Raw genomic sequence first — 141,992 nt, forward strand, 5'->3', positions numbered from 1 at the left:
AGTTGTAAGAATTAAATGAGAAAATACATATAAGTAGTCTAAAGTGCTCAGTGCTTCCTATTACTAGAAAATCAATCTGTGCAGTCAGCATGTGATCACTTCCTTACTGAAAACCTGTCACTTTGTTCCTATTATTGACCAAAGGATGTTATTCTATTCACCTTAATCAAAAATAACTTCTTCAATGCCTCTGGTTTGGGCTGTCACTATCTCCTTTACCAGATCATAAATGCCCAGATCCTTTTACCCTACCAGATCCATTAGAAATCTTTCAAAAATTAGTTATTGAACTTTTTTCCACTAGAGGACAAGCCACCTTGTGAAGTATTAGAACACCTAAAGAAGATTTACGAAATAAATAGTCCGCAGGGGAATACCCGGTCGAACTGACTACCAAGTCAAAACTTTTTAGTGAAATGCCCATTTTTCATTGCTTTTCACTGACGTCAACTGGTCACTGACCTCCCTCTGACGCAAAAAAGGCGTGCTTAGGGAGACAGCTGGATTTCTTCCTCGCCCTGCCTTCCAGGGACCGGCAGGCGCCGTCCCCAGCCCTGCCCGCTAGCCACTTTGGACACCATTGGTCCGCTTTCCCAGAGAGGCCGGCTGCAGTATGGCCCCGCCCATCAGTGGGCGGGGCCTCTCCTCCCCGGGGCCGGGGCGGTGGGGGTTGCTGCGTCCGCCATCTTGGGTTCCGCGGTAGCGGTGGCGGCAGGGGGGCGCCGCTTCTGGGGAGTGGCTCTTCTCTCCCCTCCCTCCTCCGGCTCGGTGGCGACAGCTCCTCCCACTAGGGGGGGTGGGTGGCGCGGCGGCGGTGGCATCTAGGCCATGGCGGCGACTACTGCTAACCCCGGTGAGGAGACGGGAGGACTGGGGCTCCCCTCAAGGGGGAGGGGCCGAGGGGCTGACGACTGAGGAGACCCGGGGCTGCGCGGCGGTGGCGGGGCTGACGGTGCGGGGGCGGGCGGGGCACTGGGCGGTGGGGGAGGGGTGCCATGGGGGAGGGCCCGGCCCCGGCGACCGGGGAGTCCTAGCGGGAATTGGGGGTCCGCTGAGTGAGAGTGGCCGCGGCGGCCGGGCAGCCGGCCTCCTCTCGGGCGATGAACCGGTGTGTGCTGAGGTCGTCTGTCACCCTGCGCCGGCGGCAGCTGCCTGGGGCCGGCTCCGTGGGCGCCGTGGCTGCGCTTACTTCCAGAGTAGTTGGGTTCATAAACACCGGACCACGTTGCTGTTGAGCTGAGGCGTTGCTTTTGGAGTTTAGTTTTCATTTTAAAATTTAAAATTCTTGACGATCTACTCAGGGGTCTCTCCTTCCCACCACCACCCCGGGCTGTATTTTGACATTTTCTTTTTAAGTGTTAGGAGGGCCTGTGCTGAGGGCAGAGGTTTGGGTAATGGTGGGGGTTCGGGACCCCAGGTTTAAACTTTATCAGAACTAGTTCCCATTCTTTCAGAAAAAGTTTAGTTCCTTGACGTTTCTCAGTGAACATTAATGAAAGTCTCACGGGCCAAGTCTAAGACATGGAGTAGGTTGTAATGCATATCTAGAGAGTTCAAATCTTCTAATTTTTACTTCCAATCCTCTTTTCGCTATATTACAGTTATTTCTCCCTAGGAATTTTTTTTCAATATCCTTGGTCATTGCCTTGTAAAATAAAATATATCCTTTCCCAGAAATCTTTTTTTTTTTTTTGATCGGGTGTGTTACACCATAAACTGACGCCGGAAAATCAAAAGTTCCAGGTTAGCTTCACAATTTACTTTGTCTCAAAAAAAAAAAAAAAAAAAAAGTGGAGTGGGGAATGGAAGAGGAAGAATTCCTTGCTGTCATTCACTGTTGAAATTTAAATTTGAATTTCTTTATGTCTCTGAAAGGCAGGTTTTGATACTAAAATTGAAATCATCCTTAAATTTACTGTCTTTTTCACAATGCTTCTGGGAGCAGAGCTATTTTTCAAAAATATTTTTTAGTTGTAAATGGATCTTATATTTATTTATTTATATGCGATGCGCTGAGGATTGAGCCCAGTGCCTTACACATGCCAGGCAAGTGCTCTACCACTGAGCCACAACTCCAGCCCCCAGGAGAGAACTATTTTAAGATGTTGATATGTCACACATCAATATTAACATTTTAATCTTCAAAAAATTTTTACGGGAAAGGGCAATAAAATTAATGGCTAAAATTCTCTTGAAGAAAGTGCTGAGTGATGGAGTAAAACTATTACAATTGGCAAAATGCTGTTAGGGACACCTGATCTTGGAGTGAAATAACTTATCTGTGAACTAGGGAGCAAATAAACAAGATTTTAAATTGATCACACATTGCAAAGTTCTTATATAACCCTAGTCAAATTGCAAAGCATTTCTCTTATTAAGAAGTGGCCTGGATAAACAAGTCTTAGTGCATATGTCAGAAGCTTTTCTCCAGCTGTGTGGGTGTGGTTGCTTTATTTTGTTTTTTTTTTTTAAACAACACTTACCAGAATGACAGTCTCTTGATAGTATTTTTATTAGCTGACCAATATCAGCTTAAATTTCTAATCAGAAAATAACATTTTTTGGTTCAGGACCCTTTGTTAATGAAACAGATGATTTTATTTATTGTTTTTTGCTTGCTTATGCAATTTTTAGATGTTTCTCTTTAAAAAAATTTTTTTTAGTTGTAGATGGACACAATGCCTTTATTTTATTTATTTATTTTTATGTGGTGCTGAGTATCCAACCCAGTGCTTTATATGTATGAGGCCGGCACTCTACCACTGAGCTACAACCCCAGCCCTTAGATGTTGCTTTTGATGTTAAAAGATTCTTCTATCTCTTCTAAGTTTATCAATCCCACAGTCAGTACATGATAATTAAATAAGAAAATGTATTTTTTCTTCATTTTTCCCTTTACCCCTTTCTAGCAAAAGGAAGATCATAGATGTGTAATGGTTGTTGTGTAATGGTTGGGGTTCGCGACATATCTTTGGTCCAGAACCCCAGGTTTAAACTTTATCAGAACTAGGTTGAGACAGTTCCCATTCTTTCAGAAAAAGTTTAGTTTCTTGACGTTTCTCAGTGAACATTAATTAAAGTCTCGCCGGCCACGTCTAAGACATGGAGTAGGTTGTAATGCATATCTAGAGAGTTCAAATCTAATTTTTACTTCCAATCCTCTTTTTGCTATATTACAGTTAATTCTCCCTAGGAAATAACTAGATGACTTTGGTAGCTTGTTGAATTTTGGAAAATGAGATCCATGAATGGACGGACATAGGGTAGAAATGTACTGTGTTCAGTGAAAAGAAAGTAAATGAATTTTTGGTCCGAATCCCTTGCTGCAACATATCTTCTTACCTTAGAATCATTTTAGGAACCAAGAAAATAATCCTATTTTTTGAAAACTTTCTACTTTGTATTTTTGCTGGAGTTGAATACTGGTTGTTTCCCTATAGTCCTTGTTAGTTCTGTCTTATATGTTTTCAAAAGATCTTTTTTTTTAAATTCACTTTTCAGTTGGGTGCAGTGGTACATTTCTGTAATACCAGCGGCTGGGGAGGCTGAGATAGGAGGATCGATAGTTCAAAGCCAGCCTCAGCAAAACTCAGTGAGACCCTGTCTCTAAATAAGATACAAAATAGGGCTGGGGATGTGGCTCAGTGGTGGAGTGCTCCTGAGTTCAATATCTGGTAACACTCCCCCCGCCAAAAAAAAAGAATTCACTTTTCTCTTAAGCTTTATTTAAGTTAATCTTTATTTAGGGTTAATGACAACATTTCATCATGGTAATTGTACTTATTCTGATTTATTTAATATTTAAAGTGCTGCAACTTGAACCCAGGGCTTTGTGCATAATAGGCAAGAGCTCAACCGCTGAGCTACATTCCCAACCCACTTATTCTGATTTAAAGACTGCTGGTGGCTGTCTTTCTTCAAGGGACCTGGTTCTTCATTTTTATCATATCTCAATATGGTGTTGGATCAGAAGAGTATGATATATTTTGTAGTCTGTTGTGTTGCAGTGATAGTTCTAAGATGATGATAATGATGACTTTTTTGTCTGTATGAATTGGTAATTCTTCATACTTTATTATTCATTAGTTCTACTTACTAGTGGCAAATAGTCTTTCTTGTGTATAGATTGCTAACAATTTTGAGGAACACTTAAAGAAAATTAAAAAATATTTTTAGCTCTAGATGGACATGATATCTATTTTTTTAATGTGGTGCTGAGAATTGAACCCAGGCCCTCACACATGCTAGACAAGTGCTATACCACTGAGCCACAACCCCAGCCCAAATTTATTCCTTTTTAAAAAAATGTTACTTTAAAATTTTTTATTCTTTTTAGTTATACATGACAGTTGAGTGTATTTTGATATTATACATACATGGAGTGTGACTTCCTATTCTTGTGGTTGTATGTGATGTAGAGTTTTTCATATATGAACATAGGAAAGTTATGTCTGATTTGAGGAACACTTTTAAAATTGGATGTGCAATTTGTAGTGCACCAAAGGACTAGTTGGGAAAAGATTAGTTTTTTTTTTTTTTTTTTAATATTGTTTTAGTTGTTGATAGACCTTCATTTTATTTATTTATACACAGTGCTGAGAATTGAACCCTGTGCCTCACACATACCAGGCAAGTGCGCTACCACTGAGCCCCAGCCCCAGCCTCAAGATTGCATTTTGATTTGATTTACAATTTAATATTCAAACATGAGATGTGAATTAGTTTGTAATGAGTGTAGGTTTTTCCTCTCTTGATTCTGGTATTCTCATTAGCAGAGAAGTCTTTGTGTTCTATTATGCACAGTTTATTGTGGATGGAAAATATAGTAGAAGGCAAAAGAGGAATGCTGTTTGGGTTTGTAAAGGCTGACATTTAGGAAAGAAAAATTCTTTTAATGTAATTCTCACCAGTATAATTATAGTTTTAAAAAGCATCAATTAACAAAATTCTTATCCATTACCTTTGTTTGCCTTTTTCAGATATAGGAAAATAGTAATTCAGGCAGCATAAAATTAAGATGTCAAGATACTTCTTAAGAAGATTGGGGATATAGCCCAGTGGGAGAGCACTGCCTAGCATGTGTGAAGCCTTGGGTTCAATCCCTAGTACTGCCAAAACAAGCAAAAAAACACCAAACTTTTAAAAATATATTAAATTGCAAAGACCGTTCAAAAATTCATTAAGTGTATTTTACTAATTCAACAATTGAAATATAATTAACATTTTGAAAAGAAATCCCAATCTGCCTATCTTTATGCAGTAGATTGGTGGTGGCATCCTGAATATTCTGTATTTTCTTAGAAATTAAGAAGTAGAGAGGGGCTGGGGATGTGGCTCAAGCGGTAGCACGCTCGCCCGGCATATGTGCGGCCCGGGTTCGATCCTCAGCACCACATACAAACAAAGATATTGTGTCCGCCAAAAACTAAAAAAAAAAAAAAAAAAGAAGTAGATACTTCAGCATTCTTGGAACTTTAGTTTTCTTGTTGCTTTGAAATAGTGGTCTCCGCTTAGTTTTTGGCATGCTATCCCCCCTCCACATTCAAATAGTTTACTAAGAGATGAGAATAATATGTTGTTTTATGGGTATTTTGAGAAGGTGTTTTGTGTTCTTTGTGTGGACCTTGAGAGCTTGTTTGGAGATTCTAATAGGGGAGGGCAGCTACTCGTATACTATCTATCTCTCTATCTATCTATCTATTCATTTATATTTATATATGACAGTGGAATCATTACAATTCTTATTAAACATATAGAGCACAATTTTTCATATCTCTGGTTGTATACAAAGTACATTCACACCAATTCATGTCTTCATACCATACTCACTCTTGACTGAAGAACAATCCTCCTCTACCGGGGAAGGTTGTCCTCTTTGACCAAGCTGACAGCTTTGGAGGGATGCATTTGGAGTGGTGACAGAGGAAGGAAACACCCACCTAGCCAGCCAGATCAGTTGAGTCAACCCTGGGGATCGTGGGGTGACAGATGTTGAATCCAGATTGCCCTTACATCCTGTGTTTTCTGTGTGGATGACTTTCTTCTAAGGCAATAACAATAGGAATTTCAACAAGCCAAGTGGTAGTTGTTCTTCAAAAACTAAATTGCAGTAATCAAGAAAATAAAACCAGCTGAGAATGTAGCTTAGTGACTGAAGACTTGGCTAGCATGTGCAAGACCCTGGGTTCTACCCCAGTGCAGAAAAATAAAAAATCCTTTATTCTTGAGTTAGGTCATAACATCTTGAAGTTGCTTAATTCCAAAACTAATAAAATTAAATCCTCTATTGTGGAAACTGTCTTTGGAGCCATCTTTTTCCCCCTTAGGCTAGTCAGAATATTTATTTTAAATGTTAATTCTCTAGCAGTACAGTCCTATAAAGGGGTGCAAGAGTAACAATTCTGTCCATTGTTTCTGTGGTTATGTAGTTTATTTCACTTACTTGTAACAATAAAAGAACACATTTAAGGCCCTTCTGAAAACCACATCTAATGATAGGTACTTCTTGTAGTCCACCTGTTTTTAAGAATGCTGTCTCATATCATGATGATTTCAGTAAGTAGACATCAGTGAATAAACTTTTGAGTTGGAAACAAGATAGTTCTCTCATTTTCAAACAAGATAGTTGTCAAATAAGACAATTCTTTGGTTCGTAAGAAAACAAACCCAGGGGGCTGGGGATGTGGCTCAAGTGGTAATGTGCTCGCCTGGCATGTGCGGGTCGCTGGGTTTGATCCTCAGCACCACATAAAAAATAAAATAAAGATGTTGTGTCCACTGAAAACTAAAAAATAAAAATTAAAAAATTCTTTCTCTCTCTCTCTCAAAAAAAAAAAAAAGAAAGAAAGAAAAAGAAAAAGAAAACAAACCCAGGGCTGGTACTGTGGCTCATAGGTAAAGCACTTGCCTAGCACATTTGAGGCCCTGGGTTCGATCCTCAGCACCACATAAATAAATAAAATGATGGTATTGTGTCCATCTACAAATAAAACAATATATTAAAAAAAAAGAAAAGAAAAAGAAAACAAACCCAGAGAAAGGAATGGACACATTTATTAATTTCCTCTGTATGCCAGAGTACACTGTCCTATTTTGTTATTTAGTCTCTACATCAGAAGCTTATCTCTGACTTTTCAGATAAATTCTCTTAATTTATGTCTTGTTTCGTCTTTTTTTTCCTTTTGTATTTTTTCTCCACATTTTCACCATAGTTTGAATGGACAAAGTAAGTTTTATGGCTTCAATAATGTAATTGGAACATAAGTTTAATGAGAGCACTTTTGCTTTCCACGTTCACCATAGTATGCCAATTCTTACAGTAATGTCTAGTATATAAGACCAGAGTTCAGTGCATATTTGTGGATTAAATGAATGAATGTAAAACCCAGCATTGGTGGTTTATTCTTTTTTTTTTTTTTTAAATTTTTTAATATTTATTTTGTAGTTTTCAGCGGATACAACATCTTTGTTTGTATGTGGTGCTGAGGATCGAACCCGGGCCGCACGCATGCCAGGCGAGCGCGCTACCGCTTGAGCCACATCCCCAGCCCCCTTTTTTTTTTTTTTAATAGTGTACACAATACTTTTGTTTTTATTTTTATGTGGTGCTGAGGATCGAACTCGGGGCCTCGAACGTGCTAGGCAAGTGGTCTACCGCTGAGCCACAACCCCCGCCCTGTCCAATGTTTCTGTGGTTATTTATTTTACTTAGATGTAACAATAAAAGAACACATTTAAGGTCTTTCTGGAAACCACATCTAATGATAGGTACTATTTGTAGTCCTATCAACTTAGCAACTTAATGAGATCTCGCAGGATCTCACAGAGTTGCCCAGATTCTCATTAAGTTGCTAGGGCTGACCCTGTCTCATAATATAAATAAATAAATAAACAAACAAATAAATAAATAAATAAATAATTCTTTATGTTAATATGAAAATACTCTTTGAAGAAGGAACACTGATAAAGCCATTGACATCAATAATTCATTTATAATACTTTAGTAACTATTATTAAAGTTTATTAATAGTATGATAAATGTTCTAAATGTATTATTTCAGTCCTCATATGTATTATTTCATTTAATTTAATGTTTTTTGGAGGTAAGGGGTTACTGGGGATTGAATTCAGTGCTTTACAACTGAGCTACGTCCCCAGTCCTTTGTTTTGAGACAGGGTCTCGCAGAGTTGCTCAGATTCTCATTAAATTGCTAGGGCTGACCTCACACTTGTGATCCTCCTGCCTCAGTTTCCCAAGTAAGTGGCTGGATTTACAGGCATATTCTCACTGCACCCAGCATAGTCAGCATTTTTTTTTTTTTTTTTTTTTTGTAGTGCTGGGGATTGAACCCAGGGCCTTGTGCATGCTAGGCAATTACTCTACCATCTAAGCTATGTCCCCAGCCCTAGTCAGCATTCTTAATTGCTAAATTACAAGACTTTTTATTTTATTATTATTATTTTTTTTTTTTAGAGAATTTTTTTTTTTTTTTTTTAATGTTTATTTTTTAGTTTTCAGCGGACACAACATCTTTGTTTATATGTGGTGCTGAGGATCGAACCCGGGCAGCACGCATGCCAGGCGAGCGCGCTACCGCTTGAGCCACATCCCCAGCCCCACAAGACTTTTTAAATTATGTCTTGGTATTATTTACTACTGATATGTACTACAATGGATAGCTTTTGAGAGGAAAAAGGAGGGCAGGGTATTGCTTTTTAAATTTTATTATTATTATTTTTTTCAGTAATGCGATTCAAACCCAGGAACTTGTGCATGCTAGGCAGGTTTTCTGCAACCATTGAGGTACATCCTGGTCCAGTATCACCTGTTTAGCTGATGAAGAAGATGAAATATCACATCAGGCAGCCTGTAGGGCACAGTATTACTTGGGATGGAGAGAGAGTACAGGGTGCTGAACAAGGAGCTGAAGGGGTGCAGTTTCCTAAAATCTTTTGTGTAACTTTCTATGTTCTTTTCTCATAGTTCTGTGTTTCAGCTCTTTCAATAACTTTTAAGGTTTATACTAGAATCCTTCTGAGTTCTTTTACTCCATAATTGAACTGTTTTGATGAGCTGCTTCTTGAAACTTAGTTTCAGAAACACTGTGCTTTGCCAGGTGTGGTGGCACATGCCTGTAATCCCAGTGGCTCAGGAGCCTGAGGCAGGAGGATCACAAGTTTAACTTCGATCACCCCCCTCAGCAATTTAGTGAGGCCCTGTCTCATAATATAAATAAATAAAGAAGAAATAAAGAAGGGATCAAGGGCTGGGGCTGTAACTCCTCAGTGGGTTGAGCACCCCTGGGTTCAATCCCTTGTACAAAAAGAAACCAGAAAGAAACACTTCATTGCTTGTTCTTTTTGACTGTCTGTACCCTTCTTTATCCCTTTTGCCTGTTCATTTTCATATTCTTGCTCAGAAAATGAAAACAAACCCAGGGCTGGTACTGTCATTCCTTGGGCTAGAACTCCTAACTAGATAGTAAGCCAAGCAGCTTCCTTCATTTCTGCCTGTTTGCTTATTTACTTGCCTTCTTTTTTAGTACCATGGATTGATCCCAGTAGTGCTTAATGATTGAGCCCCAGCCCATATGTATGTATGCCTCAGCCTCCCAATCTGCTGGGGTTATAGTGCCCCTGTGCCCGCCTACCTACCTGCCTTTTTAATTGCTGCTTGCCTTTCTACCTTGTTCAGCATTTACTTTTCTATATTTTTATCTATTTTAAACACATCTCTGTTTGAATAATGTTTAATGTACTACATAGTTCCTCATTAATATTTCCTTTAAAACTTGGCCTTTCTTAACTTTTCTGTATCTTTCCTAACTTTTCTGTATCTTTCATGACAAGTATAGATTTTCTAATTTCCCAAGCTGAACAAAGAGCTATGTTTGTTTTCATCTTGGTTGATATCACATATATATTATTTAAAAATTTATTTTTTAGTCTGGGCCTATAACTCAGTTGGTTTTTCCTAGACCAGAGAATCTTTGGTTTATACTGTCTGGGAAGTAAATCTTTTGGCACAGTGAGGAAGGGGCACTTGCTCAGGTCAGAAGAAATGGAGGATAGGATCAGAATCCACATCTCTCCTGAACACTGTGATTAATTCTCCTTTTAGTTTTCATTCTCACTGCTCTGCACACCTGCTGGTACCTGGAACTACCAGCTTTAGGGTTTAGGGAATTCTGTAGTGTAAATTAGGTTGGTTTTCTGCCTTTTCCATTGTTGTTTTAGAATTCAGTTCTTGTGGGTCTGCTAAGGCAATGTTCTCTTTGATCTCTAGTTTCAAACTTGACTGCTCCTCTTTCCATCCTTGTGGTTTTATGTCATAAATTCTTTCCTTTAAAAAAATATATATATATGTATATATTTGTTGTATGTGTGAGGAGATGAGGGAGTAAAAGTGGGTGCATATATTTAGTCTACTATCTTATTCAGAAATCACATAGTTTAAAATTTTAGCTGGGCGTGATGACACAAGCCTGTAATATAAGTGCCTTGGGAGGCTGAGGCAGGAGGATTCCAAATTTGCGACCAGCTTCCTCAAGTTTCGAGACTGTGTCTCAAAATAAAAAAAGGACTGGGGATATAGGTTAGTGATAAAATTTGATCCCTAGAATAAATGAAAGAATGAATGAACAAATAAATAAAATTTATTTTAGAGGTATCTTTTCATCTTGTCATTCTCATTTTGGCCTTTATTGCTTCATTTTTTATGAGTCTAATTCATCCACATACTTCTATAATTTACATTTAAATCTTGTCACCGCTAATGCGTCAGATCTATAAAGGTTGGGATTTTTGTCTGTTATTGATTTATCTCCAGGGCCTGTAATAGTACCTGGCATAGTAGGCACAAATAAGTATGAGACCTTTCAGACTTTGGTTATGAATATAATATATTAAAAATTATATTAATATACTTTTCTGTAATTTTGTTTTTGTTTTGGTGCTGAGGATTGAGCCTTTATCACTGAGCTATAACCTCAGTATTTTTCATTTTTTAATTTGAGACAGGGTCTTGCTGTGTTCCCAGGCTGGCCTCAAACTTGGGATTCTCCTGTCTGAGGCCTCTCAAGTTGCTAGGATTATAGCATGCACCACTGTACCCAGCTGTAACTTGTTTTTGTCATGTTCATATATGTAGTGGATAACCTATCTCATTAATATAGAACAACTTGGAATTTTTTGTTTTTGTTTTATTTTGTTTTTAGAGATGCAGTCTTGCTATGTTGCCTCAGGATGGACTCAAGCTTCAATCCTCCTTCCTCTGCCTTCTGTGTAGCTGGGATTATAAGTGCATACCACTACACTTGTGTGTGTGTGTGTGTGTGTGTGTGTGTATTCCCCCCTGTACTGTGGATTGAACCCAGGGCCTCATGCATAGCAGGTGCTCTACCACTGAGCTACATCCTCAGTCCTTTTTATTTTTTTAAGATAGGGTCTTAACTAAGTTGCCAAGGTTGACCTGGACACAAGCTTGTAGACCTCCTACCTCTGCCTTCTGAGTAGCTGTGATTCCATGTGTGCCTGGCTTTTATTTTTATATATATATGCATATGTGCATATTTATTTAAAATTTTTTTTAATAGCAGAAAAATACACATAGTGAAATTTATCTTCCTAACCATTTTTAAATGTATAGTGTTTTGTTTTGGTTTTGGGTACTGGGGATTGAATTTAGGGGTACTTGACCACTGGGCCACATCCATAACCCTATTTTGTATTTTATTTAAAGTGAGGGTCTGAGTTGCTTAGCGCCTCACTTTTGCTGAGGCTGGCTTTGAATTTGTGATCCTCCTGCCTCAGCCTCCTGAGCTGCTGGGATTACAGGCTGGCTGTAATCCATTGAGCCTGGCTGCAAGTATATAGTTTGATGGCATTGAATACATTTATATATCTGTACAACCATTACCGTAGTTTACCTCCAGATCTTTTTTCATCTGAAACTCATACCCATTAAATAGTAGCTCCCCATTCCTCCTTCTCCTAATCTCTGGCAACCACCATTCTATTTTCTGTTTCTAGGAATATGAATGATGTAGGTACCTCATATAAATGAAATCATACATTGTTTGTCCTTTAGTAACTGGTTTGTTTCATTTAACATAATATCTTTAAGGTTCATCTATGTTGTTTATGTGTCAGAACTTCCTTTTTGAGGCTGAATGATGTTCAATTGTATGTCTAGACTACTTTCTCTTTATCCATTCATCTTCATCCCCATATTTGGGGTTTTGATACTATTTCCAAGAATTCTTTGCCAAATTCCATGTCATGAAGGTTTCTCTCTGTATTTTCTTCTCAGAGTTTTATAATTTTTTTCCTCTACCTTTAGGTATTTGATCCATTTTGATTCAGTTTTATTATATGGAGTAGGGTCATTCTTTTGCATATAGATATCCAATTTTCTCCCCACTATTTGTTGAAAAGACTGGTCTTTTCTCATTGAATGATTTTGGCACCCTTGTTGAGAATTCATTGACCATATTTGTGAGGTGTTTTCCCTAGATTCCTTTCTTTGCTCTGTTCTATTCCATTGATCTATATATTTGTCTTTATGTGAGCACCATACTGTTTTGATGATTGTAGCTTTGCGATGCCTCATTATTTGGGGGGCATGTAGCTCAGCAGTAGTGTTTATCTAGTATGTGTAAGGTCTGGGGTTGGATCCCAGTGCTGCAGAAAAAGAAAAAACAAAAAACCCCACACATACAAAATTACAGACATATCACTATTTTAATATTGGCATTTCAGTGTGTTCCCTCCCTTCTCCCTCTCTCTCTGTATCTTTCCTCTCTCTGGTGCTGGAGATCAAACCCCGAGGCATGATAGGCTGAGTTACATCCCCAGCCTTTTAAGTATTCTCTATCCAGTATTAAAGTGAATATGTATTAAAGATAATTATATGTGCTTTACTCTTGTATTAAAGACATGTATTTTGTGTTCAGCGTTTGGTACAGTTTGTTATAATTTGTAGGAAATTGTTTTTTCTTTTTCTTTTTTTTGGTACTGGGGATTGAACCTAGGGGAACTTTACTACTGAGCTAAATCCCCAGCCCTTTTTATTTTTTAAATTTTGAGACAGGGTCTCACAGAGTTGCTTGGGGCCTTGCTAAATTGCTAAGGCTGGCTTCAAACTTGCAATCTTCCTTCCTCAGCCTCCTGAGTCACAGGGATTATAGGTGTGTGCCACTATGTCCAACAATGGAGGTAGATTTTTAAAAATAAAATTTGAAAAAAAAATTCCTAAGTGGTTCATTTGTTACACAAATTAGGCATGTCATGAGTCATTGCTACCATCATTTCTTTTTGAACATTTTATTATCTGTTAGTTTTGTAATGCTTCCTTTATCACTCCTGTTTTTGGTGACTTACATTATTTTTTCTGCTTCAAAAAAGCAAGTTTTATTTTTCTTAATGGCTATTTTTTTAATATAATTTTTTATTGTTGTTTATTTTTTATGTGGTGATGGGGGTTGAACTCAGGGCCTCATGCATGCTAGGCAGGTGCTTTACCACTGAGCTATCTGCCCAACCCCACACAGTATGTTTATTTTTATTTATTTATTTTTATGTGGTGCTGAGGATTGAACCCAGTGCCTCACGCATGCAAGGCAAGTGCTCTACCATTGAACTATACAACCCCAGCCCAAGTTTTTTTTTTTTTTTTTAAAGAGAGAGAAAATTTTTTAATATTTATGTTTTAGATTTCGGTGGACACAACATCTTTATTTTTATGTGGTGCTGAGGATCGAACCCAGCGCCCCGCGCATGCCAGGCAAGTGCACTGCCGTTTGAGCAACATCCCCAGCCCTCAGGTTTTATTTTTTTAAAAATATTTTTAGTTGTATGGGGCTGGGGATGTGGCTCAAGCAGTGGTGCGCTCGCCTGGCATGCGTGCGGCCCGGGTTCGATCCTCAGCACCACATACAAACAAAGATGTTGTGTCTGCCGAAAATAAAAGAATAAAATATTAGAAAAAATATTTTTAGTTGTAGATGGACACATACATTTATTTATTTATTTTTATGTGGCGCTGATGATTGAACCCATTTTTTTTTTAATAAGTATTTATTCTTTAGTTGTAGTTGGACACAATACCTTTATTTATTTTCATGTGGTACTGAGGATCGAACCCAGGGCCCTGCGCAAGCTAGGCCAGCGCTCTACGGCTGAGCCACAATCCCAGCCCTGAACCCAACTCTTCACACGTGCTAAGCAAGCACTCTACCACTGAGCTACAACCTCAGGCTTCAGAAAAGCAACTTATATTTAGAAATAAGTTTATAAGTTTGGGAGAATATGTTGAGTGATTAAAATCTGTTGCTGTAATTTCTGTCAGATTGTGTGTGGGTGTGTGTGTGTATGTGTGTTTGGTACTGGGAATTGAACCCAGGGCACTTCACCATAGAGCTACAATCTCCAGCCCCTTTTTATTTTGACTCAGGGCTTTGATAAATTGCTGAGACTGACCTTGTACTTCAGATCCTCATGCTTCAGCCTCCCAAATTGCTGGGATTACAGGCATGCATCATGGTGCCTGGCTAGACTGTGGTTTTTATAGAAGGTACTTGAGTTCAGCATACTAAAAATACTCCTTAACTGTGTTACCCTTAATGTCACAATAAGTTTCTCTCCAATTTTAATGGAGCTAATCCATCTGTGGCCCTGGTTTTGATCTCCAGAATGAATGCATGAATACAATAAATAGAACTAATATTAGCATACCAAATCTAGCAGCTTATTAAATGAACCATACATTGTTATTGGTAGTTCCCCAAGGTTGCTAAAACAACACAAATTGGAAGGATTCTCTTGCAGTTCTAGAGTCTCAAGTTCTGAAATGAAGATATTGATAGGTCTGGTTCTATCTAAAGGCCTTGAAGGAGACACCGCTTCCTATCTTCTAGGTTATAGATCAACCACGCCCAATTTCTTTGCCTCTATCTGAATATTCTTCTCTCTTTGTCTCTCTCTTTTTTCCCCCTTAGACAACAGTCTTTGGGTCTAGAGCCCCTAACCCCCAATCCATTGTGACCTCAAGCTTAACTAATTGCATCTTTTTTTTTTAATATTTGTTAATTGACATTTATTTATTTATTTATATGTGGTGCTGGGACTCGAACCCAGTGCCTCATGCATGCCAGGCAAGTGCGCTACTGCCAAGCCATAACCCCAGCCCAACTAATTGCATCTTGAGAGACCTTATTTCCAAATAAAAACACATTCTGAGGTTCTGGATGACATGCATTTTTACAGGATGCAACCCATTACTATTTTCAAGTAGGGTTGTTCCAGGAACTAAAAAATGGTTCCGAGCAGCCACCAGTTGTGGTGCATGCCCGTAATTCCAGTGACTCAGGAGGCTGAGACAGGAGGATGCGTATTTGAAGCTATTCTCAGACTTAGAGAGACCCTGCTAAAAATTTAAAAAGTGAAAAGGGCTGGGAGTGTTTCATGTTATTAGCAAGCTAAAGGGAAGATATGATTTTATTAACAGATGTTTTATATAAGTATTTATTTCTGATAAAATATCATATTTGCTTTAAGAAAATGAGAATCAAGTCCAAAAAAAAACAATAAACAAGGTGAAGATTTCCATATTCATTGTGGAAATTCTCTAGGTCAAGTTTTTTTTTTTTTAATATTTTTTAGTTGTAGATGGGCACAATACCTTTATTTTATTTATTTAGTTTTATGTGATGTGGAGGATGGAACCCAGTGCTTCACACGTGCTAGGCAAGCACTCTACCACTGAACCACAACCCCAGCCTCTAGATAAGTTTCTTAATCTTTGTACGCTATGAACCCTCTTGGTAGTTTGGAGACACCTATGGAACTTTTCTTACAATGTTATTTAGTACATATAGAAAGGTGCAGTGATGCATGCCTGTGATCCCAGCGACTTGGGAGGTTGAGGCAGGAGGTTTATGCGTTTAAAGCCAGCCTCAGCAACGTAGGGAGGCACTTAGCAACTCAGCGAGACCTTGTATCTAAATAAAATATAAAAAAAAGGACTGGGGATGTGGCTCCATGGTTAAGCACCCCTGGGTTCAATCCCCAGTACAAAAAACAAAATCAAACAAACAAAAAGAATGTTATTCATTACATAAGATGATAGTGTATCAATCGATTTTTCTTTTTATTGCAATGGTAATGGTATGTTTGTTTAACCATTCCTCTGTTGAAAGATATCTTTTTTAAAATCAGTTTTTGGTTATTACAAATAAAACTGCTATGAACTTTTGTGTACACTTTTTTTTTTTTAATATTTATTTTTTAGTTTTCGGTAGACACAACATCTTTGTTTGTATGTGGTGCTAAGGATCGAACCCAGGCCGCACGCACGCCAGGCGAGCGCGCTACTGCTTGAGCCACATCCCCAGCCCCAATTGTGTACACTTTTTTAAAAAAAATATTTTTAGTTGTAGACGGACATAATACCTTTATTTATTTATTTTTATGTGGTGCTGAGGATTGAACTCTGCCTCACATGTGCTAGACAAGTGCTCTACTACTGAACCACAATCCCAGCCCCTTGTGTACAGATTTTTGTGCAAAGGTAGGTCTTCCATTTTCCTAGGAAAAAATGCCTGGGTCAGTCATCTCGGTGCCTGCCCCTAATCCCAGTGGTTTTGGAGGCTGAGACAGGAGGATTACAAGTTAAAAGTCAGCCTCAGCAATTTAGTGAGGACCTAATGAGCTTAGTGAGACCCTGTCTCAAAATTGAACAACAATAACAACAACAACAACAACAAAGTACTGGGGATGTGGCTTGGTGATTAAAGTCAGAATGAGATGAAACTAGATTCCCCACATCACCAATTTTCCTTCTGGGTTATTGTCTTGAAATCCACGGACAATAAAGGAAGGGAAGAATAAATAAAGTATGATGTATTTGAAGAGAGAGAATGAGAGGGGACCAGATAGCAGATAAACCCATTTTTGTGTGCTAACTTAGGGGCTTATGTGGTTTGGGGTAGAGCATGGAGCTAAATCTGTGTTAAACAGGCATTGAAAAAATATCAAGGCTATTGGTTGTGTCCTTCAACCTGAATTTTAATCATATCTCATTTGGGTTTACTCCCACCTTCTATTTTCCTAAAAAATGTAATGTTCTTTAGTCTGAATTTTAATCCTTCTTGTAACTCCTTTTGGGTTTACTCCCACCTTCCATTTTCCCATGGTTGTACATGATGTGGAGTTTCATTGGTGGTATATTCTTGTATGAAAAGAGGAAAGTTATGTCCAGTCCCTTGTACTGTCTTTCCTATTCTCATTTCCTCTCCCTTCCCTTCATTCCCCTTTGTCTAATCCAATGAATTTCTGTTCTTCCCTCTGCCCCTAACTTATTGTGTTAGCATCCACATGTCAGAGAGAACATTTGATCTTTTTTTTTTTTTTTTTTTTGGATTGGCTTATTTCATTTAGTATGATAGTCTCCAGATCTCTCAATTTACTGGCAAAAATTATAAAGTCTTTCTTTTTTATGGCTGAATAAATATTTCATTGTGTATATATACCACTTTTTTTTTCCAGTCATTTGTTGAAGGCACCTAGGTTAGTTCCATAGCTTAACTATTGTGAATTGAGCTGCTATAAACATTGATGTGGCTCCGTAACTGGAGTATGCTGATTTTTAAGTCCTTTGGCGGATATACTGAGGAATGGGATAACTGGGTCAAATGTTGGTTCCATTCCAAGTTTTCTTAGGAATCTGCATACTGCTTTCCAGAGTGGTTGCACCAATTTAAAGTCCTACTAGCAATGTATGAGTGTACCATTTTCCCCACATCCTCGCCAACAATTTATTATTACTTGTATGTTTGCTAATTTCTATTCTGACTAGAGTGAGATAGAATTTCAGTGTAGTTTTAATTTGCGTTTCTCTAATTGCTAGAGAAGTTGAACATTTTTTCATATATTTGTTGATTATTCATATTTCTTCTGTGAAGTGCCTGTCCAGTTCTTTTGCCCGTTTATTGTGTTATTTGATTTTGTTGTTGTTGTTGTTGTTATTGTTTTTTGGTGTTAAATATTTTTGAGTTCTTTATATATCCTGGAGATTAATGCTCTGAATTGCAGGTGGCAAGAATTTTTTCCCATTCTGTAGGCTGGCTGTTTATGTTCTTGATTATTTCCTTTGTTGTGAAGAAGCTTTTTAGTTTGATAACCATTTCTTTATTGATTCTTGATTTTACTTCTTGCGCTTTAGGATCTTGTGTAGGAAATCGGTTCTTAAGTTGACATGATGAAGATTTCGGCCTACATTTTCTTGTAGTAGGTGCAGGGTTTCTTGTCTAAGGCCTAGGTCCTTTATCCACTGTGAGTTGAATTTTGTGAGATAGGAGTTCAATTTCATTCTGCTACATATGGATTTCAAGTTTTCCCAGTATCATTTATTGAAGAGGCTATCTTTCCTCCAATGTATATTTATGGTGCCTTTGTCTAGTATGAGGTAACTGTATTTATGTGGGTTTGTTTTTGTGTCTTCTATTCTGTCCTGTTGATTTTCATGTCTGTTTTGGTGTCAGTACCATGCTGTTTTTTTAACTATAGCTCTGAAGTAGAATTTAACGTCTGTTTTTGTGATGCCTACTGGTTCACTTTTCTCACTATATCTTTTCATGACTTTTGCCCATGTTATATTTGAACTGTTTGCTTTTTTAGTGTTGAGTTTTGAGAGTTCTTTTTAAACTTTGGATATTAGTTTTTTTGTGGATATATGATTTGCCAATGTTTGCTCTATCTCTGTAACTTGTCTTTTCATTCTTTGATGGGTTCTTTTGCAGGGTCTTTTAGGATCTGTATACCTTTTATTTCCTTTTCTAGAATTTTTGTTTTGGCTGTAACTTCTAACTTCCCACACTGTTTAAATTGTGAAAGAAGACATTCTTGCACATTTTCCAGTCTCAGGTGAAAAACAGAATCCTGTATTTTATCGTGAGTATAATATTAACTGTATATATATATATATATATATATATATATATATATATATATATATATTTTTTTTTTTTTTTTTTTTTTAATGGCCTCAGATCTGGTCTACCTAGGCATATTTTTCAGGGACACTTGTATCTCCAGATGTGTTGGTACATGCCTATAATTCCTGGAATTTAGGAGGCTAAGGCAGGACTGTTGTAAGTTTGATACCAGCCTGGGCAATTTAGCAAGACTCTGTCTCAAAATGAAAAATAAAAAGGACTTAGGATGTATCTTAGTGGTAGAGCACCCCTGGGTTAATCCCTAAAACCACACCCAAAAGAAAGAAAAGAATGTGTTTTTTCTGTTGTTGGTATGTATCTATAAATGTTAATCAGAGCCTGTTGGTTGATAAAGTTGATTTCCTCCATTTCTTCATGGATTTTCTTTTCTTTTCTCTTTCTCTCTTTTTACTATTTTTAGTTGTAGATGGAAACAATACCCTTATTTTATTTATTTTTATGTGGTGCTGAGGATTGAACTCAGTGCCTCACACATGCTAGGCAAGCGCTCTACTACTGAGCCACAACCAGCACCCCCCCTTTTTTTTTGAGGTGATGGGGATTCAACCCCTAGCCATCTTTGCTGATTTTCTAATTGTCATTTGTTCAGAGGGGCTTTCAAGTCTCCAACTATGATTGTTTTCTCCTTTCAGTTCTGTCAGTTTTTGTTTTGCATATTTTGCACTTTTCTTGTTTGGTGCATGCCGATTTAGAATTGCTGTATTTTCTTTTTCTTTTTTGGTACCAGGAATTGAACCCAGGGATGCTTAACCATTGAGCCACATCTGTTTTATTTTGAGACAGGGTCTTGCTTTGTTGCTTAGGACCTTGCTAAGTTGCTGAGGCTGATTTGAACTCAAAATCCTCCTGCCTCAGCCTCCCGTGCTGCTGAGATTACAGGTGTGTACCACTGTGTCTGGTAGCTGTGTTTTCTTGGCAAATTGCCTTATTATTTTAAAATCTCTTTTATCTAATAAATTTTATTTGCTATTTTATCTGATTTATTTATAATCAGTTTTATCTGCTTATTGCTAAATATAGCCACTCTTACTTTCCTTTGATTAATATGTACATGATATATTATTAAGTATATGGGCTACATATTAGAAACACATTGGACAGTGTTGTAGTTTTTACTAAACATAATTTAGAAAACACAAAATAAGTGAAACTATTGATTTTTACCTGAATTTTGCTTACTGTGGTCTTTCTTCTTTTCTGATGTTGCAAAATTCCCTCTTTTATAATGTCCCTGGTGTTTAAATGACTTTCTCTAATCATAGTCTCTTAGGATAGGTTTGCTGTTGGCAAATTCTTTGTAATTTTCCTTTATTGGAGAATGTCTTAATTTCCCCCTTATTCCCTAGTGATATTTTTACTGAGTGTTAGGATTCTAGGTTGGCAGTTCTGTTCTTTCATACTTAGAAAAAAATGTCATCCCACTTATTTCTGGCCTCCCATGATTATTGATGAAAAGTTAAATGTCATTTGAATTGTTTTCCCCTTGTAATTAAGGTGCCATTTTTCTGTAGCTATTTTCAAGATTTTTCCTTAGTTTTTATTTTCCAGAAGTTTAATTATGATGTTGTTTTAATGGATTTTTGGGGGTTCATACAACTTCTTGAATCTGTAGGCTTGTATCTTCCACCATAGTTGGTAATTTTCCAGATGTTATCTTTTCAGCCCTGCCTTCTTTCTCATGTCTTTACAAGATTCCAGTGACAGAAATGTTAGATGTTTTTGTTTTAGCACCAGGGTTCCCTAGGCTCTGTCAATTTTTTTTTTCATGTCTATTTTTTCCTACAGTCTCTTTTCTGTCATTAAGATTAGGTAATTTCTAGTGTTTTGTCTTTCATTTCACAGATTATTTCTTTTATGTCCTCTCTACTGTTGCTGAGATCATCATGAAGTTTTATTTCAGTTATTATATTTTTCAATTCTAAAATTTCCATTGAGTTCTTTTTTTAAAAAAATACTTATTTATTTGTTTGTTTTAGTTGTTGATGGACCTTTATTTTTTATTTATATGCAGTGCTGAGAATTGAAGCCAGTGCCTCATGACATCCAAGGCAAGCACTCTACCGCTGAGCTACAACCCCAGCCTTCATTGAGTTCTTTTTATAACCCCTATTTCCTTGCTGAATTTTTTTTCCCCTTCATTTGTTTCAACTGTGTTTTTAGGTGCTTTTGAAGCATTTTTATCATACATACTTAAAAAATGTTTGTTAATTGTAATGTTATCATCTCAGTGTTGGCATCCATTCATTCCGTTTGAGATCTTTCTAATTCTTGGTATGACAGGTGGTTTTTTAAATTAAAACCTGGAAAATTTTGTGTTGTTGTGTGATGTTGCATGTTTAAACCTTTTTTTTTTTTTTTGCTGCCTTTCATTGACGTGACTTTGGCAGGAGAAAGGGAAGCATTATATAGACTGCTAGGTAGAGATAGAATTTGAGGTTCCCACTTTGCCTTTTTTTTTTTGGTACCAGGGATGATTGAACTCAGGTGCGCTTAACCGCCTAGCCCCATCCCTACCCTTTTTACTTTTTTAAAAAATTTGTGACAGGATCTCACTAAGTTTCTTGGGGTCTTGCTAAGTTGCTGAGGCTGGATTTGAACTTGCCTTCCTGCTGCAGCCCTCTGAGTTGCTGAGATGATGAGCGTGTACCCCCACACCCAATCCCATTTGCCTTTTTTGACACCTGAGGTGAGGACATCTTGTTATGCTGGGTGATGGTGGGAATTATAGATCATCCCCCCCACATACGTGGTAAAGGGTAGGTCCTTATTTCTGACCAGGGAAGATGAAAGTTCTGGATCTCTACTTGGCCTTCTCTGATGGCGCCCTATAGGTATGTTGAGGTGCCTTCTTGTAGCTTTACAAGTGCAGAAGTCTGCACTCCCCACTCAGCTTTTGCTTATATAGGTAAGACTGGGGTCATAGTTTTTCCTGTCAAAATTGGCAGTTCCCTAAATATTATCTTGTTTTGTGAAGGTATCCCTTTTTCTGATCCTTTGGCTAGAGAGAGCAGGCTTTTGAGGGGCTATTTTTGTCTTTGCCCCTTGGCATTTCTAGGTTTCTGACTTCTTCAGCCCCATGTCTGGAACATAGGAGGTAAAAAGACAATTCTGGGAACTTATCTCTATATCATTTCTCTAATCATGAGGTCTCTAGCTGTTCTGCCTTTCTCACCAATTTTCAAAGTACTCATATTTGTTTTATATAACGCACAGGATTTTTGTTGTATTTAGCAGAAGGAATAGGGAATGGTATATCTACTTCATTGTTCTGGAAACAAAAGTCAGTGTGTGACATTTAAGAAGAAAAATGTTATAAAAATGGGGAATACAGTTTTTCTATTAGGTGACTAGGATATAATGTAAAGCTGATGTAATCAAGTGTTTAGTACTGACATAGGATTAGAAAAATACATTAATGCAAAGTGCAAGTGTAGAAAGACACCAAATGTCCACAGCCATTTAATGTATAATAAAGGATATACTTTTAAATAAGTGAGGAAAAAATGGAATATTAAGCAAACAGTGTTGGTATAATTAGCTATACACTTGGAAGAAAATAGTCACGTTGCTTAATAACAGGATAACTTCTGAGAAATGCATCAGTTGGTTTTGTCATTGTGTGAACATTGTAAAGTGTATTTACACCATCTCTGATGGCTATGATATCATTAGGTGATATAATCTCATAGACTATCGAATGTGTAGTTCATTGTTCACCTCAACTATTATGCAGCACGTGACTGTAATTAGCATCCCATAAACCATACCCAGTAAATTCCAGATGAATTAAAGATCTAAAATGTGAACAAAAATGTATTAAGAAAATGTAGAAGAAAGCCAGGAGGTAGGTGAATTTTCCTGAGCAAGGCAAAAGTCTAGGAACTATTTAGAAAAACATTGGTAACTTTAACAACGTAAAAATGAAAACTGTGGGCTGGGGTTGAGGCTTAGTGGTAGAATGCTAGCATGTGTGAGGCATTGGGTTTGATCCTCAGCGTCAATAAAAATAAATAAATAAGTTGGATGCGGTGGTACATACTTGTAATCCCAGTGGCTCAGGAGGCTGAGACAGGAGGATTGCATGTTCAAAGCCAGCCTCAGCAATGGTGAGGCACTAGGCAACTCACTGAGACCCTGTCTCTAAATAAAATTCAGAATAGGGTTGGGGATGTGGCTCAGTGGCTGAGTGCCCCTGAGTTCAATCCCCAGTACCGAAAATAAATAAATAAATAAAGTAAAATATTGCATCTGTCTACAACTAAAAATATTTAAAAAAATTTTATTGTTGTTGTAGATGGACAGAATGCCTTTATTTTATTTGTTTATTTTATGTGGTGCTAAGGATTGAACATGTGCTAGACAAGTGCTCTGCCACTGAGCTACAGCCCCAGCCCAACAACTAAAAATATTTAATAAGAATGAAAACTGTATAGTAAAGGTAATATAGATGGTGATAATATTCTTTTTAAAAAATATTTATTTCTAAATTTTAGGTGGACACAATATCTTTACTTCATTTTTTTTTTTTTTAACGTGGTGCTGAGGATCGAACCCAGTGCCCCATGCAAGCTAGGCGAGCACGCTACCACTTGAACCACATCCCCAGCCCAAGAATATTCTTAGTACATAAAAGACAAAGGGCTTAATCTTTTTTTTGCTGGGGTGGGGGGGGTGGGGGTGGTTACTGGGGATTGAACTCAAAGGCACTCAACCACTGAGCCACATCCCTAGCTATTTTGTGTTTTACTTAGAGACAAGGTCTCACTGAGTTGTTTAGCATCTTGCTTTGCTTAGGCTAGCCTTGAACTTGTGGTCCTACTCTCTCAGCCCCTTAGCCACTGGGATTACCACGCCTGGCTTAATCTTTGCATACTACAAATTTATTAGAAAAGGACACCTTGTATTAGTCTGGTTTATGTTGCTTTAATGAAATACCTGAGGTAACTAATTTATGAAGAGAAGAGATTTATTTAGTTATAGTTCTGGAGGTCGAAAGGCATGTTGCCTATATCAGCTCAGTTTAGTTTAGGGCTGTGGATGTTAGTGCGTGTATGGGAGTTAGTGCATTGTGAGCCAGGAGACAGAGGGAGGAGGAAGTAAAGGAAGAAACATGATGGGTGAGTTTCTACATTCCCTTTCAGGGGTATGACCCCTATGACCTAGGGACCTTCCATTAGACACCACCTCCCAAAGGTTCAACAACACTTCCCATTAGTGCCAACCTGAGGATCAAGCCTTTAACAGTGGACCTTTGGTGGACACTCACATTAAACAGTTAAATGATATTGAAGCCATAGCACACATTATTCATCATAAAAATATGAAAGCTATGAAGAGTCAACTCTTATTTCAGATGACTTCCAAATCTAAAAGGAAACAATGCTAGGGAAAACAAATGTATCATTTTTACCTTTAAGATTTGGTAAAAATAGGGGCTTGGGTTGTGGCTCAGTGGCCTTGCATTTGCCTAGCACTTGTGAGGCACTGGGTTTGATCCTCCAAAAATAAACAAATAAAATAAAAGTATTGTCTCTATTTAAAAAATATTTAAAAAATTGGTAAAAATAAAAAAGACTTCGTTTCCCTTATCTGAAATGCTTAGGACAAGAAGTGCTTTAGATTTCAGATTTTTTTGAATTTTGGAATATTTGCATATATATATATATCTTGTGGATGGCATTCAAGTATAATCACAAAATACATTGTTTCCTGTACTTTAAACATATAGTTTAAAGCTGGGCACAGGTGCACGCCTGTAATCCCAGCAACTCAGGAGGCTGAGACAGGAGGATTGCGTGTTCAAAGCCAACCTCAGCAACAGCGAGATGCAGCAACTCAGTGACACCCTGTCTCTAAAAAAAATACAAAATTGGGCTGGGGATGCAGCTCAGTGGTTGAATGCCCCTGAATTCAATCCCTGGTACTCCCCGTACCCCCAAATATAGCTTAAAGGTAATTTTATACAGTATTTTTAGTATGCTTGTGTTTTGACTTTAGCCCATTACATTGAAGTCAGGTGTGAGATTTTCTACTTGTGCTCTCATATTGGCACACAAAAAATTTTGGTTTTCTGGAGCATTTCACATTTCAGTGTGTATGTATGTATATATATATATATATATATATATATATGTATATATATTTGTAGATGGACAACTATCTATCTATCTATCTGTATAAATAAATAAATATATACCTGTATATATAGTTGTCGATGGACACAGTACCTTTATTTTGTTTATTTATTTTTATGTGGTGCTGAGGATTCCCGGTACCTCATATGTGCAAGGCAAGCGCTCTATCACTGAACCACAGCCCCAGCCCCACATTTCATATTTTTTTAAACTAAATTGAATGCCAATGAGTAAAATAGGTTCTCTGATACCGGGTTAGTATAGGTATGTCGTGTTGCTGTCTTTTTAGAATGTAATTTAGTAGTAACCATCAAAATTTTAAGTGCTTGGGGTTAGAAATGATGGTGGAATATGATGGACATTATTATCCAAAGTACATGTATAAAGCTACGAATTGGTGTGAATATACTTTGAATATAATTTTAAATTAAAATTTGTTACTGCAGGAAAAAAAAGAAAGAAAGAAAAGAATTTAACATTGTGTAAAGGGACTTGGAGGTCATGCTGCTGAAGCAAACCATAGGCAAACAAGAAGGAGCCCAAATAGCTTTGTGTTCTATATGTGGAATAAGAATTGTAATGCATTCTGCTGTCATATATAAATAAAAAATTGATAATAAAATAAAGCGAACATTTTAAATTAAAATTTATTACTGCAGAAAAAAAAGAAAGAAAAGAAAAGAAATTAACATTGTGCAAAGAATGGGTCTGAACACCCCCAATGAATGTTCCTTGTAAATGGAAATATGAATAATTGCTCAATGGTTTCTATGTAGAATTTGTTTGTTCTCATTTACTAATCACTTTATAAAAATGTGGGAAGTAACGTGAAACTGTTTTCAAGTAATTCTACTAGCAGTTATTAAAAATTTAATAATATCAAAAAAATTTTAAGTGCTTATATGCTTAGAAACAAATTTCACTTTTAGAAATATATCCTAAATAGCAAGAGTACTTAAAGATTTATATGTAAATATATATTATTTATAATAATGGTACATTATTTATAATAGTTAAAAATTGGGAATAACCTTAATGTCAGTTGGAGAATGGTTGAATAAAATATGATACATTTGGAGGCCTGCAGTGTCAGACAGAATGAGTTGACATAACCAAAACAGACCGGAGCTGCTGCTGTAGCCATGGCCCATGGTAAACAGTGTGAGCCCATCCCAGTGTGAACGCGCAGTGCAACTCTGAGGGTAATGGTCAAGGTGATGGGTTTCCGCTGCTGCCCACATAAGCAAAGGGACTTGGAGATCATGCTGCTGAAGCAAACATAGGCAAACAAGAAGGAGCCCAAATAGCTTTGTGTCTAATTCCTTTGCCCTTTGCCTATGAACTTGGAGTCAGCCCCACCATGCTCATGATTCCTTGTGTATTGCTTAGGTCCCAGCATTGATGGCATTCCCTTTGCCTTGAGTCTGTAGGAGGTCCCTTTTATGTTTGCATACTTCAGGTAGCGTCTCTTTCCCCTGGACCACTTCTGGGACTGAGAGGTTACTTTATCCCTGTGGGACATATCCTATTAAAATTTGCTCTGTAATATAAAAAATTCCAAATATATACATACATACATACATACATACATACATGGTATATAGTTAAACAATATGAATCAAATAACATGAAGTCATAAAAAGGAATGAGGTAGGCTGGGGTTGTGGCTCAGTGGTTGAGTGCTTGCCTCGCATGTGTGAAGCACTGGGTTCCATCTTCAGCACCACATAAAAAAATAAATAAATAAAATAAAGATATTGTGTCCATCTACAACTAAAATAAAATGTTTTTAAAAAATAATGAGTTATATGTGTGATTGTATATTATTTATAATTTTATATTATGTATAATACACATACAATATCTATGATATATATTTAAATGACAAAAAGGAAGTTGCAGAGCAAAATTTCATTTTTACTATGAAAAGAGGTATCTGTTTTTTATTCCAAAGATAAGTATATATAAACTTAGAGAAAATTGATAAAGAGATAAGATGTACCTGTTAGCAGTAGTTACTCCTGGTAGATGGAATTGAATTAGAAGGAGAGGTGAGTTGTTAGGAGCAGGCAAGAAAGACAAACTGAGGGACTTTCAGTTTTACTCTGTTTCTTTCTTTTTTAAAAAAACTTTTATTTACTTTTCAGTACTGAGGATTAACCTAGGAGCACTCTACCATTGAGCTACAGTCCCAGACCTCTTTATTTTTTATTTTGAGACAGGTGTCACAAAGCTGCACAGATTGGTATTGAACTTAATGATCCTCCTGCCTTTGCCTCTTGAGTAGCTGGAATTACAGGTGTGCATCACCCAGTTGCTTGCTTGCTTGCTTATTTATTTACTTTTGTGACAGGGTCTCACTGTATTGCCCAGGCTAACCTTGAGCTCACAGTCCTCCTGTTTCAGCCTCCCAAGTAGCTGGGTGTATAGGTTTGTGCCAACCTGCCCAGCTTCAGTTTTACTCTATATAATTTTATTTTAAGTATTGGAATTTAGGTTATTATTAGTATCAGGCTTTTCAGTTTGCTTTTCTAATTAAAATATATAAAAGTAGTTCAGTTATATTTGTTGCATGAATAAATGTATAAACCAATACATTTTGTGTATGAGTTTGTTTTAAATTAATATTATGTCACTGTTAAAAGCTTATTATGATCTGGGTGCAGTGGCGAAAGCTTGTAATCCCAGCGGCTTGAGAGACTGAGACAGGAGGATCGTGAGTTCAAAGCTATCAGCAAAAGCGAGGTGCTAAGCAGCTCATTGAGACCCTGTCTCTAAATAAAATACAAAATAGGGCTGGGGATGTAGATCAGTGGTCAAATGCCCCTGAGTTCAATCTCTGGTACCCCCCCCAAAAAAGCTTATTATGGCTCAAGAGCCTGAGGCAGGAGGATTGTGAGTTCAAAGCCAGCCTCAGAAACTTACTGAGGCCTTAAGTAACTTAGTGAGACTCTGTCTCTAAATAAAATGCGTAAAGGCCTGGGAATGTGGCTCAGTAGTTGAGCATCCCTATTCAATCCCTGGTACCTAAATAAATACATAAAACTTTTTAAAAGTGAAGGCTACAGAATATGGTACTCCATATTCTAAACTTTACTAAATGGGGAAAACTGAAATATGGTAAAACCATTTCCCAATGTGAAAATTCAAGGAGACCAATATGGATATGAATATTTGACAGTTCTAATAAATAACTGAGATTTTATCCATAGCTTGAACCTTTCATAGACCCAAGCAGAGATCTTATTTTTTTTAAATGTTTTTCTATGACAGAAATGACATCAGATGTACCATCATTAGGTCCAGCCATTGCCTCTGGAAACCCTGCCCCTGGGATACAAGGTGGAGGAGCCATTGTCCAGAGAGCTATTAAGCGGCGACCAGGGTAAGTTTGAGTATAGTGTCATGAATATTTCTCCTATAAACAACACTGATTGAGTTAGTTGATCAGCCCACTTGGCTATTCCTAACTCTCTCACTTCAACTACTTATTTAGTATACTATGATCATATATCTCCTCAGCACCTGGATTTTTCCTTTTATAGAATTTATGTTTTTATCTAAATTTCTTATAAGTAATTTTTTTTTAAAAGCAAAAACCTACAAGGTGAAGGACTGTGGCTAAGCACAGAGATTTCACTATCGCTGAGAAAACTATTGGCTGCTTTCATTAAGCTTTTAATCTGTTCTCAAAATCATTTTTGATGAGCTTCTTTTTTAATATTATTTTTTAGTTATAGGCGGACACAATGTCTTTATTTTACTTTATATGGTACTGAGGATCGAACCCAGTGCCTCATGCATGCTAGGTGAGTGCTCTACCTCTGAGCCACGACCCCAGCTCGATGCTGAACTCTGGAATATTTCTTTTCTAAGTTATTGGTTGCTTTTTGTGATATGGAACACAGAGCTCATTTCAGTTCCAAAAGTATTTATTAAGTGCCTCATTAGTAAATGACATTGTACTGATTGCTAATAGGATTCAGTGATAAATGAGATATACTCCTTGTTTCCTAGTTGCTTGAATTCTGACAAGGCTAATCATTGCATATATAAATAAATATAAGGGGGGCTGGGGATCTGGCTCAAGCTGTAGTGTGCTCACCTGGCATGCGTGCGGCCCTGGTTCGATCCTCAGCACCACATACAAAACAAAGATGTTGTGTCCGCCGAAAACTGAAAAATAAATATTAAAATTCTCTCTCTCTTAAAAAAAAAAAAATATATATATATATAATATAAGGGGGAACTGGGGTTGTGGCTCAGCGGTAGAGTGCTTGCCTAGCAGGTGCAGGGCCCTGGGTTTCAGCCTCAGCACCACGTATAAAAATCAGTAAAATAAAGGTATCATGTCTAACTACAACTAAAAAATAAATTTAAAAAATATAATACAAGGTAGATTACAAGTTTTATAAGAAAGAAACGAGTGTAGTGCTTTTAATGTATGAAAATTCTGCATTTAATTGGTAAATAATGGGAAAAGCCTAAGAAAGGAGGTTGCTTTAAAGGGGCCAGGAATGATGGATAGTATTGTGTCCGTTTTAAATATAAAATTTTCCTTTTTCCTTCGTTTTCTTTTTAAAAATAATGTAGTTAATAGCCAGGTGCAGTGACGCATGCCTGTAATCCTAGTGGCTTGGGAGGCTGAGGCAGGAAGATTGCAAGTTCAAAGCCAGACTCAGCAACTTAGCGAGGCCCTAAGCAACTTAGGGAGACCATCACTAAATAAAATGCAAAAAAAAAAATAAAAGGGCTGGGGATGTGGCTCAGTCATTAAGTGCCCCTGAGTTCAATCCCTGGTACCAGGGGAAAAAAAAAAGTAGTTAATATTATAACTAGTTGCTATCAGTAGTAATGCAAGAATGATCCTTGGATCAAGTAATGAAATGAATAACATATTAAGACTTGCTATATGTACAAGAGTTTTATAAATTTTAACTCATTTACTGAGGAATGAGATGAATAAGTAAATTTCTAACCAAAGTTAGTAAGTTATCAATCTAGGATGTGAATCTTAGGAATTTAGCATTAGCTTTCACTCTCTAAAACAATGTGTTGTAGTTATATATAGTAGCAAACAATCAGAAGAAATGTAAATATCAAAATTAGGGCATCTTTTGAGAAAGTTTTATATATATATATATATATATATATATATATATATATCATATATATATATAAAGTTAAATATATATATATATTTTTAATATTTATTTTTTAGTTTTTGGCGGACACAACATCTTTGTTTCTATGTGGTGCTTAGGATTGAACCTGGGCCGCACGCATGCCAGGCGAGCGTGCTACCGCTTGAGCCACATCCCCAGCCGGAGAAAGTTATATTTAAAAATGGAATACTATATAGCTATTAGAAGTGACAAATATATATCAGTACAGAAACTTTCATATATTAAAAGAAGTTATAGTATGTGTAATATTTCACTGTCAGAAAAAACAGAATGTGTGCATAGTGAAAAATTAAAAGAATACTTATCAGATTTCTGGATAATGGGGTTATGGGTGACTTATTTTCTTTTGTTTTTCATTATTTTCCAGATATTCTGAAATGAATATGTATTATTATTAATCAGAAAAATATATTGTCTTTTAAGTATTTTTTTAAAAGAAACACTAGAAAATATAGAAGTTTAGAAAGAACGATAAGATGGCGGAAGTCAGCAATCATAGATTTTTTAGTGTATTTCCTTCAGTCTTTTTTTTAAAAAGTTTTTTAGTTGTGGGTGGACAACAATATCTTTATTTCATTTTTATGTGGTTGCTGAGGACCGAACCCAGGGCCTCACGTGTGCTAGGTGAGCACTCTACCACTGAGCCACAACCCTGCCCTCCTTTAGTCTTTATATGTAAATATCTTAAGATAATTATATAGTTTATCATAACCCAATCTTTTCTCCTACAATAGCCTTTATTTTCATATTGTTACATGTTATATATTAATGTGATTTTTCATGTTTTTGTGGAAGATGTGCTGAATTCCTATTATGAGACACTTAAATTATTTTCAAGATTTTTCTATTATGTATAATACCACAGTAAACTTATTTGTATATAAAACCTCCCACATCCCAATTTTAAGTTATTTCTCTAAGATAGATTCTTAGAAATGGAGTTATTAGGTAGATTGATAGGATTTTTTAAGACACAATAGTTTTTTAAATTCTTATTATTTATTTTTTTATGGTGTTCAGGATTGAATACAGTGACTCACAAATGCTAGGCAAGCGCTCTATCACTGAGATGCATGCATCCATAGCCCCAAACGATAGGATTTAAAAAAAAAAAAAACAAACATTTATTTTTTTAGGTGTAGATGGACACAACACAATGCCTTTATTTTTAGGTGGTGCTGAGGATTGAACCCGCCCGTGCTAGGAGAGTTCTCTCCACTGAGCCACAATCCCAGCCCCTGATAGGATTTAAAAAAATTTTTTTTAATATTTATTTCTTAGTTGTAGTTGGACATAGATCTTTATTTATTTATTTTTATATGGTGCTGAGGATCGAACCCAGGGCCACGCATGTGCTAGGTGAACACTCTACCACTGAGCCACAACCCAGCTCCTTTAAAATATTTTTTTAGTTGTAAATGGACACAGTAGTTTTATTTTTAAATATATATTTTTTAGTTGTGGATGAACCTTTATTTTTATTTATTTATTTTTATATGGTGCTGAGAATTGAACCCATTGCCCCCCATACACTAGGCAAGCACTCTACCACTGAGGCACAACCACAGCCCAGCAGTACCTTGTGAATGAACCTTTATTTTTATTTATTTCTTTTTATATGGTGCTGAGGATCTAACCCAGTGCTTCACTCATGCTAGGCAAGTGCTCTACCACTGAGTCACAACCCCAGTACCCCAAATGATAGGATTTTGACAGATGATCAGGGAAGGAAGAGGAACAAACACTTGGAATACCATGTACTTCATATGTATTCCATCTAGAGATCTATAATACCAGGTTATCCCACTAATAGAGATGCTAAGAGTGAGGGCTGGGGATATAGCTCAGTGGTAGAGTGCTTGCCTAGCAATCAGAAAGGTCCTGGATTTGATCCCCAGCACCACACACACACACACAATTCATGTAGAGATGTCAAGAGTGATAACTGGGTTAAAGTTGTAACATGAGCAATGTTTTAGTTTTAAGAGTATGGAGATTAATAGGAGATTGGCCTACTCTATTACCCATAATCTTCCCTAGTCCCTTAAAGTGAAAGTTGCTTCTTTCATTGAACATCCATAGCATGCATATATATATATAAATATTTATTTTTTAGTTGTAGTTGGACACAATACACTTTTTTTTTTTTTAATATTTATTTTTTAGTTTTCAGCGGACACAACATCTTTGTTTGTATGTGGTGCTGAGGATCGAACCTGGGCCGCACGCATGCCAGGCGAGTGGCTACCGCTTGAGCCACATCCCCAACCCCGCAATACACTTTTTAATTTATTTATTTTTATGTTGTGCTGAGGATTGAACCCAGGGATTCGCACATGCTAGGGGAGCACTCTACCACTGAGCCACACCCTAGTGCCAAGTCTTTTTTTTTTTTGTACTGAGGATTGAACATGGGGCCTTGTGCATGCAAAGCAAGCACTCTACCAATTGGGCTATATCCCCAGCCCCCAATAGCATATTGATTGTGTTCCTCAGACAGCATTTTTCCATTCTCACTTGTTTTATATTTGTATTTGTCTAGACAAAAAGCCTCTTCAGGGCAAGGTTTTTGTTTTTACCTCTCTCAGCTCAGTATCTTGAGCATAATGTATATTATATGTTTAGACTAAAAACTTCTTGTCTTATATCACTCCCTTATGTAATATTACTGTTTTGAAAGATGTTCAGAAACCTGTTAAAATGGCTTAGAATAGGCCATAGAAATAAAAAAATAGACCTGAGGCACAAGTTGTAGCCTCGTGATAGAACACTTGCCTAACATGTTCAAGACCCTGAGTTTGATCCTTAGGGCTGCACCAAGAAAGCAAAACAAAACAAAAAAGACCCAAACAAACCCAGGATTCATATATTAACTTAAAAAATTGTTTTATTTGTTCTGCTTAGTTGTACATGACAGCAGAATGCATTTCAATTCTTTTGTACACAAATGAAGTGCAGCATTTCATTTCTCTGGTTGTACATGGTATAGAGACATACCATTCATGCAATCACACATGTACCTAGGGTAATGATGTCCATTTTATTCCACCATCTTTCCTATCCTCATAATCTCTCCCCACCCTCCCCTTTGACATATTAATTTTTTCTTGTCTTTTTTGAGTGGATTCCTATTCCTTTTTTCCCCCTCTCCTTTTCTGACAGTACTGGAGATTGAACCTAGATATCTTGCATGCTAGGCAAGCTCTACAATTGAACTACCCCTCTGATCCTTCTTATTTTATTTTGAGATAGTGTCTTGCTAACACATTGCCTTGGCTGGCCTCTAACTTGCATATTCTTGCCTTAGTCTCAAGCAGGTAGGATTACAGATGTGAGCCACCATGCTGGGCTCCTATTCCTTTTGTAGAGGTTGTACTCTGATGCAAACCTTTGATAAAGATAGGCTGCTACTCCAGGGAGGTGTTGAGGTAGTAGTAGGTACCCTTTTTCTATTGTCCAGCTTCTTTGCCCAGTTTGGCAATATGAGAAAAAGGTAATGTAGCTTTGTTTGACTTCTCACTTCCTTTTTTTTCTCTATTTGGATAAGTGTATAGGTAGGTATATTGAGAAATATTAATTTCTTAATGTTTTGTGTGATAACTATTGATAAATAAGCTTATAGTATTTCTTGTTGGCTTTCCCTAGGCTGGATTTTGATGATGATGGGGAAGGGAACAGTAAATTTTTGAGGTAAGAGTTTGGAAAATTTTATCTAGATTTCTGATGCTAAAAATTAATTGATGATCTTTATACTTCTGACTTGTAATATTTTTGTTCTTTGGACAAATGAAAGTATTTCATCCTAAAACTATACATTTTCATATTTATAATGTCCAGAATATTTTCAGGAATTCTGTTAGTAATTTCAGAGGCATGCCCTGAGAAGAGTTCAGACGATTTACAAGACCCTCTATTGATGCATAGTTTAAAAGAACAAAAATTAATTATGTCCATAATTATGTGTATTGACTGCATGGTTATTCTATTGATGTTGCCTAGACTTGCTCATAAGACTGCATTCAGCCTGTTGGTCAGCTGAGAGACTCATTTGGGATGCCTGTGTATTTTTCTGTTGTCTTTTGCCTTCAAGGAGGTGAGACTGAGTTTCTTCGTGTGGTGATGACTATAGTACAAAGGGGCAATTTCCAGGGTGATTAACAAACCTCTGCTTCTATGACATTTTCTGATGTCCCTTTGGCCAAAACAAACCATATCTTCATGTCTTGAATCGATGTTAGAGATGGCTACACAAGGAAGTGAATATGGGGAGGAATAATTTGTTAATGTGCTGGTCTCATACCCTCTGAAACATTGAAAAATGGACTTTTTAATACGTTAATGAAGGGGTTCTTCTAGAAAGGAAGGATATTCTTGCTGAATAGTAATTGCTTGGCTTGTTTTCATGGAAAGAAGCAGTAAGACATAAAGAAAGGAAGATACCATGATTGAGTCTTCGTTTTTTTCTTTCTGAAGCTGAAAATATTACCTTGATAATTTCTACATTGTCCAATAATGGGTACTAGACTAGTAAATTCACGGAGCTGTGTTTAAAAAAAATTATATGGCTATGTGGCTACCCAGATTTCATTTATTCATTTACTAGTTTGTTTTATTAAATAAGTTTTTTAGTTGGAAAAGTAATATATTTATTGCAGAATTGGAGATATTAACATACATTAAAAGTACACCATCCTTTCACTTGACCCTCAGAATTCTTCCCCTTAGATTTTTAAAAAATCTTTAATAGCTAACTTTATTTTTTATATTTTTATTCTAATTTGTTATATATGGTAGCAGAATATATTACAGTTCATATTACATATAATAGAGCACAATTTTTCATATCTCTGCTTGTATACAAAGCATATTCATACCATTTGTGTCTTCATACATGTACTTAGGGAAGTGATGTCCATCTCATTCCACCATCTTTTTTTAACCCCCTTGCCCCTTCCCTCTCCCTCTCTCCCCTTTGTGCTTTCTAGAGTTTGTCTAAGCTTCCCATGTTCCCCCTCCCAACCCCACTATGAATCAGCCTCCTTATATTGGTGAAAACATTCGGCATTTGTTTTTTTTTTTGGATTGGCTAACTTCACTTAGCATCGCACTCTCCAGCTCCATTCCATTTACCTGCAAATGCCATGATTTTATTCTCTTTTATTGCTGAGTAATATTTCATTGTGTATATATACCACATTTTCTTTATCCATTCATATACTGAAGGGCATCTAGGTTGGTTCCACAGTTTAGCTATTGTGAATTGTGCTTCAGTAAACATTGATGTGGCTGTGACCCTGTAGTATGCTGTTTTTAATCTGAAGAGTGGGATAGCTGGGTCAAAAGGTGGTTCCATTCCCAGTTTTCCAAGGAATCTCCGTACTGCTTTCCATATTGGCTGCACCATTTTGCAGTCCCACCAGCAATATATGCGTCTACCTTTTCCCCCACATCCTCGCCAACACTTAATTCTTCCCTTAGATTTTTATAGTTATTGAGTATCCTTCTGGAAAAAGTGCATATACAAGCATCTATAAGTGAATATGTGTGCACATACACACATCATTTTCCAACTTTTTATCATTTGCCCACTTTTTTCCCCCATTTATTTATTTAAAATTTTTTTTGTAGTTATAGATTGGCAGCATGCCTTTATTTTGTTTATTTTTATTTTTTAAAATATGCTTTAGTTGTAGATGAACACAATACCTTTATTTTATTTATTTTTATGCAGTGCTGAGAATTGAATCAAGTGCTTGGACTTGCTCTACCACTGAGCCACAACCCCAGCCCCTATTTTGTTTACTTTTATGTGAACTAAGGATTGAACTCAGTGCCTCACCTGTGTTAGGCAAGCACTCTGCCACTGAGCTACAGCCCGAGCCCCATCATTTTTTTATTTTTATGCAGAGGATGTTTGTATTGTGAATTGTTTGCCCTTGTTTAGTTTTATAATGTTTAGTATAGCCAGTAACATCAGTATGTTACTTTACAGTAATGTTTAACATTAAGATTTACATTTCTAGTTTTGACTGAATGATGAACCTTGCTAGATCCTCTTGAAAATAACTGACTTGGTCCTTCATAAAAAATACTTAACAAATAAGAGTAATTCTCCAAGAGGTCTCTTTGAGAATTAGAGGGTTTCAATAAATGATAGGAAGGGAAGAAATTTCAGGGTTTTTTTCCAATGATAGACTTTTTCAAGGATCTCTTGAGAATTCTTAATTATAATGATAGATGCTATTAGTGGAATTGTGTTCATGAATGGTATATAGGTAATCACTAATATTTATTTATACCGATCAATTAGATATAATCCTGAGTTGTTGATTCCATAAAATCCACTAGTCCAAAACTACAGTCATGTTCTTTGCATAACATTTTGGTAATCAGCAGACCACTATATGACAGTGGTCCCATGAGATTATAATAAAGCTGCAAAATTCCTATCACCTAGTGATGTTGTAGCGTATATTATAATATCATGCTCAAATGTTTGTGGTACTACTAGTATAAACATACTGTGCTGTTAGTTGTGCAAAAGTATAGCACATGTAGTTATGTACAATACATAACACTTGAAATAAATGACTGTTATGTTTATATATTTATTTTTACTTTTTTTTTTAAAGAGAGAGAGAGAAAGAATTTTAATATTTATTTATTTTTATTAGTTATCGGCGGACACAACATCTTTGTTTTGTATGTGGTGCTGAGGATTGAACCCGGGCCGCACGCATGCCAGGCGAGCGCGCTACTGCTTGAGCCACATCCCCAGCCCCTATTTTTACTTTTTATTATTTTATGTTTGCAGTACTGTGGATTGAACCCAGGGATGCTTTACCACTGTGCTACATCCTATTATTTTTTATTTTATTTTGAGATAGGATCTTGCTAAATTGCTGAGGTTGGCCTCAGACTTCTGACCCTCCTGCCGCAGTCTTCCAGGTTCCTGGGACTACAGACATGCACCACAAAGTCTGGCTTATTTTATTTTGCCGTGCCAAGGATTAAACCCAAGTCCTCTTGTATGCTAAAGCCCTCTACCACTAAACTATACCCTAGCCTCTATTATTAGCCTTTTTTTTTTTTTTTTTTTTAAACCCTCTGTACTGAGGATTGAATCCAGGGGTGCTCAATTATTGAACTACCTCCAACCCTTTTTAAATGTTGAGACAGGGTATCTGTAAGTTGTACAAACTGGCTTCAAACTTGCAATCCTGCCTCAGCTTCCCCAGTAGCTGGCATTATAGGTATGTACACTAAGCATAGCAGAGTGTGCCCATTATAGAGGAAAAATGGCTGGGAATGTAGCTTGGTAGTACTAGCCTAGCATGTGTGCTCCCTGGGTTTGATTACCACAAAATAGAGAATAGTGTTTTTGGAGTTAGGTCTTTCTCCTTCAGTATATCTTTGTATAGTAGAAAGGAGGTTATCTATCTATTAAATAGTTGGGATGAATGGAATGAGTTTTCTTGGTCAAGGAGAGAAAATGCGTTATTTAAATCATAATTTAAAACTATCCTTTAAAAACTCCTGTACATCAAAGGAAGCAATCAGCAGAATGAAAATACAGCCTGTGGAATTAGGAGATATACTTGCAAGTCATGTATCTTAGAAAGAATAACATCTAAAACACTTAAAGAACTCCTACAATTTAGCAATAGCAATAAAAAAAAAAAATCTTGATTAAAGAACAGGCAAAGGGCATGGTGGTACATCTGTAATCCCAGCAGCTCTGGAGATGTAGGCAGGAGCATTACAAGTTCAAAGCCAGCCTCAGCAATTTAGCGAGGCCGTGAACAACTTAGTGAGATCCTGTCTCAAAATAAAAAATAATATGAGCTGGGGATGTGAGATATGGCTCAGTAGTTAAATACCCCTGGGTTCAATCCCTGGTACCAAAAAGGGGCAGGGGAAGCAGGTCAAGGACTTGACTAGATATTTCTCTAAAGAAGAGATACAAGCACATGAGGGATATTCTAGTAATTATTGGAGAAACACAAATCAAAACTATAATGAGAAGTCATTTTTCACTTATTAGGATAGACACTATAAAAAAAAGCAAAACAAGTACTAGTGAAGGTGTGCAGGAATTGGAACTCTTGTACACTGTTGGTGGTAATGTAAAATCATGCAGCCATGATGGAAAACAATATGGTGGTGCCTCAAAAAATTAAACATAGAGTTAACCATGATCCCTTAATGCCACTTCTGGTATATATCTAAAAAGAATTGGAAGTGTTTTGTTTTTTTTTTTTTCGTTTTGTTTTGTTTTTCCTTTTTTGAGACAGTGTCTCTTGCTAGGTTGCCCAGACTGGCCTCCAACTCATGCGCTTAAGTGATCTTCGTGCTTAAAGCAGGATCTTTAGGAGTTATTTGCATACCCTACATACATTGCCCTATTTTTCACAATAGCCAAGGGGTGGAAGCAACTCAAATGTCCATCTATAGATGAATGGGTGAAGAAAATCCTTTGTACCAAAAAACAGAAAACAACAACAACAACAACAACAAAAGAAGAAGAAGAAGAAGAAGAAGAGGAGGAGGAGGAGGAGGAGGAGGAGGAGGAGGAAAAATTTTTTTATTTTTTTTCTTAGTTATAGATAGACACAATAACTTTATTTATTATATGGGGCTGAGAACCCAGTGCCCCTGACATGCTAGGCGAGTGCTCCACTACTGAGCCACAGCCACAGCCCGAGTAAAATTTTTTTTTAAAGAATTTAACATTTATTTATTTATTTATTTAGTTTTTATGTGATGCCAAGGATTGAACTCAGGGCCTCACCTGTGTTAGGCAAGTGCTCTATCACTGAGCTACAACCCTAGCCTGAGTTAGTAAATTTTATGTGGATTTTTTTTTTTTTAACAATGATTTTAAAATAAACAAAAACCTACCTATCCCTAACTTTAGAGTGATGCTGGCATGGCAGTCAACTATATCTTCATGAGATCATCTTTTTATTTTTTTGATACTAGGGATTGAACCCAGGGATGTTTAATCAGTGAGCCACATCCCCAACCCTTTTTATTTTTTACTTTTGAGACAGGGTCTTCCTATGTTGCTTAGGACCTTTCTAAATTACTGAGGCTGGCTTCTAACTTGGTGATCCTCCTGCCTTAGCCTTCTGAGCCACTCAGATGACGGGTGTGTGCCACCACACCCAGCAGCCCGTATCTTGTTCTTTGTAAATTTTTTATTTTTGTAATTGTAGATGGATAGCATGCCTTTATTTTATTTGCCTATTTTTATATGTGGTACTAATGATCAAACCCAGTGCCTCACACATGCTAAGCAAGCGCTCTGCCATTTCAGCCCCAGCCCCCATCATCTTGTTTTCGTGTGTCTGATAAGTTAAGAGTAATGAAGCCATTGGAAACCTTAGAAATGTAGTCACAGGTTTTTTTAAGTTCTGTGGGATGCTGTTATTAATTGCCATTGCTTCACAATTCTTTTCCATTGGCTTTTTTTTCCTGTTTAATATTTTTATTTCTTCCTAGTTTTCATTTCAGAAATAGATGTAAAACAAGTGTATTGAATTAACCCATTTTTTTCTACTTCAGGTGTGATGACGATCAGCTGTCTAATGATAAGGAGCGGTTTGCCAGGTAATGTAGTAGATTATTTTGTTCCTTGTTTTAGGAGTAGGCAATCCAACCATACTGAGTTTTCATTTCATCTGGATGAGAGTGAATTTCCTATTCTGAAAGATTCAGCTTCAAACCTAATGGTATATTTTATACGTTGCTTTTCTATATATGTGATAGTTATAGGAGTGTTTTTGCTAGGAGTCCACAAGAACACAAACTATGGATTTATATGAATTTATTATTAAATTAGTACAGACACTAGAAAATCTGTATAGATAAATGTGTTTTATTCTTTAAGAAATGATGATAGAAGAAGGTTGTGGCTCAGTGGTAGAGCACTTGCCTAGCATGTGTGAGGCACTGGGTTCAATTCTCAACACTGCATATAAATAAATGAATGAAATAGAGGTCAATCAACAACTAATAATATATATATATATAAATTAATATTTTATTAAAAAATGGTGATAGAGAACTTTTTGTAAAGAATGGAATTTTGATTAAGATAAATTTATTTAAGATGATTTATCAAGATGATGAAGTGTACTTACTTTTTACTAAGCACTAAATCCTTCTCAACTCAGATACTTGTTTTTCTTTTAGAAAGTTCATATTATATATGATTAAGCAGTAAGTTTTTTCTGTTTTAAAAAATTAAGTTTGTAGCAACCTCAAAAATGTTAAAATCTTACTATTTCAAAGTACAGTACTTAACGGAGCACTTAGTATTTATTCATTGCTGATGCTGTCCATCTGGAAACCACTGTGAGAAACAATCATTTGGAGAACTAAGAAATATCAGGCAGAAAATTTTCAAACATTTTGAAGCAGTAAGATGCTATCACAGGGGCTGGGGATGTGGCTCAAGCGGTAGCGCGCTCGCCTGGCATGCGTGCGGCCCGGGTTCGATCCTCAGCACCACATAAAAACAAAGATGTTGTGTCCGCCGAAAACTAAAAAATAATAAATATTAAAAAAAATTAAAAAAAAAAAAAGATGCTATCACAGGCTTTGAATTAGAGAATATCATATAAAATACTTGGTAGGGATATTTTTGTGATAGCATATAGAATTGATTAAAGAGAAGGACAGAAGTCACGGAAGTAGGTAGAAGCTGTTGAAATATAAGACAGCTGTAAAATCCTGAGTGTTTGGGCCAGAATTATGGCAATAGGAAAAAAAAATGAATATAAGAGGTTTTTTAAGAATAATTTATTTGGGCTGGGGCAGGGGCTCAGTGGTAGAGCACTTGCCTAGTAAGTGTGAGGCACTTGGTTCCATCCTCAGCACTACATAAAACTAAATAAATAAAATAAAGGTATTGTGTCCATCTACAGCTAAAAAATTTATTTAAAAAAATGAATGATTTATTTATCAAACCTACTTGAAGGGCCGGGGCTGTAGCTCAGCGGCAGAACATTTGCCTAACGTTTGAGGCCCTTAGCCCTGCAAATAAATAAAAAATTATTAAAAAAAAAAAAAACCTACTTGAAGTAGCTAATTATAAAGTCTAGAATGTGAACCACTTTTTTTTTTTGTACTAAAGATTGAACCCAGGGGCACTTTAACCACTAAGCCACATCGTCAGCCCTTTTTAAAAATATTTTATTTAGAGACATGGTCTCACTAAGTTGCTTAGGGCCTCACTAAGTTGCTGAGGCTGGCTTTGAACATGTGATCCTTTTGCCTCCACCTCCCAAGTTGCTGAGATTATAGGTGTGCACCACTATGCCTGGCTGTGAACCACTTATAAAATGAGAAGCTAAACATAGATGTTTGAGGAATCGTTTTTCAAACTGCTTAAAAAAGTCAAGCCATCTGTAATCCCAGCAGCTCAGGAGGCTGAGGCAGGAGAATTGCGAGTTCAATCAATCCCTGGTACTAAAAAAAAAAAGTCAAGCCATCAATTAGTATAGATGGTATAGGTCCATATTCTGTTGATTGAAATTCTCAAAAGCCATGAAAACATGAACTTTGAACTATTTTAGTTTTCATTTGTAGTGCATAATGTGAATGTTTACATATTCATATGTCTTATTCAGAAATATTAGAGTACATAAAGGATTACAGTTCTGTAGTAATAGGAGTAGTAATAGGAATTTATATATTTATTACAAACACTTATTCCTTTAAGACATGATGTGTTAAGGTAGTTAACCTCACATATCCTTGGGAATTCAATAAAGAGTCTTGAAAGGCTGAACAAGTATGAATTTTCTCAACTTCTTGAAAAAAAAAACATAGTTTGTTAAGGAACTATGTAGAGATAATAACTCAAGGAACATAAAACTCTAAAATATTTAATAGCTTATAGAATTGATTTTATATATATAATCTTTCCCTCATCAATATATACAGTTTTTGCATGCTTCTTATAATTGCTATGTTAATTTGTATATCTTTTGTTGTACTGACCATCTCATTAGAAATTTCCCTATATATTGTTGAAGTCATTGCTGCCTTTTTTTTTTTTTTTTTTTTTGAAATGAGGTTTTGCTATGTTGCCCAGGCTGGCCTTGAACTCCTGGGCTCAAAGGCTCAATTAATCTTGGTACCTTAGCCTCCTCAGTAAGAGTGGGTTACAAGTGTGTATCATAGTTATAGTCATTTTTAATAACTAAAAATTTAAGCCTGTTAATATGCAATATTTAGACATTTTGCTTGAGGATTATCTATCTGAAATAGAGTTGAGTACAGATACACTGACCTGCCAATACATACCCTGATATTTTTTCAGTGGCCATCCACTCTTAACAGTGTCTGTTTTCTGGAAAAATGTAGTGATAATCCTTTGTCCTCCTCTAGGGGAGGAAGAGTTGATACTGAGGATCCAGCCGTGTTACGGCTGTTCCACAGAAAATGGTAAAGTGACTGAACTGGAAGTAAGAATTACTTTAGGAACACATCAGTGATAAAGGATATGCCAGAAACTTAGGTCTTAGTTACATAATTTCTCCACTCAAATATGGTTGGTTATTCTGAGTGTATGTGTGTGTGTAGGGTTGACTATTTGAGATCATTTGTTTTGACAACCCTTCTTCAATTTACTCTGTCTTTAATTTTTTTTTTTTTAATTATAGAATAGCTCCTATGAGTATAATTTTCTTTCCAGATTGGGAGCAATATTTGAGAAGCATATTCCTGAATTTCCTTTGTTGTTTTTTGTTTAAGCTCTGTATATCTTTGGTCTCTAAAGAGATTGATTTACAAAATGCTTTCTGTGTTCAGATCATGTTAATTTACAGTATATATTGGCTTTACTTTTATTTTGACATTTATCTTGTAAGTTACTTTTTCTCTGTCCTAACAGATGGTTTTGTAGATTGCAGGCAAGGTTCTGGTGCATATTTCCATTTCCTCCACTTCTCTACATGTGTTTTGTTTCTTTTTTCTTTTCTCCTTTCTTTCCCTTTCCCATTTCTCCTTCCTTCTTTTTTCTTTCCTTCATTCCTTCCTTTTTTCCATCCATCCTTTTTGTTTTAATTTTAGCTTAGTTCATTAATTCTGTTTTTAGGTCGGATGATGAGCAGAGCTCTGCGGATAAAGAGAGACTTGCCAGGTAGGAGAACAGTGTCTTTAGCATGATGAAGCGGATGATGCTGCTTTCCTATCCTTTTTCTTATTCTATCTTTTCTTCCCCTTTCTCTTTGTATTTTTTCCTTATCTGTGGCAAGAGAGGACAAGATTTTTTAGAAGTTTGAGTGTAACAGGAACTTTGGCTTCCCCCATCAGAAAGTGGGTGAGTTGAGGGAATTTTACTTAGGAATTTAATTGCTATGAGTTTTAAGTTTTCTCTTTCCTTCTTTATCTCAGCACAAAATTTCACAGAATCAAAAGGATTTAGAAATAATTCAGTTGTGCTAGTTGGTTCTTTAGCAGGGAATACTTTTTTTAAAATCAGAAAACCATAAACATACCTGTATTTGTAGTTTCTTCCCAGTATACACCTCAGCATTTACTCTTGTCTCTCTAGAAAACTCACTTGTATTTTCCTATGTAGATTCACAGCCTAGATTACTAGGTCACTTACTGGTGTTGCTTTGGTGATCAAATTCTTACTGTGATTTCCCAAAAAGTTTTAACTCCCTTGTGCCTATTTAGATAATCAAGTTTCTAGACTTACTGTCAGAAATCTTTTGGATACAGGGAAGACTTAGAATCAAATTTTAGATATCTCAGGCAAAGTAACTAAAAGTGGACCTAGCTGGGTGCGGTGCCACACGCCTGTGATCCCAACAGCTTAGGAGACTAAGGCATGAGGATCTCAAGTTTCAAAGCCAGCCTCAGCAACTTAGCAAGGCCCTGAGCAATTTAGCAAGACCCTTTCTCAAAAGAAAAAAAATTTTAAAATGCACTGGGGATGTGGCTTTGTCTGTTCAGATCATGTTAATTTACAGTATATATTGGCTTTGCTGTTGTGTGACCTTGGGTCCAATCCCTGGTACCTCCGCCCAAATAAACAAATAAATAAACAAACCTATGTGGTGAAACCTTTTTGCCATTTGGAAAGAAAATTGTAGAGTTCTCTTTTGAGACTATTATCTATAACATAGAAATACTGCAGAAGATATGTATTCAAACTTTTCTGTTCTGGTCTAACTTAGTAGGAAATACATCATTGATACAAACACTTATTTTTACAATTTTTCCCCTTCTCTCATTTACCTCTATGAGCTGTGCCACAAGCTCATTTTGCTACCATTTCAACCCATGCTTCCTACTAACACTTTCAATCTCTAGAAAACTGATTCAGCATGATGTGGTGAGGAAAGCACTATGTTGGGACTGAGGGCTGCCCTGGGAAAAGTCACTTGACTTCAGTTTACTCGTCTCATAAAAAAGAAAAATTTTTTTTGGATTAGTAGGCTGTTTTTGTTAGTTTTTTTTTTTTTTTTTTTTTTTTGACAAAGAACTGCTGTTCAAGTAGAATCCTGAAGTGGTAATAGAAGAATTTAAAGGTGATTAAACAAAGCTGCTCAAGTAGAAGCAGATAAGCAGTATGTAATTTGGTCTCTCCTTGAGTTATCTCCATTGAGGACACTGAGAAACCTCCTGGACTTTTTAGAATTCCTACTTGAAAACTACTGAGTTATTCCTTTTGACAGTGATATCATTCTGTCTCAATTTTGAGCTGAATCATTTTTTAGAGATGTGGTGTACTTATCATGGTGCAATCCAAATTGTCTCCAGGCCTTTAAGCACCCGCTTTTCAACTCACTTAGTCCCAGATGGGGATCCACTTGGTATCTGCCAGTGTCTTAAGTTCAGTGCACTGGCACCACACTCAGAAGATAGGACTTTTGTGCATAATGGGACAAATAAAACTTCAGATCTTTCAATTTTGCCTTCTCATGTTTTAAGAGAGAAGTGTACAGCAAAGTAACATTTTATAGACCCTTAATATCTATGCTATTATTTCTTATATCAGCTATTGAGCAATATACTTGAGTTAGCAAAAATTGGTCATTTTATTTTCTATCCTTTAAAAAATTAAATTAGGAAATATTTAATCAGCCAAGCTGAGATTATTTGTCATTTGGGAACTTAAGTGAGTGAAACTAACATTTATAAATACTATCATTTCTTAAAACACTTTTGTTCTAAGGAGTGGTAGTTTACATAGGATGTGATGTTCCCAGGAGATGGAGGGAGGAGTTTGATATCTGCTTATTCTCTGTAAATTCTCTTCCATGCTTGCTCTGCATGAGGTTGGCAAACCTTATTTTAATTTCTGAGACTTAAGCATCATTAAACTAAAATATGACATTCTTCAGCCGCTCACTTGGTATCCACATTACTTTCCCTGCTACCAAATGACCAGATGTGATCACCTGGATGGGGCTTCTCCTTTCTTTCTTCATACAGGGAAAATCATAGTGAAATTGAACGGCGACGACGGAACAAGATGACAGCTTACATCACTGAACTGTCAGACATGGTACCCACCTGTAGTGCCCTGGCTCGAAAACCAGACAAGCTAACCATCTTACGCATGGCAGTTTCTCACATGAAGTCCTTGAGAGGAACTGGCAACACATCCACTGATGGTTCCTATAAGCCATCTTTCCTCACTGATCAGGTCTCTGGGACTTAGAACTGTGAGAGTCTGGAATCTGTTGAAAGTTTTGATTCATTTGGACAAGAATGTAGCTCCTCAGGAAAAATTCAGACCATGGGAAAAAGAGTTTCAGTACTTGGCTGTAGTGTTAGTAAGCATTGGGGTGATAAAAAGCAGAGAAGAGTTGTGAAAATTATTTAGCAAGTTTGTAGGTATTTTATTTTATTTTATGTACTGGGGATTGAGCCCAGAGGTGCTTAACCATAGATCACATCCCCAGCCCTATTTAATATTTTATTTAGAGACAGGGTGTCGCTGAGTTGCTTAGGGCCTTGCTAAGTTGCTGAGGCTGGCTTTGAACTTGTGATACTCCTGCCTCAGCCTCCCAAACCACTAGGATTACAGGTGTGAGCCACCATATCCAGCCTTCTAGGCATTTTAGAATTCATCTCATAAATACAACCTGTAATTTAGAAGAACAGTATAATCCCCAAAAGAAGAGATTACCATGTCCATGGAACCAATTGTTTTTAGGGTTATTGAGGATGAAAGAAGTAATAGAAAGAGTCCGATAATTGATTTTTTGTTTGTTTGTTTTTGATTTGGTACCAGGGATTGAACCCATGGTTGCTTAACCACTGAGCAACATCCCCAGCCCTTTTTTATTTTGAAATAAGGTCTTGCTAAGATGCTTAGGGCCTTACTAATTTGCTGAGGCTGGCTTTGAACTTGCGATCCTCCTGTCTCAGCTTCCCAAGCCACTGGGATTATAGGCATGGGCCACTGCTCCTGGCTAGGCAGTCATTGCTGCTCAGGGATGTGCTCTCACATTTGATGCAGTATGAGAAAAATAAGGCAGAAATCCTTCTTGCCTTTAAAGAACTCAGTCTGAATATAAATATGTGAGAGGCAATAAACACACACAAGTGGAGCATGATAGGAAGATGCATACAGAGAAGAAAATGGTCTTTTTTTCTTTGGTAATAATTTGTGAGTGGGCTGGGGTTGTGGCTCAGTGGAAGAGTGCTTGTCTCACATGCATGGGGCACTAGGTTAGATCCTCAGCACCATATAAATAAATAAAATAAATAAAGGTATTTTGTCCATCTGCAAATAAACATTAAAAAAAATAATTTGTGTGTGACTAGATAAATATATAATGGAGGGATGGCTAAAGTGATAAGAATGGCCAGACTTGAATGAGGGTGGTTAAGGAAGACATGATCTTTTTTTTTTTTTTTTAAATATTTGTTTTAGTTATAGGTGGACACAATAACATTTACTTTATTTTTATGTGGTGCCGAGGATTGAACCTAGTGCCTCTACTGCTGAGCCACAACCCCAGCCCCAATATGTTCTATTTTGATTATTAAAAATAACCCATGAGGGCTGGGGTTGTGGCTCAGTGGTAGAGCGCTCGCCTAGCACATGTGAGCCCCTGGGTTCGATCCTCAGCACCACATACAAATAAATAAAATAAAGGTATTGTGTCCAACTACAACTAAAAAATAAATATTAAAAAAAATAACCAATGATCATTTTGGAAAATACAGGAAGTATAAATAAGAACAAATTCACCTGTAATGCCAATGTTAAAAACCAAAGAATTAGAAAAAGTGAAGGAATGTTTGGGAGAAAGGAATTAAGAATCCTGCAAACAGGGTGGCCAGTTGGAAAGCACGTATAGCTAATTTTTATACTGTTCATTGAAACAGGTAATTTGCTCTGTCAGTACACAAATACTAGTAGTTTGCAAATATCAGTTTAGCACACCTTTTGTGGGCAAGCCAAGTGCTTTGTACTATGAGAAATACAAAGAATGATAAAAGATATAGTCACTGTTGGATACAGACATGTAAATAAATACATAAACACGAAATCTGTTCTATTATAAAGGTATAATAATGAGGATTGTAGAAATGAGATAAAGAAAATGAGGACATGGGGAAAAGTATTATAGATTTTGGGAATAACTTGAACAAAAATTTAGAGGTGTGAAAGTGAGTTATTGAAGGAAAACCAAGTAGTTTAGATTTTGATAGGCTTGGACCTGATGATGGAATATTTAGGTTTTAAAGAATTTAGATCTTAATTGTTAGGCAGGGAGGAGCCATTAAAAAATGTGTTTAATGTACCTATAGCATTTTAAAGATGGATTGGAGGGGGTAAAATTATTAAGATCATGTCATTTGTCTTAGCATAGGATGATTAGGACAGTGACATAGTATTGGAAAGTAGAATTGAGAAAACTGGAATGGGAGGGAGAGTAGTTAGATTTCTAGCCTAGGAGGATGCTGTTAAGAAAGGGAATGCTGGAAGAGCGCAGATGATTATATTTTGGACATGGATATGATTGTGGTTTTGAGATGTTGACATTGAGTTGCAGTTACAGTATCTACTTGGAAATATATAACAGACACTTGGAAATTAGGTTTACTGAAAGCTCAAGTAAAGAAAAAAAAAGGTTTTCTGGGGATGTATAAAACCTAAGAAGAAACAGTGGTATGAATAAAGAATAAAATCTTGGGATTGTCTACATTTAAGATTTGAGCCAAGCATGGTGGTAGGTACATGTCTGTAATCTCAGAGGCTAGGGAGGCTGAGGTAGGAAGATTGTATATTTATTTGTTTAAAAAGATTTATTTTTTAGTTATAGGTGGATACAATATCTTTATTTTGTTTTTATATGGTGCTGGGGATCGAACCCAGTGCCTCACGCATGGTAGGCAAGCGCTCTACCTCTGAGCCATAGCCCCAACCCAGTATTGTATATTTAAAGCCAGCCTCAGCAACTTAGGGGAGACTCTGTCTCAAAATAAAACATCGAAAGGGCTGGGGTTGTGGCTCACTGGTTAAGCGTCCCTGGGTTCAATCCCTGGTACCAAAAAGAAAAAAAGACTTGAACAAAGGACAGAGGGTCTGAAGAAGCAAAAATTGGAGTGTAGAATCAGAAGCATCTAGGGAAAAATAAAATTTTTAGGCTAGAATGGACATCATCAGATTTCTTTGAGAGATTGAATTAAAAAAATAATAAAAACCCAGGAAAAGGGACTTGAATTGGCCATTAGGAGGTCATTAGTAAACTCCTTCAAAAAATTAATAGGGCTGGGGTTGTGGCTCAGTGATAGGGCACTTGCCTAGCATGTGTGAGGTACTCGGTTCAATCCTCAGCACCACATATAAATAAAATAAACATCCATAGACAACTAAAAAAAATTATAATATATTAGAGTGATCATTGCAGTGGGATTGAGAAATAATTGAAAGAGAATAGAGTCATTGACTGTAACATTATTTTTAGAACATATAAGGTTGGCAATGAACATTCTGACCAACTTGAGGGAAGATTCATATAGAATTGAGGAAACATCGTGTTAATAGGCCTGAAGGGAAAGAGAAAGTGTGTATATTTGCTGAGAAGATCCTAAAAAGAGACCAGAGAACATGAGATCAAGAAGTCATTGGAAGTTATTATTGGGGCTGGGGTTATAGCTCAGTGGTAGAACACTTGCCAAGCACATGGGTTCCATACTCAGTACCACATAAAAATAAATAAATAAAGATATTGTGTCCATCTATAACAAAAACATATTTTTTTAAAAAGTCAGTTGGGGGCTGGGGATGTGGCTCAAGTGGTAATGCGCTCGCCTGGCATGCGCGGGGTGCTGGGTTCGATCCTTAGCACCACATAAAAATCAAATAAAGATGTTGTGTCCACCGAAAACTAAAAAATTAATATTAAAAAAAAAAAAAAAGTCAGTTGGGCTGGGGTTGTGGCTCGGTGGTAGAGTGCTCGCCTAGCACGTGCGAGGCCCTGGGTTCGATCCTCAGCACCGTATAAAAATAAATAAATAAAGGGTATTAGAAAAAGTAGGTTATTGTTGGTGGTAACCCTTTTTGTTCCCCTCTTGAGTCCTGAGATAAAGAGGAAGAAAGAGGTGTGGATGGCAACATAGAGAAGTAGTAGCACAATTGAAGAAGTAGCTATTGAAAAAACTTTGTTGTCAATGAAGGTAATTTCATTTAGGGTGGAAACCTGTGGCTGTGAATCAGGTATGAGTCAGCAATTGCTTATAGAAGTATACATACGGCATGAAGGATCTTATTTTTCCCCTCTATAGAAATATTTGTCTTTTCAGAGTTCAATATTAACTTTATTTTAAATATTAAAATATTGATTTTTTTTCCTTGGTTAGGAACTGAAACATTTGATCTTGGAGGCAGCAGATGGCTTTCTGTTTATTGTCTCATGTGAGACAGGCCGGGTGGTATATGTCTCTGATTCAGTGACTCCTGTTTTGAACCAGCCACAGTCTGAATGGTTTGGCAGCACACTTTATGATCAGGTGCACCCAGATGATGTGGATAAACTTCGGGAGCAGCTTTCCACATCGGAAAATGCCCTGACAGGTGAGAGTTACAGGGATGTGAAATGAATGAGAATTTTTTCTTATTTTTCTGAGGCATCACAGGTATTTAAAGCTCTTAAATTTATTTGTTGGATCTGGCAAAGCTTCTAGTATTTTCTTCTCTAATGAATATAATCAGTTCTTTTTATCCACATGAAGATTATCTAGTTTGTGATTCATCCTTAGAAAATGTTTCTTTAGTGATTATGCTCATATAAAAGTTCATTTTTACCTTAATATTATTGTAAATTAAACAGTAAACTCAATGCTTAAAATATCTTCCTCCATATTAAAAGAGTCATCTATGCTTCTATATCATTTGTGTGAATAATTTCATGGTATTTTTTTCTATCCACTTGTTCTTGGCTTTATGGTAGACTCTGTGATAACAGATTTTTATTTTATATGGGAGTTGTTATTGGTCAATGAATAAAGTAGTATTTTGTAGTCCTTGTTTGTATCTGTACTGTTCCCTTCCCCTACATCTATTCCCCCATTTTAATGCTATTCAGTCCTTTTGTCAAAGTTTGGTTAGAAGGAAAAAAGTCATATTTGTTCCCAAGCAACTGTAGGAAAAAATTTTAAAGTAGAAGCAGATTAAAAACTGCTGGTTAAAATACAGAACAGTCCCCAAACATCATATTAATGCTGGTCTTTAGTTTTTTAGTTTTTTCCTCTTTTAAGTATTTCTAGATTTCTTTTTTCTTTTTTTAGTTCTTCCTTTTCCCCAAACATTGAAACAGATGTATGTTTATGAAGCATATTAAATACATGTTTTTTGGACTGGGTTGTGGCTCAATGGTAAAGCACTTGCTTAGGTTCGATTCTCAACACCACATAAAAATGAATAAATAAAATAATGGTATTGTATCCATCATCAACTAAAAAAAATTTGTGTTTTTAAACCAATGATGTTTACTTTTTGTGTTTATCTAATCAGGAATGAGAGTATAGCTTTGCCTCTTGCATCTCTACTACTACTTTCCACTTCTACCTTCCCTTGCACAGTTATTTTCAGTGCTGCCTTTGAACTTAAATGAGAATTGAAATAATTTAGACTTGAAAAAATTTGTCTTCGGCTTGGTCTATTCTGTTATAAGCAAGGAGGTTGGAGGGTGAATAGGATTTATACTTGCTTTTAGTATTCTGCCCTTTCCCACTCACAAGATTGCACTCCAGATTGTTCTTCACATCTTTCTTCAGGGCGTATTCTGGATCTAAAGACTGGAACAGTGAAAAAGGAAGGTCAGCAGTCTTCTATGAGAATGTGTATGGGTTCAAGGAGATCATTCATTTGCCGAATGAGGTAAGTGTTAGGCTGAGGATTACAATTTGGCATAGCCTCAAGAGCTCAGGCTTTTATTTTTTTATTTTCATTTTTTTCTGTCAGAGAAATTAACATTTTAAATCCAAGCTTCAGTTGAATTAATTTTAACTGTACAAGACCTAGGTGAATTATAGCATAGAATAAAGTATTTGGTAAGGGAACTAACATTATCTGAATTATCTGAATCCCTTCTATGCCAAACAATGTGATCAGTACTTTATGTCTGTTATAGCATCCCTTCAGCCACCCTATAGGTTAAGATTCATGGTTACCATTTTGCTGATTAAAAAATGGATTCAAAGCAAGATTTCCTGGGAAAAGTACAAAATTGAATATTATATGAATAGTGGTTTAGAGTAGCCTCTAGATTCGAACTGCTGGATTTTGTTCTAATCCAAAGTATTCTTTGGATTTGAATTCTGGCTTTGACCCTACTTTTGAAACCTCAGAGAAATCACCTGACTTTTTTGTGCTTTGATTTTATCATTTAATATTGGAGGTAATATCAATCTGACCTCATGAAGTTGTTATGAAGATTGTATGAATTAATATATGTAAAGATATTTAGAACAGAGCATGGAATATATTAAACTATGTAAGTTTTGTTGTTTTTATTTTAAAGAAATGAGTGGGAAAGTAGGATTGGAGGTAGTATCCCAGCATAATGGACATGGCTAATGCAAAGACATAGGCAGGAATAAGATAAAGAGTAATGAATTGTAGTAGATAGATTAGGTTGTGATTAATGAAGAGTAGGAGTCAGCAAACCACAGCCCTTTTTTTGTAAATAAAGTTTTATGAGAACATAGCTATGCCCATTTGTTTACATATTACATATGGTGTCTTTCATGCTGTAATGTCATAGGTAATTGGTTGCAACAGATGTATATCCCACAAAGCTGGAAATATTTACTATCTGGGTTCCTTTTTTTTTCCTTGGTACCAGCTATTGAACCCCAGGGGTTCTTACCCACTGAGCCACATCTCTCGTCCTCCCACGCTGCCTCCGCCTTTTTTTTGTTTTGTTTTGTTTGTTTTTAGTTGTACATGGACACAATACCTCCATTTTATTTATGTGGTGCTGAGGATCAAACCCAGTGCCTCACATATACTAGCTACATTTCCACTGAGCTACAACCCCAGCCCAAGCCCTTTTTTATTCTGAGATAGGGTCTTGCTGAGTTGCAAAGAGCCTCATTGAGTTGCTAAGGCTGGCTTTGAATTTGCCATACTCCTGCCTCAGCTTCCTGAGTTACTGGGATTACAAGCATGAGCCACTGTCCCCTGCTACTATCTGGTTCTTTATAGGAAAGCTCCACCAGTTTTTGATATAGAGAATCTTCACATTTGAAGAACATATGACACATTTTTTTAAAAATTTAAATTCTTAGTTGTAAGCTTTAGAAATACCAGACTTGGTTTATCTTTGTCCATCCTTATTGTTAAGAGCACTGTTAACTTGTTTTCTGTGTTTGGTTGTATCCAGAGCCTGTTATCCTGCTGTTACTATGGAAAGTTCATTGATCATGCAGCCTGGCTGCTTTTAATCTCTCTGTTCATTGAAACAGGTGTGGCAATAGCGCTGTGGACTCAGTCTCCATGAATAGATTAAGCTTTGTGAGGAACAGATGCAGGTGAGGTCCTAAGTAGTGAAAACCAAAGGGATGACAAAGAGCTTTACTTTTTCACCCAACTTAACTGTAGTCCTTTCTTTAGCAGCCCTTACTCTTCTTCCTCATTTCCCACTTTTTTTACTGGTAGTAGTTTGCTGAACTTTAAAGGTTCACTTGCTCATCCTAAAAAACTGGAAGCTGCCTACTTCTTTACCTATTTTCCTCTTGCTGCAGTACCTTTTAATTGTTCTGCTTTGGCAAGGCTTAAAATTATGGTGGTCACTCTTTGGTGAAAAGGTCCAAGCACTTATTATCCTGTTTTCTAAACACCCAGGAGTCTAAATTTAAAGGTATTAAGGGCAGCATTTCCCTTTAAGATTTACTTTGTAAGGTTTTTCTCCTGACTCCTCTAACTCTTTTAGGAATGGACTTGGCTCTGTGAAGGATGGGGAGCCTCATTTTGTTGTGGTCCACTGCACAGGCTATATCAAGGCCTGGCCTCCAGCAGGTAGGAAAATTGGATAGTGATTTCTCCCTTGGTGCGCTTGGTTCCTCAGAGAGTCCAAGCAAATCATCAACATTTACTATATATCTGGTATATGCAGTGTACTTTGCTATAAGTTGAAAGATAATAGGACAGATGGAGAAGACTACTTCTCATTCATCACTGAGTTGATATTCCAGTTGGGGAGAAGAATTACTTAAATTTGAAAATAACTCATTATTTCTATGTTACAGAATATGTTTCTTTTTTTTTTGAGACAAAGTCTTACTCTGTTGCCCAGGCTGGCCTTGAACTCCTGGGCTCAAGTGATCCTTTTGCCTTAACCTCCTGAGTAGCTAGGACTACAGGTGTGCACCACCATGACCCACTTAGGATGTGGTTTTTGCTTTTTTTTTTTTAAGGTATTTTTTTTTAGACAGGATCTCATGAAGTTGCTGAGGAACTCACTAAATTGCCAAAGCTGGCCTCGAACTTGTGATCTTCCTGTCTCAGCCTCCCAAGTTACTGGGATTGCAGGCATGTACCAGTGCCTCTGGCTTGAGACTGTAGTTTTTATTTTTATTTTATTTTAGTTGTAGATGGATACAATACCTTTATTTTTAAAATTTATTTTATATGTGGTGTTGAGGATTGAACCCAGTGCACCATACATACTAGGCAAGTGCTCTACCACTGAGCCACAACCCGATCCCAAGCTGAGCTTTGTAAATTCTAAATGTGCAAATTCATAATAATGTATACTGGATACCTATGTTCTAACTAATTGTTGTAAAGAAACATTGGCATTTCATGTAACTAATTGGGAAAGCTTTGTAAAATAGGTGCAAGACCTTGAGGAACAAAGGGAAAATATAATAACTTATAAAGAGAATGTAGTCTGCAAAGGCTTTAAATCAGACTGTGAGTAGATTAGATTATTTGAATTTGAGGTTAAATGAAATATGACCAAGGAGGTTGGAGTACAAGGATCAGCTTTTTAAATTGACTTGTGAAAGTTTCCAAATCATATCAACCTCATTCCTTCCCTGCCAGATGGGTAGACACAAACTAAGAGAAAAGAGAGGCAAGGTGGTATATTTGGGTAGAGATTAAACTTCAATTTGGAAAAACTTGGATTTGATTTCTAGCATTGTTATTTATTAGCAGTACATACAACTTAGGGTATATTGCTTGAATTTTTTGTCAGTCTTCTCTCCTATATTGGTTTATTGTGAGGATTAAATTTAATATAAGGAAAGCATTCCAACCCATTGTTTGACATATGGCAGGCACCCAGTAAATGCTACTTAATATAATTAAGAAAAATTAATTTTAAGCGATACAAGTAGTAATGTTTGCATTTTTTAGTCTATATATTGTATAAATCATACTTTTAAGGTATGTGGTGATATTTCATACTTCTGTATAGCTATTAAGGAAATGCTGACTTCTTGGATAAATAGAAAATAACCTTAGAAAGAATGGGGGGAAATGTACTCTTCTTCCCTTTCCAGGTAAAACAGTGGCTTTCCAGGTAAAACAGTGGAAAAGACCGAGGGACATAAATAATTATTGGTGTTTGTTATAGTCAATTTTCATTGTTTATTTACTTTAAAAGTCACAGGTAAGGCAAGATATCTGTTCTCTGCCAATGATATAATCACAGAATGGCTGCCTTAATATGTATTTTTTTTTAAAGACTACTTTGGGTGAGACTTGCTTTCCAGTTAAGTATAATTAGTATGGATAAAATATATTAATTAATAATTATATACATATAAACATTGAAACAACAATTGGCATTTATGGTAAATTCTATGTAATTGTGCAACTATTGCTTTATATCTAGATTTTTCATACCTAAATGTATTTTGAATTATTACTCACCTGATTTTTGAAGGCATTTGAGTTTGAGATCTCTAAATCCTTTTTATTTCACCTTCCAAAGGTGTTTCCCTCCCAGATGACGACCCAGAAGCTGGCCAGGGAAGCAAGTTTTGCCTAGTGGCCATTGGCAGATTGCAGGCAAGTATGAGTATATTTTTTTTCAAGTGAGAGGAAATCTCCTTCAGTACTTATTCATGTTAATTTTATTTTACTCTACCATTGAGCCAAATTAAGAATTCCATACAAGTCCAAAAAATTTAAGAAGTTTGGCATTCCTAATGAACATTATTACTCTTGGATTTAGCAGAAGTTCAAGAGTATGATGGAGCAGGTTATGGTTGTGGCTTAGTGGTGGAGCGCTTGCCTGGCATGTGTGACACACTGAGTTCGAGTCTCAGCATTGCATATAAACAAATAAAATAAAGGTCCACCAACAACTAAAATCAATAAACCAATAAATCAATAAATGTGTGTATGTGTATATAATACACACACATGTACACACACACACACACACATACACACATATATAAAGGAATATGATGGAGGGAAATCTTTTCCCCTTATGTCTTTTGGTACTTTGTGTGTGTTTGGTGGGTGTGTGTGTGCTGGGGTTTGAACTCAGGATGTCCTGTATGTTAGGTGTGTGTTCTACCACTGAGCCATAGTCCCCCAAGCCCTCTTATCTCTCGCTCTCTCTCTCTCTTTTTTTTTTTTTTAATATTTCTCTTAGTTGTATTTTTAATGTTTCTCTTAGTTGTATTTTTATGTTGTACTGAGGATCAAACCCAGTGCCTTTTATATGTTAGGCGAGCACTCTACCGCTGAGCCACAACCCAGCCCTCTCTCTTTTTTGTTGGTGGTGAGATGGGATCTTACTCTGTTGTCTAGGTTGATCTTGAATTCCTGGGCTTGAGTGTTATTCCTTCATAAGCCTGCTAAATACAGAGACTACAGGCACTTGCCAGCAACCCTACTCCCTTTATCTTTTTGACTTAAGCTTTTATGATGCTGAATTTTCTATTTCCAATTAATTTCCTTTGGCCCTGAACAAAAAAGGAAGGATCCTTTTCATGTTATCATTATATGACTAACAATAGAGAAATATAATTGTTTTGATTCTTTTTAAAAGTATAGAATATGTTTGTTAGACCATAATTTTCCTATCTGAATAATGAGCACAGCCTAGTCAGCTGAAAGGAAGTGGGTTTTTCATTTTTTCCTTACTTTACTAACTTGGTAGAGTATATGTATTGGAATAGAGCTAGATTCTGTGGCCCCTCTGCTATTTTGCTTTCTGGATGCAAGGTAAAAATTTGGAAGTTTGTAAAACTGTGAGTCTCATATCTATACAATTTCCATGAGGAGATTAGAAATGTGTCTGCAAAGAATGTTATCATTTTACTCAATTTTATCTTTCCACTCATAGGTAACTAGTTCTCCCAACTGTACAGACATGAGTAACGTTTGCCAACCAACAGAGTTCATCTCCCGACACAACATTGAGGGGATATTCACTTTTGTGGATCACCGTTGTGTGGCTACTGTTGGCTACCAGCCACAGGTGAGGAGCTGCAACTGTCATGTCACTGATACTTAGGCCTGTGTTTCCCTTGCCATTGTTGAGGTTATATAGTTATCTTATTCTAGAGATAGCCAAAACAACTCTAGTTCAGAAAAAGAGATGATCCTGTTCTATCAGTAGCTAAATTTATCTTCAGCTTCTTAACAAAGCTGTCTACATCTAGAGAAATATGATTTGTGAAACTGGGAGGGAGCAGCAGGTACAAATATTATTTGTCTTTTGTTACTGATATTAAACAGATAATAATTCATAAGTACTCATTTTAATTAGCTATACTGTATATCTATCTTTAAATAATTTATGTAATTATCCAAAGGAATAATAACCCATAAAATACACAAATTTAGCACCAGTTATTACAATTTACTCATTCAACAAACCAGTGAACTATCCCTGAATTGACTTATATACATTTTCAAAGCTGTTGAAATCAGGGAGGTTTTTTTGGCTGTGACTATGTGAAATGGTTAGTAAAGAAGAGAGATTGAAAACAAAGAACAATGTTGGAGGTTTTCACTACCTGATTCAGAACTTAAAGTTATCAAGACAATGTAGTATTAGTGTAAGGATAGACACATAGATCAGTAGATACATAGGCCAGAATAGAGTTTACTTTTATATTTAACCATTTTCAGCAAATGTGCCAAGATAATTCAGTGGGGGAAAGAGATCTCTCTGACAAAAAGTGATAGAATAATGGGATATCCGAGTGATATACCCAAAAAAAAAAAAAAAAAAACACCTTAGACTTTACTTCACACTACCCACAAATATCAACTCAAAGACCTAAATGTACCAGAGCTAAAGTTATGAATAAACTTCCAGGAGAAAGTATTTGTATCCCTGGGTTAAGCAAAGATTTTTTTTCATATACTACTAAAAGCATGATTTTACAAAGAACAATACTGATAAATTGAATTCTATCAAAATTAAAATTCACTCTCTTAATAGGAAGTCATGGTGGGGCACGGTGGCGCATGCCTGTAATCCCATCCACTCCGAAGGCTGAGGCAGGAGGATTGTGATTTCAAAGCCAGCTGCAGCATCTTATGAGGCACTTAGCAACTCAGCAAGACCCTATTTCTAAATAAAATACAATAAATGGCTGGAGATGTGGCCCGGTGATTAAGCGCCCCTGGGTTCAATCCCTGGTACCAAAAAAGGAAGTCATGAAGAAGGTGAAAAGATCAGGCACAGACTGGGAGAAAATATTTGCAAATCATATGGCTGAAAAACAATTTGTATTTAGAATATATAAATAACTCTTTAGGATAAGCAATTAATAAAAGGGACACAAGATTTGATATTTCAGTAAAGAAGAAATATGTATGGCATATGAAAATATGCTCAGAATCATTAGTCATTAGACAAGGGAATGAAGAGAGGGGAGAAGGGATGGAAATATTTCGGAAAGACAGTAGAATGAACCAAACATGACTTTCCTATGTTCGTACATGAATATATGACCAGTGGAACTCCACATCATGTACAACCTCAAGAATGGGATTCCATTTAGAATAAGTTATATTCCGTGTATCTATGGTATGTCAAAAAACACTCTACTGTCATGTATATCTAAAAAGAACAAATAAAAAAATCATTAGTCATTAGTAAAGTGCAAATTAAAATCACAATGAGATACTATCATATACACCAGAATGGCTATAATCAAAAAGTGTTGATGAGAATGTAGAAAAGCTAAAACTCTCATACATTGTTGATAGACGTATAAATGATGTAGCTACTTTGCAAAAACATTTTGATAGTTTCTTAAAAAACTGCATATCTCTACAATACTTATGAGGAGATTAGAAATGTATCTGCAAAGAATGGTATCATTTTACCTCAATTATATCCTATAATTTGGCAGTTCTACTCTTGGATGTCTACCCAGGAGAAATGAAAACAAATGTTCACACAAAGATGTGTGCATAAATATTCAAAGCTGTATTAATAATAGCCCCAAAATAGGAATAATCTTAATGTACATTAGTATTTTACGAGTTAATATACAAACTATAGTATATCTGTGTTAGAATACCACTGAATGATAAAAAGGAATAAAGTACTAATATATGCAACAGTGTTGATGAACTTTAAAAATATGCTCAGTGAAAATAGCTAAACCCCAAACTGCATATTATATAATTCTATTTATATGAAATTTCTAGAAAAGGCAAAACTAAAGAGTTGGAAAGCAGGTCAGTGGTTGGATAAAGAGAACCTTTGATGCAATGAACATGTTCTGAAACTGGATTGTGGTAATGATTGTACTACTATATAAATTTATTAGGAATTATCAAATCATACATTTAGAATGGGTAAAATATAAATGTGAACTGTACGTACAATCTGTAACAAAGGAGAAATGTGCTAGAAGCCAGCTGCTTAGCAGATCCATCTTTTTAATTTTTTCCTTCATACTTATTTTTTTAAATAAAAGGTTTTAATAAAATTTCAATAATATGCTGTGTTAAAACAGTAATTTCCATATTTGTACAGAAATATTTATCTCTAAAACCATTGGTGATATGCCTCACTACAATTCACAGATCACTGTGAATTTACGTCTTATTTGTATTTCATTCTAACCTGAGGGTTTTCCCTTGGAGAGTCTACTTCCTCCTTAGTTCCCCTGTCATTTTGTTCCCTATTTATTATGCTTCCTATAAGGAACCGATTACATGTTTTATTCATTTCATTTTATTCATGTGTGTGTGTTTTAGAAGAGTCAAAGTTATTTGGACTCCCAATTTCAGAGGTTTGGTTCATGGTCATTAGATTTTATTGCTCTAGGCCTAAGATGACTCAGAATATCATGGCAGAAGAGCATGCTAAAGGAAAGCAGCAGCTCAACAAATGGCAACGCCAATTAGAGAGAGACCTTCGCTCACCAGGACAAAATATAAACCCCAAAGCACTCCCCTAGTCACCTACCTCTTCCATCCATACCCTACCTTCCTACATTTACCACTCAGTTAATCCATGTCAGTGGGTTAATCATTTCACCTCTGAAGCTCATCCCACAATGAAAAATACATTTAGTCCATTTTCTTTTCTTTTTTCTTTTGGGGGTGGGGGTTGGGGGAGGTACTTGGGATTAAACTCAGGGGTACTTAACAGCTGAGCCATATCCCCAGCCCTATTCTGTATTTATTTAGAGATAGGGTCTCATTGAGTGGCCTAGCACCTCTCTTTTGCAGAGGCTGACTTTGAACTCGTGATTCTCCTGCCTCAGCCTCACAAGCTGCTGGCATTACAGGCATGCACCAATACCCTTGGCTCATTTAGTCCACTTTTTATTTTTATTTTTATTAGAGAGAGATTTTTTTAATATTTATTTTTTAGTTTTCAGCGGACACAACATCTTTGTTTGTATGTGGTGCTGAGGATCGAACCCGGGCCGCACGCATGCCAGGCGAGCACACTACCGCTTGAGCCACATCCCCAGCCCTAGTCCAGTCCATTTATTTAAAAAATATTTTTTTAATTGTAGATGGTCACAATATCTTTATTTTTATTTATTTATTTTTTTATGTGGTGCTGAGGATCAAACCTATGGCCTCATGCGTGCAAGGCAAGCTCTCTACACTGAGCCACAACCCCAGCCTTCATTTAGTCCATTTTTAAGGGTCCCCATAGTCTTAACATTTTAGCACTACCCAAAAGTCCAGGTTCAGAGTCCTGAGACTCAAGGCAAACTCTCAGCATGAGCCCCTGTAAAAATCAAAAGCAAGTTACATGTATCTAATATATAATGCTACAGAGTAAACATTTTCATTCCACATGGAAGAAAATAGGGGCCTAGAGCTGGGCATGGTGACACATGCCTGTTATCCCAGTGGCTTGGGAGGCTGAGGCAGGAGGATCGAAAGTTCAAAGCCAGCCTCAGGAAAAGTAAGGCACTAAGCAACTCAGTGAGACCCAATCTCTAAATAAAATACAAAATAGGGCTGGGGATGTGTGTGGCTCAGTGGTCGAGTTCAATCCTTTCTACAAAAACAAACCAAAACATAGGGGCATAGAAAGAAAGGATGGAACCTAAATAAGATCAAAATCCAGATGGGCAAGTTCTATAAGTTCCAGGTCCAGCATCTGGGGCACATGGCATCATGATGTTCTCTTCAAAGGGCTTGTGTAGTTCTTTCCCTATGACTTTGGTGGTTGTAGCCTACATGGCCTTTCTCTTGGTTTGTTTCTCCTCAATTTCTGCAGTTTTCCTCAACAGATATCCCGTAGCACTGGCATCTCTTAATCTCAGACTTTTCCACTGCAGCTTCCATTTCCTTTATTTATTTATTTTTTTAACATCTTCACACATCAACTTCTCAGGGGCTGGCTGCAGGGACTCTGACCCTTCTACACTTTCCTGACTTCCCAGGCCTTCCTTTGAAATCTTAGTGGAAGCCTCCCTGACCCCCTAATTTTAGCATCTTGCAGAACCAGCACCGCTTGGTTGATGCCAAGGTCTGCAGCCATCTCAAGCAGTTGCCAAGCCTTCTGGAACTCTGCTGCAGTAGCCGCTGAGTGCCTGGTGGCTCAGCATGGTGAAACCACTTCCCAGGCACCTGCTGTAATCAGGGTGCACCCATGGTCTTTTCTCAAAGGAATCTTTACTTTTACCTCCTTCATACTTACATATCATCTTAGGATAATTACAGAAGTCCAAAGTCCAAGTCCTCAGCTGATTCACCAGGAAAGTTAGATGACCATAAAATGTGTATCTTACTCTTCTTTCTCCCTTCCAGGAACTCTTAGGAAAGAATATTGTAGAATTCTGTCATCCTGAAGACCAGCAGCTTCTAAGAGATAGCTTTCAACAGGTAAGTTTTTTCCTGGTTTGGGTCTGAATATACATATTTTTAATCTATGTATCACATTACTTCATACTGATTAGTTGAAGTGGTCACTGATTAGTTGAACACTGTAATAGGCATTAGAGTTTTGTGTGCCTTGAACTAACCTGTATTTATTTATTTAGCAGTACTGGAGGTCAAACATAGGGTCTTGCACATGCTAGGCGAATACTCCACCATTAGTAACTACATCCCCAGCCCTTAACCTATATTTTTAAGAAATAGAAAGATATAATACTTTAAAATTATAGCTAGTGTTCAAGGTATTTCTATTTGGTTTTGGTTCTTTACTGTTTTGTATCCAGTTAGCCATCTATAAGAAACTGTCTTCAAAGTATTTAAAATATTGTAGGTTTACTAATCTCTGGATTGCAGTAAAAAATTTATTTCACAGAGTTCTTTTATAAGTAATTAGAGTTAAACGATTTCTGACTCTTAATATAATTTTTAGGCCTTAGTTCCTTAAAATATTTTGTGAATTTAGACATGGTTTTAGATATTGGTCCTCATTTTATATTGGACAATTAATTTTTTACATTTTAGTGGTGTCTTTATAAAAACATTGTGCATACTAATAGTACTTAAGTAAATTCAGAGGGTCTTTGGGAAGATTTTAAAACCAGAAAATACAAATAAGGAATATAGCCCAGTGCCTGACACATAAAATTTCAAAATGTTAACTTGCTAATATTGTTAGCTTTTTTTATTGTTAGGGAGAATCAAAAGATTATTTTCTATTCCATGAGACTAGAAAGTAAAATAATCTAAAATTACTTTTAATGTTTTTTGGGGGGGGTACTTAACTTTTAAAACACAAGCAAAACAAACTTGGTGTTATATATAGAAACCTTTATTGATATTGTGAAAACAAATTCTCCAGTTTGGGAGGAAAAGCTGGAATTGCAGAATAGTATATAAGCTATATTCAGTGTCATTAAAGTTAAATTTCTGTTGTAGAATTCTATAGTAGCTCATTGTATATTTCATGGACTTTTCAAGGAAACTGGGGAAATAGTATTTCTGTCTGGAAATAATTGTTATTGCTGTTTGACTTGGACTACTGTGGTTAGATAGCTTGGAACCCTGGGAAGAAATGTGATAAATATATCCCTTATTTAGTAACTTAGTTTTCACTCCTTTGTATTGTTTTAACATTGAAAAAGACGAGTGTTTGAAGGATAACAACAAAAGAACTTTAGGATTATAGAAATGGGAAATTTTGTTTAATTTTATAAAATATCTCTGAGTTCTACTGATGGCATGAAAACCTTTTCAGGTAGTGAAGTTAAAAGGCCAGGTGCTGTCTGTCATGTTCCGTTTTCGATCTAAGAACCGAGAATGGCTCTGGATGAGAACCAGCTCCTTTACTTTCCAGAACCCTTACTCTGATGAAATTGAGTACATCATTTGTACCAACACCAATGTGAAGTATGTACCCTTTAGTCCTTTTCTAATGTTGGGATTTCTCATGACCCAGTCTGCTTAGCCTTATAAGATATCTCCTTTTCTTCTTTGTTTTCATAAGTAAATACCATTAGTTTGAAGTTTCTGATTTTCTAACTTCTTACAGGATTTGATGTAGTTGATCAAGGTAGAATAAGATTTTAATAAGCAAAAGTTCAGAGACTTTCATCTTCAAATGAAAAGGTTTATATTTTAATTTTATCGGCCCTTTCTAGAAAGGATTTTGTTTCATACACTAGTTTATTGCTTTAGTCTGGCAGGATTTTGATCTCTAGCAGGATTCGGCATACATTTTCTGTGAAGGAACAGATGGTAATTATTTTAGGCTTTGTGGTCCATACAGTTTTATTGCACCTACTCAATTCTGCTTTTGTTGCATGATGAATGTAGTCATAGAGAAATGATGAAAGAACATGACTGTTACAATTTTTTTTTTATTATTATTATTTACAAAAATCAGCAGTGGACTGATTGGTCCATGGATCATGGTTTGCCTCAGGGCATAGTTACATTCCATTCTTTCATAAGTTTCTGTTCTCTCTTTGGGCTTTCTTTCTCAGCTTTTTAAAAACAATTATTGAAATACATTTCACATACCATATTGTTCACCCATTTAAAGTGTACAGTTTTTTAAAAAATATATTACACAGTTGTGCAACAATTACAACAATCTTAATTTCAGAAAATTTTCATCCCCACTAAAATAAATCCTGTACCTGCTGTCATTCTCTATTCTTCCCCTTCCCTCTAAAGTCCTATGCACCCTCTGATTTGCTATCTCTATAAATTTACCTGTTCTAGACATTTTCATATGGGTAGAATCACAGAATATGTGGTTCTTTTGTGATTGAGCTTTCATTTAGTATAATGTTTTCAAGAGTCTTTTATGTTGTACCATGTATCAGTATTTTCTTTTTATTGTCAAAACATGCTCCGTTGTATGGACTTAACAGGTTTTGACTATTTGTCAGTTGATAGACATTGGGTTGTTTATACTTCTTGGTTATTAAGAACACTGCTGTGAACATTTCTGTACTAGTTTTTGTATGGATATGTTTTTATTCCTCTTAGTATATACCCAAGAGTAGCATTTAGTATATACCCAAGAGTAGAATTTCTGGGTCATATGGTAATTCTATTTAACCTTCTGAGGATGTGTCAAACTGTTTTTCAAAGCTTTCCCATCATTTTACATTCCCACCAACAAAACATGGAGATTTTAGTTTCTCCACAGTCTTATCAACACTCACCATTATCTTTTTTATTATACTCACCCTAATGGATATCAGTTGTCAGATTACTTCTTTTTCATTTAAGCTACTTTTGTAGAACTGGCTTTGAAACTGGCTCTTGAAGAATTTCTAAGTGTACATTATCCCTGGCTATAATAGTATTGTCCAGTTCATTCTATAGGACTTGTAAAGTTTAATTCTTTACCAATTAACTTAGTAAAACGGTGGATTAAGTTAGAATATTTTGTAAATTTAAGACTTAATTGTATGTATGGTCATGATTATTACAGTTTTTTTTTTTTCATCTTTGTATTACATAACAACCATTATTTTGTGTTTCCCTTTTGTTTAAATTTTGAATTTTTTTTTTTTTTCTAAACTTTTTTTGTTGTTGCAATACTAAGGATCAAACATAGGGCTTTGCACATGCTCGGCAAACATTCTACCACTGAGCTACATCCCCAGCCCCAAATATTGAAATTTTTATGTCCTTTTAAGGACTTGAGTTTTGAGAAATAATTGCTTTCCCCTCTTTTACATACAATTTTCCTGACCATGATTAATTTCAGTTTTTTATATATATATATATATAATATATATATTTTTTGTGTGTGCTGGGGATTGAACCCAGGGCCTTGTGCATTCGAGGCAAGTACTCTACCAACTAAGCTATATCCCAGCTCAATATTTTATTTTTAAAAACAAATATTTCTAGTTTTTTCTTTCTGGTAAATATTATTTATAGAAAATTTGGAGGGTACTTGGGGCTGGGGTTGTGGCTCAGTGGTAGAGCACTCGCCTCGCACATGCAAGGCTCTGGGTTCGATCCTCAGCACCACATAAAAATAAATAAATAAAATAAAGTTAAAAAAATAGAGGAATAATTTTTAAAAAAAGAAAAAAAAATTAGAGGATACTGAGAAATATAGAGAGAAGGAAAAAATATTTCTTGCCCTCTAGATAATCTTTGGTAATATTTCAGTACTTTCAGTTTTTTATCTGAGTTTTAAAAACACAATGTATGGATATACACATATCCACAACAACCAAGTATTGAACATGTAGAAGTTACAAACTAAACAGGATGAATTTAACCCATATGCCTTAGGACTGTTTATATTTATACCATTTGTCAATAATGTGAATTTTTTTTTGCTAAAACTGAGGTCATAGGCTACCTATGGGATTAAACTTTAAAGGATATCTATTAGTGATTACCCCACCTATAGATGCATCTATATAACAGAATCATATTTCTTTCATTCTTTTTCCATTTTTTTGCTCTTGTCTATTTCCACAGGAATTCTAGCCAGGAACCACGGCCTACACTGTCTAACACAATCCAGAGATCACAGCTAGGCCCCACAGCTAATTTAACCCTAGAAATGGGCCCAGGGCAGCTGGCACCCAGGTAAGAAATGGTAAAATAATCATGTATTGAGCAGTCACTAAGCTATGGTGGCCATCTGCAACCCCACTTTATTTGTTAGATGGCTTTTTTAAAAAATTCCTTTTCACCAGGTTCTTTTCTCTTTTTTTTTTTTGTATACTGGGGATTGAACCCAGGGGTGCTTAACCACTGAGTCACATTCTCAGCCCATTTTATTTTTTGTTTTGAGGTAGTGTCTCACCAAGTTGCTTCAGGCCTTGTTAAGTTGCTAAGGCTGGATGTGAGGGCGATCTGGCTGCGACATCTGTCACCCCATTGATCGCTAGGGTTGATTCGGCTGATCTGGCTGGCTAGGCGGGTGTCCCCTTCCTCCCTCACCGCTCCATGTGCGTCCTTCCCGAAGCTGCGCGCTCGGTCCAAGAGGACAAACCTTCCCCGATAGAGGAAGACCGTTCTTCGGTCAAGGGTATACGAGTAGCTGTGCTCCCCTGCTAGAACCTCCAAATAAGCTCTCAAGTTGCTAAGGCTGGCCTCAGACTCGGAGATCTTCCTGCCTTAAACTCCTGAGCCTGCCACCAGGTTCTTTTCTTTTCTTCTTTTTTTGGTACCAGGGATTGAACCTGAGGCGCTAAACCACTAGCCACATCCCCAGTCCTTTTCATATTTTATTTTGAGACAGGGTCTCACTAAGTTGCTTAGGGCCTAAGTTGTTGAGTCTAGTTTGAACTTGCATTCCTCCTGCCTCAATGTCCTGAGCTGCTGGCATTACAGGCCTGGGCCACTGCCTAGCAACACCAAAGATTTTTATTTTTAAAAATCTTTTTTCCCATTTCTCTCCTCACTGACCTTGAACATATAGGCAGCAGCAACAGCAAACAGAGTTGGATGTGGTGTCAGGACGAGATGGACTAGCCAGCTACAATCATTCCCAGGTGAGTGTGTCTTCTTTCTTGAAGAGGACAGTGAACATTTCCTTAAAAACAAGTCCTGGGTTGGGGTTATGGCTCAGTGGTAGAGCACTCGCCTGGCACATGTGGGGCACTGGGTTCAATCCTCAATACCACATAAAAATAAATAAATAAAACGAAGGTATTGTATCCAACTACAACCAAAATAAATATTAAAAAGAAAAGAAAACAAGTCCCCCACTGCCAATTGGACTGTATGTGTATTTTTTGTGAGTTTTAGGGTACTTGAATTGTCATGTTAAACTCTTAGTGATTATTTTATCATTTTACTCCATAGGTTTCTGTTCAGCCTGTGACAGCTACAGGGCCAGAACATAACAAGCCTCTTGAGAAGTCAGATGGTTTATTTACCCAGGATAGAGACCCAAGATACTCAGAAATCTATTCCAACATCAGTGCAGGTATGCTTCTTCCTCACTCCTCTTGTAAATTCTCATTTAGATCACTTACTGATGGGTCTGCTACTACCTTATCAGTAATCTTCCAACATATTTCCATTTAATCATAATACTTCATAAGTAAGTAGGAACTTGCTGAACTATATACTACAGCCCCTTGACTGGCCCTCCCCCGACTCCTTTTGGTCTACAGATCAGAGTAAAGGCATCTCCTCCAGCACTGTCCCTGCCACCCAACAGCTATTCTCCCAGGGCAACTCATTCCCTCCTACCCCCCGGCCGGCAGAGAATTTCAGGTGAGCCCCATATATGTGTGCTGCTTTACAGGGCCCTGAGGGATTCATTTGATGAATCCAAGTTTATTTTTCCCTTGCTTTCTCTGTTTTTTTTTTTTTTCAGACAAAGCAGTGGAGTTTATAGGGCCTAGGGTGAGGCAAAGAAGCTGCTTTTTTTCCTCCTGTTTCTTTGCACCTGTCTTATTGCCATGTTCTAGGTTCCATCTCTTTGTGTCCTGGTCAGTGTGTCACAGCTGTCAGTCTTCCTTGTTTTTTCCAAATTCTGTTATCTAGTTTTCCTTAACTCCAAGGAAGTCAAGGGAATCTAGGAATAGCACTAGATTATCCTTTGATGCCTACCTTATCTGATAAATCCATCCTTTTAATACTTTACTTCATCATTTGTTCACTCCTAGGAATAGTGGTCTGGCCCCTCCTGTAACCATTGTCCAGCCATCATCTTCTGCAGGGCAAATGTTGGCCCAGATTTCCCGCCACTCCAATCCTACCCAAGGAGCAGCCCCAACTTGGACCCCTAGCACCCGCCCAGGCTTCTCTACCCAGGTAAATCTTCTCAGCTTTTTGTGCTTATGTGTTCATTTTAGTTTAGATGGGTTTTTTCCATATGTAAATTTTCTTTTTTCTTTGTTTCTTTTTTTTTGGTGCCAGGAAATGAACCCAGGAGTGCTCAACCACTGAGCCATATCCTCAGTTCTTTTTAGTTTTTATTTTGAATCAGAGTCTCACTAAGTTGCTTAGGACCTCACTAAGTTGCTTAGGACCTCACTAAGTTGCTGAGGCTGGCTTTGAACTTGCTATCCTCCTGCCTCAGCCTCCCGAGCTGCTGGGATTATAGGATTACCATACCTGGCATACCTTCTGATTTTCTTAAGAGCAGCTAGATAATTAAAACACAGATAATCCAAAAACCTCATTAGAGTCCATAGTTTTCAATTTAAAGATAAATTGGAATTGTTCATGTAGAACATTTAGAGCAGGTTTGATTTTTAGATTTATTTTGAAGTAAATTCAAAGAAGTTTTCTCTTTGTTTAGAACTACATGATATAGGAACAAAGGAGAAAATTGCTAATTTTATATAGTGATGTCTGCTTACAAAAAGGAAAAATCCTTATATAATATCCATGGGTATAATACATAATAAATGTTAAGCCTAAAGCAAATATCCTTTATTATATTATTATGTTTATAGTATATAATATTTTAATGAAGTAAAAAAAAAAAAAAAAAAAGCATACTCCAAAATTGTTTTTGCATTGTAATCTCAACTGTGTGAAAAATATACCAAAGGCATCTCCATCAGCCAAGGACACTGGTACTGAGGATAATTACTACCGTGGTTTCCAGTACTTTGATGAGACCAAGAAAGCCATGCCTCTGGGATGTCCTATTATTTGAGCATTCATTATCTCCTGAGGGTTGCAGCTCTCTATAAGTTTGCTGTGACAGAACCAAGAAAGATGTATTTGAAGATTTCTATAGATATTGTGACTTCATGAAAGATTTTGAGGAAATAAAGGCTGGTGTCATAAGTGCAAAATATTTTGGGAATAAATAATCTCTTTGGATTGAGTTTCACAAAGTTTGTCTCTGAACTAGGTGCAGTGGTGCATGCCTGTAATCCTAGCAACTCAGCAGGCTGAGGCAGGAGGATTGCAAAGTTGAGGACCTGAGCAACTTAGTGAGACCCTGTCTCAAAAAATTCAAAAGGCTGGGGCTTTGGCTTCACTGGTAAAGCACCCCTGGATTCACTCCCCATTACAAAAAGCAAAGAAGCAGTTTGTCATTGATCTGTTTTCCAGTACTCTGAAACATGAGTATGTGAGCTAAGTAATAGTTTCTCTTGATAAATAAACTTTGAACAAGTATTAAAAAAGAAAAAGAAAAACTAGAATTATCCAAAAATGTTAACCATGGCTCTCTTGTGGTAGAATTATGATTCTTATTTTGATTAATTCTTATTTTCCTTTTTAAATATTTCACAATGCATGTGCATTACTATTCTAAGGAGAAAAAATTGTTTAGGGCTGGGGATGTAGCTCATTGCTAGAGCACTAGCCTATCACATAAAAGGCCCTGAGTTTTATCTCCAGCACCTGGAGGGAAAAAAAATTTAAAAAGAAAAGGAAAGAAAAGACATTACGAACAAGTACATGCAGAACAGACTGAAAAATAAAAGGATATCAATTTTTTTTTAGGGGCTGGAGTCGTAGCTCAGTGGCAGAGCACTTACCTAGCATGTGTGAGGCACTAGGTTCGATCCTTAGCATACCTTTATTATTTTATTATTTTTTTTAATGCAGTGCTATCCATCTACAACTAAAAAGATTTTTTAAATGCTTTTTTATGTGTATATATGACTTATTAATGACTCGTTTTGTTTAACTTTACAGTTTATAAAGTGCTTTTATTTAATTTTCACAGCTTTATTAAATGCATTTTTTTTGCAATTTTATCTCAGCTGCATAAAAAATAGTGTCAAGGATTGGGAGTTAAGCAGAAGAAATACACAGCTGAAAATAAGTATGAAATTTATTCAGATGAATGTAGTGATTGGCAGAGTATGACTCCTAAGAAATGACATATGTAGGGCTGGGGTTGTGGCTCAGCAGGAGAGCGCTTACCTGGGTTCGATCCTCAGCACCACATAAAATAAATAAATAAAATGAAGGTATTGTGTCCAACTACAACTAAAAAAAAAGAAGCAACATATGTAATAATAATATTTCATTTTTTGTTCTCTGTGTCTTCTGTCTTTAGCAGGTGGCTACTCAGGCTGCAGCCAAAACTCGTTCTTCCCAATTTGGTGTGGGCAACTTTCAGACTTCATCCTCATTCAGCCCCATGTCGCTTTCTGGTGCTCCTACTGCATCACCCGGTGCTGCCACCTATCCTACTCTAACCAATCGTGGATCCAACTTTGGTAAGTTCAGACCAGAAGAAGGATGACAGAAAGACTTTACCACTAAAGAGAAAGAGCGGATTTTGTAGTTAAAATGGTTTGCTTGTGTCCTGGATATACTGACCTAATTACCTACCTACATGAAAAATACATTAGCACATATAACAAAACCATGCAAAATATTGTAATTTTACACTATATAATTTTTTAAAAGCATATGCATATAATGGCATGCATATTTAATCTAAATAACCAAAGTGCTCTTTGGAAAGAGCTATCTAAAGAAGAAAAGTTAATTGGCGACTGGATTTTGAAATAGAAAAGACATTGATAAACTCAAGGACAGAAGAAAACCCAAGTGAAATTACTGACTTGCGTTTAGCTATGTACTAGTTTTTCTTCTCCAGTAGAAAATTAGTAGATTGAAGTTGTTTATTCTTACTGTGTTTCTAGCTCCTGAGACTGGACAGACTGCAGGACAATTCCAGACACGGACAGCAGAGGGTGTGAGTGTCTGGCCACAGTGGCAAGGCCAGCAACCTCATCATCGTTCAAGTTCTAGCGAGCAACATGTTCAGCAGCCTTCAGCACAACAACCTAGCCAGCCTGAGGTCTTCCAGGTGAGAGGGTGAAGACTTCAGAAAATCAGAAAATGGGAAAGAGAGAGAGGGTCAAGAAGGAAAGATGGAGAAGGAAGCATGCCTTGGTTGATGTGTAGACAGAAGGTGTATGGGAGAAGACAGGGAGGGTTTAGTGTTAGTAATTGAGAACATCTTGAACTTAGTGTGATATCCTTTAAAGAGACTAGACAAAATAGTTATGTGAAGCACCATGCAAAGATGCCAAAGAAAATTATTTTAGCTCATCCATGAAGATCTATATCTTTATTTCATAGTAGCTTTGGGTTTAAAATAGGCAGAACAATTTTTTTAAGTGTATGAAATAGAAATACTAAATATAGCTCTAAAGGTCTATTTCTGCAGAATGAGTGGAGTTTTCAAAGACATGAAATAACATTTCCTCAGCTTCTAAATAAGAGTCATAATTCTACCACGAGAGAGCCATGGATAAAATTTTGGGATAATTTCAGTTTTTCTTTTCTTTTTTCAATATTTGTTCAAAGTTTATTTATCAAGAGAAACTATTCCTTAGCTCACGTACTCATGTTTCATAGTACTAGAAAACAGATCAGTGACAAACTGCTTCTTTGCTTTTTTTTTTTTTTGTAATGGGGAGTGAATTTAGGGGTGGTTTACCAGTGAAGCCAAAGCCCCAGCCTTTTGAATTTTTTATTTTGAGACAGGGTCTCACTAATTTCTCAGGTCATCAACTTGCAATCCGCCTGCCTCAGACAAAGGAAGGGCTAATGTAAAGCACAGATTGAAGAAGGCAAAACAGCTTTTGGTGGAAAACAAATAGGATGAGAGACACTCCGTTTATATCTTTAGTGGGTGTATGAAATGTGGCAAGCATATTTTTCTCCTCTTGAAAATATTGAAGACTAGAAAAAGGAAAATGTGCAAGTGTAGGGGAAGACAGAGACTGGACCAGGAAAAAAAGTCTGTAATCTAAAGGAACCAGTTGCTGAGAATAAGGAAGGCTGAAAACTTAGCACAGCAGAGACCTTTTGGGGTCAGGGATAGAGTACAGAGGAATATTAGGAGGCAGCTCAGTGAACGTAAGGGTATGTAACCCAATCTTAATTTTTTAAATTTTCTCTCCGTAGGAGATGCTGTCCATGCTGGGAGACCAAAGCAACAGTTACAACAATGAAGAATTTCCTGATCTAACTATGTTTCCCTCCTTTTCAGAATAGAACTATTGGGGTGAGGATAAGGGGTGGGGGAGAAAAATCACTGTTTGTTTTTTAAAAGCAAAACTTTTGTAAACAGAATAAAAGTTCCTCCCCCTTCCCTTCCCTCACCCCTAAGGGATACCCCTTTCCCTTCTGGGATTTCCTTGCCCTCCCCTTCTCTTGCCTCTCTGAGGTAACAGTTATAGAAGAAATGAAATGAATCCCCAAGGCTTTTATGACCCTTTGAAAATTTGAGGCTAGGCAAGGTTAGAATGCCTTTTCTTATGTCTCTTGACCAGAAGCTAAACAACAATGATTTGTGCTCGGGTTAAGGTGCAGGTTAGAACCTGATGTCCATTACTTGCCTTGGATACACTGTGGCTTTTTTGGAAAGAAATTCAAGGAGAGGAGAAATGTCCTCATATTTGAGGACATGAAACATGGTAGGTATATATGGGGCTTTGGGAAGTGAACATAGGCCCTTTCTGCTACCTGTGAGCAATTCCTCTGGAGAGAAACGTGAGATTGAGTGAGTGTTTATGTATGTATATGTGTCTCAGTGTGTGTATATATGTGGTGCACACGTTTCTGTATTTCTTTCTCCCTATTAGGGAGTTATGCAAAATTTGTCAGATTTTTATCTTTGTGCTCTTCAATGAGTTCTAAGAAGATAAATCTTCCAGGTATTTTCACTTAGTATTGCAGCCAAAGAGTGTTTAAATAAATGTCTTTGCTGCACTTATATCTGTGCTCAGCTAATATGCAACTATAGGTAAAGTCTTCTGTTAATATGGTTGGTCTCTCAAACGTGTTCAGTGATAAAGCTGGATTACTCCTGCTTTTGGTGCTCTCACCTTATCTGGAAGATTGGCAAACATTACTGAAATAGGCTGACAAATGCTTCCAGAAACCCCAGACTTGGCCATACAGATAATGCTGCAATTTTCTGTCAGAATCACACATTATGTGTATTCTATGGAGCTTATTTTCTGCATGGAAACTCAACTTCTTGGATTAGTCCCAGTGAAAATCCTCACTGTTGGAATGAAAACCAAATACAAAGTCCTATTGTAAAGTAGCCTCTTCCATGTCATCCTCAAAATATTCCATATAATAAGAAACAAATTTAGGTTCCTCCTGGGCCTATAGTTCTTTCCTCTCTGTTCCCTTTCCAATCTTGAGATTGGATTTTGCTTTAGAATGCAAGTATGATAACTCCATGTGTTAGGTGGGGCCTGGACTCCTATCCCAGCAGGATTAGTTGGTCATTATAGCCATATAAAAATAGGCTACTACTTTCACCCTTTGCCTTCCTCAGGTAAGTCATATATATTAGCCTTTTTGTTTTTTAATTGGCTTCAGTTGTTATCTAAGTGCAAGACGGAAATAAGAAGTGAAGACATATTAAGTGTATTCTTAGAGGACTGAGGATCAAAGGTGGCCTTGGAGAGGCTGAGGGAATGTCATTTCCTGGGTTTCTCTCCCTTTTGTCTTCAGTCTGGTGCCAGATGGTGGGATGGAAAGGAGGCAGTTTATTTTTTTATTCTATGTGCACACATACAGTATACATATATATTTATATCACAATTTACAAAACCAAAAAGTTGAGTTTCCAATGGAATCCTTGTTTTTTAATAATCGACTGTTTTTAAATGTGATCAGGACTATAATATTGTACAGTTATTATAGGGCCTTGGGGGAAGGGGAGGGCAGGGAGAAGATGCTCTGGGGGCTTTGTTTCTGCTTTTCCTTCAGGGTTTTATTTTTGATTGTTTTTTTTTTTCCTTTGTTGGCCATTTCTGTATTGCTGGCATCTGTGCTAAGCCTTACAGTGGCAAAAATGACGACATGTAGCAAATATTTTAAAACAAAATATTTTTTCCTTTTGTAAAAATTTCTTGTGTTGTGTGATCTTGATTGCGGCTTTATTATTCCTTTCTGGTCAGAAACCAACAGACACCCACAACTAAAGGGAGCCACTGCTTGAGCTTCAAACACACAAGCATAAAGCACAGTGTGAGTCTTTAATTTCAGGAATCAGAAATCATAGGGCCCTGATCACTCAGCACCCCTCCTCCTCACTTGCCCTCCTGATCTTGACACATTTTGAGTAAAATTTATCAGAGACATTCTGACCACATTGGGTGGGGGTGGAGTTGCCTAAGCCTGTGGGGGAAAGGGGAAGAGTTAGGACTTGAAACCATTAGGGCACATATATGGATGCCTTTTCCAGTATGTCTTTGGGGGGGCGGGGGGAAGTGAGGAATTGGGAAATCTAAACTGTTCAAGTCTGGGCCTGGTTTTTCCCTAGGACCATGTGGTTCATTAGCCACTTTTAAAATCCAGAGGCACAATAAGCCTGAGTTCTTGAGAGTAAGTGCGTGGAATCCAGCTAAGAACTGAATCTGAATCCCATGTATTATCCTTTCTATTCCAGTGACCCTCTTTCCCCACATCTGTTTATGGAAGAAAATGGATCTTGGGGGTGTGGTTTGGTAACTGAATTAGACTCTTATGATCTGTCACATGCCTGGATTTGGGGGAAGCATTTGGAGAAGCTCATGTGACTGGATTGGGGATTTTAATAATTGAGACATGCTCATCAGACATCCACCATCTGAGAGTTTTAGCAATAGTGTCACATGTGAGTCCATCAGTCCGTTGATTCAAGTGTTATAAATAACTAGGAGTATTGTTTCTGCTGCCTTTTAGAACCAGTTCCATCTAACTTTCTGGGCAGATCCTCCCTCTGCAAAATCACATTAGGCTAGGAAAGCTATTCCCGCCTGGAAAACATGATGCCTTTTAACCAACAATATCATAAAATACAATTTTGAAGCTTATGTCTCTCCTTATGTTATTTATTTCTAGCCTTTTGTGTTTCTTCCATCATCCCAGAGGTGAGGATCAGACACAAATTTGAAAATAGGTTTCGCTGTTAGGATTTTAGGGAGGTGGGTCATAACAAGGGTAGGGAACGATGCAATCCCTTAATATTAAAGGATTTTAAAGAAAGGTGAGGGAAGATCAGGGTTATACATCCATTTCCCCAGCAAAGGAAAAGGTAAGCCCCTTTACTAGAGTAGTGTGTACTGATGTCTTTTCTCTGCCTCCAGAGAGTCATGTGAAACTCAACACCTACCTAGCAGCTCTCCACCCTAGCATACTACACTGCACACAGAAATGTGCAAATCTGCTTCCTCCTTCCTTTCACCCTAACCCCCCTTTTCTCAACATTTCTATTCCCGCCTCCTTTCCTCATCCAAATTTTCCAGCCAACCGCTAGAGCTGACTTCCGCAATCCTGATGGAATAAATCTAGCACTCCTAGTCTTCCACCCACATTAGCGACACTTCCTGTCTGAAAGGAGCCCAGACAGCCGATTCCCAGCAGCAGGTAAAATTTTTGACTTTCTAGATTTTTTTAGATTATCATTTCTGCCACTTTATTTTGAGAGTATTAGGGATGTAGTGAGTTGGAGATGAAAGTAAACTGTATAATCTCTGCATATTGAAAACATGCCCTTCTTAGTTCTTCTCCTTGACAAATAAAATCTGTCTGGAAATCTTTAGGATTCCTTGTATGATTCGTATATATGCATACATGATTGTTCTTAAAAGCAAAAAAAAAAAAAAAAGGGAATCCTTTACCCATTCTTTAAAATAGCTTCTAGAGCGTTTTTGCTTTGCCCAAAAGGGTTAATTGACTACAGAGAATGAGGAGGAGTGGTACCAGTAACTGGGTATTTCTGCTCTGAGACATCCCCAAACTTTTTAACTCTCTAGCTATTAAATGCTCTGCTAGAAATTTAACACGGATTTGTAAAGATTACGTAAAAACGGACTATACATTTAGTTCATGCAAGTCTTAGAATTCCTAGAGACTGCAAACTTCTTAGAACTGAAAGATCTGCAATTAAGCCAGTTCAAGAAAGGAGTGAAACTTTACTTCTGAAATGCTGTGGATTTAATCATCATTGAAAATGCTTTTCCATCCTGCACTCTAACTTTGATTCTGATCCTTTTGCACTGTGAGGTAGTCACAGAGATTTTTCACTGTTGGAAAAAGAAAAGAAAACCTACCCACGAACATCTGGTTAAAATTAGGTCAGTTTCCGGTCTATGGAGGGAGGGGGTATGAGCAAGGAAGAAGAAATGCATAAGGAGAGTGAGGAGACAGTAAACATCTCATTGTTAAATAAGGAAATGCTATCAACTTTTCCCTTGTCCCCTCCTGACAAGATCTGGAAAACTCAGAATTAAGGCAAGTAAGTAATGAATGCCTTGAAGAAATGATTAGGAAGCAAAATGTAGCTGGAAGTCTCTCCTATGTGTATTCTCCAACCCATTCTCACTTTGCACTTAATTTGTCCATCTTCAAACTTGTAGAGGACAATGAAGAAAACAAATGCTGAACCCACTCGTCCAATTTCCACTCCATTTCTGATTGTACAAGTGTGCATGTGAATGTTGGTTGAATCTCCCTATGTCAGAATACTTAGAACTTACGTACCAGCACCTGATGGAAACCTAGCCTCTTCTTGTCATTGTTCTATTATATAAAGATCACTCTCAGTTCCTTGCTGACCTCCCTTATAGAGCCAAGTTTCCCTGTGCCACATGGTTCCAAGGAAGGGGTTCTATCTTTGGGTTCATGAATCCCCTAGGATTGTTGTGTGTGCATGCATTTTTCTGGTGAGAGAAATGATTAGCGCCTCAAAGGAGTCATCTATGACTTCTAGAAGGTTAAGCCACCTGGTGGAAATATGGCTCTAGCTATTTTCCACACTCCAAGCCAGGCTGTGAACTTATGCCAAATGGAAGTGTCTCCCCTAATTATTCCCTTCCCCAGGATGTGGGGGCTCAAGCTTCTGCTGTTACCCATGGTGAGCTTTGCTCTGTATCCTGAGGAGATACTGGACACCCAATGGGAGCTATGGAAGAAGACCTACAGGAAACAGTATAATGGCAAGGTGCCTGGGAACCCAAAGGGAGCATGGCAGGAGAGCTGGAACCTGAGATTTCCTGTCTTAGCTTCCAGACTCCCTTCTTCAATCCAAATACTGTACTTTACTCCAACCAAGCAAACCTGACCCCTAACTCTTAACATGTGATTCTCATTTTGGTGCCTCAACTCACAATCTATCAAGACCTATCCTTCCTAGCTTTATAACTGCCTGGCTTCAATTCTCTGTACCACAAGAAAAGAAAAGTAGTGTGACTGTCTTATATTTGTCTTTTGGGAAGACTTGTCAGATTTAATGCTATTAATCTGAGTAATATTTCTATAGATTTCTCCATAGCTTTACATTGTATTGTTTGATTTGCTCCCATCTTACTGTTTGCATGCTCTTAATAATTCATAGTTAGTTCCCCAAGTACATTGTAAACCCCTTGTGATTGTAAGTTGCATCTTTTCTTCACAATATCACCTATATAAATTTGCGTACAGTCTATGCAAGTACTGACTATGCTCTGTTTAGGTGGATGAAATCTCTCGGCGTTTAATTTGGGAAAAAAACCTAAAGTATATTTCCATCCATAATCTTGAGGCCTCTCTTGGTGTCCATACATATGAATTGGCCATGAACCACTTGGGGGATATGGTGAGTTGAGTCTCAGCTCTTGGCCTACCTGCCATTTTTGCCTTAGTTCCCTGCTAAAGCTTGGCTTCTTTCTTCTTTGTCTCAGACCAGTGAAGAAGTGGTTCAGAAGATGACTGGACTCAAAGTACCCCCATTTCATTCTCAAAGTAATGACACCCTTTACATCCCAGACTGGGAAGGCAGAGCCCCAGACTCCATTGACTATCGAAAGAAAGGTTATGTCACTCCTGTGAAAAATCAGGTACTCTTCTTTTGGGGTATGTGTAAGTAATCTGGCATGATCTGTTCCTTTTTCTCCTGCTTTGTTGTCAAGATAGGAGGACACGATGAAGAGGGGACAAAGAATTAAGGTATATCTCATACTAAGAGAATGTAGCCTGTTATTTAACTCATCACCTATTTTTGAATTTAGGTTGCTTCTGGGGCTTATTATAAATAGTATTGCAATAAACATTCTCATGCATGTATTTTTGTGCACATGTTAGAAATAGTTATACAAAATAAATCCTAAAATTGTAATTGCTAGGTCACAGTTTTTGGAATCCTTTCCAAAAATGTTTTTACAATTTTATATTCTTATTAGCATGAAAATGTCAGCTTTCCCATAACCTTAACAGAGGATTGTTATCAATAAGATGAACACTTGACTTAACACTCATTTACATATACCACCCCCTTGGATCCCATCACAGTGCTGGGCAATAGATTCGAGATGGCTAAGACACAAGCTGTGTCCTCAAGAAATTCTCCATTTTAGAAAGAGCAGGAAAGAAGAAAAACTGCAACCTAGCAGAACAAATACTAATAATAACTAGCATTTTTTGAGAGATTACTATGAGTAAGAAACTTATAAATTATTATATGACTTAAATCTATTAATCCCAAAACACTTCCATTAAGTATGCTATTATGCATATTTTCCAGATGAAACTGAAGCACATATAGATTTAGTAATTTACCCAAGGTCACATAATTAGTGGGTGCAAAGCTAGGGTTAGAACCCAGGAGACCTACCTCCAAAGCCAGTATGCTATTTTCTCTGTTCTATGGCAGCTAATCATAATAACTGTTATCATAGCATCAATAGCAATAGAATAATGCAACAAATGTTAAATGAAGGAGAATAGATAGACCTCACAACAATGGCAGTGTTTGTGTCAGAACTTATGAAATGCATGAAATTTCATCAGGCAGGTAGATACAAGATATAGAATGTGTGACCAGGAATGACTCATAAGTTGCTCTATATGCCTCTCAGGGTCAGTGTGGTTCCTGTTGGGCTTTTAGCTCTGTGGGTGCCCTGGAGGGTCAACTCAAGAAGAAAACTGGCAGACTCTTAAATCTGAGTCCCCAGAATCTGGTGGATTGTGTGTCTGAGAATGATGGCTGTGGAGGGGGCTACATGACCAATGCCTTCCAATACGTGCAGAAGAACCACGGTATTGACTCTGAAGATGCCTACCCATATGTGGGACAGGTGAGACTGCTTGGTACAGTTATACAGCTCTGTAAGGGTTCCTTTTTCCCTAACATTATTATTATTATTTTTTTTTAATTGGAAACAACTCGAGAAATCTTGTTTTCTTTTGTACTATTCTGCTTTCTTAACCTCTTTTGTCGCTTTGGCCCCAGTGTGGAATACCTAAAAAAAACTTAAATATAGCATAAAATATATAATAGTATATTTTGATTATATAATAATTTAAGTATAATATAATTGTATTATAATATAGTGCCTATATTATAATGTTAATATAATAATATAGAAACTCTAGATTATTATTTCTAACCTATTTTAATGCACCTGTGTCAATTTTGTTGAAATATTCACAGAATTGAAAGATTGCAACTAAATGAGTTAAAGGGATGATTTCCCACAGAAGGCCAAGAAGATTCCTACAAGATGGGAGAACTTTGGGAGCTTAAGATACCATAGCTATAAAAAGAGGATATTATTCCATAGAACTCTAAGCAGGTCTCTATAACCCTCTGATAAAATCTGCATTCCTACAAATAAACTCAGAAACCCACCATGCTATTTTTATGATCATGTGGCTTTAGTTTATATGATCTTAGTGGGGTTTTAAGAAAATTATGTAAGTTAACATGCTAACATATAAAATGAGACAACAAATCAAGTTGCATTATATTTATTTTAGAGATAAAGAATTAGCTCATTTCCTCCTACATGATTCTTTAGTAATAGGAAGGAGATCTTTCTTGCCTAAAAAGAAGGCAATCTGAGGGTTTTTTAAATATTCATTGGGCTGATAGATAACATAATAAGGGCTTTTGCCATGGAGACTTTACAGAAAAGATAGCAAGTTTGAACAATGAAAATGATAACTATTATGTGTTAAGCTGTATCCCTAGTACATTTTCTTTTGATCTGCATAAGAGCTCTGTAAGATAGACTTGTTCTCACTTTAAAGGTGAGGAATTTAATATTTAAGGAGATGAACCTACTCAAATTCATACCACTAGAATGTAGTAAAGACAAGCTTTATCAGCCAGGTCTTTTATCTGATGTAAACTTTCCTAGATAAGTCTTCCATGCACATTTATAAGAATTTTGTACTGGATAAAGTACTTTGGAACAGAATTGTCTGGGCCTCAGGGTGTGTATATATTTAACTTTATTACATAATGTCAATTCTTTTCCCAGTACTAAATATTGAGCCCAGAGGTGCTTTATCACTGAACTACACATTCAGCCCTTTTTATTTTTTATTTTGAGACAGGATCTTGCTAAATTGCTGAGGGTGGTGTTGAATTTACAATTCTCCTGCCTGGGATTACAGTCACATACCACCAAGACCAGCTCATAATATCAAATTATTTATCAAAGTATTTGAAAAATGTATACTGTCAAAAGAAAGTATTTAAATTGAATTGTGTTTTATCTTTGCTACTGATTTTTTAAATTTTTAATTTACTTTTTATTATTATTATTATTATTATTATTATTATTATTTGGTATTGGGGCTTAAACCCAATACTAAATAATACCCACTGAGCCACATCTCCAGCCCTTTTTTGTATTTGTTTAGAAACAAGGTCTCACTGAGTTGCCTAGGGCCTCACTAAGTTGCTGAGGCTGGCTTTGACCTCATGATCCTCCTGCCTCAGCCTGCTGAGCCACTGGGATTACAGATGTACATCACTATGCCCAGCTGTTACTGATTTTTATGAACTTCAAAAAGATATTTAGATACTAATTCTGTATGTGTTGTAAGTCAAGGTTTGTCTTTTTATTCTTTTTATGATGTCTTTCAATCTAGGAAAGTTAATTTTTTATGTAGTAAAATTATTAATTATTTCTTTGCAATTTATGTCTTTAAAAAACCTAATGCACCAAGTTTTTTTATTCATATGTTGTCATTTGAAATATTTACTGCAATAAAGTGCTCATTTAATATGAATGACTATAGAAACCCATTTTCATGGATCTTCAACAACCTACTTTGATATATCCTCATGAAAATGGCCACATCAAAACAGTGCTTTATTTTGTTGATTTTATTCCATAATCATTCTATGTTATGATTTTTCAGTTGTCAGACATAGAAGGCAAAGAAAATGGAAGTGTACCTGGAAAAGAAAGTCTGAGCAGGGCACAGTGGTGCACACCTGTAATTCTACTCTCTGGGAGGTGGAGGCAGGAGGATTTCAAGTTTGAGGTCAGCGTGGGCAACTTAGTGAGACTCTGTCTCAAAATAAAATTTCCAAAAGGACTGGGGATGTACCTCAGCATTAGCATACTTGCCTAGCATGTATGAGGTCTTAGGTTCAATCCCTAGTGTGCCAAATAAATAAATAAATAAATAATGATAATAATAAAATAAAAAGTCTTTAATCCATATATAATTTCCAGAACTGATAGTTCCCATCCAAGTCCATATATGAACTTGAACGAAGGCAAAGCATACTAAAGTTACCATAATAGATTAGCTTTTTAATTCTGACTACATCATCATTTAGTGAGATAACCTGAGCTTGGTCTTAACTTTTTGTTCTCATATGCTATTAAAAAAAGAGAAAGAAGTGAAGGAAGGAGGAAACAAGAAAGGAAAGAAATTCCAATGGTATATGCAGAAAACAAATTTGTTTTTATGATTTTCTGCATCTTTATAATTCACAGCTAATTTAAAGTTATATGTCACAATATTAGAAACAAATAAATACTACCAGAACTAATAGTTCATCCACTGAAAACTTGCATCATTTACATTATATTAATCTGTTTGTTAAGAAATTGTTTAATGAATGGCTTGGATACTCTAAATAATTTAAATGAAAATTATAAAATACTTTAAACTCTATTTTGGGATGAAAGGAAAATTTGACTTTTAATTTCTGTTTTCCTTCACCCTCAAATAATTTCTTCATCATTTTACAGCAATGTGGAATAAAGTTGGCCTTTTTATCAGTTAAAATGAAGACTTAACCAGACAATTTGTGTGAAGACACAAATTCCATTTTTTCATAGTCTGACTTTTGCTTGGACTTTACAGTTTCTAAAAGCAGTTATTGTCCAAACCCAAAGTAATTTTTCTTCTCAAATGAGCTTGTGAATGAATGGAGGGGAGATTAAAAAAAAATTAAAGAAGTGATCTGATGGGTAGCAGCCATATAAGAATTTTTTTTTTTTTTTTCTGAGAAAAAGAAAAACGAAGATTTATTGCTTTGCCGGCAAAGGAGAAACACAGGGAGCTCCTGTCCCAAAGGCTGTGATTTTGCCCACCACGAGAAGCAGGGGTTCCAAAGAAGTGATTCAAAGGCTTCCCCCCACGTTCTCTGTCAGAGTTGTAATTCACTTGATAATTTGGGAGAAGGTATTCACTTGATAATTTGGGAGAAGGTCATTTCTGAGATCTTCTGGTACCATCCCCAAAGTCTGAATTTCTTTGTTCCTTTGGTGAGTTATCAGGGACAGATAACTCATGCCTAAAATGGGGAAGGAAGGTAATCCTATTTCCCTAAGGGACAAGTGGGGAGAGATTAGGGAAGAGCAGGGAGGGAGGAAGAGAAAGAAATATGTCCATTTTTTTAAAAGTTGCAGTGGCAGAGCAGCAAGGGCTGTATATCAAACATGAAGTAGACCACTGTTTCATGTGTATCTATTTTCCTAAATAAACCTGTCTAATGCCTTTAAAAAGAAAGAGGGAAAGCTCAGTTGGTAGAGTACTTGCCTAGCATGTGTGAGGCACTGGGTTCAGTTCTCAGCACTGCATATAAGTAAATAAAATAAAGGTCCATTGGCAACTAAAAAAAATTTTAAAAATGAAAAAGAAATCCCATGTGAAGGAAAAGCCAAGGAATGGGAGCTGGGTAAGCGAGAAATGAAAGATGGAGACCAAGCAGAGATACACACGAGAGTTAATTTATCAGAGCTGACAAATAAAGGCCATCTCTCTATATGAGAGAGAGGCCCAGAGAGGAATATTTTAAAGGACAGTAACAAAGCTATTCCAGTCACATTGCAGATTTTTCTGACTTTAATGCATCATCACCTGATGTCTTTTGGAGTCCGTGTCAAAATATTCTGTTTTACTTATATATAAATCTGTGTGTGTTTTTTTTGTTTGTTTGTTTGTTGTTTTTTTTTTTTTTTTGGTGATGCTGGGGATTGAGCCGAAGGCCTCATGAATGCTAGGCAAACTCTCTATTAGAGTTACATTCCTAGCCTAATATGTGCAATTTTGACACCAGGAAGCATCATGGATTTGGATCACATGGGAGAGAACAAAGGGCTCTCAATAAATCATTAAGGCAGTAGACCACAGTAATCTTAGAATATCATATCAAATGCTCCCATTACTTTAATATTTAGACAATACATTCTTTTTATAGATATAACTTAAGATTTTGAAGGAATAGTTTGTAGGAAGATATGTTGCCATTAGACTCCATAATTGTGGCTTAACAATAAAACATATTGCTGGGCTGGGGTTGTCACTCAGTGTTAGAGCACTTGCCTAGCATGTGTGAGACACTGGGTTTGAGTCTCAGCACTGCATACAAATAAATAAATAAATAAAAATAAAGGCCCATTGACAACTAAAAATATATATATATTAAAAAAACATTCCTAATTAGATTTGCAAAATATGGTGTTGGGAGGTCATAAACTAAATTGCTGCTATTAATCTATTTTAGTACTGTGTTATATACTTTTTAAATATTTGCACAAAGGTCCAGCCAAAATTCTGCTTCGCACTAGGTTCCCTGATACAGATTCAGAGGTCCCAAGTCCTCCTTCTAACTGAGCTTTGGCCTTGGCCTTTTCCCCACAGAGCATCTGGTACCTCCTGTACTCTGAGGCTCACACATACTACACAGCCAAAAGATGATTTGTGCTTTATAAAAAATAAATCTTATTTCGAGCTGGGCATGGTAGGTGCACACCTGTAATTCCAGATACTCAAGAGACTAAGCAGGAGGATCTCAAGTTCAAGGCCAGCCAGGGCAACATAGTGAGACCCTGCCTCAAACTCAAAAGAACTGGGGATGTAGCTCAGTGCTAGAGTGGCACTGGGTTCAATTCCCATATCTCCAAATTATCATCATTATCTTATTTCAGAAATCTTTTCATACCCTGGTATAATAAAAACAGTCTCTCTTTCTTAAGTTCTATAGTTTTTCCTTATGTCTTTAAACAACCTAGAGGTGATGTTTATGAGTGGCAGAAGGTAGCAATCCAGTTTTCATAGCTTTCTAAAATGGTAAAGAGGAACAGACCTAGAGATTCTAGTCTGCTGCCCTTCTTAGTTCATTGACATTACTCAGAACACTGGTTAAGTTTCTCACTCCCCAACTCATTCCCTAATGCTTGGTCCTAGTCCTATTACAAACTGTTTCTTTCCAGGAGGAAAACTGTATGTACAACCCAACAGGCAAGGCAGCTAAATGCAAAGGGTACAGAGAGATCCCTGCAGGGAATGAGAAAGCTCTGAAGAGAGCAGTGGCCCGAGTGGGACCTATTTCTGTGGCCATTGATGCAAGCCTGACCTCCTTCCAATTTTACAGCAAAGGTAAGAAGCAGCGCCTATAGAACACTCTTTTATGATGGGCTTGGTGACTTCTTAAAGGATCCTGAGCATTTTCAATACTTAAGTTTTCATATCCAGACTCAGTCTACTAGAGAAAAACTGACAGCTGTCACAATGTAAAGCCATCTCTGTTGTAAACCTTCTTAATTGGGACAGAATCCTAGAATCTCCTAGAATGAGACCCTACTGGGCAACTCTTGGATTGCAGAGTCTCATCTTGGCAGTTTGTTTCCTAGGTGTGTATTATGATGAAAGCTGCAATAGTGATAATCTGAACCATGCAGTTTTGGCAGTGGGATACGGGATCCAGAAGGGAAAGAAGCACTGGATAATTAAAAACAGGTAATGATGGGGACACTATCTCTATCATTAAATCACCCTTATGATACTCAAACTAATCTCCAGCTTCTGGATATTTTTTTATTTCTCCCAAATCAATAGAAAATTATCTCAGGTTCTTTAGTTCTACCTTCTCAGAGATTCTTAATTCTGAAGCTAACATTGAGACAGTAGTGCTAAAATATATGTTGATTACCTGCTCCATATGCAAGATGCTTAGTCCCATGTACAAATGAGTAAATGTCTGCTTTCAGTGACATTTACTCACAACTGAAAAAGAAAGACTGACTTAACTAACCATGACATAAAGCAGCACAAATAACCAGCTCCTTTCCTCAGTAATCTCGTCTGCTCTTGTAGTTTCATCCATCTTATCTTTGGAATTTACTCCCAGTTCAAGATCACTGGCCTCAGTCTTTCTTGTCTCAGTAAATCTAACTCAACTTTCAGTTGATAATTCAACCTGATTTCCAACTACCTTTCCAGACCTATCTCCCACTACACTCTGTCAGGCACTTTGTTTTTCAGTCACTTGATCCTAACACATTTCTTGTCTCTATTGTTAATTTCACACCTCCACTGGCAACCCATTCCCACAGGTCCAAATTCTACCCAGCTTTTCAGCACAGTCTCAAATGCCACTTCATACATCAAACTCTCTACATCCTCTTGATCATAAGTAATCTAGTCTACCTTTGGGATGAATAACATTATCGCTCCACTTCTTACTTTAAACTTATCTTTAAAGGTAAAAACCATCTTACTCATTTTTATTTTTGTACGTTTTCAAGTACCTAGCACAATATAGTAAGTGTCTTAAAGAATAAATAAACTGATGGTAATAAGTATTTTTCTTGATTGATCTTACAGCTGGGGAGAGAACTGGGGAAACAAAGGCTACATTCTCATGGCTCGGAATAAGAACAACGCCTGTGGTATTGCCAACCTGGCCAGCTTCCCCAAGATGTGATTCCCACCATACAGTCTCATCCTTTTCTTCCATTCCTTCTATGATGGTGCAATATAATGATGTATTTTGGAAGGGAGTAGGTGGACCGCTTGAAGCAGATGTGGTGACCCTGAGATTGTCTGTTTAATTATTCTACTCAGTGACAACCCTACTACTTTCTTTCTCTATATGCAAGGCCATTTTATTTGGGCCACAGGAGGAATTTCCTTGGAGGAATGTACATAGGTGAGATGTGATCACAGCCTGCCTTGACTGTGTTGTCTAGAGCTGATGCTGTACTGATAGAGGCTGGTGATCTTTGGGTAGGCTAGATTCTCATTCACTGGGACTAGTTAGCTTTAACCACCATAGGGGACTAAGGTGATCTGACTTCTCAGTTCCCAAGTTCTTTTATATCCTCAAGGTAGAAATTTCTGTGTTTTCCACTCCAATTCACAAGTCTTTGGTATAAGTTTACATGATATAAAAAGTATGTTTTCTTTTTCCTTCCTTGTATTTTTGGAATAAAGTATTTATCTCTTGCCTACAATTTAATAAACAGAATTTAGAACACATTCATTTTGTGATGGGTATTGTACTAGGTGCTAGAGACAAAAATATGACCAAAGTATGTTCCCAAAATATGTATTCACAGTCTGATTGGAAAAACTATCACATAATTCATTCCAATTCATTTATTTGTTCATTCCTTTAGCCAGCATTTATTGAGTAGTTACTCCACACCAAGAACTGTACTAAATTTCTGGGACTAAATGGATCTGAGGAGAGCTGAGATTGTGGCTCAGTGGTGGAATGCTCGACTAGCATGTGCGAGGCCCTGGGTTTGCTCCTCAGCACCACATAAAAATAAATAAATAAAATAAAGTTATTGTGTCCAACTACTTCTAAAAAATAAATATTAAAAAAAATGGACCTGAGGAGATCTCAATATTTAATACTACCTGTGGGACAACCAGATTAAGTGAAACCCATACCTGAGTCTTGAAAAATGTCTTGAGTCTTTCTGAGATTCGGTACCCTAAACTTTTGCTGTCAATAAAGGAGGGAATTGAAATTTCTTTTTAAATTTTTTTTTCCAGTACTGGGGATTGAATTCAGGGACACTTTACCACTGAGCGACAGTCTTAGTCCTTCCTTTTTATTTTCAGACAGGGTCTCATTAAGTTGCTGAGGCTAGCCTCAAACCTGCTTCAGGCTCCTGAGTCACTAGGATTATATATGTGTGTCTATATGTGCTCCCAACTGGAAATTGAAATTCCTTACTTCATAGTAACTATAAGGCTTCATAGTAAATATAAGCTCAATTTGTCAAGGGCTCCAGAAACCTAGTCCTTCACTTCTGGGTTTTAATACCCTTAAAGCTTGGTTTCCTGAGATGCTCTCTAAGTATAGATTTGGTTGGATAAAGGTGCTGTGCTTTTATGTATGAAAAAATTTATAGAAAAGTCTAAGGAATTAATTGAAAAACTATTAGAACTAACAGAATGAGTCCAACATATTTGCAGATCAACATATAAAAAATCAATTATTTCTGTATAGTAGTAACAACCAAAAAGAAATTAAGAAGAAACCAACTTCATTTACAATAGCATCAAAAAAACAATAACAAACATAGTTAGGAACAAATTTGACCAAAAAAAAATAAAAACTGTACATTCTAAAAACTATAAAATGTTGTTTAAAAAAACCCCTAAAACCTAAATAAATCGAAAGAAACCCCATATTCATGGATTGGAAGACACTATTAAGATGGTAAACTTGATCTACAGATTTAACAAAATACTTCTCAAAATCCTAGCTGGTTTCTTTGTAGAAATTGACAAGCTGGCTCTAAAATTCATATGGATATTCAAGGGATCCAGAATAGTCAAAATAATCTTGAAAAAGAACAAAACTGGATGACTCATACTTCACTTAATACAGACCAACAGTACCTTCAACAGAGTGGCATAAGAATAGGCATATACATCAGTGGAACAGAATAAAGAGTATTGAAATAAACCCTTACATTTATGTTCAGTAGATATAGGGTGACAAGACAATTCAATGGGGGAAAGAATAGTCTTCTCAATAATGCATATTGGAACAACTGAATGATCATATGCAAAAGAATGAGGTTGGAACACTACCTAACCCCATACATAGAAATTAATTCAAAATGGTTAAAAGGAAAAAAAAAAAAAAAAAAACCTTAAGTAGGGGCTGGGATGTAGTTCAGTTGGCAGAGTGCTTGCCTAGCATGCACAAGGCCCTGAGTTCAATCCCCAGCACCACCAGAAAAAAAAAGTAGGGTCTAGGTACAGTGACACATGTCTGTGATCTCAATGACTTGGGAGGCTGAGACAGGAGGATCACAAGTTTGAGGCCAGTCTTGGCAACTTAGTGAGTTGTCTCAAAAAAAAAAAAATTAAAAGAGCTGAGGATGTAGATCAGTGGTAAAGTGCCCCTGGGTTCAATCCCAAGTACCTCCCACCCCCAATAAAGAATATCCACTAAAGGTGGGAGCTGGGGAACTCAGTAGCAGAGAGCTTGCCTAGCATGGCTCGGGAGGCTGAGTCAGGAGGAGCATGAGTTCAAAGCCAGTCTTAGCAACTTAGCAAGGCACTTAGCAACTCAGTGAGATCTTATCTTTAATAATAATAACAATATATATTATTTATAATATACCTAACTCCATACATTAAAAATTAATTCAAAATGGTTAAAAAAAAAAAACCTTAAGTAGGGGCTGGGGATATAGTTCAGTTGGCAGAATGCTTGCCTAGCATGCACAAGGCCCTGAGTGCATGCTAGGCAATACTATATATATAACAATATATATTATTATGTATATATAATTTATATTATATATATGGCTGGGGATGTGGCTCAGTGATTAAGCACCCCAGGGTTTAATCCCCAGTACCAAACAAAAAACTACAGTGAGGTACCACTTCATACCAATTAGGATTACAAAAATGAAGTAAAAAACAGAATATAAAATGTACTGGTGAGGATATAGAGAAAATTTGGAATTCCTGAACCCTGTCAAGTGGGAATGTAAAATGATGAAGCTGCTTTGGAAAAGTTTGTTGGTTCCTCAAAAAGTTATACATAGAATTACCATATGATCCAGAAATTGCACTTGTAGATATAAATCCAAAAAAAATCAAAAGTAAGAATCCAGGCAGATTCTTAAATAAAAGTGTTTTTAGAATTTTATATAATAACCAAAAAGTGGAAAAAAATCCAATGTCAATCAACAGATGCATGGATAAACATTTCTTTATTTTTCTGTAAAAAAAAAAAAATTCTGATACATCCCATCACATGGATAAATTTTGAAAACATAAGTGAAATAAGCCAGATACAAAAAGACAAATATGTGGTTACACCCACATGAGGCATTTAATATCGGCAAATTCATAGAGACAGGGAGTAGAACAGAGGACACCGGGGACTGAGAAGGGGTGGGATTGGGGAGTTATCACTTAATGGGTAGAGTTTGTTTCTATTGGGGATGATAAAAAAAAAAAAAAGGTTATGACATAGGAGAGTGTTGGATGTGTGCTGCAAGGAATATACTGGAATTCTATACAATTTTGCTGTGAAGATAAAGTTACTCTAAAAATAGGCTTACACAATATTCTGGAAACAATACTACTCAAAATTTTAAACAACATTGTGAGTGTGCCTGGTACCACCGAATTTTACACTGAAAAATGGTTAATGGTAAATTTTATGTGTTTTTATCACATTTGCAAAATAAGAGAAAGTCTAGTAACTATTCAAAGCTTTTTTTTTAATCCAGCTATATGATTCTGAATTAAATATTGCTTAATTGTTGTTTGGTTGTGATTCTTATCTTCTCTTATAGTCCAGATTGTAGTTGGGCACAATGCCTTTATTTTTATGTGGTGCTGAAGCTGGAACCCAGAGCCTCATATGTGCCAGGCAAGTGCGCTAAGCCACAACCCCAGTCCTGAAAACTGTGATTCTAAACAAGGGAGAATGGATGGAAAAGAGCACATGATTATTCTTGTTTCATATCACATATTCTATCCTGCTGGGCAAGAATATGGAAGAATCCCTCCCTGGAAACAGAGTAAGTTCTTCAACGAGCCAGGAACCTCCACATTTACCCTCTGTGGGGAATCTTCTTGACCATTCACCATGGTTCCTAGGTCCTTCTAATAGACAAAGAACCTATCTCTTCTCTAGGGCTATGCCAGAGATGGGCGCAGACCGGGAAATGCGCTTTCTATGAACTACTCAACTGTATCAGTGAGACACGTTGGGAACCTAGGAATACAAAAGACTCTTTCTCTCTGCATCCTGGCTGTGGTGTCCCAAGCTGCTTTCTTCCACCATACCCTTTGGCCATGATGTTCTGCCTCACCTCAGACTCGAAGCTACAGTGTTGGCTAACCATGGACTGAACCTTTGAAACTGTGAACTGAAATAAACTTTTAATTCCTTTGGGGGGAAAAAATCAACAAAAGTTTACTGAGGGGCTGAGGTTGTGGCTCAGTGGTAGAGCTCTTGCCTAGCATGTGTGAGACCATGGGTTCAAGTCTCAGCACCACATATAGATAAAATAAAGGTTTATTTACAACTAAAATAAATATATATTTTTTAAAAAGTTTATTGAGAAGGCTCCCCCCAACTCAGTTAACTTCATGTTAAAAGTATTTTAACTTTATGTTAAAAGTATCCCCAGTCCCCTTTTCTCCTCAGTCTATTGTCTTCACCTCACCTTTGTGTATTTCTTGGGAGAAAAGTTAGTAATTTACTAAGTAAGCTGTTAAGTTCCCAGCACACTTGTGTAGATTAATAAAGATTGAAACTAGCATCAGTAATCAAATCTAAAATTCAGAGTCATTTTCTTTTAAGTTTAAGTAAGATAGTTACTCAGAAACTTGAAGCAGCTGATTTTCAGGGTGCATGAAGCTAAAAGACAGTGACATTAAGTCTAAGAAAAGACACAACTGTAATAGGCACAAAGCTTCCTTATTCTGCTTTCATTTCCGTTCTCCCACGTCATTCAGGAATCGTTTCCTCATTTTTAAAAAACTTATTTATTTATTATTTCTTACATACATCACATTAGAGGAGTGCATTACATTCATAATTGTTTGCATTGCAATTCTTAATACACCCTTATCCCACAATTTATCAAATCTCTGTTTGTATATAAGGTATGTTGACCCCAAATTCACATCTTCATACATGAAGTTTGTATAATGATGAGGGTCTCCTTTCATTATCCATGCTATTCCCCTTCTCTCTCCCTTTCCCTCCCACTCCTATTCCCTATCTAGAGGTAATCTTCCTCCCTTGCACTCCCTCCCAACCCCATTTTGAGTCACCCCCCTTATATCAGAGAAGACATTCGGCATTTGTTTTTTTGGGATTGGCTAACTTCACTTAGCATAATCTGTTCTAATGCCATCCATTTCCCTGCAAATGCCATGATCTTATTATTTTTTAGTGCAGAGTAATATTCCATTGTGTATAAATGCCATATTTTTTTAATCCATTCATCCACTGAAGGACATCTAGGTTGGCTCCACAGTTTAGCTACTGTGAATTGTGCTGCTATAAACATTGATGTGGCTGTATCCCTGTAGTATGCTGTTTTTAGGTCCTTTGGCTATAGTCCGAAAAGAGGAATAGCTGGGTCAAATGGTGGTTCCATTCCCAGCTTTCTAAGGAATCTCCATACTGCTTTCCATATTGGCTGCCCTAATTTGCAGTCCCACCAGCAGTGTATGAGTGTACCTTTTGTCCTGCATCCTCACCAACACTTGTTGTTTGTCTTCATAATGCCTGCTATTCTTACTGGGGTAAGATGGTATCTTAGAGTAGTTTTGATTTGCATTTCTCTGATTGCTAGAGATGATGAGCATTATTTCATATATTTGTTGATTGATTGTATATCCGCTTCTGAGAAGGATTATTATATATATATATTATATTCTGATTGGATTATTATTTTTTTTGTGCTTATCTTGTTGAGCTCTTTATATACTCTAGAGATTAGAGCTCTATCTGATGTGTGAGGGGTAAAAATTTGTACCCAGAATGTAGGCTCTCTATTCACCTCACAGATTATTTCTTTTGCTGAGAAGAAACTTTTTAGTTTGAATCCATCCCATTTGTTAATGAAATAATGTTAGAAAACTTTCTAGGCATGAAGAATGAAATGGAAATCCAAATCCTAGAACCCTACAGGATGCCGAATGTGCAAAATCACAAGAGATCCACACCAAGACACATTATAATGAAAATGCCCAACATACAGAACAAGGAGAGAATTTTAAAAGCCACAAGAGAAAGGAAGCAGATTACATTTAGGGGTAAACCAACTAGGTTAACAGCTGATCTTTCAATACAGACTCTGAAAGCTAGAAGATCCTGGAACAACATATTTCAAACGCTGAAAGATAATGGTTTCCAACCCAGAATCTTGTATCCAGCAAAATTAAACTTCAGGTTTGAAGATGAAATAAAAACCTTCCCGATAAACAAAAGAATTTGCAGCTAGAAAAAAATCCTTGGCAAAACATTACATGAAGAGGAAATGAAAAATAACAATGAAAACCAACAGTGAGAGATAGTACAGTAAAGGAAAAACTAATCAAAAAGGAAAAACAAATCATGTTTCCCCATTTTTGATGTAAGGGTGCCAGTGTTCTAGATAAGATTTAGTATTGTGCTGTTGAGACTTGCTTTGTTTTTTGCTTTTAACCTGATTAAGTTTTGAATAGTAAATGTGCTCCATTTGGGGGGAGTTTACTGTGTAAAAATCTGATTTACAGCTTTAAAATATTACCAGATGTTTTTGTTTGTTTGTTTGTTTGTTTACTGTACTGGGGATAAAACTCAGGGGCACTGCACCATTGAGCTACATCCCCAGCCCTTTTTATTTTGAAACAGAGTCTAAATTGCCCAGACTGGCCTCAAACTTGTAGTTTCCTGTTTCAACCCCCTGATTAAGGAGATCATAGGTGTGCACCACTGCACCCACATAGGATGGCTTTTCAGTTTATAAAATACTTTAAGTGGAAACAGGGATAGATTATCTATTGCATGTTCCTGAAATATATTCAAATACTGTATTTTTTTATATGTTTATTTTATTTACTTATATGTATGTGGTACTGAGGATGGAACCCAGTGCCTCGCACGTGCTAGGTGATCACTCCACTGCTGAGCCCCATTCCTGGCCCCTGTATTTTTTTTTTTTTTTTAACAAACTTTAATATACCAGGAGGAGATTAAAAGAAGCTGGGAAACCTAAGGTTAAGAGCTTCAGAAGCCACTGTCAAATGGTAATGAATCAGAAGGAAGGATAAAATATGTAGAATATTATAATCAGGAAAATTAATCCAAGGAATATTTTTTAGTTGTTGCTGAAACATGTGTTCAGCTACAGAACAATATGAAGATGAGAAAGATGGGATTCTGTATTTTCAACTTAGCTGGTAAGATAAAATTGTCTTTTGTGATGCAAATAGAGAATATGGTTAAAATATCAAAGTAGGATTTGTAAGGGTCACGAAAGTATAGATGGAGGAAAGATGAGTGGGGCGGTCAGGGAAGGGGCCACATCTGCAGAGGCTGTTTTTGAAGTGAATCTTTCAGGATAGAGAGGCCAAGGAATCGAAAAAGCCATTCCCAAAGGAGGAAAGGTGGGAAGCCCATGAGACCAGCGTGATTACAGGAGAGAGTGAGAGTTAGAAAAACAAAAACCAAAACTGCTCTAAGTTGAGTAAAATGCTCAAGAAAGGCCGGAATGTGGGGAACAAAGCTAGAGAGGCAGAACACTGGACTTTCATGCAGCAAGCAACGGAAAGCATCTGTAGAAAATGACAGAATAAAAATGTGTTTAGGAAAACAATTTGTCTATGATTTGAAGGATGAGATTGCACAATAAACAGAATTGAAGGCTGTTGAAATAAGTCAGCAAATATTTATTGAGTACCTATAGTATCATTTCATTTTATACTGCAGAAGATAAAAAGGTGAGTGAGATATACATAACTCTGGTTCTTAAAGAGCTAGTGGATGTATACCATGTAAGTCAAAGACACAAATAATTGTATGGGGCAGAAAATTAAGACAATAATTTTTCTGTTTTCAGAGTTATGAGTCTGCTAGAAGAAAGCCTCAAAGCACTGTAGAGGCTCAAGAGTGACATCCAGAAGGGGATGAAGGGTTTTTTCAGAGATGTTTTCTGAGATGGGCCATGAAGGAGGAGAGGAGGATTTCAAGAGACAGAGATGAAAGAAGGAAATTCCATGGGCTGGGGTCGTAGCTCAGTGGTAGAGCGCTTGCCTAGCACGCGTGAGGCACTGGGTTCGATTCTCAGCACCACATATAAGTAAGTAAATAAAGGTCAATCAACAACTAAAAAAAAAAAAAAGAAAGAAAGAAGGAAATTCCAGAGGGGGCAGGCAACATGACACTGTTGGGAAACTACCTCTTTTAAAATAGGTTCAATCCCAGGTCAGAGATCAGTTCTGTCCTGTTGGACAATTTATATAATCTCTTAGAACTTTAATTTCTCTTCTGTAAAATGAGGATAATTAGTGTCCCTACTTCATAGAGTTGTGCAACTATTGTGAACAATAATGCAGGAAGAGTATAGCATGTTCACTGGCATATACTGGTCATCCAACAAATGTTAGCTAGGACTGTTATAATAAGGTGAGTAAATAGTGCAGAAGGTAGGCTGGGGCTGGGGCTGGTGGTAGAGCGCTTGCCTAGCATGTGTGCAGCATTGGGTTCCATCATCAGCATCACGTAAAAATAAGTAAATAAAATACACGTATTAAAAAAAAACGTGTAGAGGGTGATAAGAATAGATGATCTGGGAACATGAAGAAGTTCAGTTGCTTTATGTATAAAATTCATGTGTGAGGGTAGTGAAGTGAGGCTATAAAATACAGGGTGATGCTTTTTTGTTAAAGAATCTGGAATGCTAGAATAAGAACTTTTTGTTGTTTTCTCGTACTGTACATTGAACCTAGGGGTGCTGTGTCACTGAGCTGCATTCCCCCCCACCTCACGCCCTTTTAAAATTATTTTTTGTTGTTGTTTTGAGATAGGGTCTCACTAAATTACTGAAGCTGACCTCATACTTGCAATCCCCCTGTCTCCACTTTCCAAGTACTGAGATTATAGGTGTGCACATCCACATCTGGTAGGAATTTGTTCTTAAATTAGTTGGCAATGTGGAATCATTGAAGAGTTCTTTTTTTTTTATTTTTAATTTTATTTATTGTTTTATTTTGGTACAGGGGTTGAACCCAGGGGCACTGAACTACATCCCCAGCCCTTTTTTATATTTTATTTAGAAAGAGGGTCTCACTGAGTTGCTTAGGGCCTCACTAAGTTGCTGAGGCTGGCTTTGAACTCCCCATCCTCCTACCTCAGTCTCCAGAAGTGCTAGGATTACAGGTATGCACCACTGCACCCAGCTCAGTGAAGAATTCTTAAGACAGAAAATATTTTGGTCAGACTTCTATTTTGGGAGAAATGATGAAGATTTAGACCTGTTTGTCTGATATAGTAGCCATTAAATACAAATAGCTAGTGAGCACTTAAAAAGTCCAAATTGAGATAGGTTATAAATTTAAAATGTACAACAGGATTTTGAAGACAGAACAAAAAGAATCTCACTGATAATTTATTGATTCTGTGTACAAATGATAATATTTCAGTTATATTGAATTAAATAAAAATTTTTACTTGCTTTTTTCCTTTTTTTAACCATTTAAATAGCCTACCTAAGAAATTAAAATTGGCTTGCACTATATTTCTATTGGATAGCACTGTTCTACAAGTGGTAGAAGATGATAAAATAGTAAATAGGCATTCAGAAATTTGCCCTTAGAATATAATAAACTAGGTAATTCAGACCAGCCTGCACATTGAGGGCAAGTAGAAAAGCTGGACAAAATTTTAAAAAGCTCTCGGAGACTTAAAAGAGCAATGAGGACTATTTGAGATAGATTAATGGCTTGAATTGTACCTCACTATTATGTATAACTATAATGAATTAATAAAAACATTAAAAATCCAAAAGCTTGAATGGCATTGCAGTTTTGAACAGTGATCATGAGATATTTGATCAGGCCAGTACCTCCCTAGATCTAGTAGAAATTTCCATATGGATTTTTCTGTACAATATTTTTTCACTCTAGCTATAGTAAACTTACAAAAATGAATCCTTAAGTTTTTCATCATCATCATCATAATAATAATAATAATTTATTGCTTGCATTCAATGAAGAAATATTTTTAGTATCTCCTCTATACCAGGTTTGGTTTTAGCTTAAGAAAGTTTTCTCACTGGGGGAAGTGGCACATGTCCATAATCCCAGCAACTGGGGAGCCTAAAGCAAGAGGATTGAAGTGTAGGGCAGCCTAGGCAATTTATTTTTATTTTTTTCTTTCCACATTTTTTATTGGTGTGTTATAATTGTACATAATGCTGGGATTTGTTGTTACATATTTATTCATGCACACAATATGATAATAATATAATCTGACCAATATCTTTTCCCACCACCTGCTAACCCTAACCCTCCCTTCTTCCCACCACCTGTTCTCTTTCCTCTATTGATCTCCCTTTGATTTTCATGAGATCCCCATCCCCCCATCTTTCTTTGCTTTTTTCCTCTCTAGTTTTCCACATATGAGAGAAAACATACGACCCTTGACCTTCTGAGTTTGGCTATTTCCCTTAACATATGGTCTCAAGTTCCATCCATTTTCCTGTGACATAATTTCATTTTTCTTTATTGATGAATAAAACTCCATTGTGAATATATGCCACTTTTTCTTTATCCATTCATCTGTTGGTGGACATCTACAGCCTGGGCAATTTAGTAAAATCTAGTCTCAAAATAAATTAAAAAGAGTTAGGGCCGGGCACTGTGGCACACACCAATAATCCAGTGTCTGGGGAGACTGAGGTAGGAGGAGCAAAAATTCAAAGCCAGCCTCAGCAACTAGTGAGGCCCTGAGTAACTTAGCAAGACCCTGTCTCAAAATAAAATATAAAAAGGGCTGGGGATGTGACTCAGAGGTTACGCACCCCTGGGTTCAATTCCTGGTACCAAAATTTTTTTTTTTTAAATGGGGGGATGTGGGCTGCGGATGTGGCTCAAGCGGTAGCGCGCTCGCCTGGCATGCATGCGGCCCGGGTTCGATCCTCAGCTCCACATACAAACAAAGATGTTGGGTCCACCGAAAAACTAAAAAATAAATATTAAAAAAAAAATGGGGGGATGTAACTCAGTAGTACAGTGTCCCTGGGTTCAATCCCCCATATCCCCACCCTGAAAAAGTATCTTTTTGCCTGCCACACCAGCAGCCTCAGGAATCAGTTACTTTTCATATCCTCTCTATTGAATTAAAGATTGATAATGATAAAAGCCGGGTGTGTTTTAGTGAAAGGCAACATAATATAGTGACTAAGAGCATGAACTCTCATGCCAAACTGCCTAGATTTTTAATCTGCCTTTTCCATTCAACTAGCAGGGTGTTCTTGGGCTAGGACAAGGAAATTGTAAAATATGGAAAATGATCATCTCTAACTCACAGAATTTTTGTGATGATGAAATGAGTTAATATATGTAAAGTACTTGAACAATGCCTAGCCAATGTCAGATTTATAAGAGTTTGCTACCACTGTTGTATCCATGAGATTGGAATTCAGATCCAAAATTCAGTCAATTGAGACAGAGTCTAGGGAGCTGAGGAAACATTGAAGTTGAATCTATTATGCTTGGAGTTGCATTTCTTCTACTGTTTTTCGTTGTATAAGTGTAGTTTTCCAGCTGCATTATGGATTAGATAGGTTTTTAAATTTCATTTTAATTTTTAAAAAATTTGTTCTAAGCCGGACGCGGTGGCGCATGCCTGTAATCTCAACTGCTCAGGAGGTTGAGACAGGAGAATTGGGAGTTCAAAGCCAGCCTCAGCAACAGCAAGGAGCTAAGCAACTCAGTGAGACCCTGTCTCTAAATAAAATACAAAAAAAGAGCTGGGGATGTGGCTCAGTGGTCAAGTGCCCCTGAGTTCAATCCCTAGTACCCATACATACATACATAAATAAATAAATAAATAAATAAATAAAATTTGTTTTGATTAGTTAAACATGACAGTAGAATGCATTTTGACACATTGTATACACATGAAGCACACCTTCTCCCTCTGGCTGAACATGGTGCTTAGATAGGCTTTTATTAGCATGTCTAACACACTAATCGCAACATTCTGATACCTCTGTAGGCCAGTGTATTCTGGTCCTAAAAAACCTCCTTACAATGTCTTTTAGAACACATTTTTACAAGTTGGAAACTATTGTATCAACAGGACCTAAAATACACTGAGTTAAAGAAAGGTATTACTGTTCCAGCATTTAAATTTCACAAATAAAATGAAGTTGTTGTCATTCATCTATAGCCTTAAAAGCACTTTAAGGACCTTCCTCTGCCTTTTGGTTTTGCTGATTTACTTACTAGGTTTGGTAAAATGTGAAAAGGAGAAATTATTTAGAGGAAAGTTGGTCTCTCCGGATGGGACGCTGTCCTCATGTGTTCCTGTTTCTAATGTCTGTGTCACAGTGCCCACCTTTCCATCACTTCCTTCCTCAATGATCTTGCCTTTCCAAGTTCCAGTTTCCTCATTCATAGACTAGTGATATCCCTGCTACCACTACCACTTCATAGGTCATTGTAAAGATCAAAAGAAATAATAATGTGTTTGAGAGAGCTTCAGTGACTTGTACTTTGCCTGGTACGGAAGATGCACAATATCTATTTGTAATTCATTAAAATATGTCCACTTTGGCACTTCCCATTTATATATCTACTGGAAGGTTCCTATTTGGAGGGAAAATAACATTTTGAGAGAAGAAAGCCAATTTAATATGGTTTCTAGAAAGCACTATCAATTTTTGCTGCAATTTCTTTTAAAAGAATACTGCCAAAGAGGTTCAACAGCCTTTATTAAATCCAAAAGAAATATACAATAGGGCTGGGGTTGTGGCTCAGTGGTACAGCGTTCACCTAGCATGCATGAGGCACTGGGTTTGATTCTCAGCACCATCTAAATATAAAATAAAGGATACTGTATCCACCCAAAACTAAAAAATAAATAAAAGAAAAAAGAAATATAAAACATATCCTTTAGACTAGGGATGTGGCTCAGTGGTACAGTGATTACTTAGCATGCATGAGGTTCAACCTCCAGCACTGTCATCAAACAAAGTAAACCAATAAAACCAAAAATATAACCTCTAAGTTCTTTCCTTTGCTTCTTGAATTAGCACCTTAGACCATTGATTTTTCAGCCATTCTTCTTTTCTAATATAATGCATTGAAAAATCTAAATTTCTTTCTAAGCACAGCTTCAGTTGTATTCCACACGTTTTGATGTTATATTTTTATTTTTGTTCAGTTCAAAATATTTTGTAACAATAATGTATATTTCAAAAAGCTAAAATAAATGATTTGTAATGTTTTCATCATGAAGAAATGACAAATGAGGAGACAGATATATTTATTCTGATTTAAACATGAATACAAGGGCTGGGGATGTGGCTCAAGCGGTAGTGCGCTCGCCTGGCATGTGTGGGTAGCTGGGTTCGATCCACAGCACCACATAAAATAAAATAAAGATGTTGTGTCCACCGAAAACTAAAAAATAAATATTAAAAAAAAAACATGAACACAAGATGTTCAAATATCAAAACACCATATGGTAACCCATAAATGCATAATTTTTATGCTTTTATGTTTTTAGCAATTTAAAAAATTTTTAAATGTTTTCTAATTGCCATTGTGATTTCTTCTCTGACCCATGGGTTATTAAGCAGTGTATCAATTTAATGGGAGATTTTCTAGTTATCATTTTGTTACTGGTACCCCAGGATAATCTCACTGTGGTCAGAGAGTACATACACTGAATAACTTTAATACTTAGTGGCCCAGCACATATGTAGACAATTTTGGTAAATATTTCATGTACCTTCAATAAATAAGTATTCCTTTGTTGTTGAGAATATACTTTATGTATCTCAATTAAGACAAGTCTGTTGCTGCATGCGGTGGTGCACGCCTATAATCCCAGGGACATGGGGGTCTGAGTCAGGAGAATTGCGAGTTCAAAGCCAGACTCAGTCATTTGCAAGACCCTAAGCAACTTAACAAGACCCTGTCTCAAAATAAAAAATAAAAAGTTCTGGGGTTATATCCAAGTGGTTAAGCACCCCTGGGTTTGATTCCCAGTACCAAAAAAAAAAAAGAAAGAAAGAAAAGAAAAAAAGTTTGCTAATTGTGTCCTTCAGATCTTCTGTTATCTTTTCTGGTTCACTCTACTTACTTGTTCCAATAACTATCAAAATAGGTATCTTGAAGCCTCTGACTATGATTGCAGATTTGTGTGTTTCTCCTTTCGGTTTTGTCAATCCTTGCTTTATATACACTGAGGGCTTCTTTTAAGGAACATACAGATTTTTTTTTTTTAAAGATAGAGTGAGAGAGGGAGGGAGAGAGAGAAAGAATTTTTAATATTTATTTTTTAGTTTTTGGCGGACACAACATCTTTGTTTGTATGTGGTGCTGAGGATCGAACCCTGGCCGCACGCAGGCCAGGCGAGCTTGCTACCGCTTGAGCCACATCCCCAGCCCAAGGAACATACAGATTTAAGATTCTAATCTCTTTATGGGGGTTTATTTTAGCATTATGAAAGTTCTCTTTTTCTTTAGTAATGCTTCTGATTTTAAAATCTACTTTGACTGATATTTGAATAACTATACCAGGTTTTTTATTTTTTAGTTGTAGATGGGCACAATAAATTTATTTTTATTAATGTGATGCTGAGGATCAAACCCAGTGCTTTACATGTGCTAGACAAGAGCTCTACCACTGAGCCCCAGCCCATATATACCAGGTTTTTGTTGCAGTTAGCATTTATATCTGATAGACCCAACCTGATTTTCTCTTAAAATTGGGAGCCATCTCGCCACAAAGCCATGAAAAGATAATTTTGGCTCTACTATAAATTACTGCAAATTCTGAACCTGCTTGGAATGCCTGCCCGGGCCTTGAACTCACCCATGCCTGGCTCTCTGACCAGATAGCAGCCCTCTCTCAAACTTTAGTGAGGCCTCATCAATCTTGGCCTTCCCTGGCCAGGTAACAACCCTCTCTGAGGCTCTAATGACCTTCATAAATTCTGATGTCGGGGCCAGCAAAAATGTAAACTACCATTAGTGTTATGCTTGTCAGAGTTCTGTTATCTGTAACCCCCCTTTGTGTAACTTTCTGGGCTGTAAAGCTGGGCTGCAAGAAATCTGTGGCTACTGTCTTGTTCCCGTGGTTTTGGGTGGGAGACACAGCCCGGCTGGTCGAAATAATAAGCTTACTTTAATTTGATTTTAATTGGAGTCAGTGGTCTTTTCTTGCATCCTGGTCTAACAATATCATCTTTTTACTTTCCTATTATTTTCAACCTTTCGGTGTTTTTCTGTTTTGTTTTTGGTACTAGAGATTTAATCCAGTGGCAATTTACCACTGAGCTACATATCCAGACATTTCTTCATTTTTTATTTTGAGACAGAGTCTAGTAAGTTGCTTAGGGCCTCGTTAACTTCGTGCAGCATTGAACTTGTGATCTTCCTATCTTAGCCTCCCAGGCCACTGGGATTACAGATGTGTGCCACCACACCTGGCATAGCTTATTGTATTTAAGATGTTTTTCTTGTATTTTGCTTTTGTTATTCAGTCTGACAATCTTGTCAAGTCTAGATTTATTTGGTGTCATTTTTTTAAGATTAAAAAAAAATTTAGTTGTTGATGTACCTTTATTTTTTATTTATTTATATGTGGTGCTGAGGATCGAACCCAGTGCCTCACACATGATAGGCAAGCGCTCTGCCACTAAGCCCCAACCCCAGCCCCTATTCGGTGTCATTATTGACCCACCTGTTTTATTTCTCCCTCTCTTTTATTGCCTTGTTTTAGAATAGTCATATATTTTTATTTCTTCATTTTCCTCCTCTGTCAGCCTGTTTTATATCCTGTCACTATTCTTCTAATAATTATCCTAAGGATCATAAATTTATCCTTGATTTATCAGAATCTGTTCATCAACTTTCCATCACTGTGACAAAACACCTGAGGTAAAGGAAGGAGGAGTTTATTTTGGCTCTCAGTTTTAGAGATTTCAGTTCATAATGGATCAGCTCCATTGCTTTGGGGCCTGTGGTGAGGCAGTAGTACATCACAAGGCAGAGGAAGCTCCTGGCCTCTTGGTGACCAGGAAGCAATGAGAGAGGAAGGGGAGTGGCCAGGGTCCAAGGGCGTGCCACACCACCCCATGAACTCACTTTCTCAGCAGGCCCCACCTCTTCAAGATTCCAACATTTCCCAACAACACAGCAGGCTGGTCAAGCCTTAAATACATGTGGACTTTTGAAAAACATTTATCCAAACTGTAGTAGAATCTAACATGCATCTTTATCTTTACCACATTCCCAATGATATTAGAAGTGTAGACCAATTTAGCTTCATGTACCCTTTCTCACTTTTTGTGACAGAAAAATAATTGGGGAAGGAGATAGACTTGGTAGTGTTAAGAGATAAACTTTCAGCTAAAGAGAGATCAAGGTTCCTGCAGATCCTTATGCCACCAACTCCTTCTGAGGCTATGCCTAGAATCGGTACTGTGCTAAATAATGCTTAAAAAGTGCATAAATAACAAAAAAAATCTTAAGTGTTTGTTTCCTACAATAAACTTTTTTTTTTTTTTTTGTGTGTGTGTGTGTGTGTGTGTGTGTGTGTGTAAGTGGTGGTACTTAGGCCTGTCTCACTTGTAAAGACAGAATGATGCACAGTGGAATGTGGATAAATGAGTGCCATGAATATTTCTATTTCAAATAAATCTCCCAAATGATAGCTCTTGCTCATAACCATCTATTCTTTTTTCAGATTTTATATATGACAGTGGAATGCATTACAATTCTTATTACATTTATAGAGTTGTTTTTTTTTTTAAATTTAGTTGTATGTGGACACAATACATTTATTTATTTATTTGCAGTGCTGAGCATCAAACCCAGTGCTCCTATGTGCTAGGCAAGCTCTCTACTACTAAGCCACAATCCCAACCCATAACCATTTATCTTAACAATAACTACATCATTAGAATCTTGTTCTGCAAAGAGAACACACCTAAGAGTACTTAACTGGAACCATAAAATCTTACCACCTCATGGAGATTTGTAATTATGTTCTGTTGCTGGTGTCTGCCACTGTTAAGCTGCCGTAGAGTCAGTATTTCTGAATTACTTAAGGTGTAGGCAAAGTAAGCCAAAGGGATTTTTTGCTCTAGGTCACATAACCAATAAGCAGCATAACCAAGACAAATGCAAAAGTTTTTAAGTGTTTACTCATGATGTGGCAACAGAAAAAACAATGGCAGTTAATATGCCTGCTGTGGTTTGAATATGAATAATGTCCCCCAAAGGTCCAAGTATTAAAGGCTTGGCTCTCCGGGAGGTGCCATTGGGAGGTAGTGGAGCACTTAGGAGTGGGACATAGTCCTTGAGTCATTGGGCTGTGCTCCTGAAAGGGATTATGGGACCTCACCCTTTCTTTCTCTGTTCCTGGTTCATGATGTGAACAGTTTGTTTCTATACATTCTCCCACCAAACTAATGGAGTTGCCCAATCTTGAAACTTGAGTTTTTAAAACCATGTGACCAACAAAACCTCTCATAAGTAGCCTGTGTCAAGCATTTCATTATAGGGACACAAAATTGACTAATGCAATTTCACTTTTTTTTTTTTTTCCATAAAAGGAAATTTATTTGCATTCTCCCTGCCTTCCATCAGTCAAACTTTGCAAACTTTGGTTTCTTTTAAACCCTATACATGAATTGGGTTTAATTCACATGTATATAAATGACATTAATTCACATGAATATCAAAATGAAATAAATGTCTCTTCTTCTCCCTCCTCCTCCTACCCCTCCTCCTCCTTCTTCTTGAAACAGGTCTCTCTCTATGTCGCTCAGGTTGGCCTCCAGCTGTTAGACTCAAGTGATCCTCCCACCTCTTCTTCTTAAGAGGCTGGGATTATAGGTGTGTGTGATCAAACCCATATTTTTCTATGTTTAATTATTGAATCCAAAGGTAGGAGGGAAAGAAGTGTCCTGTTCATTTTGGGACCAACTCAACTTTCAGGCTAAATTTATTATTCATTTATAACTTTAGAAACAAGCCTGGGAGGACATTTAAAGGGAAGTCGCTGCTCTGCATTCTATGAAGAACATCCCTGGGCAATAAAACTGCTCATTTCCGTCCCCACTTGGTACAGGATTTTCTGAAACAGCTAGAGGGATAATTTCATACACAGTTCTGTTTAGGCACTATCCAATAATGGAGGCTGAAGCCTTTTTTGCTTTGTGTGTGTGTGTGTGATTCTCAGAAAATGTTGCCCATTTACCACATTCATGCTCTGCACTAAGCATAGGTTTATAGGCTCTGCCAGGCAGAGAAATAATGTCAAGAAAAATACATGGTTCCTTGTAAAATCAGATGTCTGCAATTTTTATCTTAACGAAAAGAAATTGTTTTATGCTCATTTACTTATTAAGGAAGTTGAACCATTTATATTAGAGAGTACAAATACATATAAATGTATCAAGGCTAAAAACGCAAAAAAAATCAGCTGAAACATCAGATGTGTAAAAGAAGGACACAGAAGAGAATCTGAAGTTCTTGAGAGTTCCACAACTTCTTGAGTTTTTTTCTGTTCACAGCCTGAGAAAACCACCTTTTCCTTCTGAGACTCAGCCTTTTTTTTTTTTTTTTTTTCAAATTCAACACTCCTGTGTGTGTCATTACCGGGCCCATTTATTTGAGTACTATAATTTGTTTAGAACTTATGGAAGGTTCCCAGAATCTCTAAAAGACCAGAATTAGTCAGGCTTGGAAATTAGGTAACTAGGAACCCAAACCTTATCAAGTGGACTGGTTGTTCATCTTATGATGCCACTGAGCACACACGATATTGGGGACTAGATGCCAGATCTGCTGCTGGGAGATATCACCCCTGGGGACATTCCTGACCAACAGGAAGAATCCACATGGGTCTAGTTTTTCACATACCCGCTCCAAAAAACGATGCCAGGGTCTCGCACGTGCAAGGTAAGTGCTCTACCGCTGAGCCACAACCCCAGCCCATATATCCTCAGCCATTTTTACTTTTTATTTTGAAACAGTTCATCACTAAGTTATTCAGCTCACCTCAAACTTCCAATCCTCCTACCTCGGTCTCCCAAAGAGCTAGGATTCTGTGAAGAACCTGTGCCATGGCACGTGGCCACAATGATGTCTTAAAGGTGTGTCTTGTTAAGAAAGGTTGACCATGTCTGTGCCTTAACTGCAGTGAAAGTTTGGAGACAGAGTTTTGGCTTCAACTTGGAGAAGCAAAATTTATTATGTGGGAAATTCTGCAAACATAGGAAGATTATTTAAAAGATGCTAGGAGGACATAAGAAAATTAGAATAAATTAGAAATTAGAAAATATATATATATATATATATATATGTTATCTCAAGGTTTCATTGCTAAATAGTTTCCAAAAAGTTGAGAACATTACTCTTGTATAAATATACAATGAGCATGTCAAAGATTTTATTCAACTTATTAATTAATAAGGAGTCAGTGAGAGATTGAAACTGGTTTAAACAAGAATTTTAGTGATTTACATTCTCAGTAAAATCTACTAGACAAAATTGTTTGCATTGCTATAAACAGGAATCATGTGCCTAGTTGCAGTGTTTTACAATTTAATTCTACCCTATTGGAGTTGAATAGAATCAAACGACTCCCCCAAGTGTGCACTGAACAACTCCCAGCACTCCCCTAAAAGGATACCTAATAATCTGTTATGCCTATTTCTAAGTACTGAATAACTTTAAAAAAAAATATCTTTATTTATTTTTATGTGGTGCTGAGGATCGAACCCAGGGCCTCACACGTACATGGTGGGTGCCCTACCACTGAGCCCTAGCCTCAGCCCCTAATTTTTCTTAACATAATGTTAAGTGGAAAAAAAAAGAAAAAAGTATGTGTGTAATATGTTATTATTCATTTAAGAAAGGAGGAATATATATATATATATATACACACACACACACACACACACATTTTTTAAGTGGAAGGAAGAATTTTAAATGGTTATCAAAGGAGAAAGGGAAAAGTGAAGAGAGGATGGAAATACAGGCAAGACTTCTTTGAAAATACCTTATTTTGCTGATTTTTATTAAGATCTAAATAAATATTTCACATAATTATAAAATAAAGTTACTACTTGGCACAGTGGTGCATGCCTTGTAATCCCAGCGGCTAGGGAGCCTAAAGCAGGAGGATCGCAAGTTCGAGACCAGCCTCAGCAATTTATCAAGGCTCTAAGCAACTCACAGGAACCTGTCTTAAAATAAAACAATAAAAAAGCCTGGGGATATAGCTCAGTTGTTGAGCGCCCCTGGAACCAAAAAATTAAAAATAAAATAATAAAATAAAGTTACAAACATGTAAAAGAATCCCTAAAAATCAGAAATAAAAAGGAAACAAATAAACCTGTGTATAGAGGTGTGGCATAAATGTACAATAAACGATTCTGAGTGACTTTAAAGCATAATTATTGACTTACGTCCTTAATAGGATATGGCCTAAGTGAGGTTAAATATGTCTCCATTAGAATCTGAAAATTGTTCTCAGTAATAATCTTATTGGTGGCAGGTTTGTTGTTATTCTGAAATATAGGATAAATTGGGTGTTTTGTTGGTATTTTAGAGAACTGAAATTTTTACCACGTTTCAAAAGAGAGATAGCTGGGTGTTGTGGCTCACATCTGTAAGCCAATCAATTTGAGAGGTGGAGGCAGGAAGATCATAAATTCCAAACCAGTTTCAGCAATTTAGCAAGGCCCTGTGTAACTTAGTGAGAACCTATCTCAAATTAAAAAATAAAATGGGCTGGGAATGTAGCTCAGTGGCTAGCTGCCCTGGGTTCAGTCCCCAGTTCTGAAACAAAGAAAGAAAGAAAGAGGGGGGAGGGGAGGGGGGGAGAGAGAGGAAGAAAAGAATTTGTTGTCATCTGTTTTAGATCTGATAACACTATTGTGATTAAATTTAATGGTCTTGAGCTGGGGATGTGGCTCAAAGGGTAGCATGCATACATTCCGCTGGGTTCGATCCTCAGCACCACATACAAACAAAGATGTTGTGTCCACCGGAAAAATAAATAAATAAATAAATAAATACTAAAAATTCTCTCTCTCTCTCTCTCTCTTTTAAAAAAATTGATAGTCTTTATCTTTTAGAGGCTCTGGGATATAGCTCAGTTATAGAGCACATACCTATCATGTTTGAGGTTCTTATAAAAAGAAAGTCAACCTTTAGAGATGCATTCAAGAACATTCACATATGAAATGATATGGTGTCTAGGATTTATTTCAAAATAATCTGAATAAATAAATGAGAGTATAAATAAATAAAAATTTAAAAAGTGAGAGTATAAGTAAAGATTGGTCATTTATTTATAATTGTTGAAATAAAATAATGGTTTCATTGAGGTTCATTATGCTATTATCTCTACTTTTACATATGCTTACATTTTTCCATAATAAAATGTCTTTAAAAGAAAAATCTAGATGGCCACAAACATGAAAATGTCTACTACAAATGAGAAAATCCAACATTGTATTGTTAGTTGAGGAGCAGACTGAACAAATGGTAGCAGCAGGGTAGCCTGGACACTTGACCCTCACCCATCTGGTTCCTTATGGATTATTTGCCTCAAGGCTGAACCCTCAGCCCCACTCAAGGGTGCAATGGAAACCCACATCTGGCCCCGCCCAGTCTGCATGAAGGCAGAAGGTGACACCCTTAGCAACTGAACGCCAACAAGGCAGCCTGCAGACCCAGAGACCTCGTTAGATTTTGACTATAAAAACTGTCCTGCCTGGCCCCCCTGTCTTACTCTGGCTCTCTCTTGCTTTGCCCTCCCTCCCTCTCTCTCACCCTCTGTCTCACCCTCTCTCTCTCTTGCACTTTGCTCTCCGCTCTTCTCTCTCTCTCTCTCTCTCTCTCTCTCTCTGCTCTCCGCTCTTCTCTCTCTCTCTCTCTCTCTCTCTCTCTCTCTCTCTCTCCCTCTCTCCTTCTTCTCTTCTCGTTCTTCTCTCTTTCCCACGTTCTTTGTCTTTTCTCCTCTTTCTCACTGCTGCAGTACAGATCTCTGTCTGTTGTGGTCACTTTCCTTTCAGTAATTATGTTCAGACTCCCCAAACATGTAACTTGACAGAATTTTCCAGGGAAATTGATAACTGACTCAAAATTTCATGAGGAAGAGTTGACATAAACAAAATTAAAGGGTAAATTTGTACTGCTTTTCTTACTTTACTGAGTTTGTTTTATTGATCTCTTCTATTTGGGAGCTCTTCTTGATGGCTTTCTGTCCCACTCTGTCCCTAAGACAATAGGGAGCAGGGTAGAGGTAGTTGATCTTACAATATTTTAAATGAAACTGAAATCAAAGTTTACTTCCTCATTGTGGATACCTCATGTGACAAGTTCCAATTTCTTTTTAAAGTCAGTTAACTAAAGTCTCCTTGCTACTCTGAAATCTTGGAAGCGATCACATCAATTCAGGAATTTTTTCTATGGGAACACCTGCTGATTCTATCACGTATGTAGTCTGTTCTTTTCCCCCCATTTGGTCTTTGAACACTCTCATTTATGATTTTAGCTTGCTCTACCTGCCAGATTTTAAATCTTTGGTTTCAGGAAGTAGACCAAAAACATGTTTCTCAGTCTCTGGTCTTTCTGATTTAAAAGAATCTATTTTTGAAAAGTTAATATTTGCTTGAACATCTAAGCTTGAGGCTAAACCCTAGCTTTCTCTGGGATATATTTGAAGGTTCATGTGTTTAAAATTCCAACTGTTTTGAATTAAAAAAGAAATGAGAAAGAAAGTAGAATCCAGATTGAGGCAATTAGTCACTGAACTTCTGTTGAAGTTCTTTGAATTAAATATAGTAATGGTGTTTTAAAGAGTACATAATTACTTTCTTTGAAATATATATTTGATTGTTGAAAAAGTTAAAAAAGGAAAATGCCCTGAGGATTTGAAACCAATAGACGGCAGTTACCTTTTAACTATCTTCAAAAGTTTGGGGCATTTTGTTTATTTATTTATTTAGCTACTGGGGATTGAACCTAGGGGTGCTCAATCACTGAGCCACATTCTCAGCCTTTTTGGGGGCAGGGGATTGAACTCAGGTGCACTTGGCCACTGAGCCACATTCTCAGCCCTATTTTGTATTTTATTTAGAGACAGGGTCTCACTGAGTTGCTTAGCGCATCGCTATTGCTGAGGCTGGCTTTGAACTCTCCATCCTCCTGCCTCAGTCTCACAAACTGCTGGGATTACAGGCTTGCACCACCACACCCAGCCACGCCCAGACTTTTTAATATTTTCTTGAGAGACAGGGTCTCATTAAATTGCTGAGGTTGGCTTTGAACTCACAATCCTCCTGCCTGACCACTGCACCTGACTTATTTTTTAATTAAATGCATTTTTAACTGTTACATAAAAACATACAATTTTGGGCTGGGATTGTGGCTCAGCAGTAGAGAGATCGCCTAGCACGGGCAGAATCCCGGTTCGATCCTCAGCACCACATAAAAATAAAGGCATTGTGTTGTGTCCATCTATTCCTAAAAAATAAATATTAAAAAAACAAACCATACAATTTGTACGTATTAATGGGGTATCATCTGATGTTTTGATACATATACACATTGGATTGTGGATATTTTATTTTTTTAATTTTTTTTTAAAGAGAGAGAGAATTTTAATATTTATTTTTTAGTTTTTGTATGTGGTGCTGAGGATCGAACCTGGGCTGCACGCATGCCAGGCGAGCGCACTACCGCTTGAGCCACATCCCCAGCCCTGGATTGTGGATATTTAAATAGAAGTTAAGATGAGCTCAGGTATTCAAAAATTCAGAAGATGAATTGATTTTTTGTAAGGGTTTCCCCCACCCCGCTTTCTGGTGCTGGGAATCAAACCAGGGCCTTGCACATGCTAGGCAGCTAGGCAGGCACTCCACCACTGAGCTACACACAGAACCCTCAGCTCTTCTTTTGGTTTTGTTTAGGTTTGATTTGGTTCTTTTGTTTTGGGTTCAGGGAATTGAACCCAGGGGTGCTTAAAAGAGCCCACATCTTCAGCCCTTTATATTTTATTTAGACAGGGTCTTGCTGAATTGCTTAGGGCCTCACGGGGTTGCTGAGCCTGGCTTTGAACTTGTGATCCTCCTGCCTCAGCCTCCCAAGCTGCTGGGATTACAGGTGTGTGCCATCGCACCCAGCCCTTATCCTCCTCTTTAGCATGATTTTCTGTTTTGGAAAGTAAGAGGAAATTTTCCCTTAGAAAATTAGATTAGATGTATTGGCAAATCCTAAAAAGTCCCGTCTTTTTAACCCCTAAGTGTGTTTGGTTTACCAGATACTGAGGAATTTCTGAAAATCATTTCTTAAAGTGCTGCTAAGTATTGGAAATAATATTTTAGACATAATTCTACACATATTCCTCCTGACTGTGTACTTCAGGAAGTTGCCTGTAGAATTCTGATTTGTAGGAGTGTGTTCCTTTGGTAGACTCTGCATTGCTACTTTCTGTTTTGAAAATACATGGTCACAACATATGTAGCTAACAGTGAGGCTTCCCTTAAACAGAATGAAGTGGCTGCTTTATGTGTCCTTGGTGTGCTTCTCTGCAATGGCACAGCTGCATAAAGACCCTGCCCTGGATCACCACTGGCAGCTCTGGAAGAAAACCTATGGCAAACAATACAGACAAAAGGTAGATGGGGTTCTTACTGGAGCAAAATGCTTCCTTTTGAAATTATATTCTTTACAAACTGTGTTTTCCACAAATATTATGCAATTACTTCTTGCCTAATGCTCTTTTGGGTAGTATACAGCAGGAGACAAAATGAACTTCCAGTTATTATGGAGTTTATTTTATAGTGGGAGAGATGAGAAATAAGTAAATAAATAAGCAGATGTATGGTATGCTAGATGGTGAGAAGTGCAATAGAGAAAAATAAAGCAAGGCATGAGGGATTGGAAGGGCCCTGGGTGGTGGCTGCACTGAGGGGTCTGTGTGTGTTAGGATGGTGAGGGAAGTCCTCATAAATAATGTGATATTTGAGCAGAGAATTGATAGAAGTCAGGGAGCAAGCAAAATAGGTAATGTAGTAAAGGTTTCAAGTCAATGGAAAATGAATGCAAAGCTCTAAGGAAGGAGCACATTTGGTACATTTGAGGAACAAAAAGTCGTAAAAACTGCAATTACCCCATTCCTGGAACTTAGAATTGCTAATAACTGTTGTTTCCTAACTCTCACTTCCCACTTTGTACTTTTTGTTTATATTTCAAAGTATATTTGTTGATTGTTTTTAAAATTTTAGCTGCGTTGTTTAGAATAACTAAGTCCTATAACTATGTAACACTTCTAAGTTAGGATAATGTTTATTTGATGTATTGCTTTGTATAAAAATGATATGCTTAGTAAGTCATGCATTCTAAGTTCTCTCTTTTAAAAAAAATATTTTGGTTTTTAGTTGTAGTTGGACACAATACCTTTATTTTATTTATTTTTAGGTGGTGCTGAGGAATGAACCCAAGGCCTCACACGTGCTAGGCAAGTGCTCTACCTCTGAGCCACAGCCCAAGCCCTCTAAGTTCTCTTCTTATTTATTCATTTATGAAAAGGAACTCCTGTGCGGGGAGATCTGTGAAGGAGACACATAAAGGGCAGACACAGACACACAGGGAAGCTGCAGACAGACAGAAGGATGGTAAACAAAAGGGTGTCTACTCCTCTCTACTGTCCTCTTTAATAACCCAAAAAATGACTACACTGTAACCGGTGTATTCCTTTAACCCTGAGTGCTAGCTGGTTGAGAAGGTCCAGGTTAACACAAACACAGAGCCTCTCTCCTTCAAAGTATGTCACTATGGAAACCAGGTAGTGCACCAGCCGAGTTTTCTTACTAGCTCAGAGGGAGGAGCGGGACACCCCAGGTCTGGGAAGCGGGGTAAACCTGTGAAGGACAGTGCTGTGGCAGCCAGGCGTCCTGTGCCTTTGCAAGGAGCTTCCCAGTCACCAGGTTTTACCTAGCAGCCAGGCATCTGTGTCTTTGCACAGAAACTTCCTAGTCACCAAGCATGAAACCATGAAACAGGGATGAAGTTTGTAGATCCCAATCCCAAACACAGAATTCCTACAGCTCCCCTCTTTTGTTTTTTAAGGCTTTTTGGATTAATAATGTCGGTTTCCTTCTTAATGCTGGTGGGGGCAAAAAAATAGCAAAGGCATTGATAACAGCAAGTGCAGCACAACAATTCCAATAGCAATAGACATCCACCTATGAATAATTATTTGACCCAGGTGAAATTAGCCAATCCTACAAGTCTAAACCTCCATCATCTTGTCGGACCTTATTAACAATGTCCCTAAGGTGGTCTAGCTCCTTTGAAATGGAATTAACTGTTATCACTCAAATTAAAGCAACACATATTATTAGACTCCTGACATCCTTTATGATATAACAACAACAGATAATCAATAGCAGCTTGATTGTCAAGAATGGCTGGACAGTGCTGTATTTGTTCTCATTAAGCATATTCATGGCCAGAGAAGTAGGATTAATACTTTTTACCACAGCACAGGCCAGCTTCATAGTGGTTTTATAAGTCCCGACAGTTAGTCCAGGGATACCCACTAAGGAAAATGCCAAAGCATCAAATTCTGCCTTAGAGAGAAGATGTATGGAATCATCACAGTTCTCATCAAGGGGAATAGAACTCTTATGAATATGTTGTGCAGGATGGTGGCCCATTAAATCCTGCGAGGATGGTGAGAACACAGTTAATTTGTTGAGACAACAATGAGTACCATGTGACATTCTTGCAGGTATATAACAATTTTAGCCAAGCAACCCAGATATTATAATAGGTTCTAGAAGTCCAGAAGTCTGACTGTACTAAATTTCCCACAGCTGGGGTACAACAGCAGAAAAACATTATAATAAGGATCAAAACATTTACAGAGTTTTGTGTGAGTTTAGCAAACAAAGCAGTAACTAAGTTTTCCAGAGCACATTTTAACCCCCTTTGAGCCAACAGCTGTTGAGCTGAGGCTGTTAATGATTTTATATCCCCCCAAGTCAGTGAAAGTCTAGCAGCTTGGGATTCTCTTTTGTGTTCCATATCTGTCCTCCTTTAATGTTTCTTCTCTATCGAGGAGAGTAATAATTGTCCTTTTGTTTGGTGGGACTCTCCTCATCCAGGATCAAACGAAACTTGGGAATCGGGTTGTGAAGTTCCTGCTGTCCATTCACAATCAATAGATCTCATACATGGAGCTGGAGTCCAAGCAGGACCTGTTGGTGTAAGCACAGCAGTCTATCCTTTTCCCCATGTGATCAGAGGCATAGGTCTTGTCATCCTGGGTCTGGAACCCTATATTTTACATAAATTTTTAGTAATGGCTGTTTGGGAATAAAATGTCTATCCAAAGCAGACAACTAATTGTGAGTGTTAACTTTGCATTGCATATTGAGCATATTAACTGTAAATAAAATAATATTTAAAGCATTATTAATATGAGAGATGCTAGATTACCCCTTTTTCGTTTTAGTTTTAAAAGGCAAGTTTTAAGAGTACAATGTGCTCATTTAACCAAAGTTTGTCCAGTAGGATTATGAGGAATTTTATGATTTAAAATTATATTACATTGATTACAAAATTGTGCAAAAGCAAAAGATGTATATGCAGGGGCATTATCCATCTTTAAATGAATAGGCTTGCCCCTGGTGGCAAAACAAAGAAATAAATGAGAAATATAAGCAGATACCTAGCTCAAATAAACCCAGAATGGGGATTAATAAAAACATGAAGAAAGGAGTAAGGATGAAAAGGAGGAAAATGAGTAACATCTATTTGCCAAAGTGCATTAGAATGGAGGCTCTGTGGATTCATAATTTTTTACATAGGGGCCCATAAGAGTACACAGTCAGAACAATTGTTAACTATAGCATGAGCCTGTTGAGAAGAGATGGAAAACATTTTTATTAGTGATTGAACATTTTGATGAAAAAAAATCCATGGGATCTCACAGCACCTGAAAACAAAGGATAAAGGGATTTTATAGCTTCATCTGTGTAAGCGTCACTCTCCATCAAAGGTCTAGAAATCTTGGTGTGGCTGTGTACATAAGCAAGGAAGATGGGAGACATACGATGCTGTAAAAGAGTTTAAAGGGTTTTAGAGACAGTAAATTGGAAACCAAATGAGGGCATAACACAGCCATGGAAATATGAGGCACAAGCTTAGCTATACATTGAGAATTTGTAATAACATTTAAAATAGTAGAAAACAGTTTTAACATCAGGATAATGGTAGCTAACTCAGCTCACTGTGGAGAAATTTGAGGTAGGGTATAATAGTCAGCCCATTCTCCATTAATAAAAACAGACTTTATTCCTCTTTGTTTACTTCCATCTGTATACACCATTATTTCATCTACAAGTGGAACAGTAGAAATTAAGGAAAAGGGATATAATTAAGGAACCTGATATAACAGAGAGAATTGTCTATTATGAAGCATGTGAAAATCAACAGGTGCTAAAAAATCTGTTAATATAACTTGATAATAGTATGAACTGTAATTATTAGAGATATATAAAGTTTTTTTTCATAAGCAAGGTATAAAACATGAATATCCATGCCTGTTAAGGATAAAATTTTAGTATAATCATCAGCAATTAATTGAGCATACATATCAGTAAAAGACAAAATATTGGGGCTGGGGTTGTGGCTCAGTGGTAGAGCTCTCATCTAGCACACATGAAGCACTGGGTTCAATACTCGGCACCACATAAAAATAAAATAAAGGTTATTATGTCCACCTACAACTAAAACAAATATTAAAACAACAACAACAAAAAAAGACAAGGGCTGTGGTTGTGGCTCAGTGGTAGTATGCTCGCCTAACATGCATGAAGCACTGGGTTCGATCCTCAGCGCCACATAAATGTAAAATAAAGATATTGTGTCCACCTACAACTAAAAAAAAAAAAGATAAAATATTACAGATAAAATATTTTCAGACAAAATATCTGAAAAATGAGAAAAAATATAACCATTTTATTATATATAACTTCTTATTAAGAATAGCAAATACTCCTGCAAAAGCATAAGGCTTTCCAACAAGAACTATCAATGATAATGGCACATTAGATACAGGAAGTCAATCCACCATCACTGTTGATAACTTTTCATTAATTCTCTGTAAAGCCTGTTATAAAGAAGGAGTCAAATAAAGGAAGGAGGCAGCATCCTGTTTCTTTAACAACTGGAAACAAAAGGAGAGATCAGCTTGGCACCAACTATAATTTTTAATTAATTTATTTAAGAAACCATATTTATGAAGACTAATCCCATTTATGTTAAATTTAATTTACTCATTTTAATTGTAATGTAAAAACACAAGAAAAACATGATTAATCATATTAATCATCCTTTTTCTGTTGAAGAAAAGTTTTTGAAGTAATGGATATTACATTATATCTCAGATATTTTTTAGAAATTAAGATTTTATTATTTGGCCACCTAGAAAAACCCATGAGCCATACATAACCTTAAAGACATCTATATATTTATTTAATTATTTGATTTGAATTAAGTTATCTGGATCCATTTAATTCTTTAAATTTAATAGGTGAGTACTCATTTGTCTAAGTGTCAATTCAATACCAAGTATATAATATATAGAAATAAGACAGGCCTGTGTAATTGGAAATGTCAGGTATAAAATCCAATAACCATGATGGACATTGAAATCAATGGTTCATATAGCTCGAATTTTTGTCCCTGATGGTTATCAGACTCATTTTCAACATAACCATGTTTATATCTTCCTAAGATTTATTAAAAGAAATCCTTTGAATGTATTTAAGAGTTAACACCAGAGAAATTGGCCTTTGCATAAAGACAGAATGTAAAAACTTTTATAGTTAGAAAAAACAAGACTAATCAGAAAAACCCCATCAGCTTGCATAGAATATTTAAAAACTTACATTGTAGTAATATCAACTTTTTAAAATCAGGTCAGAGCATACCTTTAACTCAGACCAGAATCATTTGGAAGCCTGTGAAATTCTTAAAAAAAAAACAAAAAACAACTTTTTTTTTTTTTTTGAAAAAAGAAAACTTGCACATTTGAAATTTTTCTGCTTTTTTTAAAATTTTTATTATTGGTTGTTCAAAACATTACATAGTTCTTGACATATCATATTTCATACATTTGATTCAAGTGGGTTATGAACTCCCATTTTTACCCCGTATACAGATTGCAGTTTTTCTGCTTTTTAAAAAAAATTTTTTATTTCTATATGTGATGCAGCATTAGGGAGGGGAAGGAGCTGGCTAAGAATGCTAGCTAAAAACAGATAAGATAGCCAGCCAAACAGCGTGGACTTAAAAAAAACACTTTTTTTTCTTCTTTTGTATAAAACGGTTTTTTACAATCCTATTAAATCATATAGGGGCTGTAATTCACATTTATTTATTTATTTATTTATTTTTTAAAGAGAGAGTGAGAATTTTTTAATATTTATTTTTTAGTATTTGGCAGACACAACATCTTTCTCTGTATGTGGTGCTGAGGATCGAACCCGGGCCACACGCATGCCAGGCAAGCGCGCTACCGCTTGAGCCACATCCCCAGCCCCTGTAATTCACATTTAAATACAAGGCTAGGGCTGGGGATGTGGCTCAAGTTGTTAGCGCGCTTGCCTGGCGTGCGTGCGGCTCCAGGTTCGATCCTCAGCACCACATACAAACAAGGATGTTGTGTCCGCTGAAAACTAAAAAATAAATAAATATTAAAAATTTAAAAAAATAAATAAATAAATAAATAAATACAAGGCTAGGAAAATTAGAAATCCAGCAGAAGTTAAAAAGTAAGGAAAACTGTTGTAACCATTCTTTTATAAGATTATTTCCTTAGAGCGTGATGTTGCAGTTTATAATTTTTCTCGAGAGTTGTTCTTTTCTTTTTTCTTTTAGTTTTAAACCTTGCAAATCTTGTAGTAGTTTCCAAAGATGGTTGAACATAAGCAATGATTTGTTGTGGATTGGAAGGAGCAGAGCATGGTAGCCACAGGGAGATTTTGGATACTTGTTTATTGTTGTTTTCTTTTCCTCAAACTTTCCAGGCCCCATGAGGCCATGAATGAATGGACACTTGTTTATTTTTATTTTATTTTCCCCAAACCAGGGTGGTCTCTTTTTAAAATTCCAACACGAATATGTACAAATATTCCCCCCTTATCATCATTCTCAGAATAACACAGTAAAACTGTTATTTATGTAGCATTTACATTTTTTTAATATTTGTTTTTTAGTTGTAGTTGGACACAATACCTTTATTTTATGTATTTATTTTTATGTGGTACTGAGGGTCGAACCCAGGGCCTCGCACGTACTAGGCAAGTGCTCTACCTCTGAGCCACAACCCCAGCTCCTTTATGAGGCATTATAAGTAATCTAAAAGTGATTTAAGCTGGGTGTGGTTGTGAATACCTGTAATCCCAGCAGCTCAGGAGGCTGAGGCAGGAGGACTGCAAGTTTGAGGCCAACCTCAGCAATTTAGTGAGGCTCTGAGCAATTTAGCGAGACACTGTCTAAAAATCAAAAATAAAAAGGACTGGGGATGTAGCCCAGTGGTAAAGTGCCTGGGCTCAATCCTAGACACCAAAAAGGAAGGAAGAAAAGATGAAAGGAAGGGAAAGAGGAAGGAAACAACAAAAAACATGTTCCCAATGAGAGGGGGTTGCATAGACTTGCTGCCTAAAATCAGGTTCTGCCCTGGGGCTTACCCTACTCAATAAAATGAGGCAGAACAGGTGTTGTTGACTGATTACTAGACCTAAGGCTTATTCTGGCTTTGGTTGTTAGTTATTCTAGGAAGTACATTGTATGTTATATTTTATTCTATGTAAATGAATCTCCTGGAGGACAAGTAAACCAACAGTCAGCTTAATCAATTCACTCTGGATGAAATTCAAATAATAGAACAGTGGTAGGGTACTAGCCTAACATGCACGAAGCCCTGGGTTCAATCCCTAGCACTATCAACAAAAACAGAAATTTAAATAATAGAACCAAAACTCTATGACTTTTTAAAACTATATGTAAAAGAAAAAAAACAACCACACTATGGAACATTAAATCATGAACTAAAAGAGAAGTCTTAGAAATGGAAAATAAAAGTTATTTCAATGAAAATTCAATCAAAGGAATAAATTCCAGAATGGAAACAGTTGGATAGAGTCAATAATCTGAAAGAGTCAATAATCTGAAAGCCCCACTTGGGGCTCAAGCGGTAGTGCGCTTGCCTAGCAGGCGTGAGGCACTGGGTTTGATTCTCAGCACCGCATTAAAAAAATAAAATAAAGATATTGTGTCCACCTAAAACCAAAAATAAATATTTTAAAAAATAATAATCTGAAAGACAATACTGAGGCATTCACCCAAAAACAGCTCACAGAAATAAAAAGAAAATTCTATGAAAATGCAAGGAAGAGAGATGAAAGAGATTTTGAGGCTCCAAAATACATTTGAGAGGTGATTTTGAAGACAAGAACTAAATGGAATGTTGGAGAAAAAAAACATATGAAAAGATATTGGTTGAGGATTTCCTGATATGATAAAAAGTCCCAAGTCATCCAATCAAGAATACCCAGCAGAAGGTAAATAAAGAAGCCCACAACCAGACCCAGGAGAAAGAAAAATCACAAAAACTACCAGAGTTAACAACAGAGGTTATAAAAATACATTAAAGAGAAATGAAAATGAATAGAAATTTAAACAAAAAAAAAAAATAGAGGTTGGGGCTGGGACTGTACCTCAGTGGTATAGTGCTTGCCTAGCACATGTGAGGCACTAGGTTCGATCCTCAGCACCACATAAAAATAATTAAATAAAATAAATACATTGTGTCCATCTACAAAAAAACAAAAAACCCACAGAAACAAAAATCAGAGGTATGATTATTACAATGACCTTTTATCTGCAATAATAGGTACCAGAAGACATTGAAGCCATATCTTCAAATAGCTGGAGATAAGTAGCTGGAAATTTATAATCAGCTAAATTTATTTTCAAGAATGAGAGTAAACAAATATTTTATAAAGATATATAAAGATTAAGGGATGGGCTGGGTTTGTGGCTCAGTGGTAGAGTGCTTGCCTAGCATGTGTGAGGCACTGGGTTCAATTCTTAGCACTGCATATAAATAAATAAAATAAAGGTCCATCAACAACTAAATCATATATATATATATATATATATATATATATATATATATATATATATGAATGATTAAGTGAGTTTACCACTGAAGGATGTTTCCAGTTAAGGATATTTGCCACTTAGGATAAAAACATCTTATAAAAGATACTTTTCAGGCTGAGGCTGTGGCTCAATGGTAGAGCACTTGCCTCACATGTACGAGGCCCTGGGTTCGATTCTCAGCACCACATTAAAAAAAAAAAAGTAAGTAAAACAAAGATATTGTGTCCATCTACAACTAAAAAAAATTTTCAAAAATAAATAAATAAAAAGTAAAAGAAACTTTTCAATAAACAACAGTTTCCAGAAAGAAACTTTTTAGCATGTTAAGGAGAAATTCATAATGTATACCACAAGATAATATTAATAATCATCAAAGCAATTAAAAACAAAAATTATGATTAATTAGTAATTTTAGCAGTTATATTGAATATATTCATTCATTTTTGTGCTCCTAGACAGATCCATATTTAGTATAATGACTTGTAAAATGCTATTTTCATTATTGAACAGTTATTTGTCCAAGATTCAGTATAATTCTGTTCTCTTTCCTTGTATTTTAGAATGAAGAGGCAGCACGGCGTCTCATCTGGGAAAAGAATCTCAAGTTTGTTACGCTTCACAATCTGGAGCATTCAATGGGAATGCATTCATATGATCTAGGCATGAACCACTTGGGAGACATGGTAAGTAAATTACAAATAACCCTACTTTCATGTCCAGGTAAGCAGAATTTCTCTCTCTCCAAAAGCAATTTGAAGGTAAACAGCCACAAAGGTGAGTGTAGCCAAGGCTGCAGGTGCAGTTCAGTGGGAGAGCTCTTCTTGCCCAGCATTCATGAGTCCTTGCTTCAATCCCTAACCCTGCAAGAAAAAAAAAAAAAAAAAAAAAAAGGCAAGAGAATATAGCCACATGCATTCCAAGTGTGAAAACAGTAGAATTGACTGTAACCACGTCCTTGTTTAGAGGAATTTTAAACTCACAGTCTTCAATGGATTTTTTTTTTAAGAATTTAACCTTTATTTTTTATTTATTTGTATTTCATGTGATGCTGAGGATGGAACCCAGTGCCTCACACATGCTAGGCAAGCGCTCTATCCTAGCCCCACTATGTTTTTTTTTTAATGGATTCTAGAAGGCATTTTCTAAAGATTATTCAGTCTTTTATAGTAACTTAACATATTTATGAAAGTCTAAATTGGCTAATATGATCCCTTGCTTTCTTTTTTTTAAATTTTTTTTCTTTTTTTTTAAAGAGAGAGAGAGAGAGAGAGAGAAAGGGAAAGAGAGAATTTTAATATTTTATTTTTCAGTTTTCGGCAGACACAACATCTTTGTTTGTATGTGGTGCTGAGGATGGAACCCGGGCCGCACGCATGCCAGGCGAGCGCGCTACAGCTTGAGCCACATACCAGCCCCCTGATCCCTTGCTTTCTTAGTGGGAGCATGTGAGAACTTAGTGTCATAAATAATCTCTTGTTAGGCTTTTATTTTTTAGATTTTGTAGCGCTGTGAACTAAACCCAGGGCCCTGTGCATACTAAGCAGGCACTCGACTACTGAGCCACCTCCATAGCCCTCCCTTAGTTTATTTTTTCTTTTCTTTTTTTTTTTTTTTTGTACCAGGGATTGAACTCAGGGGAATTCAACCACTGAGGCACATCCCCAGCCCTCTTTTGTATTTTTTATTTAGAGACAGGGTCTCACTGAGTTGCTTAGCGCTTTGCGTGTGCTGAGGCTGGCTGCGAACTTGCAATCCTCCTGTCTCAGCCTGCCCAGCCGCTAGGATGACAGGCGCGAGTTTTTGCACCCAGCTCTCCACTAGTTTTTATCTCCCTTTTTACCCTAGGAAACTACCATTTGGGGGCTGGAGATGTGGCTCAAGCGGTAGCGCGCTCGCCTGGCATGCGGCCCGGGTTCGATCCTCAGCACCACATACAAACAAAGATGTTGTGTCCGCCAAATACTAAAAAATAAATATTAAAAAATTCTCTCTCTCTCTTAAAAAAAAAAAAAAAGAAACTACCATTTGGGTCAGAATTAAGAATTGCAATACTTTTTGGAAGGAATCCCCCTTGTAGACCAAATTCCTACTTAACTGCAGGAATTTCCTTTGTAATGCTTTCTCACAAGGAAAACCAAATTTGGCCTGCTTTTTAGACAGCATTTTTATAAAATTATGTCTTAGTTTGAACCAAACATCTGACTCCGTGTAACTTCTAGTTTTTACCATTTTCTTTCTCTTCTTCCCAATGCAAGTGCTTAGCTAACTGGGATGCTAATGTAAAGTGCAAGACCAAAAACCCAGATAATCCACTCTACTAGCCAATAGTACCTAAGTTGGTCACTACCATTATGATATTTCTCAGTTTGAGAATATATTCACATTTACAGTTTATAGGGTATTAAAAAGAAGAATTAAGTAAAGGGGGACATATGTTTGCTTTGTAGACCAGTGAAGAAGTGGTGTCTTTAATGAGTTCCCTGAAGATTCCCAGTAAATGGCACAGAAATGACACTTACAAGTCAAACCCTAAGCAGAAATTGCCAGAGTCTTTCGACTGGAGAGAGAAGGGGTGTGTTACTGAAGTCAAATCCCAGGTGAGTTTTACCATCCCAGCCTCTGCCCCTCAAGAGAGCTCTCTCTTTCTGTCTAGCTGCACAATCTGGCAGTGACTCTCCAAAGTCTCTTATGTGTCTTTCCAATTGTTTCTGTACTTGTTTCCCCAACTAAATTTTAAGCCCCCGAAGGCAAGGGTCACTTACTGTACTCTATTTGTTGTCCCCACAGCTCTTCGAACACAATGGTAATACAGCTACCTTAGACAAAAACTATGAACTATGTCATTAGATTTATCAAACAAACTTTTAGTGCTCATGACATTCATTGATTGCACTAGACCCACCATCAAGCCATTTGCTTGAGAGTCACCGGGAGTGTGAGAAAACCCTGACCAAGAAGTTTCACTCTCCATCTAACTTCTGAATTTCAGGGTTGAAGGTGAGGAAAGAACTAGAGTTAGACTGACCTACAGATTGTACAGTCAAGTTAATTCAAAGCTAGGTTTGCATTGTTAAAATAAGAAATCTGTGTTTTGTTAAATTGATGTTCCTATGTTGTATTTTCCATGAGTTTTTTTTTTTTTAAACCTACAAAAATCCTAAGTTAGTCATAGGTAACTACGGGTAGAACACGTGTCACCTCAGAAGTTAGGGTAAAGGAGAAGAAACAGCATTCTAAGCAGCTGCCCGAGCTTGTGACAAATGAAGAAAGTAAAAGGTACTACTTGTATTCTTTCCCACTCATATATTTTTCTTTCAACTAGTTTTGGGTTTCTTACTCAAATTTCTCTAAAAATAGAAGTTTGGGAAAACCCAAAGACCTACATTTTTAGGTATTAACTCTGAGTATGAGCTCCTTTCCCTGGGTGCTTGCATTTTAATGACCAAATTTTCTTTAACCCAAAGCAATTTCAATCTGTTCTATTGCATAAACATCAAGGAGGGAGGGGAGGAGAAAAGAGAGGGAGACAGAGAGAGAGAAACACAAGCAATTGTCATGGAACTCTATATCCTCTATACCTTCTGTTAACTAAAGCAGATTTGTGGTTTTCTGTTTGTTTATACCTCCCTAAAAAATAGCTTCTGAAAACATTTCTAAGGATAATAATGTAAAATGTTTACCTAGTATTAAAGGTCTTGCTTTCAGGCATTATTTGGCAGGAGGGAGGGTACCCTAAGGCAAAAAAATCATTAAGTCACTCAAAATCACTTAACTGGGCTGGGCTTATAGCTCAGTGGTATAGAGCCCTTTCCTAGGATGGGTGAGGCTGTGGTTCGATCCTCAGCACCACATTAAAAACAAAAAACAAATAAATAAAATAATGGTTAAATTCTTTTAAAAAATCACTTTATTGTGGACATGTAACCCCCTTCTTCATAGGTGGAGACAGGTGAGATCTGGCACATGCTCAGTGAATATTAATTCTTAATATATTTGATTATGCCCATTATGTTCTTAGCTCAGCCATTTGTAAGTCTCCATCAAGGTTGGATCTTATCTAGAGGACAATCAAATATTTTGCTTTCATTCCCATTGTCTAAGAGAGAAGGAAAGTAAAGTAGGGGATCCCTTCTTGGGAACTATTGACAGAGCTAACCTAACTTGGAGTTGCCCAATTTTTGTTATGGAAGCCATCTATCAGGAGCCTCTCTGGAAATACTCGCCCTTAAGTCCCGAGTGAGAGATACTGAACAGTGCCCTGCAATAACTTGGGCTTTACCTCCACTGGGATGATGAGGCGTGGCTCCAGAGAAGGTGTCACCTGGTGGGGATGAGTTACACTCACCTGCTCCTTTGTAATCCTACCCCTTTGCCCTTTTGGGGATAGGGCACCTCCCCTTGTGTGTCTCTATATAAGAATAAAGAATTCCAGTAGCTCTCTCTTTTTCCATGGACCCCTACGGTCAGAGAGCTGTCCCGGATTTTGAAAAGGCACTTCTGTGTGTTTGCGTGCTTTCTTCACCGTTTTCTTAAGTTATTGGAATAGTCAGATTTGTGAACCCAGCACAGGTTGCCAGCTAGGATAGATGGCAATAGCCATCCTTACTTTCTATTAATGCAGTGTGTCATTGTCTCTGTTTTAGGGTTCCTGTGGTGCTTGCTGGGCTTTCAGTGCTGTGGGAGCCCTAGAAGCACAAGTGAAGATGAAAACAGGAAATCTGGTCTCTCTCAGTGCCCAGAATCTGGTGGATTGTTCAACTGAAAAATATGAGAATAAAGGCTGCAATGGTGGCTTCATGACGGAGGCTTTCCAATACATCATTGATAACAACGGCATTGATTCAGAAGCTTCCTATCCCTACAAGGCCATGGTGTGTCACAGGCAAACTCTGGTTGCTGCCCCATGACCTCATATTATCTGTGTACTGACTACACCACCAAGCCAACTGATGGAGAAGCAGTGTGGGTGTAAAAGAAAGAGAACTCCAATCGGGAACCCTCCAGTTCTCAAGACTTCTCTTTCTTTTTTTTTTTATTTTTTAATTTTTTATTGTTGGCTGTTCAAAACATTACATAGTACTTGATATATCATATTTCACAATTTGATTCAAGTGGGTTATGAGCTCCCATTTTTACCCCATATACAGATTGCAGAATCACATCAGTTACACATCCATTGATTTACATATTGCCATACTAGTGTCTGTTGTATTCTGCTGCCTTTCCTATCCTCTACTATCCCCCCTCCCCTCCCCTCCCCTCCCCTCTTCTCTCTCTGCCCCCTCTACTGACATTCGTTTGTCCCCCTTGAAGGGTACACTTGTACATTGCTGGTGGGACTGCAAATTGGTACAGCCAATTTGGAAAGCAGTATGGAGATTTCTTGGAAAGCTGGGAATGGAGCCACCATTTGACCCAGCTATTCCCCTTCTCGGTCTATTCCCTAAAGACCTAAATAGAGCATGCTACAGGGACACTGCTACATCGATGTTCATAGCAACACAATTCACAATAGCTAGACTGTGGAACCAACCTAGATGCCCTTCAATGGATGAATGGATAAAAAAAATGTGGCATTTATACACAATGGAGTATTACTCTGCATTAAAAAATGACAAAATCATAGAATTTACAGGGAAATGGATGGCATTAGAGCAGATTATGCTAAGTGAAGCTAGCCAATCCCTAAAAAACAAATGCCAAATGTCTTCTTTGATATAAGGAGAGTAACTAAGAACAGAGTAGGGTCGAAGAGCATGAGAAGAAGATTAACATTAAACAGGGATGAGAGGTGGGAGGGAAAGGGAGAGAGAAGGGAAAATGCATGGAAATGGAAGGAGACCCTAAGACTTCTCTTTCTTATGCAATAACCTTTTTTTGTTTTTTTAAAGAGGCACTGGGAATCAAACCCAGGACCTTGTACTATATCCCCATCCTTTATGCAGTAGCCTTTTTAATTTATTAGTTGCACAATGTTTATTAAACAAACAAGTAGCATTCATACTTAAACACAGACTTTAAGCATACCATCCTTAAAATTCTTTGTGTATCTGCCTAATATTTAAACTTTCTTGTTCTGCAGCCTACCATATTCAACCTTATTCTCTCAAACCATAACCAGATCATTCTTCTACCTACTAAGAAACTCAATAATGTTCTGTTTTTCTTGCAAGTTTGTTACATATATTGTTAAATAAGTCATGTGCATATTGCAGAAAATTTAAAAAAGAGAAATATCACTCAAAAGTCTCCCTATCTTAACTACTATTATTTTGGTTTATTTCTCTCAAGCTCTTTTCCTGTGAAGCACCTAAAATATAGTTGCATGTACCACAACCATGAATTCATAATCTCCATTTTCCTACTTAAAATATACTGTTTTCCATATTATATGATCTTCTAAACCATCATTTTAACTGCAAATCATTTTGCACGTATTATATCATCAAAAAGACTTTAAGGTTTCAATCTAAAGTTTATGATGTAGTATTACCACTACAATACACCTCAGAGTATGAGGAGACATTGCCTGGCAAGTTTTGCATGTATGAAGATGTTCACAATTTAAAACCATAAAATAATTCTATATTACCTCTGTCATAGGTGAAATCTGGAACCATTAGGACTCAGACAATTTAGATTTTCTTTCTTTAAAAATTAGAGGGTGTCTTAGACACTTGAAAAGGTTAAAGTGAGGGGCTGAGGATGTGGCTCAATTGGTAGCATGCTTGCCTAGCATGCGTGAGGCACTGGGTTTGATTCTCTGCATCACATAAAAATAAAATAAAGATATTGTGTCCACCAAAAATAAAAAATAAAAAATAAATATTTTTTAAAAAAAGGTTAAATTGAGCAAAGAAAACATATTTCACAGGACATAGGTGGATTACTGTAATTCTAGCAACTTGGGAGGCTGAGGCAGGAAGATCTCAAGTTCAAGGCCAGCCTCAGCAATTTAGCAAGGTCTTAAGCAACTTAGCCAGATCCTGTCTCAAAATTAAAAAACAAAAAGGTCTAGGAACATAACTCTGCGGTACAGTTCCCTGGGTTCAGTGCTATAAATTGCAGGGGTGCGGGGGAGAAAGAAAGGCAAAGAAAATATTTGAAAACCAGACTTAGAATATTAGTGATTTATAAAGAAAGTCAGAATATACTATTTATCTGAATTATCATTTTTTTTTTTGGCAGGATGGAAAGTGCCAATATGACTCAAAAAATCGTGCCGCCACGTGTTCAAGGTACACGCAACTTCCCTATGGTGATGAAGATGTCCTGAAAGAAGCTGTGGCCAATAAAGGACCTGTGTCTGTTGCTATAGATGCAAGTCATCCTTCTTTCTTCCTCTACAAAAGTGGTAAAAACAGATATTTTATCCTCTTGTTTTATGCTGCCCTGTACTATAAGATTATTCTTCCCCAATCTCTCCCCCTCTGAGTGTTTAGATAGCTTAAACAAAATCTTCATTTCATATAACCTTTTTGTATCTATTTCTAATATACTTATTAAAGCTTATTAACACTATAAGACAGGTACTTAGTAAATAATTTAGATATATTATTTTATTTAAATCTTCAAAATAACTCAAACTTACAGATGAAAAAGTCACTCGAGAGGGGTTAATTTGCTTAAAGTCACATAACTTGAAAGTGATTGATCTAGGACTAAAAATTATGCAACAAATTCAGCAAAGTTGCAGGAAACAAAGTCAACATACAAAAACCAGTTGCTCTTTTATATATCAAATAGCCAATTATCTGAACTAGAAATCAAGAAAGCAATCCCATTTACAATAATTACCAAAAAAAAAAAAAAACCCTATGAATAAGTTTAGCTTAAGAGGGGAAAGATCTCTATAATGAAAATAAAACTGATGAAATAAATGGAAGAGAATACACACACACACACACACACGAAGGCTATCCTGTGTTCCCAGGTTCACTGGAGAAGTCAATATAGCTAAAATGTCCATGCTACCCAAAGTGAGCTACAGATTTAATGCAATTTCTATCAAAATACCAAAGCCATTTTTCAATAACTAGAAAAAAAATCCTAAAATTTGTATGGAACCATGAAATACTCAGAATAGCCAAAGCCGTCTTAAGCAAAAAGAACAAAGCATGAGGCGTTATAAAACCTGGCTTCAAAATAAACTACAAAACTATAATAAACAAAACAGCATGGTATTGGCTTAAAAACAGACACATTGACCACTGGAACAGAATAGAGATCCTACAGTAAACCCACACATCCACAGTCAACTGATTCTTGACAAAGGTGCTAAGAACAAACAGAGAAAAGACAGTCTTCTCAATAATGGTGTTGGGAAACTGGATATATATGCAGAGGATATCCTATGAAATGAGACCCCTGCCTCTAATGGGTTACAAAAATCAACTTAAAATGAACTAAAGACTTAAGCAGCTTGAGACCTGAAACTACTAGAAGAAAGCATAGGAAGAATGCCTGTGGACACTGGAATTGGCCAATAGTTTTTGGACAAGACTTCACAAGCACAAGGGGAAAAAAAAGCAAAAGTAGACAAGTAGGGTTTCATCAAACTAAAAAGTTTCTGCTCAGCAAAGCTGAGTGAATCAACAGAGTGGAAAGATGACCTACAAAATGGGAGAAAATATATGAAAACTTTAAACTGATAAGGGGTTAATATTCAGAATATGTAAGGACCTTAAACAACTCAATAGTAAATAAACAACCTGATTTAAAAATGGGCAATCCAAGCTGGGCCCAGGGGTGCATTCTCATCACCCCAGCTATTTGGGAGGCTGAGGATTGCTTGAACTTACAAGTTTAAGACCAAGCTAGACAAAGAAATATCTCAAAGGAATGGGGGGTTGAGGGTTGGAACAACAGACCTAAATAGACAAATAGCCAACCAGTATGTGAAAAAAAAAAAAAAAAAGTTCAACATCACTAATCATCAAGGAAATGCAAATCAAAACTGCATGAAATACCTCCTTGCTCCGGTAAGAAAGGTTATTTCCAAAAAGACAAAATATAACAAGTGCTGATGAAGATATGCAGAAATGGAAATCCTGTACACTCTTTGGTGGGAATATAAATTAATACAGTTGCTGGGTATGGTGGCACAAGTCTGTAATCCCAGTGGCTCAGGAGGCTGAGGGCAGGATAATACAGCCAACCTCAGCAATTCAGGGAGGCCCTAAGCAACTCAGAAAGGCACTGTCTCTAAATAAAATATTTAAAAAGGACTGGGATATGGCTCAGTGGTTAAGTGCCCCTGGGTTCAATACTTAGTACTGAAAAAAAAATTAATACAGTCATTATTGAAAACAGTATGGTGGTTCCTTAAAATCAAAACTACCATATAACATATGATCCAGCAATACCATTACTGGATATATATTCAAAGAAAATGAGATCAGTATGTTGAAGAGATATCGGCATTCCCATGTTTATTGCAGCACTATTCACAATAGACAAGAAATGGAAACAACCTAGGTGTCCATCAACTGATGAATGGATTAAGAAAATGTGGTACATATATACAACATGGAATGCTATTCAGCCATAAAAAAAGAATGAAATCTGGACATTTACAACAACATGAATGGAACTGAAGATCATTATGCTAAGTGAAATAAATCACACACAGAAAGACAGGTACCACTTGATTCCACTCATGTGGAATATAAAAAAGTTGATCTCATATCAGTTGAGAATAGAATGGTGGTTATCAGGGACTAGAAAGAGCAGGAAGTGAGAGGGATGGTGACAAGTTGATCCAAGGGTACTAAGTTATAGTTAAAAGGAGTGTGCTATTGCACATAAGTAACACATTAAGATAATGATAATGTTTATTTGATTATTATTACAAATGCTCGTGTTTCTCATTCTGGGATTTTTCATAAGTACAATATTTAAATAAACAAGTGATTTTCTCAAAAAAAAAAAAGATAATGATGATATTTAAAAAAAGGTGATGATAATGTAGTGTATATTTCAAAAACACAGAAGAAAAGAATTGGAATGTTTTCACCATAAAGAAATGATAAATGGGGCTGGGGTTGTGGCTCAGTGGTAGAGAGATAGCCTAGCACATGTGAGGCCCTGGGTTTGATCCTTAGCACCACATAAAAATAAATAAATAAATAAATAAAATGAAAGTATTGTGTCCAACTACAACTAAAAAATAAATATTTTTTAAAAACTTCTTAAAAAAAGAAAAAAAGAAATGATAAATGTTTGAGGAAACAGATATGTTAACTATCACATGGTTGCCCATAAATATGAACTATTTTGTTTTATGTATCAGTTAAAAAGAAATCTAAATTTTAAAAAATAAAGGATTTCAGGGCTGAAGTTGTGGCTCAGTGGTAAAGCGCTCGACTAGCATGGGTGAAGCCCTGGGTTCCATCCTCAGCACCACATAAAAATGAGTAAATAAAATAAAGGTATTGTGTCCAACTACAACTAAAAAATAAATAAATATTTTTTAAAAAATAAAGGATTTCAACAACAACAACAAGTACTCAACTTCATTCCTAAGCCTGTGCGTTTAACCCCTGGAGAGACTTTGCAGTGTAGGTGTAGCACAGCAGTGTATAAGGAGGGCACCTAACACTATTTTTTAAGTTAATACTTAAAAAAAATACACAGACATACAAAACTCAATAACATATTTTCTGAGTATCCACTAAAGGTAGAACATTGTATAATGTTCATTATATATATAATATTATATAATGTTCTGACATCCATCCAAATATATAAATATATATATATATATTTTTAAAAACATATAATTATATAAATAAAATATATGCTTTATATATATATTATTTTGTGTGTGTGTGGTGCTGGGGATTGAACCCAGGGCCTTGTGCATGTGAGGCAAGCACTCTACCAACTGAGTAAATATATTTTAAACCTCACTTTGAAGAACATAAAAAATCAGAACATCACATTTAATAAAGAATGAAAATGTATGAAGCAATTTAGGCATATACATACAAAGAAATACAATAACCATATATAAGTTTTAAATAATTAGACAAAGGTGCTGGTTTATCAGAGATTTCTGAGGGAAATATGGATTGGTGCCAAACTTGGCAAGAACCTGACAAATACAGCACTGATGGCAAAGAGTGGTGAGCTCTACGTAGCTGAAGCATGAGAATATATATTCCTGATGTCTTAATGAATCCTGCCATATATCCAGAGGAGTCTAATAAAAATAATAGAATTTTCAAATGCCCTTTATTATCATATATCATTCACTATCTTTCTCTACCCATACTTTATTTGCAGGTGTCTACTATGACTCATCCTGTACTCAGAATGTGAATCATGGTGTACTAGTGGTTGGCTATGGTAACCTTAATGGGAAAGACTATTGGCTTGTGAAAAATAGGTAACGTATTTCACATTAGTATATTTAATTAAATCAGGAATTCAAGGGAGCCTCGATAAATGTGCTCTTACGATTATGATGACAATCATGATACTTACAATGATGAATATTTATAGCTTCTTACAAAGTGACATTCTGAATTACTCAGTGCCCCTATTTCTCCACTTACTGTCTTGCCTTCATCTCTGTTTTCATCATTTACCTTCTACAATACTAGAGCTCTACCATCTGCCCATTACTCTTCTTATTCTACATTTTTCTACGTCATTGTGACCTTAAACATAATCTATAAGCTGATGGCTTCTCTGTCTCTAGCTCTAGCTCTGACATCCACCCAGAACTTCAGACTTATCTAGTTATATACACTTTTCCTATATTTTAGTCTCTCCAAACTCAACCTGCCTAAGAACTCAGTACCTTCTCCACCATACTATTCTCTCCAGAATTTCCCATATCAATAAATGGCAACATCACACAATACAGTCACCTAATAAGATGCTACGGAACCATCCTAGAGCCTTCCAGTTCCAATCAAGCAACAAGTCAAACTGATTTTACCTGGCACCCATCCTTGGTTCTGTCTCCTCTCTTCTTCTATTACTCCTCTAGTTCAGACATCTCTGACCTGGACTACTGCTGCAGCCTTCTAACTCACCTCCTTTACTTGTAAACCTGTCTTTCTTACTGCTGCCAAACTGATTTAAGGTAGGAGTCTGCACTTATAGTGCTTCTACTTAGTACTGTTCAATGTAAAATTAATGTTTCCTGCATAATGAAAAGTCTTCCATGTTGTAATCCTTACCTGTCTCGCCAGTCTCAAATCCTGGCATTTATTGTCCCATACTTTCCACTCTAGTTACATTGAACGATTTGTAGTTATAATCTTCATTCTACCATTTTATCCTTCATATCTTCATGTCTTCTTCTTTATTCTTTCTTTGCCTTCAAAAGCAGCTCAGGCATTATCTATTCCAGAAAATCTTTGAATCTTTGTGCCAAGTAAAATGTCTTTCTTCTATGCTGACCAAATGTCCTATGACTAGGGAGTCACAGCATGCTGTACATTATGTGTACACTTCCTGTCATTCCAATATTCTGTATATGCCTTTGGGATAGAGATTATGTCTTGTCTTTTATCCTCCGTACAGTATGAGCAGCACCTAATGGCCCCTCAATATACATATTAAAATTACATCTATATAATTCATAAACAAAAGGAATGTGACTTTTAGAAGCGTAAAATGGGAGGAATATGAAGAGTTAAGACTCACACATACTCAAAGCATCTTCTTATATTATATTCCTATGGTTGCCATAACAAAGTACCACAAATTGAGTGACTTTTTTTAAAACTTTTTTTAAGTTGTTGTTGGGACACATGCCTTTATTTTATTTATTTTTATGTGGTGCTGAGGATCGAACTCAGTGCCTTGCATATGCTAGGCGAGTGCTCTATCTCTGAGCCACAACCCCAGCCCCAAATTGAGTGACTTGAAAAACAAAAGTTTAGGCCAGGCACAGTGGCACACACCTGTAATACCAGCATCTTGGGAGGCTGAGGCAGGAAGATTGCAAGTTCAAAGCCAGCCTCAGCAATTTAGTAGACCCTAAGCAACTCAGTGAGACCCTGTCTATAAATAAAATACAAAAAAGGGCTAAGAATAGTCTCAGTGGTTTAGTGTCCCTGGATTCAATCCCTGGTACCCAAAACAAAACAAAATAAAAAACAAACCCACAAGAATATATGTCTTCCAGTTCTAAAGGACAGATGTCAGAGATAAAGATATCATCAGGGTTAGGTTTATGATCATAAGGTTTATGAGGAAGAAAATGTTCACAGGCACAAAAAGAATACTATATAATTGTAGTTATATGTGAGATCTAAAAAAGTCAAACTCATAGAAATAGAGGGCAGGACAGTAGTTGCCAGAAGATAGGGATGGGGAATATGAGGAGATGTTGACCAAAAGGTACAGACTTTCAATTATAACATGAAAAAGTTCTGGGGATCTAATGTACAGCATAGGCGGAAATAGATGTGTTACTTAATTTGATTATGATAATCATTGTACACCCTGAATATATAATATTTGTTAATTAAATATATTTTTTGGGGGGGATGGGGGATTGAACTCAGGGGCACTCGACCCCTGAGCCACACACATCCCCAGCCCTTTTTTGTATTTTATTTAGAGACAGGTCTCACTGAGTTGCTTAGCACCTCGCCATTGCTGAGGCTGGCTTTGAACTTGCTATCCTCCTGTCTCAGCCTCCTGAGCTGCTGGGATTACAGGTGTGCACCACTGTGCCTCACTATATATTTTAATTTTTAAAAGAATGCTTGGGGCTGGGGTTGTGGCTCAGCGGCAGAGTGCTCACCTAGCACGTGTGAGACCCTGGGTTCGATCCTCAGCACCACATATAAATAAATAAATAAAATAAAGGTAGTGTGTCCAACTACAACTAAAAAATAAATATTTTTAAAAAATGCTCCACACCTTTCCCCTAGCTTCTGAAGGTTTGCTGGTTTTGGTTTTCCTTGGCCTGTAGAAACATCAGTCTGATTTCTGCCTCCGATTTCACATGACATTCCCCCTGTTTGCTGTGTCTAATATTCTGTCCTCAGGCTTGACACAGTGGCACATACCTATCATTCCAGCCACTGTAGAGGATGAGGCAGGAGGATTGCCCAATTCAAAGCTAGCCTCAGCTACTTAGTGAGACCCTACACAACTTAGTGAGACCCTGTCTCAAAGAGTAAAAAGTGCTGTGGATGTGACTCCGTGGTACAGCAGCCCTGGATTCAATCCCCAGTGCAGCCCCTAAAAGTCTAGTAGACACATAAACCAGTAATATAGTTGTTTGCTATCATCACAATTGTATGTGCTATATAATTTGTGTTTGTGGAGGGGGTGACGGGTTTGCTGGTGATCAATCCCAGGGCTTCATACATGCTAGGTAAATGCTCTACCACTGAGCTAAATTCCCAGCCCTGTGCTATGTTTTCATACAAGTGGCAATATAGCAGAATTGTTTACACTAGCATCACCACACACACATAATGCCTAGTGCTATAACATTATGATAGCTACAACATCACTGGGTGATGGAATTTTGCAGCTCCATTATAATCTTATTTGACCACTTTGTATATGTGATCCATTGCTCACTGAAATGTTTTTATGCGGCATATGACTGCAACAATATCTATAACTTCAGTTTTCACTACCAGAATTCAGGTCCAAACTCAGCTCAGAAAAAGTGATTTATTTTACCTAGTTTTTAAGGCAGCAAATACTAACAAAAATTATGAATTATAAAAGATCCTGAATGTTCTGGTCTCAATTTCCTTCCCTGTACTACTTCACTTGCAGGGATAACACAGGGATAGGGATGGTACAGTTAGAGTTGCCTTTGCAATAAAACAAGTCTAGATCTGAACCTCGGCTTCATAATTTACCATCTGTGTTACTTTTGACAGTGATAATACCTCACAGGATGATGACTGAGTGCTGTAACTAGGGCACAGATAAAAACATAAAATAGAGAAAATATCTAATGTATTGGGAAAGCAGCAAGAAATTTAGTTGAAAGGAAAATTGGATATCTTCAGTGAAAGAGTGGAGGGAAAGAAAAGGGCAGAAAGTTGGTTTGGGGCCAAGTTGTGAATAGCAGAGGATAGCAAAATGAGAAACTTCAGTTTCTTAGGCAAAGGGAAGCTATTGCAAACTTGTTGCGCAGGGATTCAGAAGAAGATTGTGATTTTTACACGTGGCGGAGAGAAGAAGTGCTGCTTTACTGCTGGAAATCAAGCAGCATAATTTAAAGGGACTGTGCTTTAAGAGGTTTTAAATATTCTTTGTGTCAGTCCTCACTGGACACTTTTCGGGTCTTATTTTTATCTCTGCATCATTTGATACAGTAGCCTACTCCATTTCACTTCTCTCTTGGCTTTAAGACATCATTATGTCCTGATTTTTTGGTCTCTTGGTCATTCCTTCTCAAATACTTTCATAGACTCCTTTTTTCCCTTCTTGTTCTTCCTTTTACTTATTCGTTATGCTCTCCTTAAAAACCTCTAATGATTTTGCACAAAAAAACTTTTACACTAAAATTCAAACCCCATTGTCACTGCTTATAAAGGAATGTATTGTTCAGTATCTATTTTGATAAGCAAAAGCAATAACAATAAGCTCTTGCCAAGATATTATTAATATTAATTACCATTTATTGCCTGCTTACTCTGTGCCAGACAGGTTAGAATATATTTTTGTTCACACATGATAATTTTTAAATTGGTATCTTTATGTCAAGCTGCAAAAAAAAAAAAAATTTAAATCCTCTACATCCATGGAACCAAAAAGTGAGTGAACCATTGGTTTTCTCTAACCATTAGCTGGCTTATGAATTCTCTCTGTAAATCTTTAACTTAGGCAACAAACTTCTGATTAAACAAGCGTCAGGGAGCTCACCTTCTCACAGGGTAACATATCATTTTTTATAGCTTTACCTATGATAAAGTCTTATCTCACATCCGCTTCCAGATCAAAAAGCTCTTTCAGAACTGCACTGTTTATCATTTACTTTAGAATCCCCTGACCTGACATTTTCACAGTAGTTACTCAAAAGTATTTCTTAAAAAGCTATTCTCCAAAAAAAAAAAAAAAAAAAAAAAGCTATTTCCAGGGGCTGAGGCTGAGCTCAGTGGTAAAGTGCCTGCCTCGCGTGTGTGAGGCTCTGGGTTCGATCCTCAGCACCACATAAAAATAAATAAAGATATTGTGTGTTCATCTACAACTAAATAAATATTTTTTAAAAAGATATTCTCCAGATGAATTTTAATTTGTTAGAAAATCATCATCCATGATCCTACTATGCAAATTTAGAGATTGGTTATAAAGGATAATACCACTCTTTCCCTATAGAAGGTAAACGTCCATTTTTTCCTTAAGTAATAAGTCTATTCAACACTATAGAACTAAAGCCTTCCAAACTGTCATTTGAAAATTGCCTGCATCTCTGGGGAAATTATTATGTTATTTCATTCAAATTGTCTTATAGCTTTTCACATATAATTATTTTAGAATAAAAACAACCAAAAAGATAAAAAGTTGATAATATGATTTTGATTTTTTTCATTTGTAATTTTGTGTCATTTCTTTTTCTAAAGCTGGGGCCTCCACTTTGGTGAACAAGGATATATTCGGATGGCAAGAAATAGTAAAAATCATTGTGGGATTGCCAGTTATTGCTCTTACCCGGAAATTTAGAGGACCTCTTCATTTTATAACAAGTCAAGAAGATGAAATACTTTCTCTTAATTTTACCTGCTGTAGAAATAAAGATGAAATGTATCAACATCAATGTATATTTACCATTACTAATTAGAAAATTTTGCTTTCACTTTATAAAGCTTTGCATATTTCTGAAAAAAGCTTGCAAAGTAAATGAATAATGTACCATAGATGTCACTGTATTAGAATTGGTCCACCAAGGACAATCTGAGAAGTTTGTCCTTGTTTTATTTTGCACTCTTTATTTTTTTCTTTCAATAGCCTTTTGTAACTTGGTGGTCTAAAAGAGCTTAATAAATCTATTTCAAATTTCTATGTCTGCATCATTTTATTTATTTATTTTATTTTTTAACATGAGATCTCAATATGTTGCCTAGGCTGTCTTCAAACTCATGGGTTCAAGTGATCTTCCTAAGTAGTTGGTACTATAGGCATGTGCCACTGTGCCTGGCTTCACTATATATCATTCTTTTAAAATGATTCTTAGCTAACTATAATATTCTATCATGGAAATGTTAATTGTGGTATGCTGGTGATGGGCTTCCACAGGGAGAACAGCAGCCGATTTGGATTCCAGAAAGATTAACTGAAGCGATTTCTACAGACCAAAAAGAAGATGATTTGGCTCAAATCCATAACAACTGATATCCAAAACTCCAGTTTGGCTATTCTTACATCTGCAACAGAACCAGGATGCTTTTTTCAATATCTATTTTGTTACTGCCCTTTGCCATATCATGAAGTTCTATTTTGTTTTTTGAGCTCATACAGACCTAGGTTAATGTTTTGCTGATCAGTTCTATTTTTTGACTATAGAGTTTTTAAACATTGCAATGGAGATTTCACCTGTAAAAAGTTATAAGGCCTTTACTATAATGTTGTGTGTTGTATGTATTATATTATGTGTGCACACTTGTGTTTTGTGTTATATGTTTGAATGTATGTATGTCCATATATCATATATGATGAGCGCTCATGATAATATGGATCCAAATATTTTTTTTTCACGTGATTTATATGGTTTAATTTAAATTGGGTAAACAACTGTTGAGGATTGTTTTAATATGTAAACAAAAAAGAGGGTTAACAGATCTGTTTGTTTACTTTCACCTTTCATTTTCATTATATTTAATAATTCTCTTAAAGACAATGTAAATTGTTAAGAAAATTGTTTTCTTTTAGTGCCTTCTGTAATGTTACATAATTTTTTCTTTAGCCATTATTGCCAGAATTCCTATCTTCATCCCAGTGCTGGTGAAGTCAAAGATAAAACCAATCTACAGCTTCTACAATAGCCATCACTGAACTGCTTGCAGAACTTGCCTGGACACATTGTGAGCTCACCTGTATGCATTGTGAACTATCTGTTGGTGCAGCGACTTGTGGTAGTGTTGGGGTATTTTTGCTGATGATGTCATTGGTGGTACAATTTTTCCAAAAGGAGCCGTCAATTGGCTTGGTGAATCTTCCTCCCTTCTGCTTGTCATGATCGTCCAGCTAAAATTTGGGGGCCAACAGAGGTGAGGCAAAGAACCTCACCCCCCCGCTGGTACAAAGACCTCTCCACAGGTGTGGCTGTATACTGGACCGGTAGTCAGTGACGGGTAAGATCCAATTGCAATGGTACCAACCTAAGGACCATATGTACTATTGGACAACCTAAGGCAGGCACGGTCCCTAAGCCACATGCTTGTTGTTTAAACAGAGAGGGGGAGATGTTGAGAGCCACAGCCAAAGGGGCCCCAGCAAACTTCCAGCTGCCAGCTGATGATTGGCTCACAGCGGCCCCAGCAACATCTAGCTGATTGGCTCCTCAGCCCCAGCAACATCTAGCTGATTGGCTCCTCTGCGGTGATGCTCATTGGGCTGTTTCCCTGCCCTTTCAGACCACGGAGCTGCTCAGTGGGGGACTTTTTTGGCTCTGCCCACGTGACCCAGCCAATCGGCCTCAAGAGCAGGAGGATTGTGGGAGGTGGAGAGAAGCTTGTGTGGGAGAGAGAGGCTTGTGGAAAGCCGGTGGTGGCAGTTGAGGCTCTGAGGGTTTTTCCTGAGAGGCTGTTTTGTTTGGCGTGTGTGGTTCTAAAAATAAAGTTAGTTTCTTTTGACAAGTGGCCCCTGGGAAGCCTGTACTTTGATCTGGATTCTTTACCTTTCCTTTCTGCTTCACTAAGATAAAGATAACTAATGAAGTTGCTTAAATAAAATAGTAAGTGAAAATTATATAATAGTCAAGTCACAATCAGTTCTTGAATGTTTTTAAAATTTAACTACTTTTTAGTATAGCTACTATATTCACATGGCTCAAAAATTAAAAGTATATAATAGTTAATTCTCATTATTTGCACTAGTCATGTTCTAGAAAATCACCATGAACACTGAATTAACAAAACTGAAATATTACTTCAAGGAATAATACAGGGATAGGTTCTTATGAGTCTCTGGTCACCATATTTTCATCAACTGAATCAATATCCAAATTTATTTTGTGTGTTTCTCCTTAAAATAATTATTTAATATATATTGTTGATTCATTAACATTGAATTCACAGTCAAATGCTCTGTAACTCATGCCTAAAGGAAACTTATTTAACATATATAATTTCTCTGTAAGGCACATCACAACCTTACAGTTAGGAAAACTACACAGCACAAACGATCTCTTTTTTTTTTGGTACTGGGGACTGAACTCAGAGGCATTCAACCAGTGAGCCACATCCTCAGCCCTATTTTGTATTTTATTTAGAGACTGGGTCTCACTGAGTTGCTTAGCCCTCGCCATTGCTGAGGCTGGCTTTGAACTCTTGATCCTCCTGCCTCAGCATTACACAGCAAAATCACACACATATGAAGCATGAAACACAAAGAAGCAAAAAGTGTGGCACTAACTAGCACTCAGAAAAGATGCTTGTTTACAATGAGAGCTAAAACAAGAAGGGCAGAATGTAACCAGGCTCATGTTTTTGCTATTCTGAACATGTCTGCAAGCTGAAAAAGCCCTATTGAACTTATCACTAATTTGGGGTTTACAAATAAATTTAGTAAATGGGTAAATTCACAAATGTGAGATTTGTGAATAATAAGGATTGTCGTGTGTTGTGTGTGTGTGTGTGTGCATGAGTGTGTACATAAAAGAAAGTGAAAAATCTCTATCCCACTAATTTCCCTTATAGGCTCAGATGCCTAATCCTTAGAAGTAACCACTGCTATTAGTATTTGTATATATTTCTAGAATTTTTTATGTATATACAAGCAAATTTTAAAATGTTACATTTAAACACTAATTTCAAATAGCAAATGAGAAGTTGAGTTGATCCATAGTTTACAGATGTATGTGTATCTTGACAGTGCTTGCATAAAACAACTAAGAATTTACTGATTTCTATACAACAAAAAATGTTATGTTCAATGTTTCTCCTTTGCCAGCAAAGCAAACCTTTTTGCTTTTTCTCAAAAAAAGAAATGCTTTGTTGGATACAGTGCCTAGAAGCCTTTATTAAAAAACTCAAGAAGCAAATTCAACATGTACTATGATTAATACTATGTATAATGGACAGTTGTTTATTGCATGATGTAAGCTTATTATAAGTTTTTTGCATGATGTCACATTCTATTAACCAATATTTTTAAAATCAGTAACATTTTTGAATCAACAATAATTGTTTTGTCTGTTTCTTCTGGAATTCATCTTCAGGTTTCCAATATATACACATTGCCGTTTTTTGAATCTTGATTTTATATGGTACCTATAGATTTATTCTATAATTGAAGTTTCAGATCTCTTGCACTAATACCACCCAGTTCTCCACTCTCATCCTCAAAAGTATAGTTAATGATATAGAAATCAGTAGATAGTGATTGCATTGTTATGATTCTATGAATGATGGATGAACTGTTTTTTTCTTTTTCTATAGTTATTAATGAAAACTACAAATAAATTTAATATGCAGCACTATATCTTAAATTTTATATGACATCTTTAGATGGTGTAGTGGCCCCCTCTGCTAACACTGAAGTTTGTGGTGATCTTGGGAAAACAAATTTTCCTAAATCTGTTTTATTATTTTTAAAGTAGAAGTTTGATCCCTATCTTGGAGGATTGTATAGAACAAAAGAGTAAAGGAAGGAAGACAGGAAGGAAGGAAGAAAGGGGAGAGGGAGGGAGGGAAAAAGGAATGAAGGAAAGAGGAAAATAAATTAGGAGCAATACTGTTGCAGGGACAAACAAGGCAAGGCACCAAAGATAGCAGGAAACAGTTTTATTTGGCTGCAGCCAGGTTCAGAGGGCACAGCTTTTGCTGTAATCAATCAATCCCCTGAACCCCGAGTTCAGGGAGTTTCAGAATTTTATATCCAGCGTGTAAGGGGAGGGGCTCAGAAATTCAGTCTGCAGAAGTTCACATAAAAGCAGTTTTTTCTTTCACTGTTCTGGGCAAGTTAACTCTTCAAGGACAACACCTGAGAAGGGGAGACCTTCATCTCCCCTTTCTTTCTTCCGCTGCCAACTGTTACCATGGAGCCCATTTGTAACATCTTAAAAATGTAGACATCTCTGTGAAGCCCAGCTCAAGACCAGGATTTTTACAAACTACTATACAGGATACATTTGTGAAAAACTAGTAAGGGGTGTCCAGCACCTGGAGTGCTGGTATCTTCCCTGCCAGCGGCCCAAGTAAACAGGGCAACACGAAAATAGGAAGTTTATCTCCATTGAACTCTTTTGCAGAGACTCTTTTGCTGACCTAAAGTCAGCCATGGTGAAGAGGGCTTTTCTGTGGAGAAGGGGGTGCCACTTCAATACCAGTGTCTTCCTCACAAAGTTCTGGTAACAGGGCAAGCCAAGAATAGGACAGTGAATGAGAAAAACTTTTGTAAACTTTGAACATGAAAAAAATGTGGGGCACAGTGGTGCATGCCTGGCTGGGGAGGCTGAGGTTCAAAGCCAGCCTCAACAATTTAAGGAGGCCCTAAGCAACTCAGGGAGACCCTGTCTCAAACTAAAAGTAAAAATGGACTGGGGATGTAGCTCAGTGGTTCAGTACCCCTGGGTTCAATCCCTGGTGCCAAATAAATGTTAGAGAAATGTAAGGCAAAATAATTATTTGACCAAGGTCTTCACTACTTTTAATCCTGGAAATAGGATTCTAGTCTCCTTTGCCTAATTAAATGATCACGTAAAGTATATTCATATTGGGGTGGTCACTTCCTCCATAACGAAGACATCAAAATTTATGTTGTTTATACCAGCAAC

At 36.8% G+C, this 141,992-nt stretch overlaps 3 protein-coding genes across 11 annotated transcripts; all 3 read left to right on the forward strand.

The window, feature by feature from the left end:
* The first annotated feature begins 691 nt into the window (after positions 1 to 691).
* Arnt (aryl hydrocarbon receptor nuclear translocator) lies at positions 692 to 74,483 on the forward strand. 5 transcript variants are annotated; one of them, XM_027953885.2, is made up of 22 exons: positions 692 to 853; positions 28,421 to 28,532; positions 33,979 to 34,023; positions 39,901 to 39,945; positions 43,442 to 43,486; positions 45,793 to 46,006; positions 50,182 to 50,395; positions 51,598 to 51,700; positions 53,290 to 53,355; positions 53,757 to 53,842; positions 55,767 to 55,843; positions 57,135 to 57,269; positions 62,039 to 62,113; positions 63,423 to 63,574; positions 66,143 to 66,253; positions 67,092 to 67,164; positions 67,478 to 67,601; positions 67,792 to 67,894; positions 68,290 to 68,437; positions 70,653 to 70,815; positions 71,248 to 71,414; positions 72,521 to 74,483. In XM_027953885.2, the coding sequence occupies exons 1-22, from the start codon at positions 829 to 831 to the stop codon at positions 72,608 to 72,610; spliced, it is 2,373 nt and encodes a 790-aa protein (XP_027809686.1). In that variant the 5' UTR covers positions 692 to 828; the 3' UTR covers positions 72,611 to 74,483. The 5 variants fall into 5 exon arrangements, with proteins under 5 accessions (XP_027809686.1, XP_027809688.1, XP_071474565.1 ...); XM_027953887.2 differs by having other exon boundaries at positions 70,656 to 70,815; XM_071618464.1 differs by having other exon boundaries at positions 45,793 to 45,865.
* Positions 74,484 to 74,793: 310 nt separating this feature from the next.
* Positions 74,794 to 91,405, forward strand: Ctsk (cathepsin K). 3 transcript variants are annotated; one of them, XR_011708970.1, is made up of 9 exons: positions 76,016 to 77,561; positions 78,072 to 78,194; positions 78,280 to 78,435; positions 79,453 to 79,671; positions 85,063 to 85,228; positions 85,483 to 85,588; positions 86,456 to 86,780; positions 90,412 to 90,639; positions 90,756 to 91,405. XR_011708970.1 is itself a non-coding variant. In XM_027953889.3 (8 exons), the coding sequence occupies exons 2-8, from the start codon at positions 77,442 to 77,444 to the stop codon at positions 86,553 to 86,555; spliced, it is 990 nt and encodes a 329-aa protein (XP_027809690.1). In that variant the 5' UTR covers positions 74,794 to 75,985; position 77,441; the 3' UTR covers positions 86,556 to 87,109. The 3 variants fall into 3 exon arrangements, 2 of the variants coding, with proteins under 2 accessions (XP_027809690.1, XP_027809689.1); XM_027953889.3 differs by lacking the exons at positions 90,412 to 90,639; positions 90,756 to 91,405 and adding an exon at positions 74,794 to 75,985 and having other exon boundaries at positions 77,441 to 77,561; positions 86,456 to 87,109; XM_027953888.3 differs by lacking the exons at positions 90,412 to 90,639; positions 90,756 to 91,405 and having other exon boundaries at positions 86,456 to 87,109.
* Positions 91,406 to 109,203: 17,798 nt separating this feature from the next.
* Positions 109,204 to 137,057, forward strand: Ctss (cathepsin S). 3 transcript variants are annotated; one of them, XM_027953693.2, is made up of 10 exons: positions 109,204 to 109,313; positions 111,371 to 111,497; positions 112,301 to 112,340; positions 113,992 to 114,092; positions 120,622 to 120,744; positions 122,509 to 122,658; positions 124,705 to 124,932; positions 127,250 to 127,415; positions 131,348 to 131,450; positions 136,621 to 137,057. In XM_027953693.2, exons 1-10 carry the CDS (start codon positions 109,288 to 109,290, stop codon positions 136,718 to 136,720), a joined length of 1,164 nt encoding a protein of 387 aa, XP_027809494.2. In that variant the 5' UTR covers positions 109,204 to 109,287; the 3' UTR covers positions 136,721 to 137,057. The 3 variants fall into 3 exon arrangements, with proteins under 3 accessions (XP_027809494.2, XP_027809495.2, XP_071474566.1); XM_071618465.1 differs by lacking the exon at positions 109,204 to 109,313 and adding an exon at positions 110,921 to 110,983; XM_027953694.2 differs by lacking the exons at positions 112,301 to 112,340; positions 113,992 to 114,092.
* Positions 137,058 to 141,992: the final 4,935 nt, after the last annotated feature.

The sequence above is a fragment of the Marmota flaviventris genome, chromosome 10 (genome assembly GCF_047511675.1).
Source record: "Marmota flaviventris isolate mMarFla1 chromosome 10, mMarFla1.hap1, whole genome shotgun sequence".
NCBI classification, from domain to species: domain Eukaryota; kingdom Metazoa; phylum Chordata; class Mammalia; order Rodentia; family Sciuridae; genus Marmota; species Marmota flaviventris.

Excerpts from the sequence above, each read along its gene's own strand:
- Arnt (XM_027953885.2), top strand. The coding sequence starts at position 829 with ATGGCGGCGACTACTGCTAACCCCG. Across the intron at positions 46,007-50,181 it reads CATCTTTCCTCACTGATCAG|GAACTGAAACATTTGATCTT; the intron begins GTCTCTGGGACT and ends TTCCTTGGTTAG. Across the intron at positions 63,575-66,142 it reads TGTACCAACACCAATGTGAA|GAATTCTAGCCAGGAACCAC; the intron begins GTATGTACCCTT and ends CTATTTCCACAG.
- Ctsk (XM_027953888.3), top strand. The coding sequence starts at position 77,355 with ATGGCTCTAGCTATTTTCCACACTCCAAGCCAGGCTGTGAACTTATGC. Across the intron at positions 85,229-85,482 it reads CTTCCAATTTTACAGCAAAG|GTGTGTATTATGATGAAAGC; the intron begins GTAAGAAGCAGC and ends TTTGTTTCCTAG. Across the intron at positions 85,589-86,455 it reads CACTGGATAATTAAAAACAG|CTGGGGAGAGAACTGGGGAA; the intron begins GTAATGATGGGG and ends TTGATCTTACAG.
- Ctss (XM_027953693.2), top strand. The coding sequence starts at position 109,288 with ATGGGAACACCTGCTGATTCTATCAC. Across the intron at positions 111,498-112,300 it reads GCAAACAATACAGACAAAAG|GTGGTGCTGAGGAATGAACC; the intron begins GTAGATGGGGTT and ends ATTTATTTTTAG. Across the intron at positions 127,416-131,347 it reads TTTCTTCCTCTACAAAAGTG|GTGTCTACTATGACTCATCC; the intron begins GTAAAAACAGAT and ends CTTTATTTGCAG.